At 43.6% G+C, this 142,560-nt stretch overlaps 11 protein-coding genes across 11 annotated transcripts in view; 4 read left to right on the top strand and 7 right to left on the bottom strand.

Moving 5' to 3' along the window:
* Positions 1 to 7,728, bottom strand: part of LOC308169971 (FYVE, RhoGEF and PH domain-containing protein 6-like) — a gene marked incomplete at its 5' end in the record, with an annotated part of 11,094 nt that extends 3,366 nt beyond the window's left edge. The window contains 11 exons of the mRNA XM_080544702.1: positions 1 to 21; positions 150 to 221; positions 350 to 408; positions 594 to 644; positions 1,210 to 1,297; positions 1,550 to 1,706; positions 2,009 to 2,160; positions 3,990 to 4,020; positions 4,116 to 4,183; positions 4,449 to 4,584; positions 6,167 to 7,728. The exon at positions 1 to 21 is cut by the window's left edge and continues 48 nt beyond it. Of these exons, the coding sequence (XP_080400828.1) occupies positions 1 to 21; positions 150 to 221; positions 350 to 408; positions 594 to 644; positions 1,210 to 1,297; positions 1,550 to 1,706; positions 2,009 to 2,160; positions 3,990 to 4,020; positions 4,116 to 4,183; positions 4,449 to 4,584; positions 6,167 to 7,728 (2,397 nt within the window). The remainder of the gene's footprint in view (positions 22 to 149; positions 222 to 349; positions 409 to 593; positions 645 to 1,209; positions 1,298 to 1,549; positions 1,707 to 2,008; positions 2,161 to 3,989; positions 4,021 to 4,115; positions 4,184 to 4,448; positions 4,585 to 6,166) is intronic.
* A 14,087-nt stretch (positions 7,729 to 21,815) lies between these two features.
* On the top strand, positions 21,816 to 28,224 carry LOC308170214 (methionine aminopeptidase 2-like; the record flags this gene model as incomplete). Its single annotated transcript, XM_080544981.1, has 11 exons — positions 21,816 to 21,951; positions 22,798 to 22,911; positions 23,158 to 23,220; positions 23,589 to 23,691; positions 24,007 to 24,168; positions 24,451 to 24,632; positions 24,994 to 25,088; positions 25,218 to 25,314; positions 25,412 to 25,515; positions 26,568 to 26,683; positions 27,596 to 28,224. The coding sequence occupies 11 exons, from the start codon at positions 21,816 to 21,818 to the stop codon at positions 27,846 to 27,848; spliced, it is 1,425 nt and encodes a 474-aa protein (XP_080401107.1). The 3' UTR covers positions 27,849 to 28,224.
* Positions 28,225 to 30,059: 1,835 nt separating this feature from the next.
* Positions 30,060 to 37,294, bottom strand: ntn4 (netrin 4; the record flags this gene model as incomplete). The annotated part of the gene is made up of 10 exons (XM_080544701.1): positions 30,060 to 30,202; positions 30,747 to 30,920; positions 31,090 to 31,158; positions 31,442 to 31,548; positions 31,669 to 31,885; positions 32,824 to 33,012; positions 33,347 to 33,473; positions 34,222 to 34,494; positions 36,345 to 36,901; positions 37,234 to 37,294. 10 exons carry the CDS (start codon positions 37,292 to 37,294, stop codon positions 30,060 to 30,062), a joined length of 1,917 nt encoding a protein of 638 aa, XP_080400827.1.
* A 6,243-nt stretch (positions 37,295 to 43,537) lies between these two features.
* On the top strand, positions 43,538 to 45,375 carry LOC308170625 (small nuclear ribonucleoprotein F-like). Its single transcript, XM_080545438.1, has 4 exons — positions 43,538 to 43,590; positions 44,330 to 44,455; positions 44,613 to 44,677; positions 44,951 to 45,375. The coding sequence occupies exons 1-4, from the start codon at positions 43,588 to 43,590 to the stop codon at positions 45,015 to 45,017; spliced, it is 261 nt and encodes an 86-aa protein (XP_080401564.1). The 5' UTR covers positions 43,538 to 43,587; the 3' UTR covers positions 45,018 to 45,375.
* On the bottom strand, positions 45,170 to 51,442 carry LOC308169969 (cilia- and flagella-associated protein 100-like). Its single transcript, XM_080544700.1, has 16 exons — positions 51,147 to 51,442; positions 50,736 to 50,804; positions 50,578 to 50,643; positions 50,188 to 50,285; positions 49,838 to 49,997; positions 49,651 to 49,718; positions 49,394 to 49,557; positions 48,738 to 48,818; positions 47,964 to 48,148; positions 47,276 to 47,360; positions 47,056 to 47,128; positions 46,785 to 46,939; positions 46,524 to 46,659; positions 46,166 to 46,368; positions 45,835 to 45,928; positions 45,170 to 45,549 (listed from the first exon to the last, which is right to left on the bottom strand). Exons 1-16 carry the CDS (start codon positions 51,193 to 51,195, stop codon positions 45,439 to 45,441), a joined length of 1,797 nt encoding a protein of 598 aa, XP_080400826.1. The 5' UTR covers positions 51,196 to 51,442; the 3' UTR covers positions 45,170 to 45,438.
* Positions 51,443 to 52,938: 1,496 nt separating this feature from the next.
* On the bottom strand, positions 52,939 to 59,511 carry hal (histidine ammonia-lyase). Its single transcript, XM_080545308.1, has 20 exons — positions 59,238 to 59,511; positions 58,942 to 59,002; positions 58,335 to 58,362; positions 58,165 to 58,239; positions 58,000 to 58,072; positions 57,600 to 57,666; positions 57,446 to 57,483; positions 56,800 to 56,925; positions 56,556 to 56,695; positions 56,304 to 56,351; positions 55,985 to 56,132; positions 55,757 to 55,852; positions 55,581 to 55,639; positions 55,397 to 55,477; positions 55,088 to 55,153; positions 54,759 to 54,924; positions 54,478 to 54,612; positions 53,949 to 54,057; positions 53,777 to 53,846; positions 52,939 to 53,554 (listed from the first exon to the last, which is right to left on the bottom strand). Exons 1-20 carry the CDS (start codon positions 59,482 to 59,484, stop codon positions 53,423 to 53,425), a joined length of 1,965 nt encoding a protein of 654 aa, XP_080401434.1. The 5' UTR covers positions 59,485 to 59,511; the 3' UTR covers positions 52,939 to 53,422.
* A 4,384-nt stretch (positions 59,512 to 63,895) lies between these two features.
* LOC308170603 (ETS domain-containing protein Elk-3-like) lies at positions 63,896 to 72,858 on the top strand. The gene is made up of 5 exons (XM_080545407.1): positions 63,896 to 64,086; positions 66,992 to 67,200; positions 67,934 to 68,758; positions 70,393 to 70,515; positions 72,166 to 72,858. The coding sequence occupies exons 2-5, from the start codon at positions 66,994 to 66,996 to the stop codon at positions 72,262 to 72,264; spliced, it is 1,254 nt and encodes a 417-aa protein (XP_080401533.1). The 5' UTR covers positions 63,896 to 64,086; positions 66,992 to 66,993; the 3' UTR covers positions 72,265 to 72,858.
* Positions 72,859 to 74,291: 1,433 nt separating this feature from the next.
* Positions 74,292 to 97,040, bottom strand: LOC308170236 (cyclin-dependent kinase 17-like). The gene is made up of 17 exons (XM_080545004.1): positions 96,960 to 97,040; positions 90,059 to 90,207; positions 86,614 to 86,778; positions 85,234 to 85,367; positions 80,043 to 80,168; positions 79,459 to 79,515; positions 78,618 to 78,732; positions 78,097 to 78,191; positions 77,787 to 77,849; positions 77,386 to 77,509; positions 77,147 to 77,267; positions 76,384 to 76,481; positions 76,134 to 76,239; positions 75,375 to 75,417; positions 74,807 to 74,897; positions 74,537 to 74,614; positions 74,292 to 74,411 (listed from the first exon to the last, which is right to left on the bottom strand). Exons 2-17 carry the CDS (start codon positions 90,183 to 90,185, stop codon positions 74,374 to 74,376), a joined length of 1,581 nt encoding a protein of 526 aa, XP_080401130.1. The 5' UTR covers positions 90,186 to 90,207; positions 96,960 to 97,040; the 3' UTR covers positions 74,292 to 74,373.
* Positions 97,041 to 99,005: 1,965 nt separating this feature from the next.
* ucmab (upper zone of growth plate and cartilage matrix associated b) lies at positions 99,006 to 103,602 on the top strand (the record flags this gene model as incomplete). Its single annotated transcript, XM_080544699.1, has 5 exons — positions 99,006 to 99,063; positions 99,258 to 99,332; positions 99,420 to 99,515; positions 103,103 to 103,201; positions 103,505 to 103,602. 5 exons carry the CDS (start codon positions 99,006 to 99,008, stop codon positions 103,600 to 103,602), a joined length of 426 nt encoding a protein of 141 aa, XP_080400825.1.
* Positions 103,603 to 104,210: 608 nt separating this feature from the next.
* Positions 104,211 to 115,956, bottom strand: camk1db (calcium/calmodulin-dependent protein kinase 1Db). The gene is made up of 10 exons (XM_080545050.1): positions 115,844 to 115,956; positions 112,596 to 112,670; positions 112,144 to 112,282; positions 111,882 to 112,008; positions 111,383 to 111,458; positions 107,936 to 108,048; positions 107,757 to 107,835; positions 107,106 to 107,193; positions 106,692 to 106,890; positions 104,211 to 106,304 (listed from the first exon to the last, which is right to left on the bottom strand). Exons 1-10 carry the CDS (start codon positions 115,951 to 115,953, stop codon positions 106,162 to 106,164), a joined length of 1,149 nt encoding a protein of 382 aa, XP_080401176.1. The 5' UTR covers positions 115,954 to 115,956; the 3' UTR covers positions 104,211 to 106,161.
* A 10,372-nt stretch (positions 115,957 to 126,328) lies between these two features.
* dhtkd1 (dehydrogenase E1 and transketolase domain containing 1) lies at positions 126,329 to 138,840 on the bottom strand. The gene is made up of 17 exons (XM_080545361.1): positions 138,604 to 138,840; positions 138,104 to 138,256; positions 136,691 to 136,902; positions 136,221 to 136,415; positions 135,636 to 135,905; positions 135,292 to 135,463; positions 132,380 to 132,578; positions 131,866 to 132,178; positions 131,679 to 131,763; positions 131,353 to 131,492; positions 131,079 to 131,229; positions 129,399 to 129,505; positions 129,045 to 129,209; positions 128,840 to 128,922; positions 128,123 to 128,289; positions 127,943 to 128,028; positions 126,329 to 127,853 (listed from the first exon to the last, which is right to left on the bottom strand). The coding sequence occupies exons 1-17, from the start codon at positions 138,746 to 138,748 to the stop codon at positions 127,752 to 127,754; spliced, it is 2,745 nt and encodes a 914-aa protein (XP_080401487.1). The 5' UTR covers positions 138,749 to 138,840; the 3' UTR covers positions 126,329 to 127,751.
* Between the last annotated feature and the right edge of the window lie 3,720 nt (positions 138,841 to 142,560).

Below are 142,560 nucleotides of genomic sequence, written 5' to 3'. Positions count from 1 at the left end.
AATGCCCTCTTTTAAGAACACCTGAAACAGGTGACAGGTGAGCTCTCAAACAGTTAATAAAAAAACAACAGGAGAGGAGGAGGAGGTGGACAATATGTTACAGTAAGCATGTGAACAGTCACAGATGTGACGAGACTGCTGGTGCCTACCCTCCCAGGCTGGACGATCTCACGTTGGCCGTTCAGACTGCACTGCACCTGGATCAGCTTCTGGAAGTTATCCTGAGACAAGAGGGGACAGGCTTGAGCAATCCAATAACATGTATACTGTACTGCATTATATTACAATATCACACAATAACATTCAAGGAGTCTCGAATGTCTTTGAACTTGACGATGTTGGCTCTCACCCCCTGTTTCATGATGTCATTGGCATGGCTGGCTACCTCCTTCACTATGCCAAGTGCAGCTGCGAGAATAAAGAGTTAGATAAACAATGTTTTAGCGAATGGATTCATAACACAGATTCTGGTCTATGTGATCTGTGCTTTCGTTTCTAAAACATACAGTTACAGTACTTATTGAATGATCTTGTAAAAGAGAGATCTTTTACCATTCAATCATGTTTGCGTGTCTTAATCATATTTGTTTTACCTTGTGTGTCTTTGTAATCTGCCGATTCTGGGGGAAGGTTCCTCAGGTAGTCTGAAATTACACACCATGTTAGACACTGGGTAATTCAACTAGGGGCAATACATTGGTAGTACAATGGGGCATAAGTGCCTTCTATTATGTAGTAAATTCCTGAAATGTAATCTGACAGTGAAAAACCTGGATACAACAGCCAAAGGTGTTTGTGTAATGGAATTATACAAGAGTGCATTCTTGTCTGAGCTGTTTCGTCCATTAGGCTCCTGGGATGCTAAGATCGTTCATGGTAAAGCTTGTTATGTCACTAAATCAGATTTGCACTGCACATTGAAATCTTATTATGAGCCTTGCAGAACAGGTTAGGAATTCAAGACATGCGTACACCTTTCTGTCCAGTAGGTGGCAGCGAAAGACCATTTTACTACAGATCCTCAACCATTTGAATTTGGCTCTGACCCATAGTAAAAGGTGGGTGGGTGTTTTGAGTGGACTGGATTCTGATGTGATTTTCACCGTGTTGACTGGTTACTGTGTCTCTATTCAAGCTTACAATCTTGTTACTTTAACTATCTTGAAGTAAAAAAATCACAATCTATGGAATGAGCACACTTGTAACTACCTGTGAGCAGTAGCTGATACTGGGGGATCCTCTGCACAGGCTTCAGGAGGTAGTGCCTCAGAGCCAGGCTGGCACAGCGTGGACTAGCCTGAGAATGGACACACACTTTAGGACACACACATACTATAAAAAGGCACACAGACAAACGCCTATAGTATACACATGAGCAGCAAACACACACATACACATGTTTGCGCACACACACACAGCACGCGCGCACACACACACAGCACGCGCACACACACACACACACACACACACACACATTTATAAGAAACCAAAACACACCCTCAACAATAGACAATGATACACAAAAAACAGGTTGGCCCAGTCCCAGTACCTCAAATTCTCGCACCACTCCGGCAAACACTGGGTTCTTCTTGCTCTGCTCATCCAGCAGAGCCACATTCTTGTCAAACTCCCGAATGTATGTGGAGTACATCTTCAAATAGGGCCCTTTCTTTACAAAGATGTCCGCTAGGCGACCATGCTCGTCCCTAACCAACAAAGCAGAGGGCCAAACATTCAGATTTAAAACCATTGCAGTATTATTGAGTGAAAAAGTAGGTGACCGTCGTGGGTGGAATGAAATGTGGAAAAGTAGGTTTCTCATGGAATGCTGTGGTTTCATCAGGAATGATAGGTGCATGCATTTGACAGAGTCATGACAGTGATTTCCGAGTCATGACAGTGATTTCCGAGTCATGACAGTGATTTATGTACATGTAAAAATTATGCCATAGAGTGGTCCGAAAATTTGTATGGAAAACGGTGAAAGGGACGGAGATGGTTTTGGTACCATTGGGCCACCCTCTCCTCCAGCTCTCTGAGCAGGTCCTGGTTCAGCTCGTAGAGTTGGGGCAGGTAGTACAGGATCTGGTTCAGGACACGCTCCTCAACCACAGGCTTCCCACTCTGACCCGACGCCTTGGCCACTGCATCCCTGAAGTCCTGAAGGCAGAGAGATCAGGGACAGACAGACTCAGATAGAGAACACACAGACAGACAAGGTGACAAACACCTCCTAGTTCCTGATTTCGCAAGAAGCCATAAGTTCACATGAGTTCACCCAAAACATTTCCATCCATGTTAGTACAACTTAAGAGACTGAGAGGGAATAAGCTGTTCTTGACTTCTGACCCCCCCTATATCAAGCTGTCTTACATTAGGCACTTGTACGTTTCCAATTCCAGGAACCCCTAAACCCCAGTCCTAGCAACAAGAGAGCAGGAGAGCCCAGAGGCTGCCTGGGAAAAGCTGTTTCTGCTTCCCTTTTCTGATGATCCTGAGTTATTTTGTGCTTTATATGGGGCACAGGACAGAGAAACTGCGTACAGCCAATCTCCAGTGAGGAGGCCCCCTTTAGGGAGCTCCTGTGGTTTACATGAGAGAGCTCTCAGCTGACAGAGGTGAGGGAGGAGCTCAGCAGTAGCAGGACTTTGGACAAATATGGCCGAAATATAACATGCAAGAACACTAGGCTGATGGCACTATTATTATTATTTATTTATTTTTATTGGATGTTTACTATTTGATTTTTATTTGTCTCTCTCTCTGTATTACTGATATGACGGGGAAAATGTGTAGCCTAATTCTTGTCTATGTTGAAAATGTTTGTTTAAAAAAAAGAAAAAGAAAACATTTAAATGTATGTAATTAAGAGAGGGAGGGAGGGGGGGGTTATTTGATTTGCATGTTTAGAAAAGAAAAACACGAAAGAAAGAGTCATCTGTGATATTTGTGTATACTTCGTGTATATGTACTCTTTGAATAAAAACGTTGTTTAAAAAAAAAAGAACACTAGGCTACAACAATCATTGAACGGTAAAGCATTGAAAAGTATTCTTTTGTATTATGGTCCTTAAACAAATCCTGCCGGTAATGGTGATGGGATACAGGCAGACTCAAAGTTGTCATGTTTTTGGTCAGGTACTGTATGTGACTAGTCCGGGTTTTGTTGAATGAAATGTGAGAAGGACTGGATTCACAGGACTGAACAGTGGAGTGATATGACACATGTTTCCCCCAAACAGTGAGAAAACAACAATCATTCCATAAACAACTGTTGCTGATTATAGAACAGGCACAGAGTTAAAATGCACTAATGTGTCTGTCCGTAGTGTTACATCACTTCCTGTCTCTCCCCCACTCTGAGAGGCATCAGAGCTAATGACTCAGTCCCCCTCCACTTCCTCTCAACCGACTCTGGCTTTTAGATAAAGGAACTGTACACGGAGGGAGCCAAAGATAGTTGTGTTCCACATCAAAACCTTTGACAGATTTCAGCATCGGAGCAAACTTTAGACATCGCCTAATATCATCATTATCTTTTGGTAAGACGCTGAGAAGCATATGGGAGCAAAGCATAGTGTCCAAGGGTAGTTCTGTCATAATAACACCATAAGCGACTACACTGTACTAGACTTGTTAGACCCAGACAAATGTGTTTGTATTGTCAGATCACACGACCACTTTGAAGAAAAACCATGAGGAATGCAAGTCATGTGGATAAGAGTGAGGGGGGTGTACAGGCCAGAAACACAGTGTCTGTCTCACACGGGGTGTGTCTCAGTGGCTAGCCTAATCAAACACACATGCAGAGGCCTGCTGACCCACATACTGTACTGTACTTGAGTTCTCACTAGATCTAGAACACTACAGCACCACACAAACACTAAGCACTCATACTTCGCTGTCAACACATTGCTTGTCTCTGTGGAATCATTAATCAAACACTGCTCAAAGAGGGAGGATATACTGTACTGTACCAAGATACTTACAATATGTAGAAGCTTCAGGACGTCGACAAACCTAGAAATATGAGCAGAGGCATAGGTTAGGAGAGCTGTATGTAGGCGTTGAGTGACAGGACGTTACGTGTGAAAAGAGACCGGACGGACACTCACGCATTCTCCGAGCTCATGATCTCCCTGGCGATGTGGACCACCTTGCTCTTCTTGGGCCCACTGCCAGACTGATACAGGTAGACACACTTAGTCAGCCACTATGCATGGACATCTGATAACAAGTATTTACTGAGAGCATTCTGTACAACCTGGAGCAATCACTTTATGACATCCCTGACACAACCATAAACACATACGAATGCGTTTCTTCGGCTCTTGTTTACGGTCATGTAAATGTGACTGACTAGTAAGCAGTAAGCAGAGACCCCCAAATCTAAGATAGACAGCCTTCATTGCAGGATACAGGCAGAGATATATATGACAGTGCCTCACCTCAATCTCTCCTTGCGGCTCGGAGTCTCCTTTGCTAGAGGTAGAGCTGTCATCATCCTCCTCCTCCGAGCTGTGGACCATGTCCTCATCCAAGTGTCCATCACCCAGCTGTGCCACTTCCTCATCAATAGAGCTCCTATCAGGACAGGAAGATATAGTCAGTGAGAGGAAAACTGCTGGAGTATGGCCAAGCAGACACACACACAAACAGACACAAAGAAAAAACATGTACATGCACGCGTGCACGCACATACAAACACACACACACACACACACACACACACACACACACACACACAGACACACACAGACACACACACCTAAGGAATGTGTAGGCTATGTCAAAGACGGGAAGAGGGGAGGGGGGGTTGGTATAAAATGGCTGAGTACGCATATCTGTGTGGGGTATCTTTTTGGCAAAAGAAAAATCGCCAGTCCAGCAGTTTTCAAACATTTCCTGTAATGAGCCACGAAAAAGAATAAAGCAACAGAGGTCTGACCGACAAAGCAAGAATAATTCCTTTTAATCATCATTCACTCACTCATGACACACAAGTCCAAGTGCAAAAGTATCGCCTGGGGTCAGCAGAGCAGTTTGGCTGGATGCCACCGCCACCACCGCCAACCCAAACATTACAAAGGCCCGGTTCCAAACCGATCCCGCCCCATTCCTAGGCCCTTTTTAACTAATCCATATGGATCTAAAAGAACTGGACAGGTGTAAGGCTGTACAGAAATATCACGTAACCAACAGCAAATATACCATGTAACCAACAGCAGAAATACCATGTAACCAACAGCAAAAATACCATGTATCCAGACAAGGAGCTACTGTAATACAACTGTAAGGGGCAAGATATTGGTTTACAATTGGGGCATCGCGAAGTCGCTATGCTATGTAGTTAGCATCTCTTTCAAGCCCTCTTTCAGAGGAATGCTAGGACATGTTTACAGTTCTACTGTATGTCGGCTCTGTATTTGTGAGAGGCTGTGAGAGGCTGTGATAGGCTCAACCTCATGTATGCATGTGATCGGTGGACTGTCTGCAGCAGGGAGGCTGACACACTAAGCCGTTCAAGGCACAGAACACTGTTACACAAACTTTAATCCTAAGATTTACATTTTTCAAATGCCAAAAGAAGTTACTTTTTTACAGTCATCTGAATTCCTGACCCTCCTACACTAACCAGTATAACTAGCTGGTGTTTATGTTTCTGAGGGAGGGTTAACACACACACACACACACACACACACACACACACAACAGTTGCAGTAGACTGTAGATCAATAAGTAGACTGTAGATCAAAATAACAATGACTGGCAAGGACACGACATACCTACATGTGCCAGTCTACCTCACCAGACAGGAGATTACATACCACACATGCCTCTGCTCTTAGTATGAGCCATTACTCACAAAGCACTTTCAACAATGTTGTTTTTCAGGGTATAAAGAGGCTCGGGCAGCGTATATGATTTACTCCAAAAACCATCTGTGAGAGTTGTTGCCACCCTCCTTTGTTGGCATGAGGGAAATAACCTTTCAAGAATAACAACAGTTGCCAGTAAGTCATACCAGACAGTCATCACATCTCCTGAGGATATGACATGGCCGAGTGTGTGTGTGTGTGTGTGTGTGTGTGTGTGTGTGTGTGTGTGTGTGTGTGTGTGTGTGCGTGTGTGTGTGCGTGTGTGTGTCGGGTTTGAGTCACTCTACCTCTCTGTGCCACTGTGCTGCAGGTGGTGTTCAGTGTGTTTCTCCAGGGGCATGAATGGCTCCTGCTCCTCATAGATGTTGTCATCATCGTACATTGAGTTGTGCGAGGCTGGCTGGGCCAGCTGTGGACTCACTGCGCTCCCCACAGCAGGCAGGTTCATGTACTCCGGGATCTCCTCATACACAGGCATGTTCTCATAGTCCACAGCAGGCACTACCCCAGGATAGAACTCATCCCCATCCACGCTCTGCTCCACATTGGGGAGCTGGGGACAGGAGAACTTGCGCTCCTCACACCTCCTCGCGCCCAGACGCTCCTGGAAACAGACATCGTCTAGGTCCCCGTCCACACACTGCTCAGTCTCTTCTACCCTGCAGTCCAGAGACTGGCCTCCCTTGGCTAACAGTTTAGGCAGCTTTTTAACAGAGAGCTTGACGGCCAGAAGCTTCCGGAAGGAGCCCCTCTTCTGTCCCTCGGAGCGAATGAGGTCGGCCGAGGAGAAGGACTTGGCCTTCTTCTTCAGGAGGCTGGAGCGCGAAGGCTTGCTCGCCGTGTGATCTGTACTCGTCTTGCGGGATTTGTTTGAATATAGTGTCTGAAAGATCCTCCTTCCAGTCTTCTCCTCAGGAGGTACAGGAAGCTCTCTCATAGTCCTCTCTTTTAGAGCGGCGCCATCTTGGACTGCCATAGAAAGGCCATGTCCGACCTCACCATCTTTGGCCATTCCCTCCCCTGCCGCCTCTGACAGTTCCCGCTTCAGCACCACCAATGCTGCTGGGTAGCTGTGTCGCTGGGGCTTCGGAGGGGCCACCTTGGGAGCCCCATCTTCCTCTGAGTTGACGGTGAGGGGCGAGTGACTGTTGAGTACCAGCTGGTTGGGTAGACTGGTAGGGAGAGGACAACAAGCAAGGTCACTGTAGGCCCCCTCCTCTTCTTCCCTCCCTTCCACCTCCTCCTCGTCCACTGAACACTCCATTTTATAGATAGATTCATCCCATCCCAGCTCCTCCTCCTCTACATCCTGTGGGAGATGCTGAGGGGGCGTGGCCAGTACCCTCTTAGGTCCAGACAAAAAGGCTTTGTACTTGGGGGGAGGGGCAGGTGTAGGTGGGGGTGCGGGGCAGGTTTTTCTGGAGGACGAGGAATGCTCATCGCTTTTGCTGACGGGAGCGTTCTGGGAGTGAACAGGTGTGCTGACAGACAGAGATGGGCTGTTCTTCCTCTCCAATGACACCTTCACCTCCTTGACAGTCATTTCCATCCCCTTCCTTCCCTCCCTCTCCTCCCTCTCCTCTTCCAACGCTTCCTGCCTAGTCAAACCAGCCTTCCTGGGTTTCCGTGGTACAGGGACAGGGAAGGGCTTCCTAGGGACAGCTGGGACTGAGGTTGGGTGGTGGCGGGACTCTGTGGAGCAGACGGGCTCTTCCTCTGCCCCGCGCCCATTGGCTTTAGAGGAGGTGAGGATGTGACCATTGGCCTCATCGCTCTGGGTTCTCTGAGGGAGGGCACACTTGAAGTCAGGGCGTGTCATTACAATGTCTGGGTCAAGGTTCTGGTTCATTGTCTCTGTCAGTTTGTTACGTACAGCTGTATCTTCTGGGGGCTTATGTTTAGAGAGGTGGTTATTGGGGGACACAGCCTGTACACAAACATCTGGCAGAGGTCTAGTGTTGTTGACCACTTGGCACTTGATGTTATCCGTTTTATCCCCCCGGTTATCTGGTTTGGGGTGAAATCTAGGCTTTCTGGATTCCTCTGTTCTACATTTATGCAATGTTTTCAAGTCTTTCTCAATTTTGTCAATCACTTTATCTGCGGCGTTACTGTTCCCCATGCACAGACAGTTCTCCTGGCTACAAAGGCAGATAGGAATAATGTAATCCCAGTCAGGTTTTTTGTTCTCTTGTTGTATTCCATTTTTGGAGTTCAGAAGACCAATACTTCTTGAATGTCCATTCTCTTGCACACTGGTCTGATGCAAGGTCTTTGAAGAGAGTGGTTTGGACTCCACAGCAGTGGGGAGGCATGGTTTGGGCGCCAAGGCTGGTTTGACCCTTTTTGGTGTAGCAGGTGACAGCTGAGAGAGGCCATCTCTTTTAGAGGCTGAGGAGGGCAGTCCTGGCCTCTGTGTTTGGACAATATTTGGTTTAGGGGCCAACGGTGGCTTCTGGGTGCCTTGAGAGAGAGAGAGAGAGAGAGAGAGAGAGAGAGAGAGAGAGAGAGAGAGAGAGAGAGAGAGAGAGACAAAAACAAGGATTTAGACAGAAAGAAAGTGTGTCACCATCATTTACCAGCATCTGAGATGCATAACTCAAAGCAAAAGGTAGTACAGCTCTGAACAAAGACGTGCCACTTTTGGGAATAGGAATAAGTTGCGAAAGATGGAAATGACTTGAGAAGCTCTAAAAAGACAGACAGATGTCACCTTACTGAAGAAGAGAGCAGGTTAGCCCTCATGTGGAACTTTACAGGGGGTTAGAACAGAGGTGTTCTCCACAGACTGTGACTTTTAGGACCACAGATGGACAACAAATGGATGAAGTGGACTCTATGGCAATTGACACAGACTTGAGACAATGACAGCAGTAGCTCTTTCTTTTCCTTTTAATGTTTTTCTTTTGTTGTTTTTGTTGATGTTGAATTGTTGTATTATTGTTCTTATTGTTGAATAAAAAGAAAATTGCACAAAAAAAAGAACAGAGGTGTTCTTTGTGTCTCTTCTCTTCTGAGCCATAAATAGTAACATCTTTCTGTAGACTTGTAGAGTAACATCCCCAAGCACCACAACCACAACACCATGGGGGGTTGACAAATCACACTTCTATTGTTTGCTACACTTCTCAACAACACAGTCATCTTGTTAACGGCCCAGTCAACAACACAGGAGTGAGACAGATGGAGAGATTGGGAGGTTGAGCAGGCAGTGTGAAACTGTGAGGTCAGGCAGAATGGACAACTCAAGATCCAGTTCGCTGAAGGCAAACCTGCTACAACGCATGAGGAATTGCTGACAGGAACAGTGATAAGGGCATGGAAAGAGTTCAGAAGGGGAGGCATTTGTCTGTCCTTGAACAGATCTCAATCAAGCAAATCTTTCAACTTGTTATTTCCTAGACATTCAGTTGTCCAGTTTGCTTCTGCTCTGACTGTAAAAGGGCTCCTTGCCACTAACCCTTTTTGTAAACAACTGAGAGAAATGTAACCACTCTCTAATTCATAGACAGAGCTATGGCCACAAGGACTCACAATCCATGAGTTCCTATAGTTTTAACCATGGTTTGAAGCTATAACGTTTACAACGTTTACAATTTTACAATTTTTGTTTACAATTACATTGGTTCTGATTGGCTACGTTGATAAACTCCTGAAGTATTTATGTTATATTCTTCAAGAATCAACGGTCATTTACCATTAAGTTAAAAGTCCCAAAATTGCTGTACCAATCCCAGATCGCCCCTTTAATGTTACAGTAATGTAATTCCATACTGCTGTACAACAAACGAGGGTGTCTGATTGGAGGACCTCTAGACTGATTTTGGCTTTACACGATAACAGGTATTTTATTACTTCCATGTACTTTAAAGCACAATCAAATAAACAGAATCAAAATAACAGGTGTCATGAAACCAATCAATTTACAGAAATAAAAAGTCGACTTACCTGAGCTCATGGTGATTCCAAACCCAGGGTAATTTCTGCTCAAACGTTTTATTTTAACTCAAGTGGACCCGCCGGTGTTCTGCCTCGAGACGCATTGTTTGTCAACATGAATCAAAATAAATAAATACTCAATCTAGACTCTTCAGAGATGTAAGCGTTACTGTTTCAGTCTTGCGCTGGTTAGAGAGGCATTCAATGTGATCCACTTCGACGTGAGGAACACCGTCTGGGAGCTTTCTGGTCATTTACACAATCTCCACTAGGAGTCTCCTAGGTCCACAAATCAACATCTCAAGTGATTATTGTAAAAAGTACAATGTCATGAGATGCAATATTATTATGTAGGCTAATGTATGTTACAGTTAAATGTCTATTTTAATAAACTGTCAATAAGCTATGAGCCATTTTAGACTGACAACTCGTGAGCTTAGAATGATAAGGTTCTATCTCCGTTTAGGGTAGTTCAGAGATATTGAGTGTCAAAGTTTTTACATTCCATTATGTTTTATGAGATGGAACCGTTGTATTTGATGAATTACTAACTCAAAAATTGCAACATTTTAAAAATAACACCACACAGGCATTAATAAACACCTAATGGATCAGATTGATCAAAAACTCAATTTTGACAAAAATTGAGATAGAACCTTATAATTCTAACGTCACGAACTAGGAGCAGAATCATTAGAGAATGATTTTGATCGTACATAAAGGCAGTCATTACAGAAAGGTTTTGGTCACAAAACTAACTTTCATAGTAGAGTCTAAAAAACTATTTTGAGTTAATTACATAAATACATTTGTAAAACATACTGTAAGCCTTACTTATCTGAATTGCTTATGCAACATCACATGGTCAACACAATTTCCCCCTCATCATAGCTAAAAACAGCACAAGTGTATGAGTAGGGGGGAAAATGGAATGAGTGGGAGTTTATATCCCAACATTGACACTTTTGTGAGGAAGTAATGCTGTGAATAAAACCCATTACCAAACACATGTAGCAACTTTGTCACTACATCGGTCAATGAGTCACCCACTCAGCAAGTCTCTTTCCCAGCTGATATGATGATGAAACAAGAAAACAACAAATGATCATCTTTGATCTTTATTTGCAGAGAGACAAAACAAATTGAACACTGTTGTAATTGCCATTGAGATTTATTCCGGATAAATTGCATACATTCAGTATTTATAGATCAATAAGATGTCACACAGCAGTCATCAATGGTGTGATTGCTCTCTTATTATTTGGACGTGAAAATGTTTGCCTTAATGTTCTGCTTTGCTTAATAAACTCAAAACTCCTGTGCTCTGTTTGAACTGTGATTGTGTTTTTTTTCTTCTACATTTCCTCTACATTACAGTGGAGTACAAACAGTGATATTAAGTTTGTAATATGAAACTCTCCCAGCAGGTTGTCTCCAGTCAGTGAGACTGCTCTGACGAGGCTCTCTTTCTCTCTCTGGGGATGTTGCCGTGGTTTCTTGTCAACACAGTGGGGGCCCTGTCCCAGCGGCCGTGCTTTGGGCTCTGTTCAGTGTGTGAGTATGGGGAGTGTGGCTGCAGGAGTCTTTTTGGCCTTAAACACAGAGTCTTTCCTCAGTGTCAAGGATGTCACAGGTTCCTCAGAAAGTTTCCTGTTACACAAATGCATTTTCAATATGGGTTATAACACAATACCGGGTTAGTGTAAGAGGTACATCAGAATTTGTATTAACGATACTATATTTCGCTTCATACCTCTCACTGATTTGAGGCTTTTCCTTCTCCAGTAAGACAGTTGTTCTATGAGCGTCTCCTCCAACTGAGCTTTTCTGAAGGCCGGGTGAGTCCCCAGTCACTTTAGCACTGCCAGGTGAAGAGAGAGAGGGCTCTGGTTAGAGAGGGACTAAAGTTTCTCATTAGTCATGTGAATTCAGGCTCTGAATGTAATTGTTTTAGGACAGCTACGTCACTGTAAAGCGACGCACATTGCCTTGAAACTATCAGTGTGGACAGAGTGGTGCTATCTGTCTTCAGACAACAACACATTTAGAGTCTGTTTGTGTGGCGTTACTACCTGAACCTGTAGTCTGAGGGCAGGCTCTGGCCCTGTCTGCAGGCTCCCCTGGCCTTGGTGATCTGCTGGTGGAGGTCTCTCACTGAGCGGCTGTAGCCATTAAAGACATAGTCAGCGAACAGCAGCCTCCCTCTGAGGTACATCTGTCAAATGAACAAGGAGCATGACGTATGCATAGAACAATACTTCATTTTTTATTACAAGGAAAAGTTTCCAAATATACATTTTCAAGGCTATTAGTTCTCGATATTCACTACAGTAAAAGAAAACCAACACTGAATATATAGACGTTGATCGACTGTAGTAATTTAACTATGTCTTGGACCGACAAGTATTCCTTTGTTTCTTTCCCAACCTGTAATTGATCTTCCTGTGTATTCTGTCTTATTCAGGTTGGGGGAAGTGGGTTCTTTCATGATGCTATCTAGCCACAGCTGATATCATCAGTTCTGTGGTAATCCTGACTGGTTTCAGATTTCAGGAACCTGACTGTCCTTTATGATGAAAGCTGTCCTGGTGAGTCAATTAAAAGGGATGACTTTGCCAAAAATATCATCATGTGTTGACGTTGTTCATGACGTTGTTGTGACATGCCGTTGTTGTGTTCCTTTGATTTTGGGCAGTAAATCTATCAACCAGATGTGTATGTTATTGCTATGTTGAAAGAAGAGGTTAACTCTGTGTTGAGTGAGTTGTCTTCCACGCCCAGTCAGGCATGCTTTTTCTCAGTAATCAACTGGAGATCTTGGAAATGGTACCTTACAGAGATCTAGCTCTAGCTTTGCTGCCATCTGGAGGACCATTAGGATATCAAGTGAATAAGACATCTGTTGTTGACCAACTGACCAGAAACATCCCAGGAGCAGCGTTGTGTCTCTGCTGTAGCAGGGTGTTCTGGAGGCCTTGGCAGGCCTTCCCTGTAGACATTTCATACCTCACCAAGCGGAACGAGTCCAGCTGACACTAAGGACAAAGTCAAACATGAACAGTGACCTATTATTCTTAGCCTTCTGTGCGCGGGTGTGTGTGTGTGTGTGTGTGTGTGTGTGTGTGTGTGTGTGTGTGTGTGCGTGCGTGCGTGCTTGCGTGTGTGTGTGCGTGTGCGTGTGAGCCAGTGCATATTTGTGAAGCACATCTACCTGTAAACACGGCATAGCCCTGTTCTTATTCATCCTCTCATACAGCTGCTCCAGCACGTCCTCGTCGGCCTGTGTGTGAGGGGTGAGGGGCTGCCGTGGCGGGGTCACACACACCACCAGGATCTGCTCGCTGTGGGGGGGCTGCCCTGTGATCAAGCCGTCATACTCCAGGTCTGTCAGGAGTGGCATCACCCTGGAGCTGCACCGACACAGCCTGCGGCCCTCCCCCAGCAGAGCAGCTCTCAGCAGGGCAGGACACGGGCTGGGAGGGGTGGAGAGGTTGGAGGAAGCCCAGTGGGTCCGGACAGGAGGCGGCTGCAACTCTAGACTCCTCGGGATCAACACTGACCTAGAGAGATAAGAGTAAGGTCGTCACAAGAGGACAAGAGGAGGAGAATAATTTCTAAGCTGTGATAATGGTTAGCGGTCGTGAGGTGCGTCTGGCAGGGCAGTAGATCTTACTCTAGTCTGATGTTACTGTGAACTCTGAGGGTCCCTGTCTGTGTGACATGATGGTGCTCCTCCCTCCCCAGCCTTTTGGTGAAAGTGAATGTCCTGTTAGCAGTAAAACAGATGAAGGATCTGTAATAGATTCATCTTTTATCACTTTGGCATTGACCCAAATCCCATGAATCATCACAGGTTTAATCACATCCTCATCAGTGATGCAAGGCATCTGACCATTTGTTCGCACACACACACATTGTTCGATCGAATGACACAAAATGAATTTTACTCAGGCAGTTTGGGGGAGGAGTCCAGGAGGGTGTCGGCAGGTGGGGCAGACAGGTGTCTGGGGAGGGTCTGTAGCTCCATGCTGCCCCCCTCTGGCTGGCCTGTGGCAGTGTCTGCTGGTCCTTGGGGGTTTAGGGACGGCAGGGCGGCTGACTGCACCTCCCGCTTCAGTCGGGGCCTCAGCGGGGCGTCTGACATACGCTCGATATTACTGCACTTGATGCCTAATGTAAGACAGAGACTATTCAGCACTTTATATACAGTAGGTACTTACTCACAGGAATGACCAAGGACATCAGGAATGAAGCCTTATTTTAGGACAGCATTGTGCAGCACTGTGCATGAGGTGAGGTCTTTAATGCAGCTTTACACTGCAGGTGTTTTACTGAAACCTTTACATGTTAATTTGTATGTCACCCATGATCAGATAGATTCATAGTAATGTGTTATTTCCAGTAAGTAAGCTATCTAACCAAAGCATCTCTACTGTTTCCCTTACAGTATCCATATCCCATTAGGAACCACCAGATCTTCCGACATGCACATTTTTTCAGTGGGCAGATAGAGGCTAACCCTAACCCTTCTATACCGGCTAACCCTAACCCTTCTATACTGGCTAACCCTAACCCTTCTATACTGGCTAACCCTAACCCTTCTATACTGGCTAACCCTAACCCTTCTATACCTGCTAACCCTAACCCTTCTATACTGGCTAACCCTAACCCTTCTATACTGGCTAACCCTAACCCTTCTATACTGGCTAACCCTAACCCTTCTATACTGGCTAACCCTAACCCTTCTATACTGGCTAACCCTAACCCTTCTATACTGGCTAACCCTAACCCTTCTATACCGGCTAACCCTAACCCTTCTATACCGGCTAACCCTAACCCTTCTATACTGGCTAACCCTAACCCTTCTATACCGGCTAACCCTAACCCTTCTATACCGGCTAACCCTAACCCTTCTATACTGGCTAACCCTAACCCTTCTATACCAGCTAACCCTAACCCTTCTATACTGGCTAACCCTAACCCTTCTATACTGGCTAACCCTAACCCTTCTATACTGGCTAACCCTAACCCTTCTATACCAGCTAACCCTAACCCTTCTATACTGGCTAACCCTAACCCTTCTATACTGGCTAACCCTAACCCTTCTATACCAGCTAACCCTAACCCTTCTATACCAGCTAACCCTAACCCTTCTATACCGGCTAACCCTAACCCTTCTATACCTGTAGCCATACGGTAGTAATCCAGCCAGTCGTCAATGATGTTCCTCACTCTCCTTTGGAGTCTCCTCAACTCCCTGCCGACACGGCCTCCTCTCCGAAACAGAGAAGGCTCCTCAAGGTGCTCCGCCTCCCTGCTGACCATCTGTAGGACCTCACAGGACCGCATGGACACCTAATGTACAGTATGAGTCACACTGAGAACACAGCCTGGATTGAGAAATCATGACAGACTTTACAAACTGTGATGTATGTAACAGCATCACTTGACAGAGAAGAAAAGAGTATCAGGACTCTCTGACCAGTCTTGCTTGTAGTTGACATAGATGGTTCCATTTGGACACTAGGGGGCGGCAAGGACAATAACACGAACTACATGTACGACAGGTGCAGCCTATTATTTCATTATGACCTTCTCAATTTAAGTTGTGTGTTTTGTATCTCCCATTGAGGTAGCTTGACACTTGTTATCGGTCTGTGTCTCGTGAGCTGCTTTGTCATGTCATACAATCTAGTCGCGTATACTCTAGTTTAGTTTACAGTTAGGTCTTTGGTTTGTTATTTTCTGAAGTCTGTTCCTGTGGATTCCTACTAGTAAAGTGGCTTTGCCTTCCAACTGCATTAATTCGTCTGGCCTCCCCTCTGCGTCTGGGTCCTACCCCATACACCTTACAATAGAGGCAATGTTGCTCTTAAAAGACTCATACAGATTTGAGTGTCAGGGCCCTCTTCTTGCTCTCTATAATGTGACTTTGGGGCTTCCTGGTCTTAGTCAGTGACAGCTCCTGGGCCGCCAGGGAGGTGAACCTCCCATCAGTCTGCAGGCAACCCTGTAGGGCAAAACATGCAGCACAATGCACAGCAGTCAGATCTGCCCGTTATAAACACATTAGCTTGAAAAGAGCTCTTTATCTGAAAGATGATAATAATAATAATCATAATAATAATCATAATAATCATAATAATACATTAGACTTATATAGCGCTTTTCTAGACACTCAAAGACGCTTTACAAACTGAAAAGATCGAGTAGTAATAATAAAAAGAAACAATAAATAAATAAAATAAAGTATAGGGGTCTTATAAATGTTTTGATTACTACCTAAATCAAAATCTAAGTGTCTTTGTAGGACAATCTACTCTGTAAAGATTAAAGACATTAAAGATAGATTAGATTGCCATCACAGTGATCTCACCGTTTCTTCTGGTGGGGTGATGTTGGACAGAGGAGCGACTGGCAGCTGGACGCTCTCATTGTGACTCTTAAAACAAAGGATGACGGAGGTGCCACTCAGAAGCCGCACACAGATCTGACTTGACACCTAGATAGAAACACAAACATTTATACAAAGTGCATTGAGTTTCCCTAGAACCGTTATTAGACCATTAGTAACACTTAGATGATTGTGCTTACTCTGTTCAAGGCTAAGGCCTAATCCCATTTCAATTATGTTGTCCTAACCCTCGTTTTGTGGTGCCAATAGATTTTCGGGTTGCCCCGAAAGTGCAACAACTTCACGGCTGGACTTATAGTCAGGTTCACTATGTTTCAATTTAAACTTTCGTGGGAATTTTTTGGGGATTTGCTAATCTATACATTTTTGGAAAGGGCATTGTATGAGGAATCAGAAAATATATGTTTCCATTTGCACAGATGTCTGAAAGGCGGCCATCTTGGCATTTACAAAATGGCCGCCATAATACACACGTTTTGTAATATCTTGGCTTCTAAATAAGCTAGAGTAACATTTCTGGCATCATATGCCATCAAAGGGGGGAAATGCGACATGGAAATAATATGTCAAAATGCGGGACGTTCATGCACAAATTGTTGTAACGTTAGATAGTTAGCTAGAGACATCGGCATACTAGCTATATTTTCGTTATGAAGAAAAGGTGTATAATAGAATGAAATGACATTAAACTAAGATTTTTAAAATCTTTATTAATGAAGAAAATAATTACATTTGTGGCTTTCTTTTGTTGCTTGTGCATTCGCCGATGATTCGCAAGGCATTTTGGGTTTTCGCATTTTCCCATGTGCCTCTGAAAAAAATCAGTTTGGAGGGCCATGTATCCCTACCACTTGGCCCTATCCCTCCATGCCAACAAGAATTGGGACAACCTACCTCTACACATGAAAGTGCAAAACAGAGGGGTAGGGATAAGTGATGAATTGGGATTGGGCCTATGTCTACAATGGAGACAATAGCCCACTCTGAAACTGACATGGGCCAAGCAGCCATCAGGTAATCTAAGTATCCTCGTGCAGTCAGAGACAGGGGATCAGATCGGGTCACACATCACGCCCCATATCCCACACTTTGTTGCAGTCTCCTCCCCTCATCATCTCTAGATCTCCCAGAGAGTATCACATAACAGGCTTGCCCAGCAGCTGTGACTCACTCTTCTTGACTGGCCTTGTCATTGAAGGGTCTTACTGGCCTGGGATTACAAACATTAGTTGTAAACTAAACTGGGCTGTTTAGTCTCAGTTACTTTCCCAATGAGTTGTTAAACTTAGGTTAGGTTAGGTGAGGTCATACACTATCTACTTTGTACATACTTTGTATAATACAAAGAGGAAGGGAAGGACAGGATGGAGGCAAAATTTTAGGACTATGGCTACAACTATCTGGGATAATGACTGATGGTGGTATATGAATTGTTGATATCAAAACTGAACTAAGAACATGTCTTATTGAATCTAGTATCACCCAGATGTCCCTGTTAAGCTCCAGTAAGTTCTTCTCCCCTCACCTGTATGACTATCCTCTCCTTGGACCCAGGACCAGTCTGCCAGGTCCACTCTTTTGTTACGATCCCATCTGGGTCACATGTGAGCCCACCACTCTGATCCCACACCGCAGTGACAGTCCCACTACAGAGAGAGAGAGAGAGAGAGAGAGAGAGAGAGAGAGAGAGAGGGGGGGAGAGAGAGAGAGAGAGAGAGAGAGAGAGAGAGAGAGAGAGGGAGAGAGAGAGAGAGAGAGAGAAGAAGAGAGATCCATACAGTCTGCTTTTCTCCTAATGGTATTAGAATTTATTAGAATGTTTGCATTGTTCTACATTTCATTAATGGGCTATTCTGTTGGTTCAGTTTGAGAAACCAGAATCTGTGGTATTGACATACCTGGGCGGGTGGGTGACGGTGCCATGTCCAAATGCAGTGATGCTGGCAAGAATGACTGGGCAGGGGTTGTCACTGAACACATTAGTATAGAAACCTCCACAGGGCAAACCTGAGTGGCTCTGGCACACTGCCACGTGGCCAGAGGGATAGCTAGCAGCTCAGGGTTAAGGGTATAGGTGGTAGCTAAGAACACATTTACTGCTGTTCCTACAGTAGTTGTGCTGGTACAAACAACCCCCAAAATATTCATCCAACAAATGTATCAGTGTTATAATAAATCCAAACAGAAAGTCATTATGACATGGATAATATCCTGAAGGCCAAAATTGTGAAACATAATAGTATATATATATATATATATATATATATATATATGTACAGCGCTAAACCTTTTTTGCAACAAAGCAATCCAAAACAAAGCCTTGCGGGCTCTTTAAACCATAAATAATAGTGATGTAATTAAGGATACTATATGAAGGAAGAGCCATCATTGATTCTGTAGTGCAGTTTCTGCAGCGTGGGCTCCTCTGGCTTCATCTCCGGTATCTGAGGCATGCCTCTATACAAATTCAACGGCCCAACAACCTTTCTTTCTCTACGTTTGTACTTAGCGTGCTGCTTGGTGTCTCCATAATGGCAGAGGATTGGTGGCGCGTTCAGTCCATGCTCTGCTTGCCTTGTCGTTTGCAGTTTTCTGTATTGATTGAATGGCAACAGAGCCAGCTTATTGATATAACAAGATGATTGGTTGTGCTGCAGGATGATGCAAGCAGATGATATACAATACGCACATACATCTGAATCCTCGCCAGCTGCAGCCTCTCCACGACCCACTGACACAGAGTGCTCCACTGAGGCTCATCACACGATGGTTCATTTGGCTGAACGATCCAACCTGGAAAACAAGCACCGTAACACTGAATCTGCTGATGCAGCGAAGGCTGCCAGCCAACTGGTATATATTGTGGACACTTATATGAAGGGTAAAGCAAGGGCGGCTCATGTTTAGGATGTATAAATAGGGAAGCTATAGTGTAAGGTGGTTGTGTCATTTCCTAACAGCCCTACCTTGTTCTTTGCAGGTTTTTGAGGAGATGGAGAAACTTATGGTGGTGCATACATGAACTGGAAAGAGATCATTGAAAAACATATTAGCTGTTAATTAATGTCGTCTTGGAAACCAAAAAACATCTGAATGTGAATGTGAATGGTCACATACTATATAGCTTAGGCACCATTGTCTATTGTCACAATCCTACACAATAGAGTGAGTGGTTTAATTATTGAACAGGGAACATTGCGTGGGAACCGATTAACACTGCAAAGACACACCTTTGCCCTGTACACGCCAATAATATTGCTTGTCTCCTCGTGTAATCCAACCTTATCCCTCCCAGGAGCTGGTAATCAAAGAGGCCCTCTGTATCGGTCTTAAAAGGTCATCAGCCGTTAAGAGGTCTTGAATCATGAATGCCCATTTTAATTTAGCCTTGGGTTAAAGTGGCAATATAGAAAGCTTGTTTAATTAAGTGCCAATGCACTCTGGAATTCTACTGACTCAAGGATGACCCTGACTACCCCCCACAGTAGTCTAATTGGCGTATAGGCCTATCGGGAATTCAATTCACTAACCTTTGAGCGCGTTGGAAATTGATGTTTTCTTCCGCAAATAAGAGTCTTGAGTGCTTCTGTTAGACCCAACGTTTTCCAACACGGATGGTTTCTTGTTCTTAACCTTTTTCTTGTCATTTACCTCCATCTGTTGAAGAGACTCGGTGAAATTCATAGACCCCCTCGATTTTCGCGGCTTCGCGCCCTCGCCAACAGCCCCGATAGTCAACGGCCGTGACGGTTTCACGTAAACCGCTCCAGCAGTCAAGTCCTTCCATGAGTAATTGAGGACGTTTACCAGCCCGTGTGGAATAGATCCCTCCTCGCTGCCTTCATACTGTGCGAGTATTTTCCCCAACTCGCTCAACAATTGAGGAGCCACATGCTTGTATACATCCAACGGGTTTATGTCATCCATCCCGTCCCCAGGGTTCCTCTCCCCGACGTCTGATCCATTGACAGAGGTGTCAGGTTCATCACTTGCATTATGCGTTGCATACGTTTTATGTTGCACTTTGTGTCCATTCTCATCGCTTTTTACCGCATTGTCGTCGTCGATATTCTCTACAAACTCGCTCTCTGGATTGCATTTACTGTTCAATACATGCAAAAGGAAACACACCAATTATTATCATTTATTTATTTTTAATTTCAATATATCCTAAATCAAGCAAAGATCGCTGAGATCTTGTCTATTTGTATAACCTTGAGTTGTGACCTACAGTAGGCTATAACTAAAATGGCAATATGATTTACCTTTTTGTTGTCACGTACGCGCTCCCACTCGTCAGTTCAGACTGTAAAATATCATTGGACGTTCTAGATTGTTTCCTTCGTTCTCTACCTGTTGGCTAAAAGTTAGAAATGATGGTTACGTATCTACATTTCCTCTACAGCAGACTATATAAAAAAATCAAATCAATTTACCTGGTCAAAGAAATACAGTGGCTTGGGTCCAAAATCTCTGAGTGAACTCGGTGAGGTCATCTTTTGCAAATAATTCCACAGAATTACTAATCATCAAACTCTAGAAAAGAGTTGAATAACATTGTCCAAATATCTCTTCGGAAACATTAATGATTAATCCCAGGTAAAATACAATAACTCGCTCTAAAGTCTATTTGCCCATAATAATGTAACCTTTATCCCTTTTAGTTTGTTGAAGCTCGTTGCTTGGATACACTGCGTCCGTCTCCAGATGAGTTTACGCACCAGAAATTATCTTAACTCACGGCAACCATCTAAAAACAGAGCACTGAGAACACGAACCACCGGATACATCTGAACTGAAATAGACTGTGCTTGAGCCTTGAGAACTTGAAAACCCAAGTCCAGTAATGTGACACAAAGTCACAAACTGTCCCAGGTGCGCAGCGCAGTAACTTGAGATCCAAGTCAGGGACATAATTGGATGACATTGTCCACAGAGAAAGTGAGTCTGCTTAGGCTTAGTGTCACATCGTTTATTGTCCATTTACTGTACACATAAGCACTTGTCACAGCCTACTGTATAGGCTACGAACGAATATAATGATGTCATTTACCCTTGAATGAATGTAAGTTAAATAATTAAAGGATCTCTTATGCTCGTGAGTTTAGAATGATAAGGTTCTATCTCCATTTAGGGCAGTTCAGAGATATTGAGCGTCAAAGTTTTCACATTCCATTATGTTATGTGAGATGGAACCTTTGTATTTTATGAATTACTAACTCAAAAAATGTCAACATTTTAAAAAATAACACCACACAGGCATTAATAAACACCTAATGGATCAGATTATGTAAAAAACTCAATTTTGACAAAAATGGAGATAGAACCTTATAATTCTAACGTCACGTGCTGACTCTCCAACTCAGTGCCGATTTCACTGAACTGATGCTACACTCACATCTTGTCATTATGGGTCGCCTATTAGGTCGGATAGGCTATCTCTAATTCAGGTCAAGTTTTTGGTACGGAGTAACGGAGTGGCTAATAGCTCATTATTGGTTCAGCTGCCTCCAGCACAGTTTCGGCTCTGACCACTGGAGGCTCCCAGCACATTATGCGTCACTTGCAGCCAGTCTCTGATCATGGCGGAGGTAGAGGTCCAGCATGGACTGCCAGAGCCCGAAGTTCTCAATGGGGACGTGGATATCGACGCAGAACCTTCCGAATCAGCCAAGAAAAAGAGAAGAAAAAAGAAGAAGAACAAGGCTCCTAGCGCAGGTGAGATCCATGACTGTAGGGGCTGCAAATCATTTATGAAATAGGCAGCGCAATATTGTACCCTGCTGTGCCTGTGCTGTGCTCAGCGACATGATCATTACATATGCGGGACATTACTTTTGGACCTGTCAGAAAGAAAGTGCCTCCTCTACCAGCTATCCCAAACCTGGAAGTGAATGACTTTCTGTTCTGAGGGATAGAAGAATGGACAAGCACATCTGGAATTGGGACATTGCCCCCAGGCTTGGAATGTCTCTGCATGTGGTTTGATGGACTGATGTCATATAGTACAATACTGAAGGATGCTGGTGCGTGTGTGTGTGTGTGTGTGTGTGTGTGTGTGTGTGTGTGTGTGTGTGCTCATGACATTCCTATTGCAGTTGAACTTACTCCTCAGTAGCAGTTTTGTGTCATAGAAGTGGACACTTTCCCTGTGGAGAAATAAGCTTCAGAAATGATTCAATTTGCATACAAAACTATGTGTCAACTTTACCTCCTCTTGTGGAAATATGAAAGCGTGGATTTGATCTTATTGTACACACAGCCCTGTTTCGGAAGGGCTAAAATGTCATAATGCTGCAAGGTACATTTGCCCTTGGGAATATTGATTTCCATGGTATAGATACAATTTATGCATGGCCCTTGCCAAGTTCTGATCACAGTGGATGCACTTTCTCAAAATGGCATAGAATGGCCATGAAGAATTTGCTCACTATGTGTGTGTGTGTGTGTGTGTGTGTGTGTGTGTGTGTGTGTGTGTGTGTGTGTGGGCACACACACGTGTGTGTGTGTGTGTGTGTGTGTGTGTGTGTGTGTGTACGTGTACGTGGATGTATGACTTTGCAGCAGGGACAAATGAGGCTGAGGGGGATGGAGACACCGGAGGTGTTGGTGATGTGACAAAACAGTTGGAGCAGCAAGCTCTGGAGGACAAAGAGAAGGAGGAAGATGGAGAGGAAGGTACGTCTCCAGTTCTCAGGCCCTGTTTGGCTTTGTCATCATCATCATCATCAAAATCATCATCATCATCAATATAATTAGAATGACCATATTGATCACGAAGGTCCTTAAAACACAACCGTCAAGTGTGATTTCGCTACAGCTTATCATTTGCTTGTATGCGTCAGGAATTGTGATCATTGTGAAATCAATATTTCTCAGTTTTCCAAAAAAGTAATAATCAATTATTATAATTTGTTTGTACAGATGGAGAAGAGGGTGAAAACTCAACTGGGAAAAAGAAAAAGAAGAAGAAGAAAAAGAAAGGATGTGAGTGTGTGTGGCCACTGTGCACATCTTCACTCTGTCCTCCGCCGGATGGTTTATGTTCCCTCAGTGACCTCATTATCATTGGCCAGGGGGATAGCCGGACGGCTCACGGATAGCGTAAACCATAAAGCATCACATCCCTTCATAACCGCTGCTGCTCTGGAGGCTGCCACCATAGTACAGTACACTGCTAATTACGCCTGTGTTATACCCTGTGTTATAGCCTGTGTTACTACACACTGTAGTTATGAAGACTGTAATAGACATCTGTAATAGACAATGTAAATAGTAGACTAACCTCCACCTATTTCTCTCTCTTTCTGTGCTTTCTCGTCATTCTCTTCTTCTTCTGGCTATGTGGGGCACAGTAAAGGGACAGACTGACCCTCCCTCAGTCCCTATTTGTGAGCTCTATCCCAGTGGAGTCTTTCCAAAGGGGGAGGAGTGTGAATACCCCCCATCAAAAGACGGGTACGTGACCTCCACAGCCGTCCCTCCGACTCAGCAACGGGCTGATGGCGCTGCAATCGCCGGCTCTTATCTAGGTCTCTGGTTACTGTCCTTGGGGTTATGAAACTTAACGGAATGCAAGCGTACGCAACACGGTTTGATTTTTTTCAGTCACCTCTGATCAGTGCATCTGCACTGTTAAGTCTCTAAGCCTTCCTAAACTGTTCCTTTTATGAATGATGAAGTCTTATCCAGTGCGCTGGTTGTTTGAGGTGCTAATTCCTTTACAAACATTAGCATAATGAGAAGATAATGGCCTCCCCGCCCCCCCTCCAGGCGCAGTGCAGCGTGGCGTACCACCCACGAGGAGAAGCGAGCGCTGGACAAGGCCAACGAGGAGATGTGGAGTGATTTCCGGCAGGCGGCCGAGGCCCACCGACAAGTCCGCAGCTACGTGAACAGCTGGATCAAGCCGGGGATGCTCATGATCGACATCTGGTGAGGTTCTTCTCACCGGCTCTGGCACCACTACTATGGCCGAAGAGCCGTCGTACACTCCGGTCAAATTCCAATGTTTTCTAGCCTTATTATCAAAATGCTGATTGGAAAAAAAAGTTAGGTTATAATCAGTTAGGGCTTAAAACCGTCCATTTGAAAATGTTCAAATGTCTTCATTTGAATGATTGTTAACCTGTATAGTTTGCCTGTATTGCTGACAATAGCGAAAGTAAAGTGAGTGTCAGCCGTGACCTTGTCCCTCTCTGGTGCGGTCCCTGGCAGTGAGAGGTTGGAGGACTGCTCCAGGAGGCTGATTAAAGATGACGGTCTGAAGGCAGGCCCGGCCTTCCCCACCGGCTGCTCCATCAACCACTGTGCCGCCCACTACACCCCCAACGCCGGAGACCCCACTGTACTGCAGTACAACGACGTGTGCAAGATCGACTTCGGCACACACATCAACGGTGAGGACTGGACGCTTCTATGTATTAGGATTACAATGTTACTTATGGCTACAGTATGTGTGGTTATGGTTCTGTTATTTACCTGCTACTTTTTTAGAACTCTCATGTAATGGTAATAATTCATATTTACTGGGATTTTTACCTTTGGGATTCAGTTAAACAAACATCAATGCAAACCTGGTACCTCTAGGTTGCAAGTAGTTGTGCTGAGTTTGTTTTGCATGAGAAACATTATACGTTATATAGTACAAATGTTCTATTTGGCATATCTGGCAAATAGCAGCTAAACAGGAGTGTACAATAAATATGGCACAACCCACATACCCTTACAATGACAAATGTTTCTTTTTGTTTTTTTCAGGTCGCATTATAGACTGTGCTTTTACCGTCACGTTCAATCCAAAGTATGACAGGTTACTGGAGGCTGTGAGGGACGCTACAAACACGGGCATCAAGGTTGTTACCTGCTGTTCTGGACTCTCACTGTTAATAAGGCGCATTATTCACGTGCCTCACTTGTTTGATGATGAGTAGTGAGGGGTGAAGCTAATTGCTCATGTAAATGTCAACTCTTGTCTGTCCCAGTGTGCAGGAATTGATGTACGTCTGTGTGAAATCGGTGAATCTATCCAGGAGGTCATGGAGTCCTACGAAGTGGAGATAGATGGGAAAACGTACCAAGGTATCAAGTGGTCGTTTGTCCTCCAGCTCCTTGCTTTTGCTGAGCGAAGCGATGGTACAACTTGATACATGTTTTCGGTGTTTTCTTTCTTATTTAGTTAAGCCGATCAGGAATCTCAACGGACACTCTATTGGACAGTACAGAATACACTCTGGCAAGACTGTCCCCATCGTCAAGGGTGGAGAGGCGACCAGGATGGAGGTCAGTACAGGGATAAGCCAAAGTCTGAACCCCATGTCCTGCTACATCAGAGTCAAATGCTTTTCCAACGTAGAACAATTTCGTCACATTCATGACAGGAAAAGGGAACTCAGGGCACTCTCTTTTGATCTCTTTATTCTAGATTATCTCCTGTTTGACCTTGAGTCTGACTAAAAACCTCTTGAAATGTTAAGTGTAATTGGAAGAACTCTTGGCTGTGTAAGGTTACGGCGGGGGCGTCTACATGAGCCAAACCTCACAGCTGTAACACCTCCTTAGTCACCCAGTTCAGTGCTTTAATTACACCTTTAATGAAATTACCCAGCGCATCGAGCAGCGAGTAACTCCAGCTCCTAATTGCGCTCTAAGTGCATTGAATCCTCGGCACTCAGGAGTCAATGAAAGGGCTGTTACCTCACCTAAGGAGACGTTCCACGGCTTTCTTTACTCTGGCTCCGTATAGATAGCCAGGCAGGGACAATGCAGAATTTAACAATTTAATTGGCAAGTTGCTGAGTGGAGCGTTTTCCTGACAGTTCCAGGGAAAGCTGGGGGAGTTGCTGATGTGGCAGGTTTGAGTGTTGTATTTTTAGCTGCGGAGTGTTGGTGTAACAGGGCCCATTACCCTCTGTGTGATCAGAGTGCTGTGTAGGAGTGGCAGCCGGGGCGGGCTGTTGGGGCCGCTAGCACTCTGAGTGATTATCAATGCAGAGAGGGTGTTGCAGTGTTATCAGCTAATACCACAGGGATGACAAATGTACAGCAACGCGCTGATAGAGCCTGAAAAACACTGATGGGGAGGAGGTGGCTCTACTCAGAGCAGAGTGCACGTTGTAAAAGGACACTTCAATCGACTGAACCTGAACTTGGTTTTGATATACATTGAGGCAGTCAATTAATCTTTGGGAGTCTTGGAGGAAAACCGTCGGCCTGGATCATGTTGTCAATGTTCTTTCCCTTTGTGTCCTTGATCGAACTCTATGGTTCCTGACAATGAGACAATATTATTGTCAGAGATACTTTAGAGTTTCACTTGTCCTTCACTCACACAGGAAGGGGAAGTGTACGCCATCGAGACGTTCGGCAGCACAGGGAGAGGTGCCGTCCATGACGACATGGAGTGTTCACACTACATGAAGAACTTCAACGTTGGACATGTGCCAATAAGGTCTGCTCCATACTGTTCACTCACCCACTTTAAACATTGAATTTTGATGTTGATGCTGTTCGTTGATGGCAAACAACATACAAACACGTGACAGCAGCTGGTGAAACCGGGAACAAGTCACACACTGACGGTCCATTCAGACTTTTATTCTGAAAAATGTAAATAAATGTCAGCGTTGTTGAAAATCAATGACACACTCGCTAGTCAAGCCAAAACATTGCAATGCAATGGATTCGGTAAGTAATACCCACTACTACGTAGTTAGTGTAGAGTAGTGGGGATTACTCACGGAATCCATTGCATTGCATTCAGAATAACAGTCTGAACGTTTTGATTGGTTGGCGACTTGTTCCCAGTTTCACCAGCTGCTGTCACATATGATATACTGCACTCTGGGTCTCATGTTGTTCACCATGGCAGACTCAGACACGCAAACTGAATGCTAACCAGACATTTCCAGGATAAGTTTCTTTCATGAGTGTAGTAGACAATTTCCGTGTGTAAGCCAATCGTACACCATAACGTTGCACTGTTCCCACTAACCCTAACCATAAGACCCAGCAGTTCTCCATAAACCGTACTTATCCCAGTGTTTGTGACTTTGTGCTGCAGACTCCCAAGGGCTAAGCATTTGCTGAACGTAATCAATGAGAATTTTGGCCCAGCTGCTGTCACATATGATATACTGCACTCTGGGTCTCATGTTGTTCACCATGGCAGACTCAGACACGCAAACTGAATGCTAACCAGACATTTCCAGGATAAGTTTCTTTCATGAGTGTAGTAGACAATTTCCGTGTGTAAGCCAATCGTACACCATAACGTTGCACTGTTCCCACTAACCCTAACCATAAGACCCAGCAGTTCTCCATAAACCGTACTTATCCCAGTGTTTGTGACTTTGTGCTGCAGACTCCCAAGGGCTAAGCATTTGCTGAACGTAATCAATGAGAATTTTGGCACATTGGCGTTCTGTCGGCGCTGGCTGGACCGCCTGGGAGAGAGTAAGTACCTGATGGCTCTGAAGAACCTGTGTGACCTTGGCATCATAGACCCGTACCCGCCGCTGTGTGACACCAAGGGCAGCTACACCGCCCAGTACGAGCACACCATCCTACTCAGGCCCACCTGCAAAGAAGTGGTGAGCAGGGGAGATGACTACTGAGCACGCTCCAAAGTCCACACGCAAAAAAAAACAGGAACAACAGGACACATCAGAGAAATGGACAGAAATGCTCATTAAACTGATGACCATTATGCAATATTGGTGTAATTTAAGTTGCTCCTACTATTAGACTTAATAGATTAAGTTTTAGCAAGTGCAAGAGATTGGTGTCATGGCAGTAGCTTACTTGAATATTTATTTTCCAAAGGATCAAGCTAATATATAAGGGCAAAAACGACTAAATATGAAATTGTAATTCTCTTTATTATACTTAAGCTTTTAGAATAAGCAGAGTCGCTCCCTAGGTTCTGGGTGGACATCTCAAAGTATTAATGATGTAAGCTTCAATGCCTTGGAAAAGATTCTGTAGATAATCTGCTATGAAAGTATTTATATTTCTATATTTCTTTGCTCTATTTTATTTTGAGGCAATTTTGTATTTAATAAATTGTTACAAATCAAAAATGTATGGTATTTATATATGTGTTTTATGATTCTTATACTGGGCTGTAAAGTGGTCACACTTCATCAGATTGCCACTGATTCAAAGCCAAATTGGGGAATCAAAATGTTGTATTTCTCAATTTTAACCAAAGGAGGGCGATGTTCTTACATGTGTCCTCCAGTAGTAGGGGAGAGGTAACTAACAGCACGCAATTAGCACCTCAAAGATGGACTGAAAATTAACATAAAGATACATAAAATTACAATTCGTGCAATACATAAGCCATGGATATGTTTATGAAACTGAATGAGTACAGTACATCACATGGAGGACATATACATGTACAGATATACTGATTATGACATGTCCCTTTGAAACTAGAGCTCATTCATGGATCCCAATGTTCTGCTCTGTTCTCCACTGACAAATTCCAACCCATTTATGTCTGTTAGCAAAGTCTTCAGGACAAGGACATGACTGATGATGTCATGGTACAGGAATGCATCATGGCTCCAGTAGCGACTAATGTACTCCTCAGAGACAGCAGACTGGACTATTCTAATCTGGGTTCTGGGTCAAATATGTAATGTGCCTCCTGATACATAGTGATGTCAATTAATATCCTTTCTTTTTTTAAATGCATATTTATTTTGGGGGCATGCAGCTTGCTAACAAATGAGAGTAACACACATGGGGGGTCAGATCGGGTTCTGGTAAATAAATCTTGTCCAATAAATCTTGTCCAATAAATCTTGTCCAATACACCACCTGATATGGAATGGAATGAACATGGGTCTTATGAGGACAACATGGAGGACGGATCGAGGCCTCATTAAGTCATGTTTGACTTAATTAGCCTGACAAAAAATCTGTTCACATAACTACAATGGCTGAAGATGGACATGTGAAGTCAACTCGACTTAACTGAGAGCGTCTTTGTCGGCCTGTAGTCCAGAGGGTAGGCTGGAGTGGAGCGCTGGATGTGTGTTTTGTTCTTGTCAGGAGGCAGGCAGGTGAGTGTTGGAGCACAGGGACTTGGGTGAATATTAGCCGCCTGACTCGTTGAATGTTTTTCATCCTTGCTGCCCCTCTAGGAGTTGCCTGTTAAGGCCTGCTCAGTCCCAGACTCCAAGCCAAGGACAGTGAGTACACACACACAGACAGACACACACACACACACACACACACACACACATTCACACACACACACACACACACACACACACACACACACACACACACACACACACACACACTTATACTGTGCAATGTGTTTGATGAGCTTTCACAGGTGTACTGCCAATAACTGATAGAACAGAGGATAAAACAGTCTAGAGTCCAGACCTAAGTATACAGTAACTTTATATGCGATATAAGATTGCATTAGTGAAGCCCCTTTGGTTCCATCTTTGGCTCTGTCAGATATAGTCTTAAACATGTCAAAACTATGACATGTGATAAGAGACCAGAGTTTTTCCTCTTCATCCTATGAGAGATGATAGTCTGTCATTCTGTGCAGCTGGTCTATTCAGCCTAGGACAACACCATCACCCTCTCCCTCTGGAGCGTCTCAGAGTCTGTTCCTGGGTCTGTAGACTCACTGAAGGAAGAGGACAGCCAGTGATGTCTGTGCAAAAGCACAAAGTTCTGCTTTTGTTGAAGTGCCCAAGCTCTGTTACCCCAAGTCCAATCCAAAAGCGTCCAAGAACATCTTTTCATCTGCCAAAACATCTCCATCCATCCACGCCATTCCGTGGCTGTGCTCTCTAGCGCCTGCTACAGTCTGTGTTGAGGAGGTGCAGGACCTTGCGTGCCAGGCTGGCCCTCCAGGGTACGACCAGGCTCTTGGTGTTGACCAGCAGACGGCCCGTCCTCCAGTCCTTGTGCCCTGCGACCACATACTCTGACCCTGTGGGGGGGGGGAGGAGAATTGAGATTAGAGAGTGGACAGCCATTGGGTAAAGCTTACACAGAACAACATCCAATGGACCTATCGCTAAGCCACGCCCCCTTTGAAAACTCAGACAAACAAACAACGCTTCACTGACAGTGACTGACTGACCGACCGTGACTGAATGACATTCAATGACTTACAATAGCGGGAGTTGGCAAATTTCTGATTTCTGATTTTTCACAGCAAGTAATAGACATGTTTTTTTTTAAAGATGACAAGAATATTTAGTCTAGAAGCTTTTCACCATCAGATATTAGCGAGTTTTCTGCCTGTCGTGACTTTTGCTGTGATATGATTGGACAATTTCTATTTTGGGGCGTGGCTTAGCGATAGGTCCCATTGGCTAACACACTCAATCCATCAAACCCGATGAAATCATGGCATGTGTCCAGAGATGTCTGAACAATGAACAATAGTCTGTCAAGCGCTAATTAGTTATAGGTGGAGCAGATGGGCTAACTACAGGTGGGCGGGCGATTTTGGTTTCTTTGGAGCTTACCTGGGTTAAGGATGGGGCAGGTGCACCCGCGGGTGGTCCAGGATTCGGGGTAGAGGGTAACCATTCCCCTGTGGATCTTCATCTGGGCGCTCTGATACATGACCTTCTTCACCTTGACCTCCACCTCTGCATGGGAGCCTTTATCATGGGCTGACACGATGCTCACCATCAGCACTGCCAGGGGAAAAGGGAACAAATCTATTCAGCTGGCACAGTTTCCTATCTCAAACATGCATGTGTTTAGTGCTTACGTTTCAGTTCCAGAACCTAAGACTGCTTGTTCTTTCAATGTGCATTCAATGGCTTTTGTGTGTCCTCCTGCACCATACAGTACGGTACTTACCATAGTCATACTCCATGGAACAGAAGAGTTTGGGACTGCCAATGGTCATCTCTTTACACTCACATTTCTCTGTCACAGTAAGGGGAAAGAGAGACATTATAAGCACCTATGTTTTAATATGTTACTTTTTATTTTATTTTATCTCGACCGAGTACTCGTTTTTATTTGATTTAAGTTTTTTTATTGTTGTAAGTCGCTTTGGACAAAGGCATCTGCTAAATGCCCTAAATGTAAAATGTAAATGTAAGCACTGGTGTTTAACCACGATGTGTTTCTATGTGTCCATTTTTGCTCAGGCCTGTGTGCGTATGAATAGATTGTTCCTGTGTGTGTGTTGAGATTTGTGACTCACCCGAGTGGTGCAGTGCAGAGAACAGCTCCACCGTCCTGAAGAGTGCAAGCTCACTGCTGCTGGGTCCCATGTGGCCGTCCGCTGTGTAGAACATCTCCAGAGCTGAGCTGTGCCATGACACGAGACAAACAGAAGCCGACCAGAGTCAATGACTACACATCATCCGTATATTCTGAAGTCATGACTTCACTAAAAGTCATTTAGATTATGGATCGATAAACACTCACCCAGACATGCAGTCTCCCGTGAAGGGATCACAATCCCCTGCACAGTCACATGGCCTGCAGCCGTACTCATGGAACCCCCAGTATCCCACCATGCACCTGTCACAGTATGGGCCGCCCACGCCCGGTTTGCAGGTGCTGCACTGGCCATTGCCAGGGTTACAGAGGGCTTCACCACCGGCCAGCGAGGGCACAGAGCCCATAGGGTGGCAAGCACAGGCTTTAGGCGAGAAGAAGGACAGAAAGAACAGGGAGTCAGCATGTGAACAGTTTTTCAATGCAAGTATTGACTTCTCTGAAGGTACAGTATGTTCTCTGCACCCCCTGACAAACACACACACATAGGCACACTAATACACCTACACACACACACACACACACACACACACACACACACACACACAGACAGACAGACAGACACACACACACGCGCACACACACACACACACACACACACACACACACACACACACACACAAAGTACATTACCAATGTGGTACAAAAACAATGTTCATCCTCCTGTAACCAGTGACAGGAGAGGAGTGTGTATTTAACTAGGAGAACACTACTATAACACAGCCACAGAAAAAACTAACAGTAAATCACTCTCCCTGCACACTGTCATTTTCACTGCTTGATGGACCCATGTGATGACTGATGGGCCTTTAAACACAGTTAGTTTCCAAAAACAAGAAACACTTTAAGAACAGCATGTTTGTTCTTTAAGAGGCTGCAGCTTGCCTGGGGAAAAGGACAGGAATGGGAAAAATGTCCTCACATAGACCATGGGAAATTCCTCCATTGTTTGCAATTACCGTCACATTCGGAAACAGTCACTTCTCAGTCGTGTCTTCCACTGGAGTGGAGTCAAGGAACCAAACACTGTATCGTTGGCATTGCAGCTGTACTGATTTGAATAGGTTCTAGACATCCTTGTCAACACAGTGTACGATAATAGGCAAAAGCACTAACCTTCCACTGTCTATCATACTCTATCTCCATCTCTCTCGTCATACTCAAGACTGGAAGTTACAGACATTGACTGAATCTGAAAGCCAAATATTACAAAATATACTGAAGGATAGAGGACAGATAGGGTGGAGGGAGAGGATAGAGGACAGATAGGATGGAGGGAGAGAGTTGTGAGTTGTGTCTTACGTCTGCAGGAGTCCGGGGCAGTCCTGGGTCTGCTGTGGTCTCTGTAGAAGCCCCTCTTGCAGCTCTGGCAGTGCTGTCCCTCGGTGTTGTGGCGGCAGTTGTCACACACACCTCCACTACGCCACCCTGAAGCCAGCCACACTCCATGGTCAAAGTGACAGCTTTCTGCGTGGTCGTTACACTTGCACTCTGTGTCCACATGGAAAGAAAGAGTGAATACATACGTATGTGATTCCTCAATGCTCTACCTATTTGTTTTTCTCAAAGGTACAGTCAGATGGTATAGGATCCGACAGGCGTTTGCAACTACAGGACACAAAAAAAAGATCTATCATGAGGAGGAGGATGATTACTCCTATTTAAAGAGAGGGGTCATCCCAAGAGCACTGGCGCCGAAGAGAGAGAAGAAGGTTTACATACAGTACAGTACTGAACCATACATGGGAACGAAGTACTAGTGTATTACATATGTCCGGCTAGTGTATAGCGTACGACGGTTGACCCTCTTGCCCTAACCACTCACTTTTGCATTCATGCGGTGCCCCTACGATACCGTTGGCAGCCTGCCAAGGCTGGTCGTTGTAGAGCGGCGCACAGCGCTCACAGTGATCACCGGCGGTGTTATGTCTGCACACACACTTCCCATGGACCTGCCACAGACACGGAGGGTAGAGGCGCTTCATTTCATAAATATACAGTATATATATTCCTACACTTGTTGAGCACATGTGCACACGCTGCAAAACAGGGAGGCAAAAATGTTGCGGTTTTGTTTCAACATATTCAGGGTGCTTGTACATGTATGCTCTATACAGTAGATCACCTGCGTATACCTTTCATAATTATCTTGTCACTGCTTTGGAAACCTCCTTTACACATCAGTGTTTACTGTTTGGGAAATACCATGGTGCCTCAACCCACAGGTTGGCTGGGTTTTCTATTCTCCATTTACAATTGAAAAAATGTAGAGTATGGGCTGTTAAAGCAATGGGTTTCACACTATAATTAAGGTTTCCTCATACTTAAACCCTATAATGGTAGGTAAAAGCTGTAGGCAGATATTAAGTCTCCATGAAAGCACCCAGCTTCTGCATCCAAATACGACAACACAGCTGTATAATCAGGGAGCGGTGGGACCATAGAGACAATAACACACACTCATATAAACACATACAGATACACACGAACACACAAGGCATAAACAAACTGACTCCCATACCGAAGTGTATTGTACACAAACACTTGGCAACACAAACACACATACACATCATCGCTAGCTGTTTTCATAACAGTATAAATTGTGCATACGAGAGCTCTGCAGCTTGTTTTTTGCTCAGTGTCAATTGAGAACCAGAAATCCAGAAGTTGCTATTGTAGTGTTCTTTTTCGCTTACTCACCACGTGATTGGTCCTCTGCCTGACAGGCTGGTACGTGTTGGTTTGCACACAGTGCTCTGCGTGCCCATTGCAGAGGCAGCTGCCCTTGACCATGAAGTCGTAGATGGCATAATGGGCCGTAGGTAGGGCCTTGGCATCCGGGTCTTTCGCCTTACACGGGCATTGTTGGCGCTTTAACAGACGCACTCGCAAATTGGTGACCATCAGCTGGTCTTGGGCAGCTGGGCCATAGGGGTCCATGGAGTGCCATGGGGAGAGGGCACGGTAGATGACCTACAGAACAGAGTATAGTGAGGATACAGGTTCAACACGGGGTGGTTAGGCTTAGGGTAAAGCTATTGCTTGATATTAATTGGATTCATGTCTATGTTGTTGATTTGCAAACAATGCAAATGTCGTTGAGACAGTAGCTGCCCACTCTGACGTGACAACACAAAGTGGTGATATGCTAAACCTTGTCCTCGTTGAACCATCACGGACATTCAGAAAAGCTTTAAACATAGCTTAATGGCCTAATGTGCCACTTGAGGAATTTCTGGAAAACAGTGTGGTTACTAAGAGGCCGTGACAAAAGCATGTTCTGTTCCTTGGTCTGAAAAATAGAAAACAGGCATCAATCTGGTTTCCCTTTGCATGCCTCCTATAAAAAAAAAAGAGCTATTCTAGTTACATCTGACTAGTTCCAATATAAACACTGGTTCTTTTACAGCCTCTCGCTCTAGTCCTGTCAGAGTTTAGGGTGATCTATTTGTACTTATTTTACACACACACACACACACACAAATGTACCTTTAACAGCAGTTGATATCATGGTTGAATATGGACTCAAGCATGAAGCCTGTTGGATACATCATTGGTTTGCTGACTCAGCAGTGCCAATAGCATTGTGGGAGGGCTTTAGTTTACTCCTGGCAGCACCAGTTTTTTCTGTCACAGCACAGATAATTCTCTCTAGATCAAATAAAAAGGAGCCTAGTATTCACTATAACACTGAGCCCCATCTCTCCTCACATGGAGGAGGGTTCAACATTGAGGGGGTTCACCTCAGTGTCTGCACAGACACACAGACACATATCCAATTATATAGGGTGGAGGCTTTACACCAGATCGCTGATGACACACAGCTCAACACACTTACAAATACACTACAATTATGAGATCATTTAAGCCCATATTATTCATGACATTCAGAAGTCTCCCGTCTTGGTCCGGAGCCCCTTGGAACAGACACAAAAGGCAGGTTGGCCAGCAACACTGCTGTTTCTCTTATCTGTTTAAGTTCATCTCGATTCTCATGAATAAACCGTTGACGTCTGTTTGCTATCTGGCCCCGAATTTTTCTCCAATGATACAACCTGTCCAAAAATGCCTTTGGACGCACATCAGAGGAATAAGTAAAGAATTAAATATTATATCCATGCTATGGGGTTTGTGCAGCTGAGAATGTGCCCTAACAAAGACCATCCATCCTCTCCAGCCTCTGGGATGAGATCAGTTTACACAGCAGCTTAGTCATTTGTTTGCTCAATACTCGTGTGACATAGTCGGGAGGTGAGTACATAATGCCATGTCTCTGAGCAACGGCAAACATTCACATGCCACAGATGTTGTGAAGTACTGGTAATGTTTGACAGATCGGTTCAATCTGGCCACTTCTAAGATGCCTAGAGCCACAGCATCCAGCTAATGGATGTAGATGAGCCTTCATCTGTGCTTAACAACTAGATGTTTTCACTCTCACCAACCAAATTGACACCACGTTTACCACCACGTTGGTAACCCCCATGTGTTTAGGCTTTGCGTTCTCTGCTTGCTCCCATTGCAATGGACTGCACTTATATAGCGCCTTTATCCAAAGCGCTTTATACAACGGCCTCTCATTCACCCATTCACACACACATTCACACACCGATGGCGGCAAGCTACCATGCAAGGCACCGGCCCACTCACCGGGAGCAATTTGGGGTTCAGTGTCTTGCTCAAGGACACTTCGACATGTGGCCAACCGGGGCTCGAACCGCCGTTCTGCCAACCTTGCAATCATTAGACGGCGGCTCTCCCTCCTGCCCCACAGCCGCCCCATTGTCCTTCATTGCAACAACCAGACAGCCCACGATACTCACCTCTCCTCGAGTACAAGGGAACGATCCTGAGTACTTGGTGGTGCAGGCAGCTCCATCCTCCCCCACAGGAGCCTCCTCTGCCATGGCAAAGGTGCCCGCACAGTCCGTGGCAAAGTACCTGAGGGTCTTCCAAGTGGCCCCATAGTCCTGGGAGCGCTCCAGCACCATGGCGGCAGGGCGGGATGAGCGGAACACTAGGATGAGGTGGGTGAAGTAGAACTCTGTCTCCAGGTCCAGCTGGACTGTCTCTGCCTCCACCCCCTCAGCTGACTGCCACCACGTGTCTGGGTAGCGGAAGGAGGAGTCTGCCATGGCACTGGGCAGGTGGGCTTGATGGGGGAGCCCTGCGTTGCATTTGCTGCATTTGGGTGCTGGGCTTGACTCCCTGCTGCAGGGAGCGGCAGCCTGCTGGTAGGAGCAGTAGAGCTCTGTGGAGTTGGAGCCACACACCGTCTGGGTAGACAGCCTTCGACCCAGCGCTAAGTTCCCCATGCGAGGGTTGCAGGCTCTGCCAGCACAGCGGCTCTCCGCAGCTGGGCCCTCAGATCTGGAGTGGCCTGGGGGGGAATCAATCCCAAGGGATAGATAAGGAAAATATAAAGTTGGATTGATTTTTTTCATCACATAGCCTACTGCACACTTTCCAATCTTCTAAAGTATTATAGATTGATGTGTTGTAGCTGCCCAATATGAAACGTTTTGTGTCATCTACTATGATTAACCATTTGACTTGGAACCAAACCAAACCATTATTTGAGTTGGGAAGCATAAGAATGTAATACTGGTGCGCATTTAGTTTACAGTGTTCCTTCCATTGATGCGCATTACGCATTACAGTGCTCGTTCCATTCAAGCCCAGAAACTGTGATCTGCACTGATCTGCACTTACCTGCCAACAAGAGAGGGAATGCGCACAGAGGAATCACTGCCAGTAACGTCCACCGTCTCATCGTGAACAGCGCTGAAGTGAAGGTGCGTACTGAGCCAGGCACTCTGTGAACGCACAGAGATGTAGGTCTGTTTTTATTGTGACAAGTGAAGGCACGCTGCGCTCTCTCAGACGATTGACTTCTCCAAGTGTGCTGTCTCCGGCGCGCCGATTTCCCTTCTAATATTAACACCCTGAAGCGATCATCATAAAATAATAAAACACTGTCAAGAGGACGTCTGTGGTTTACGATGTATCTATCTAGTTAAAAAAAATAGAGCGTTGGTGCGTAAGTGAATGTGCGCCTTTATAGCAAAAGGTCCGTCTTATTATAGAGTTCCAGTGTTTACAGAGGGCGGGCATTCTTGAACCCTTCAATCCATCTTCTCTCCTTGAAAGTTCATCTTTTTTTTCTGGAGCGATTATAAATATGAAAAGGTTGAAAGCCCCGCCCTCACATTTCGTGGTCTTTCCAATCCAACACCCCCTCCCTCTCTCATCCCTTTTAACCAGAGTTTCTGAGGCAAATTGGAAATCTTAATCTTACTCTTAAGAAGGATCATTAAGGATAAGGATCATTAACTAATGATATCACATGACATTGCCCAATGCCTCAGGCTTTAAAAAAAAAAAAAAAAAACATTCTCAGTGTGAGTCTTGGGTAATAAGGTTACTTACCTGTGGATTATCTCTCAGTGGTATACAGACTCACTTTTATGTCCTTGTCTTGTGTTAATAGAATGGAAATACTTTCAGTATAGAGAGCACTTAAGCACTCAAATGTTCCTCTAAGTCTCTAATCTCACATATTTCTTGTTAAGGCAAAAGTCAAGGGCTTTCCTTTTTCTAAGCTCCCCAAATCACCCAGTCAGTCGCACATTGGCCGATAAGGGTGTCATTCCAGTGCATTCCTGCTGCATATCATCACTTATTACTAACTGCCACTCATTTACCACCCCTCACCTGCCATGTCAGACAGACAACCGGAGACCCGGGGTCGTGTGACCCCTGACCCCAATAATCAGCCATTTGTGAGCCTGTTGTTTACCTCGGCAGTGGCACAATGACATCACCCCCAGAGAGTCAACATAGAGAGGGAGAGAGAGATTGCAACAAAACGTTATGATGATACTAATATGTGTGTCAGTATGTGTATACAGTATTTGAATGAATGAATGAATGAATGGACTTTATTGTCATTGCTACAGTACAGGTACCAAACAACGAAATTTAGGAGGGGTGGCTCCCCTGGTGTTAGGAAAGGGAAAAAAAAAACTTTTAGAAAAAGAATAAAATCACAAGAAGGTAAGGAGCTGGTTTACATAAATAAAGGCTATGTACACAATCCACTGTACTATACTGCACAGATAGTCAACTAGGGTTGTCATATTGCATAAAAGTATTTTTTCACGTTATTTAAAGTGTCACAGTTTGTATTTCTATTATCATTCATATGTATACCTTGTACATGCTTTGAGATGACGAAAGATAACATGAGAAAGAGACCCTCTTTCGTCATCTCAAAGCATGCACAAGGTATAAATATGTGAGTGATGGGCTGAAGATTAATAGGTGAAGGTGTCTCAGAGAGTTTAGGTCATACCTGTAAATACATGAGGTCAGGAGTAATCACTTCTCACTCTGAATATGGCCTGTCAGTGAATCATTCTGTTTTTTCTCAGGTTGACCTGACTCGCGTGTGTACATATAGTATATGTTGGAGTGTTCGTGTGTGTGTGTGTGTGTGTGTGTGTGTGTGTGTGTGTCTGCACTAGGGTGTGGGGGCAGCATTCCCTTTCCCTGTCTCTCCCCTTAGGCATCCCAACCTTGACAGATCAGGACATTCCTGGAATGTTGCAGCTCTCGTCACACTGACGACTTTCTTTCTCTGACTTGGGGGAATTGGGTTCATGTCTGTGTGTATTTATATGTTCATGATTCCACATAGCAGGGGTGGAGCACCTTGCGCTGTTCAGTCTGTACATCCCTAACATGTTTTTAATCCACAAATCCCAAGAGCAGCCATGAAAAAATGTTTAGGAAAGGATGTCTAACACACACACATACAGGACAGAGATAAATGCCTCTATTCCCGTTCATTCCAGATGTTTTAGTGTCTGTTCTACTAGCCAGAACTTGCTAGGCCATGTGCATACAGTATGTGGTCATGCGCATTCTTTGTGGTCAGATGGACTCTCAAGATGGACTCTCGATGACCACCTTCATCTGTGCTATTCTGATGTCAGCCTCTTGTATTAACCCACCAGGAAACAGTGCCACACGAAGTGCCTCCTCGTTGGTAGCCGTGGTCTGGGACAGCGGTACTGTCTGGTGCTCTAGCCCAGTGCTCTACTACGGTGGCAGACAGGGAGCTGTTCCTTGAACCACTGGCCTGCTTTATTTCCAGACTGTAAAAGGATCTCACTCCCCCCCCTCCCTCCCTCCCTTGAGCAGTCCATGTCACCTAGTACCTCATGCCTACTGAACTGGAGAGACCCCTCGGAGGGAATCTGTCTACTTCCCTGTAAAAGCCAGACATATAGTCAGACATGTTAAAGGCTGGGATGTAAAGGCCCTCTCTACCTCTCCTCTCCTCTCTTTCTTGTCCTCCCTGACCCCCCCCCCTTCTCTTTCTTGAGCCTACTGTATGTCTCTCTTAATTACTTTCCCATCTTCCATACATCTTAGAGAAATTCTATTTCAACAGACGGTTTTTAGTCTCTATCACACTCTATGGAAATGGTTGTTGCTCAGCGTACCGTTATACACATTATGACAAACTGAACCACCGCTAATCCGTCTGCTAAACTCCCCCCAACCACCGTCCAGACAGCTCGGGAAGTTTACACTCATTTCTCTTCACCTTATGACATCTTCTCTTATTACACAGGAAAGATTCACCAGATGACTGAGTCCTGGCCTGAATTAGCCAGTGAGCAAGAGCGGGCACAGAGACAAGGGAATTCTTCACCTTCATGAAAGCCAGGCCAACGGATCTGTCCCATTTATTTTATTGTGGAGTCAAAGAGGATCGTAACGGAAGCTCCACAGAGAGTTGTAGACCCACATTTGTACAACATGTGACGTGTCATCTGTCCTTTGACATGAATGAAGATATACTGTATTATTGAGACAAGGGGAGGATACTGGGGAAATAGAGAATGGTCTGGTTCTTTTCAACAACTCCATTCTTTGTATAAACCAAAGATATAGTTTCATATGTTTGTATCAGACAGTGTAATATGACACATTTTAAAAAGTCAACCAGCTTTTTGGTCCCATGATAGTATTTTGTTGTTGTTGTTATGAAGGGGAGATTGAAGCAGGTTTCTCGTGTGTTGCTGCTCCTTTGCCCAGTGTCTACTATGGTTGTTAATAAAGAGAAAACCATTACTAATGTCATAGAGGAAGCACTGTCATATAAAGGTGAGTATTGATTATTAATCAAGGGGCTTGATGACACAGTGTTGCTGTATAATGAACAGGTTAGACGATGAACTGTGTGAAAGGGTCACAGATGAGAAGTGGACTTTTGCAAGTAGATGTACATTTTTTCCCAGCACAACATTGCCCAGGCCAAGGTCACACGAGTGGAGGAGGAGATTGTGACTGTAAAGTAACCTTGAAAAGAAAATGAAAAGGCTTTGCTTTTAAGAATGGTGTTAAAACATTAAAATGCATCTTACAACATCATTACTGAGGTAAAGATGGTCAATGATTTACTGCTGTCAGGAGTAATAGAGGAGAGAAGAACGTCAGAACCCAAAAAACTGTGGAAAGTTGGAGTTGGCGTAACAGATAACTATAGCTTGGGGAGGACGTCTGTTTGTTTGATTGATGACAACATATCCTCAACCACCACCCACCCAGACTGACACCTTTCTTGGCTCTTCTACCCCAGGCAGGGGGGTAATTAGGCCCCTCCTGGACCCTGCGCAGGGGCAAACAGGAGGATAATCTTGGTTAAGGATGGGGAGAGCCTCGAATAGGAACGTACGTTATGATCGGAATGTCTGTGGCCCCGCCACAGTGACCCTGCTTTAGGCTCCATGTCTGTCTGTGTGTTGTTCGGTACCGTAACACCCATGTGTAGAACACAGCCTCAGACAAACAACATGTTTTACATGCTGGTCTTCTGTCAAGTAGGTCAAGACAAGGTCAATACATCTTCATCGTTGACCACAATGATATCTGTAAAGTCTTCCATAATCAGTACAGAGTAGAATAAAATATATCATCATTATTTATCATTTTCCAAAGAGCTTATGTGTAATCTTTTTAGTAGGTGCAATAAATCACAAATGGGGGAATTCCACTGGTAGTTGATTCCTATCATGGTGTACAAGACAGACCGGTCAGGGCAGCAGGTGCAGTATCGCCAAAAACACAAATTAACACATACTATCTGGACACAGATTAAGCCAATTCCTGGACTGGAAACAAGTGTTCAAATTGGCTCTTTTTCTTCATTTGAATAGCCAATTGTATGCTTCCTTGAGATCCTTCCCCATATGGGCCAAATTTATGACGTTGGTCTCTGTGACAATATTGAAGCTGTTGAATGATATGATTAGGATGGACGTCCGATTGGTTCCCTTGAAAAAAGCTCAAAAAGCTAAATACTGTGGATGGAAGTGAGGGTATATAACAGAATGATTAGAGATAGATTCTCTCTTTCTCCTGGTGTCTTGTCTCATCTGAGCCTGTGAGTACTGTAGGAGTGACCTGTGGTCACCTCTCTCTCTCTCTCTCTCTCTCTCTCTCTACCTCTCTCTCTATCTACCATGTATCATTGAGGGTAGAATGTAAAAGAATTGATATGAAGTATTGTAATAATAGTATACGTTTACAGTATTAGTACAGCCTCATCTGACTATTTTACCATTCTTGCACTTATCAGCACAAACACAACAATTATTTCCACATAATGTCAATTAAATTACTTGGTGAGATTAATAATAGTTATGTTAAGTTATGTTATGCTTTGCTGTTAACAATATAAAGCCACATTTTCTTGACAGACCTTTGCATTGTAACTGCCAATTTGTATTAGGCCTGCTGACAGGCAGTGTTATATTCTGGTGCTGTCAGTGGAGGCTGGTCGTGTTCCAGCAGTAACAGGTGCTGGTCATGGATCAATTTCATCATGTTTTGTACCCTTATCACATATCTCTTTAAAGATACAGATCATTTCTCAGGTTGTACTTTCCCTGCTTTATGAATGTACAATAGGATTACTGGCCATCGCAGAAACATGCCCTTACTCCCTACAATGGAGATCAATGCTGGTTTAGGCATATCCTGTGGGAATTGGCAAGACTTGCAAGACTGCAGTTGAGTTTGTCTCAGTTTATGGAATTTAATCTGTTGCCAAGGGAATTTTGAAGTGTTAGAATCATGAGTAAACTAAGATATATAGCATTACTCGGATAAAGTATCCCAGGAGTTTGGAGGTTTACATGTAAATATCATGACGTATTAGAGATAAGTAGTCACTGGTACAGGCAACAGCACCTGAAATACACTACTTAAGCCTCAGATGATGTTCTCAGACATTAATCTTTTAAATAGGTGTGTGGTTTGTTTGGATTTGAAGATATAGTTCATTTGCCAGATGATTCCGCTATATTCTATGAGCCTCATTGTAATCAAACCACCCAGTAGAGCTCTGTATACCATCCAATAAACTAAAGTACTGAAAATGGCTGAGATTTCTCCTGTCAGCACCCATATATCATAACCGACCTCTGGGATGATTTAGGGTCTTACATAAGTCAGATCATGGATGTGGGTGTTCTAGCAGGTGTGCAGAAGTGGACACTTGCCCCAAGTATACTAGGCCAAGAAGAGAGAGATGGAATGTATTTGACAGACAAATGGCTGCAGAGTCAAGTCATTAATTTTAGTTTAGAGCATGGAGTTAGAATTGTCTCTAGTCTAAAACTCCAATGATTTTAAAGCAACACAAGCTGATCGAGTTAGAATCATGTGAGAACATTACCACCTGGTGGTTACAAGTACAACTGCAGCTTCTAGTGAAACATTGTACAATGTAACTATCATAAATTACTAAAGTTAAGTCAATTTAAAAAAATAAGTGTAACAAATTCATTGTCTTTGTTGCAACTCATATAAATTTAAACATATTATTAACAATCTTTCCCGCAAATATTTTTCCGGCGCGATCTCACCAATCGGGGCGAATAGTGATCTTATGCGAGCCAATCACAGGCCAGGTTCTATGCACATGAGAGTTCAGAGTTCACAAGACGGCGTGCTAAACGTAGCTCTCCCTTCACTAGCTTTGTCTTCACAATGGTAAATATGTTATAATGTTATTTGTTGTAGAAGTTGCTCGCTGGTAACGATTTCTGTGTGTTAGCCATGCGAATACTAGCTGTCATGAATGTAATTTAAAAATCCTAAATTGCGCACATTACGTCTCCTGATTGTTGTATGTTGTTTGCAGCCAACTAGCTGCTAGCTTAGTAGCTAGCTCACTTCCTTGCAGCCAATGTGCAGACTAGTGTTCAATGGCCATTTACCTATTTTGATGCTTCAAGAATTAAATGAAAGATGTAACGTATTAAAAGCTTAATGAGCTTCCCCATAATCAACCGCAAATAACGTTGTTTTTTTACTCTTATTGTTTGTATGTGTTGATATGGATATATCATGGCGTGTCAGTCCTGCGTTAGCCATGTGTACCGGCATAGCTCCATCTCGTGACGTTAGAATTATAAGGTTCTATCTCAATTTTTGTCAAAATGTAGTTTTTTTTACATAATCTGATCCATTAGGTGTTTATTAATGCCTGTGTGTTTTTTTAATTTTTTTAAATGTTGACATTTTTGAGTTAGTAATTCATAAAATACAAAGGTTCCATCTCACAAAACATAATGGAATGTAAAAGCTTTGACGCTCAATATCTCTGAACTGCCCTAAACGGAGATAGAACCTTATCATTCTAAACGGAGATAGAACCTTATCATTCTAACTGAAAACATATTGGATCGTACCTTTAACATGATGTGCTAATGTAATGTTGTGCTTGCAGAGTTTGCCCTTAAATCCAAAACCCTTCCTCAATGGGCTGACTGGCAAACCGGTGATGATCAAGCTGAAGTGGGGCATGGAATATAAAGGCTACCTAGTGTCAGTGGATAGCTACATGAACATGCAGGTTTGTGGACCTGACCTGTATAAAGTATTTGAGAACAGTGCAAATCAAAGTATTATTGAGTACGTAGAGTTATATACGCCTCATCACAGTTACCACAAAGTGTGCCTTCCGCTTATAAAACCGTTTGCATTACAATGAGTGATGTCTATTTTTGTAGCTGGCCAACACTGAAGAGTATGTGGATGGAGCATTGGCTGGCCATTTAGGAGAAGTGCTAGTTAGGTAAGTAAAAGTTTTATCTTTTGGATTAATGGTAATGTTTACAGTACCTTGGAGAAACAGTCCTTGTAACCTCAAGTGTCATTTTTGCCTTCCATTCCAATTTAAACTCATGCTGTCAGTTCATTTGAAATGCGGGTCCTTGTCTGTGAAGTGTTAAGTTTACTTTAATTCTTTGTTACCCAAAGTAATTCAGAGAAATATCCACTTTTGGCTGGGACTTCTGAATTGAACAACATGCAGAGCTAATCGTATCCTGTCTGCTTCTACACACAGATGCAACAATGTATTGTACATCAGAGGAGTGGAGGAAGAAGATGAGGATGGAGAAATGAAAGAGTGACTGGATGCACTGTTATACTATTGAAAACAATACTTTTTTTTTTGTTTGTAATGAGAATAATTGCATCTGATTGTGTTCTTGGTAATAGTAATCATTGTCTTTGTGAGCAACATCTTGTTCTGAAAAAAAAAACTGTTATGTCTTTTGTACAATTACACTATTATTAAGTGTAATAAATTTGTGCATATTGCACTTTTCATTTATACCTCCTATGTTCCTTTCTTTGACAAATGTGCATACTTTCTCTTAAATTATTCTGTTAATCATTTTTGAGAAAGATTTTAAAATAACATGCTGAGACAAGAATATTTCAAAATAACGTATTCAAAATCAAAGTACACGTCATTTCCCAATTAACTGTAAGGTAACAATTAGAATAAGCAATAACTTATTTATAATCCCTGAATGTGTGTGTGAAGGTTCAGGTGAAGAAGTACAAGGCGTCCTCCTGCTCTCTTGTGGTCAGTACATGTATCTTGTTCTTCTGTTTTCTTTCGGAGGGCTCAGATCGTGGCATTAGCTTTCGGCCAGTCTAGAGACATGAAAGGAATGGTATTTATGGTGCTGTGTTAACAGATTTTAAGTATTATCAATTAATTTAGTTCTAGAGAAGTACTCTCAATCAATGCAGAATGTAAACATTCTGAAAAGCTCTTATGCTCACCAGGCTATATAAGCTGTGAGTTATTTCTTGGTTGTGTTACTATGAGAGAAATGTATATACACTATTGCGTAATTTGACGACACATACTAAATAGATAAAGCCTAATAGAGTAAACCTCTACACTATAGGACTATCTATCAAAGGAACACCAACCATTTTCTTGCTATCAGATGTGGCCCTTTCATGAGCCAGTTTGAGCCTCTCCTCCTGGTGATGTTTTTTCAACAGCATGTTCTCCTCGCGCATCCTGGAATAAAGGAAAGCGGGGAACCCACCCAAATCAGAAGGGACAAGAAGACCCAGAACCAACAAACATCCAAAAGAAGAAACCATTTAGTCCAGAGGAATCTCAATGGATTTAAGATCCCTGTGGTAAAGAAAATAAAACAATTAGCAGAATAGGGCTCTTAAACGTTTTTGTTGTGTTGTAGTGATGCCAAAGTCTAGTGAGTACAGTGTGTAATATCGAGAGCTAAGGACACACCTCAGCCTCTTTTCCCTATCCTTCCTGGTTCTCACAGCATCTATCTTCTCTGATGGCAGTGTCTCCATGCGGTCCATGAGCTCTTCCATCTTGTTTTCTATATTGGTCAGCATGTCAAGAGTTCTGATGTTGGAGTCTACCTCCCCAACACACTCCCTGTACACCTCTTTCACCTTCTTGTGCAGGATGTTGAGCATAGCATCCTGCAAGGAGGAGGTGATATTGGATCCGTCATCGAGTCAAAGCCAAAGCATAGAAAACATACGAAGCGTTATGTAACCTTGTTCTAAATCTCATTGACTCATCATTAAAGGAATTTTCATCCATTAGTACTCATTACAACTACTTAAGTACAGACCTGTTTGTCAGCTTTGTATTTGCCATAGGAGAAGATCCTGGACTTGAGCTCCAGCTCAGCGGTATTCTCCTCCTCCCTCTGGATGGCTGACTTCAGGATGTCAATCTGCTGTCGCAGGATTTGGGTCTCATTGTTCCTTTTAAAAGTACACACACCGTTCACAGTCACATTAGCTGGTGTGATGCCCTAATGACAGGCATTTGTTGTTTGAATTGGGGGAATAATATAGGCCTACTGTAGAACATGGATGTATGCCTTTACATTTTGTCTTGTGTGTGCTGGACAGTTTTGCGGATCTCATCCATAGCCTCCTCAGTTTCCTGGAAGTTCTGGATGTAGGAGAGGTTCTGCTCCTCCAGAGCTGTCATGACGTCAAGCATCTCCCTGGCGTCTGTGAAACACAGCTCAGCCTCCTCCTGGGAGGAGAGGCAGCAAACAGAACCAATGAAAAAGGTTAACATACAGTGTCAACGCCAATGCTGTAAAAGAAAGAAAAGGGTTCACTAATAAAAAAAAGGAAACTAAACCAAACCTCATCACTGTCTGAGAGCTCTTCCTCTGGGATTGATGCCTGTCTCTCCTGTGGGATGTTCAGTGCTTTCCCACTGAAGAGTTATCATCATGACATTTACAAAACTGAGCACTACATTCATTCTATGTTTTCCAGAATAATTACAACCAAGCTCCCTTTTTATGGCAAAATGTAGGCTACAAGTAAAAATAAATAAATAATATGATGATCTAGCTCTGACCTTTTACTCTGTCTTCTTGCCTGTGTAACTTTAGTAGGCCTAACTCTTGAATCACGTCTGCCAGAGGGAAACGTTTTATTATCCTCTGATGGTGAGGACGACGGTGAAAAAACAAGAAAGTGTAATAATGTTATTGAAATAATATGCTGGAACTGTATTCACATTGATTACGTTCTCACGAACGTAGTAATTCGGTTGGGTTCATGTGGTTATTCGCTTCATTTATGTTATGATGATTAAAACAAAACAAAAACATTTTTTTATGAATGAACGGTTTCACAAAAAAATGTACAGGTGCAACTCCAAAAATTTGAATATCGTGCAAAAGTTCTTTTATTTCAGTAATTCAACTTAAAGGGTTAAACTTAGATATTATATAGACTCATTACATGCTAAGCGAGATATTTAAAGCCTTTATTTGTTATAAATTTGATGATTATGGCTTACAGCTTGTGAAAACCCCAAATTAAATATCTCAGAAATGTTTAATATTACATGAAATCAATAAGAAAAGGATTTTAAATATAGAAATGTCAGCCCTCTGAAAAGTATAATCGTGCACATGTACAATGCAATGAGTCTATATAATATTTAAGTTTAACCCTTTAAGTTGAATTACTGAAATGAATGGACTTTTGCACGATATTCTATTTTTTTGAGTTGCACATGTATTCATATAATAGCCTACCTTTCTCTGATGAAGGAAGACAGAACAGGTTTTTATCTTTAATGGGTCTCTGGCTCTGCTTGGCTGCCTTTCTCTCCTCCTTCTGGCGCGTTCTCTCCTGGCGCCATTCTGCAGGTGCGACGGCAGTCAGGAACGTTCGGTCAGTCTGATATTCCTTCAGGACGTCCTGATACTTTGAGATGTCACTTGAGAGAGTGCAAACACATATGAATGTCGTGACGTTAGAATTATAAGGTTCTATCTCAATTTTTGTAAAAATTTAGTTTTCTACATAATCTGATCCATTACATGTTTATTAATGCCTGTGTGGTGTTATTTTTTTAAATGTTGACATTTTTGAGTCAGTAATTCATAAAATACAAAGGTTCCATCTCACAAAACATAATGTTAATGGAATGTAAAAACTTTGACGCTCAATATCTCTGAACTGCCCTAAACGGAGATAGAACCTTATCATTCTAAGCTCACGAGGAGTTTCATGACTGTGAAGTTCAAGATGTGCCCACAAAGAGAGCTACAATTACTGTAAGGTTAACAACGATGAGGTTGATATAAAATACGTTCCTTCTACTAGTTCCTATTTAATGGTATTCGTCATATTGTAGTTGTAATTGTAGTTGTAATGCCGCATTTTTCCTATGGGATGCATCGTCCCTTCGATAGCTCAGTTGGTAGAGCGGAGGACTGTAGTGGCTAACAGCTGAAATCCTTAGGTCGCTGGTTCAAATCCGGCTCGAAGGACATGTTTTTTTTTTGGGTGTGGAGGTTCAGTACCTTTTCATGGTCGTCATTGCAGCTGTTATTTTCTTTAATTCTATTGTCTTCTCCATTTTCATCATTGTTTCTTTCTCTGCCCTGGAAAGATAACATCAATATTCAATAGGATTAGACTGCACATTAAATCATTTCTTTATGACACTGCTTTTTCACCATGATCTAGGGAGACACTATACATGTAATGGATTATTTGATGAGCCAACAGACTGTATGTCTTGTTTTATTCCCAACAACTACTTGGGGCTCAATTAGGTTAACAAGGAAACGCCTCATCTATTAGACTTGAGTGTAGGCTATTGGATACTCCGAGAAGGAAACAACTTGAGCACACTGGCTTTCTGGCTATTTCACATTTATGTGGAAAGACACCATCATTTTGATCAACAAACCTTCATCAGGGTGTTTATAGGGTGTTTAAACACCCTGATGAAGACCGAAATGTTGGTATCTTTCCACATAAATGTGATGTAACCAGAAAGCCATGGTGTGCCCAATGTGTTTTTTCCTCGCCTAGGTTTTATGTTTCACTCTGAGAATCTGGAACAAGCTATGGTTTACAAACTTTTCTCAAACAATTACGGACAGACTGCAAAAGTCGATGCAATATGTATTATAATCAGATTCTCGTGAGAACAACTTGCAGTGATACTAACAACTTAACAGCTTCCACAGAATTCTGGTCGTTTTCCTTGATAAATTTCTCAAAGGCAACAGCATCGTCCTCCAAACGCTTTTCAGCAAGGCTTAGCCTCTGATGTTCAACGACTGCTTCCTTCTCCAGCTGTTTGATAGTGTCCTGTTTAACTGACAGAGAATACTACAAAGAGAGACAACATGCTGGTCATACATTCCCCCTCATCTATTGACACATATAATATAGGTCATTTTAATTTTAATTTCACATTTTCACCTGCAACATAAACGTTTCTCTCTGTTTAGCTAGATAGTCCCTCATGTTCTCCCTCTCTTGACTGCAACCTGCAGAATAAAAAGGGAGAATTAGGTCAGATCAGATTGCCCTGTCCCATGACAGTCTGTTAAAGCATTGCTATGCTATGCTATCTATACATGGCAGATTGTAAACATGACAGTCATGCCTTTAGTGACTGTGGCCCATGTGATTTTGTCCCTCCTGCATTTCTCTGTTTCAGGGACGGTGTCTTCTGCAGTGGTCCTCTTGGGGGCAGAACGACACCTGTGACGGGACAGGAAGGTGCTCTTCATCTGGGCTGGGAGACTTCTGAAGAACTTCTTCTCCTGAGAGACAATACAACGAATACGTAAAGTATTTATCTTTTTAAATTACTTATTAAAATGACCAGTCTATGTCATAAGCCAACATGGCTTTCATTCATTCATTATGGTTCAGGTATCCATTTATAACTAGACATGGATTTTCTGTTATTAAACAAGATCACTTCATAAATTAGCCTCAGAAAGTACATACTTGTAGATTAATGATGGAATCAACTTCTCTCTTTTTGAAAATGTCCATATCCGTGGGAAGCACATATGGGTTAGGGTTAGCAGCTTCTCTGTCTGCATCTGAAGAAGATGTGTTTCTGAATGTTACTGTATTATTTAACTTTTCAACACATTTTTCCTATGAAAAAAGCTCTGTGTATAGTCACATAATCCTTTGAAGAAATAAGATGTAGGGGGATGTACATAATCAACAACACAAATATGATCTATATAGAGATATAGAAAAAGCGAATTATTCTGTCGTAAACTTTAAAAACTAAATTAAAAAACATGCCCAATATGAATGTAAAGATAAGAATATCCTAACCCTATTCCCGATAGTCTAGTAGTCTAATTTGCAAATACATTGTACCTGTTGTATTTCTTGATCTCAGCCAGGCCCCATGAAGGGATGGCTTTGATTTTTCGTCAAGATTTTCTGAAATAAAATGGCATATTTATTAGAATAAACCTCTTGTAGTTGTAGAGGACGCAAAATTATACAGAATTGTCTCAAAGCTTAATAAGTACCTCTTATGCCACCCCTCCTCCTTGAGAGGTATTCAGAGGGAGCAGTTGTTTCTGGTGCTCTTATCATACCTGAAAGAAAGAATGGAAATAATTTAGTCAAACATATGCTACCACTGTAATTATTATTCTGGTATGGTTGACAAACCAATGCTTGCCAGATAGTTGAGTTGGACTCTACTGATTCTTACAACACTCATAGGCCTAGTTGTCTTGCATGCTCTGTAGCCTATACAATAAAGGTATCGGGTAAATACAGTATTTGATTAAGTGAATAATACTGACCTGGTTTATGCATTCCCCATACCTTTTATATTACCTTATGCGTAACCAACTAATAACTATTGTGGTTACATTTGTATCAAATTCTATTGAAATAAAGACATGTTGTTTCAATGTTGTTCCTGTATGTACCTTTCTTTATGACAGGCATCTTCAGAAGGGGATGCATGGCAATTTCCATTTTCTGTTCAAATCAGGTGGTGATTTTACATAAGAGAAGGTTGTTAGACTAGTAGTTTAGAGAACAATGCAAAAATCATGTCAAACTTCATTAGACTTAGCTAATATATAGGTCACATTATAAATACAGTGTAATGTAAAGGACATTTCTAGGAAGACTATTGCTACGTCAATTCACCAAACACGAATAGCCAACAATTAGGTTATCGAAGTCAAGGCCATACTTGCCTGAAATGATTTTCTGCAGGTGTCCGTGGTGAACTATCTGTATGGACTAGGTACTTTTGGACTAGTCTTCGAGAAATGTGTGACGATTCTAATCCGAGGCTAACATTCAAATGCGTGATGCACTTTCAAATATCAACAATTCACGCAAAACTGCGGACTGTAACGATGTCGCTACAGGTGTCGCAATTCTTTTCTATTAGACCTACTACCAAGAGCGCGTAATTATAGACATAGGTTCAACACAATGGTCTAGCATACAGTACAGGCCAAAAGTTTGGACACACCTTCTCATTCAATGCGTTTCCTTTATTTTCATGACTATTTACATTGTAGATTCTCACTGAAGGCATCAAAACTATGAATGAACACATAGGAATTATGTACTTAACAAAAAAGTGTGAAATAACTGAAAACATATTATTATTAACACATATTATATTTAATATTATTATTATATATTTTATTAACAACAAAAAATGAATGAATGAACACATAGGAATTATGTACTTTACAAAAAAGTGTGAAATAACTGAAAACATTATTATTAACACATTATATTTAATATTATTATTATATATTTTATTAACAACAACAAAAGCAAAGGGTGGCTACTTTGAGGAATCTTATAATATAAGACATATTTTGAGTTATTTCACACTTTATTGTTAAATACATAATTCCTATGTGTTCATTCATAGTTTTGATGCCTTCAGTGAGAATCTTCAATGTACCAAATAGTCATGAAAATAAAGGAAACGCATTGAATGAGAAGGTGTGTCCAAACTTTTGGCCTGTACTGTATAGCCTAATTGTTCTCTGGGATGGATAGGGACAGACTGATTGCAGGATGCTAGATTGTTAGGAGTTTTTGTTCTTTTCTTTTTTTTCTCCAGGAGAGCCAAAACAAACCTGAGATTGGTGGGCCTCATATTTATTAAGTAGGTTAAGTAGTATATCACTCATCCTTTGTCATTAGAAAGACCTCATCCAGAGGTTTATATTTACATATAAAACGTATGTTGTTGGCCCGAAATGTCCTTTACACTACATTGCACACCAAGCCCCCTGAGAAGGAGCAGAAGGTTGTGCAATAAAGAACCTATTTCTCCATTTGAAGTTTCAAATCAGGTTTTGTGCAGTTCTCAGAAGAGACATATTTACACAGCACAGGTCTGTGTTCGTCACAGCTGTCACATGTGTTTGTTTTCTGTGTGTCTTTGGAAGTAGCTGTTTGCTATAGCTCCAATCCCCAAATTCATGCTCATGTATCAGGATAATTATTAACTAGATATGATTTCATACTGTACCCACATGCTATGAGGTGACATTTCTTCTATATATATATAAGAGAGAGAGAGAGAGAGAGAGAGAGAGAGAGAGAGAGAGAGAGAGAGGGGGGGGGGATAGATAGATAGATAGAGAGAGAGAGAGAGATTGATAGAGAGAGAATAGAATAGAATAATATAAATGATTTAGATATAGGAGATAGTGGTATAAAACAGAATGGGACACCAAATCCAATTTGTTTTGCCTTTATTGAAGTCATATTTTTATGACATTCATTTATTGCATAGATTATTCATTTACTCTAATTGCAAGATCAAGTGCATGATCAATTTCCCAAATGTATATGAAATATGAAATAACTGAGGTAGCAATAAGGCATTACATCCATTTTGTATGAGACTTACAGGAGTTTAAATAAATATTAGTTTGCATATGGATTACCATTTATTATTGATCAAGAATTTCACATAGATTTTCTGAGTGACTGAATACCGCAGGTTTGATAAAGTAAATCAAGTCCTAGTCTACTGAATGTGGAAGGGAGTGCTTGAGATGACATATCTGCATCTCTAGCCTCAATCAGTGGAGGAGTTACAACGTCTTGTTGAAAAGTATGACATATTATGAGTGTTGATAAATTACACTTTTGCAGTCATTTGGATTGTAGTGGAAGTAAGAATATATTTATTTGTAGAAGTAAAGAGATGATGCCTTCACTCATGGCGGACACGTTTCCGTGGTGATGCCGGGGGGTCCAGTGAGAAGGCAGTGGGAGAGATGGGACGGGATTCTGGAATGTACTCCAAATTATACTTCTCAATGTAAGGCGCAGCCACATTCCACACCTGGATAAGTAGACAGTAACCCCAAAAACATGCACAGGTTAGCAAATATGGAAGCTTCTTTGCATTGTAGCACATATTAACTTACTGCAGGTGCTATGACTGTCTTCACACTGTAGTGAAAGTTTACAGTTTGTTAATGTTTGAAGACATACGTTATGTGTTTGGGCCTCTATTTAATAGATGTAGGCTCAGAGTAACCTCTATCTTTGTTCCCACACTTGCCTTCTGGTCCAGAAGAAGACGATGGATCGCCTCAATATCTGCGGTCATGAACCTATCCTTAATCCAGGGTCTGAGAGGCACAGGGCAGGGACATTGGATAAATATTAACCAACCTGTTCAATATTTCAGGGGACCTAAATGTGTGTACCTTGGTGACATCTGTTTGACTTACTTGACCAAGCTGCGCACAAGGTCATAGACCTTCTCCAATGGTGTGGTGGTGCGCAGGGGGCGTAGAAACTCGATACCCTGGCAAGCAGCTAACAGCTCAATTGCAAGAACTGAGAGGAGAGAAAGTGTTTGCATGTGATTCACGGTCAGCATCCCCATGGGGTTAAGTATTACTCACTGTCACTTTGTTTGTTTGTTTGCGGTTTAAAGAGGGACATTATCAGAGTCTAGTTCACGGAAGAGACTCACCCTCATGCCCGTATATAATAGCCTAATCTTGAAAAGCATGAAAAAGCTCTGAAAGTGGTTGACACTGGTCTCAAAATAAATCATTTCTTGCAACATAAAAAAAAAGCTCTTTCAGTGATTAACTGGTTTAAAACATGGTTTTAAATGAATATACATATTTCAGACATCTCACAAAACTATTTCTGAGCAGTTTCAACAGAAACAAGTAATCAAAAGCAACTTAATGGGTTACTGTATGATCCTCTTATCAAGTCAAAATCAACAGCTAAAGCTTCTCCCACCTTGCTCCACATGTTCCACCACCCTCAGGGCCTTCCTGGCTGCCCAGCCTCCCATGGACACGTGGTCCTCTGTGGCCGCGCTGGTGGACAAGGAGTCCACGGAAGACGGGTGGCACAGCACCTTATTCTCTGAAACTACAGATGTGGACAGGATGTGGACAGGATGTGGACAGGATGTTTCACTGTGACACAAACTAACATGCTACAGTACCTTCAATGGTAGACACTCAGGTCAGATACACGAAAGATGTGTTTACGATAATGTGTATTCACAGACTAACCCAGGGAAGCAGCGGTGCAGTGGGCGATCATGAAGCCTGAGTTGAGACCCCCCTCGTTGACCAGGAAGGCAGGCAGCTCACTGAGAGAGGGGTTGCACAGTCGCTCAATCCTCCTCTCACTGATAGAGGCCAGCTCATGTACTCCTATAGCCAGGAAGTCCAGAGCCTAGAGAGAGAGGGGGGTGATAGAGGAGGTGGGTTAAAAAGAAGAACACTACATCTGCAGCACACACACTATGCAATAACATACGTCCTTAAAATATCCTCTGATTTAGGTCTCATATGAATAGTTACACAGGTAGTTTAAAAGTTGTGGATATCTACTGCACCTTTGCTGGGTATTCTCCATGGAAATTCCCTCCGGAAATTGTCTCCCCCCTATCTGCAAAGACCATCTGATGCAGCCATTAAGAATCAAATTGCCACACGGGGTAGGAGGGAGGGGCACTTTGGCACAGGTGGGGTTTGGCTAGGGATACATTTCTCAGCTGAAACACTTACGTAGATGGGGTATAGCTACACCACAAAACTATAATGTTAAGACACATAATTTTGTATAGGTTTGACTTTTTAACTGTGCTAACCTACAGTATCACATTTGCTGTGGTATTTTTTGACTCATGGACAGAGAAGGATACAGGGTTGTCGGTGGCACTGTTGATCTCTGTGTTGATTATGGTCTTGGCGAAGGCTATCGTGTCGTTGACAACACCGTGGACCTAGTATTCAGAGAAAAGACAAGACTCAGAATAGCTGACTGCTCTGATAATATAATTATCTTAATTAATATAAAGATAATATACTGTAAGGCATATCTGTTACCTGAGGACAGCAGCGCATGGTGTAGGCATCCTGGACTCTGTCACAGAAACGATGGCTCTCTGGCAATACAGATAAGCAACAGCAGATAGGTTGAGGGACCAGGCTTTAAAGTGACTTCAAGTCATTTTTGTATTATATGCCGTTATATTCCCCCCCCAATAGATCTGCTTAGTCACCTGCTATCTCCGAAGGGTGGTGGTCCGAGTCCAGCAGAGAACGGAAGCGCATGGCCACCTCTACCTGTCCTGGGTGGGGACGCAGCGCATGGATATCTAGAGGGGGGAGGAGGATGAGAGGGAGTGATCACCAAGCATGGGAGAAGGAGTGGTGGTGTGGGTTCAAATCAGTTTTTTAGTCATGGTGTGTCAGATCTTCAGTTGCAGAGAGCGGCCACCTATCCTCACCGCTGTCGAAGGCCTTGGTGGTCCCCTTCAGCACCTCCAGGGTGAGAGAAGCGATGATGTCAGCCTGTCTGGCGATGGCCTCGGCTCTCTCCACAGCCTCCGCCCCCAGCGATGTGATCATCTGGGTCCCATTGATCAGGGCTAGACCCTATCGGAAATAGGAGGGAAAGAGAAAGGGGGGGAGCAAGAGGAACATTATACAGTGGGGGGAAATATGTATTCAACACAATTTTTTACAATCCTCCAATGAGTATATACTTAGATTACAGTGTAAAGAAGATAGCATGGGAGTGAATTAGAGAGTGAGTTTAAGCCTTACCTCCTTAGGCTTCAGTGTGATAGGCTTCAGCCCATGGGCCTCCAGGACCTGGACAGAGATGAAAGGAGAGAAAAACAAACGTAAAAGGTCAAGGGGGGTCATAGAAAAACAAACATGTGTTCCCCTTTTTTCCCGTTGGACTGCTCGCTCTGGCATGTTTTGACCACAAGGTAAACACTGGCATATTGCATTATCTCCACTGTCTCCACCATTTTGCCCATCGTCAAATTATGGCGGGAGCATAACTCTTACATATTTGGCGTCCGCCCATCCACTCTTAGGGGACCACATCTTTCCCTCTCCCATCAATCCCAGGGCCAGGTGAGAAAGGGGGGCGAGGTCTCCACTGGCACCAACTGTCCCCTTCTCAGGGACATAGGACAGGCAGGACGCTACAGGGACAACCAAAGATGTCAGTGACTCCCCTCATTGACACTCCCCTCCCCCTCCAATAGATTTCGCAGGACACAAAGTTCCAGCTAAGGTCAGGTTTTACCATTGAAAGCCTGGATCATGGCATGGAGGGTTTCCAGGGAGACCCCACTGTAACCCTTGGCCAGGACGTTGATCCTCAGAGCCAGTAGCATCCGGGTTCTCTCTGGACTCAGAGGACTGCCCAAACCTTAACCCCAGGGCATGGGACAAAGTGGCATAAACAGGAAGCAGAGGATATCATTAACCAAGTACAGTGGCAAAAGACTATGTTGTTGGTAAATGTTGATCTATATTTATTTAGAAGTTATTTGGGTATTTATCCATCTGTGAGAGTATGTGTTGAGCACTCATCATGTCTAGTTTTATGCCAGGTTGATGTGTCCTGTATTGATGTGTCCTCTTTGTATCTCCCCACTATCAAAGCATAGTGGATAAGGTCCGCACTTGTATGCAGCATTGATGCTTGGTGTCTGTAACTGGCCTTTGCTGTGCACATTTTAAAATATATTTTTCCACTTCCAAGAACACCTAGTTCGTTTTCACTTGTCTGTGTCGATTGTCTAATGATGTATGCCAAATGAGATAAAGATACCTTTCCTATACTCTCCCGTCTGGCTACATGTGTGAGACCAATGGCATACATGTAGCATTAAAGCGGTCTGGAGAGTTAGATCTGTAGTGTGTGGCGAAAAAATGTAGACACTCACCAGCTGAGTGTGATCGGACCAGATTCTCTTGCAGCTCTCTATGGGAAAGACAACACATGACAACAGAATAAACGATAGCCCGATCTCATGTTTCAAGAAAATGGGAGAGAGAGATAAAACTGTAAGAGTAGATACAGGAGAGTACAGTCCATACTTGAGCTTGTGGACAGGAATGACTGTGCGGGCAAATTTCCCAAACCCTGTAGTGATTCCATAGACAACTGAAGAGAAGGAGAGAGGGAGATAGAGAGAGAGAGAGAGAGAGAGAGAGAGAGAGAGAGAGAGAGAGAGAGAGAGAGAGAGAGAGAGAGTGAGAGAGAGTTGCAGTAAATTCTGTATAGGTAAATTCTGCTTTAATTCAAGATCTGGTTTGCCACCTGCAGCTTCAATCTGGTTTACCACCTGAGTCTATTGATGAATAGATTCCAAAAATCCTAAAATAAAATATCTTACAGATTATGCTCTCATGAAACTAACCCTAACCCTAACTACTCAAGCATAACCATGTATAACATTACAGGTAAATATTGTCCCTACTAACTTTATTGTCTCACCTTTGTTTTCTTTGCAAATGGTGTCAATAAGCTCTCTGGCTTTCACAACTTTGGTTTCTGCCTCTGGGGTCAGCTGAAAATGTAGTGAAGCGGGAGGATTTAATAACTCAAAGACTAACGTGCAAACCACAATGATCACAACCAGATCTTGTTGATGATGATTACCTTTATCTTGTACATCCCCCTTCCTAAATTGACCAGGCCCCTCGAAGTCAGGCTGTTGCCATCTAAGAAAAGGTTCTACAGAAAGCATGTTTTTTACACAGTGTCACTTCAGGTATGGTCAGGTATGAAAAATAACATTTATGGAAGTGTCATAAAGCAATAATACTCACATCTCCTGGTTCTCTGTATGCAGCAGTTCTGTTGCTACTGGTTAAGGACATATGGACCAGAGAATAGGACGGGTAGGCAGTAGGGACATACTGTCATGCATGCACGATGACTAAAACACCTTTTACTAATAATAAACAAAGCTTTCTACTTTGGTGCGTGAGAGGAAGCCACTGGCAATTCACACTAAACAATTTATTCACACACATATGTCACCCTTGCAGTATGACATGACTATCTATGAGTAGGATAGAATTAGGGAAGGGTATAGGCCTACTTAGTAGTAGTAAATCATTGCTTACTGTTTCCATAACCCAAATGCTTATCTGGATGACAAATCACACACAAGATATTGTTATACATTGTTATACATATATATATGACTGTTTACGCAGGCGTATCCCTGTTGATTTACTGTTCCCGTGCTGCTCTGCTACTAGCTATGTTTTATACTGTATATTTCTATGTATTTTGTATTTTGAATTTTGTAACCGTTTTTAAATGTGTTGTTGTACGGCGACCTTGAGTGCCATGAAAGGCGCCTTATAAAATAAATGTATTATTATTATTATTATTATTATTATTATTATTATTATATATAGAGGATACAGGTGTGAAACTCCAGGTTGGAATGGGATGTAATCAGTAGACATGGTATCCCCTTCGATGGCTAGAAATAAATCACAATTAATACAAAATAGACAATAACCTGGAGGAAACACCTCTTGATAGACAATATGACTTATTGTAAACCCTAGACTCATATCTCATGTCATTTTGGTTTAGATGTTGGTGCATAAAAAACGTTATTTAGGCCTATTGTTAAAGACATAACTGTATGGCACAAATGACATTAATGAACTTGATAGAATATCTTTAAATCCAGGTTTAGGTTAAATAATTACCAAGTTCGACAAAGTCATTGTCCTCCAGAACATCCTCGATCGTGTCCTCCGCGTCCAACAGTCCCTGACCCTGGCACCTTCTTGCCACAAATTTGATGTCTTTCACCGCTTTGATGCCCCCGTTGTCGGGCTTGTTCTTGGTGTAGCGTTTGAGAGCCTCGTGTCCGAGCCATTGGATGGTGTAGGTGGGATCTCGACAGGGCACAGTGAGCCACTCGTCCCGAATGTGGACCGTGTAACGAGGCATGGCAGCGCGTCAGTAGGAGAAGTCTGTCCTGCACTGACCATCGAGCGTCGCTATCCAAGGTACCAAGTTCAGCACCCCAAAGTAAGCAACCAATCACACGCATGTACGGAGACCACGCCTCATTGACGGGCTACCTTTCTCACCTACGTATGTGATGTGGCCAAAACAAGCTGTTTTCGGTTTATACCCGATGGTTACGCGTTCAGAATGCCTTGGGTTAACATGACCATTACGCACGCATTACGCATAAACAGGCACCCAATAAGGCACCCAAACACCCAATAAGGCACGCAAACAATGAATGAATGAATGAATGAATGGTCTTTGTTGTCATTTATATAGTACAGGTACCATACAACAACATTTGGGAGGGGGGGCTCCCCTGGTGCTAGAAGAAGAAAAAAAAGAAGGGAAAAAGAGCTGGTTTACATAAATAAAGGCTATATACACTATCCACTATACTATACTATAAAAATAAAACACTGTGCTGTACTCTATGCTATGCTATAAATATCCTAACATTTCCTATCTCTGAACCTTATGTACCCTAGGGTTGTCATATTGCACATTCATTTTATTGCACATTCATTTAAAGTGTCGCAGTTTGCAGGTTTGAAATGTTCATCGACGGGCTACCTTTCTCACCTACGTATGTGATGTGGCCAAAACAAGCTGTTTTCTTGGCTCTCAATGGTACAATAGGTCGGTTTATACCCGATGGTTACGCGTTCAGAATGCCTTGGGTTAACATCACCATTACGCACGCATTACGCATAAACAGGCATGGCCGTTTCAGCGTCTAAATCGCCCAATAAGGCACGCAAACAAATGGAAGTGTGTCTAATTTCTCACAAACACTTCCCAATAGTTTGGCAATGTCTTAATACGAGAAGCAAGACGTGCTCCACGATGGGAAACACCGTTTTCGAGCTGTTGGAGGCCTCACACATGGTTTGGGAGCTGATGCATTGTTTCTTGGCCCTTTGCTTTGTGCGTTTCAGCGAATAAGGCACTCAAACAATGGAAGTGTGTCTAATTTCTCAAAAACACTTCCAATAGCTTGGCAATGTCTTAAAACAAGAAGCAACACGTGCTCCATGATGGGAAACACAGTCTTCGCCCCCCACACACACCATAGAGAGAGGGAGATGGGGGGGGGGGGGGGGGTGGGAGAGAGAGAGAGAGACACACACAGAGAGAGAGAGAGAGACAGAGAGAGAGACACACAGAGAGAGAGAGAGAGAGAGAGAGAGACACACAGAGAGAGAGAGAGACAGAGAGAGAGACACACACAGAGAGAGAGAGAGAGAGAGAGAGAGAGACAGAGAGAGAGACACACACAGAGAGAGAGAGACACACACACAGTCTTGGCGCTTTTCCACTATCAGCCCGGCTCGGGTCGGCTCGCTTCGGCACGCTTCGGCACGCTTTTGAACAGTTCTGGTTTTCCACTATACACAAGAGACCAGGAACGAGTAGGAGGAGTAGGAGATAGTAGGCGGAGTTACGCGTCATAAAAGCGCGCAATGGTGGTGATGTATATTTTCACGAGACACAACACAGCCACAACAATAGCAACATGGAGGAACTTGAAGCTATCGTATACTTTTTCCTCGGCATGTGGTATATTATTAACCGTGGTTTTTTGGAGAGAAAGAGAAAGAGAGAGAGGGAGAGAGAGAGGAAGCTATGTACACATAATAAAGTCATGTTTTTTGAACCCTTAAAACCACTGCCTTCACTTGTCTGCTTTATGAACTGTAGTATCATTGTGTGCCGTGTTATTCACGGGCAAAGACGGTAAACGGAGGCACCCTTTGCGGGTTAATAACTGTGATTTACCGTGGGTTAGGATAACAATTAAAACGTGTCCGGATAGGGGAGAGGACAGGGAATCCAAAACCATTTGAATGGTGTCGATACGACACTGTTATCACGGTTGACACAGCGCGGAGCGAATTCCCTGGTAAAACGATTCTCTCCCCCCGCTGTCAACGGGAGTTTCAACCAGCAGGCGCGGTGCTGCAGGCAGCAGCGGGTGAACTCCCGGTTCATTGAGTTTACGGTTAAAAGCAGTGAGGTGATACGCAGGACTACGCCGTATACCCACTAGGAAAGGCCAAGGATTTCCATATACCCACTTAAAAATGTGTGAGGATACGTAACAGCGTTTTGTGACAGAACTTTCACTTTCATTCATAAAATTCACCCCGTCTGTGTTACGAAGCACTTGAATTTTGGACCATTGGGACTGACTATAGCGTCATAGGCTACACCATCAAAGGGGGGAGATGCGACATGAAATATGTCAAAATGCTGCACTATCATGAACAGATCAGCCTTATAACATGTAATGTTATACATATATACGTATATATAACGTTAGACAGGGAGCGCATTTTTATGGCGTTCCGAAATGAACAATATGAGGCTGGGAGGGAAAAATCACAGTATACCCACTAGAAAAAACTAGACTACACCACTGGTTAAAAGCATATCTTCTCGGGGTGTCAGCGCGGTGGTTAAATGAGCCCCGCGTCAGTCAGCCTTTCCGTAGAAATACATCGCTTATATATCTAACGTTACATGTTTTAAGGCTGATCTGTGCATGATAGTGCTGCATTATGTTGATCTATTTATATCGATCTATTCTTGCCAATTCCTTATTACCAGTGGAAAGGGGGATGGCTAAAACACTTTGAATGGGATAGATAGGACTTTCCGTTCAATGAAGCATGACTCGCTCAGAGTTCATCTCGCTTTTCCCCCCGTTGATGTATTAAACAATCTAAGCAATCTAATCAGAGCAGTTGTTATTATGTAATATTATTGATGGATGTGCCATTTTTGATGGACAGCAGTGAGCGGATGACTTGATGTGAGCATGTATTTGACTAATGCCGATAATCACCGCATATTACAGAAACTGTAGTGACATTTTCCAAGAGCGAATGTGGTTTAAAGATGGCGGTTAGCGAAGAAATCTATGAACATGGGATGACGATTTCCATTGACCAATCAACGGTGTGCAGCGTCATACGTCACACGCAGCCTGGCAAAAAGGTTCCGGGTCTCAAAAAAGGTTCCTGCCCTCGATGGGTAGCTAATGGGGCTTTTCCATCAGCAGCCCAGGTCGGCCCAGTTCGGTTCGCGTCAGGTCGGTTCAGCCCGCTTTAGATCAGTTCTGGTTTTCCATTATACACAAACCGACCCGGACTAGTAGGAGGAGTAGACGATAGTAGGCGGAGTTACGCGTCACACGCAGCCTGGCAAAAAGCTTCCGGGTGTACACAGCAACAGCAGTGATTTTTTGGGAGAGAAAGAGAAAGAGAGAGAGGAAGCTATGTACACATAATAAAGTCATGTTTTTTGAACCCTTAAAACCACTGCCTTCACTTGTCTGCTTTATGAACTGTAGTATCATCATCGGGAAACGCCGACAAGACGCGAATCTACCGGCATTTGACTCATGAGTGAAGGGCGAAAATGGCTGGACAGCACAGCAGCAGCGGCCGGGTGAACTCCCGGTTCATCGAGTTTACGGTTAAAAGCATAACTTCTCGGGATGTCAGCGCAGTGGTTAAGGGCTCAAAATGACCGTATACCGATGGTGAAGTTAGCAAAGGAGTATTGTGTTTGTACCACCTCCACAGCCGGTGTTATTCACGGACAAAGACGGTGCATAATAGCGATTTTTGTGTTGTGCTTGTTGTAAATAAAAGTTCTATGATTCATTGAAATGACATTAAACTAAGATAATACGATGGTCAGCATAATTTTTCGAATCTTTATTAATAAGCTATTACAGAAACTCTAGTGACATTTTCCTAGAGCGAATGTGGTATTTCAAGATGGCGGTTAGTGAAGAAATCTATGGACATGGGATGACGATTTCCATTGACCAATCAACGGTGTGCAGCGTCACACGTCACACGCAGCCTGGCAAAAAGATCCGGATGTTAAAATTTAGTACCTGCTCTCGATGTGGAGCTAAAGAAGCGACCCGAACCGACCTGGGACGACAATGGAAAAGGGGAAAAGAAGCAGGCCGAAGCGGGCTGGCCTGCTTTGGCCTGCTTTGGCGCTGTAATGGAAAAGCGCCATAAAGAAGCGACCCGACCCGACCCGACCCGACCCAGGCCGACAAATGGAAAAGCGCCAAAGAAGCAGGCCAGCCCTCTAGTGGAAAAGCCCCAGAGAGAGAGAGAGAGAGAGTAGCCTGTAAAACGCACCTCCTAGCGGTGCTTTAGAAAAAGACAATGACGTCAGCTGGTTGGAGAGAAGTTGGAGTATAATATTGCCATGTGTGTTATAACCGAGCGATGTTGGCCAGTGGCGGGTACTAGTGAGAGAAGAGGGGAGGAAAAGCGTGTTTACACAGACGGCAGAGCGCCTGGGGGATCGTCGGGGAGAGGAAGTCAGCCGGCTCTCTGTCTGCAGCTCCAACTTCCTGCTGCTCAGAGAAAGAAAAAGCTCAGGATCCTATTTCAGTCCAGCAGAGCTGCGGACGACAGTCAGCATGGAAAAACAAGAAGGGATCTTACGAATTTCGTAAATCGTAAAAGTTTTCAAGGAGGGAAAAGGCAAACAAGAGATATACAGGTAGGCTAATGTGAAAACAAAGTAATTTAATTACCTTTACTTTGCCTAGGTGTAATGCCTATTTCAGATCTGTTTTGTTTTTAGAATAGTGTATAAGTGCTATAGTGAAAAGGAATATCTTAATGGGACTCTTTTATTATGAATTATTAGGCAGATTGATCTCTGTGATTATTGCAGATGGGGGTTTTTGTTTGAGAATGACGTGTAAAAAAACCAATTGTAAATGTACATAATTGTAAACAATAGCAAAGGAATAGACAGACAGAAGAGAGACTTCTGGTGTGTCTGGCTACACATAATGTCTACGAGCTTCCGGTGTGTGACTGACTGGCAGCGAACAACATCTTGAAAATGAGTCAATGGGACAAAAAAGAAGAAGAAAAAACTAAGTCTCGCAGTTTCTTGGAGAGTCTGTGTAATTCTACTTACTATCTTATTTTCTCTCCCCAGTCATTCCTAATTTATTTTCTGGAAAAGCAGGCAGACAGACACATATGTAAATTGGGGCACTGACTGTGACCAAGACAAAAGTTAAAAGATCATTTCACTTTTAAAGATGAAATCCAAATGGCCCGTTGGATTTTCCTACCGACTCTGAACAGGAAGAGAGCAGATGTAGTCATGGCTAAGTCATGTCTGCACACAACCACCTAATCTCATTAGGAGTTTCCGTTCCCCAAACACTGGATGGCTTTGTGCGTCGGGGCGCAGCGCACCGGGATTTTTCAATCCAAGCATCTGCAAAGGACACAGATCATACTCCCAACACATCTTTATGTACGGGCTGTATCAGGGACAGAGGGAAAGGATAGGGGTGTGTGGAGAGATTATTGACCTCCCATCAGAACCTGGCTGTCAATCAACAGAAATGACCTGTACAAAATGAACTAATCAGGAAGACCCTCCCTAAATATGAACAGCAAAACGGGTGTGCCTTAGAATTGGTCCAAGCCAAGGGATGGGGTGGGAACGGGACAATTTGACTTGATCTATTGAGTCGGAACTCGAGCAGGATTCGGAAACGTACTCCACAGTGTGGGATCCCCTCTCCCCACCATTCGTCCTTGAAAGTAAGAATAGGAGGAAGTCCTGAGGTTGACAGCTTTGTGGTTTCACATGGCAGATAGAAAACTCAAGGGATAGCTTGTGCCGGAAATTAGTTCAATCAGTTCTGTGTGTGTGTGTGTGTGTGTGTGTGTGTGTGTGTGTGTGTGTGTGTGTGTGTGTGTGTGTGTGTGAGTGTGAGTGTGTGATTGCTTGCGTGTGTGTGTGAGTGTGAGTGTGTGATTGCTTACGTGTGTGTGTGTGTGTGTGTGTGTGTGTGTGTGATTGCTTGCGTGTGTGTGTGTGTGTGTGTGTGTGTGTGTGTGTGAGTGTGAGTGTGTGATTGCTTGCGTGTGTGTGTGTGTGTTTGGTGTTTAGTTTGTTGGGTGGGTGGGGTGTTATCAGGGTTAATGAAATGAAGTCTCAGTCACCCCCCATCACCTCAGCAGCGCTCAACAACTGAGCCAATCAATAAGGCTGTGTGAGACAGACCAGAGCAGTTTCACAGTAGATCTGTGTGCTCCGTCGTGCTATATGAAGCAGACAGGAGCTCATAGGCTGCACATTCCTCCATTAAACGACAAACCCACCCTCGGCCCGTCATACTTCCTGTGGAGAGAGGGCCAGGTTGGACCGCAGCATATTTCTGGCTTGAGCTGTTGTTCCTTCTTTTTTTCTCTGTGCTACATTACACTACACTAGTCTGCACTGTTCTATTCCACACCAGACAACTAACCCTAACCCTTTCTAACATTACACACATTGCGGCTCAAAACAACACTGCACACTACAACGTAACACATGTGTCCTTAGGACACTGCAACACAATTCACACAAAAAAAATCGGCAATCAAAATGCCTTGTCTACTGTATCAAATGTGGTGAAATGCAGTTCACATACATAGCTTACAATATAGGACTGTTGAATTTGTCAACAGTCCTATATTGTAAGCTATGTACGTGTACTACATTTCACCACATTTGATACAGTAGACAAGGCAATTACAAAGACAATTTAACAGATGGTGTGAGAGTCAATATTCACAGCTAACCAACATGATCTGCACTGCTGCATGCAGAAAACCTCAACAATGTATTTCCTCTTCAGAGAAGGCTGGCATACAGCAGTTGATATTGCTGTTGTCTATGCCAGTCCCTTCTCCCCTTACTGTCCCTTTGTGGTATGGAGAGTGCCACCACATACCACATTTTCTCTGTCGTTAGGAACATGACTCCTCACGTCCTCTCCTCTGTCCTCCACCTGTCTAGTCCTCAAAAAGCATTGGAGTTGAATATGTGAGGGCAGGAACCTCGATCTTCTTCAGCCTTCTCCTTCATTTAGAGTAGGAAGTGATTGGAGGATGCGAGGAGAGGATGCAAAGAATTTAGTTTCTAACAATTGAGAAAGGGGCCATGGGGACACTTGTTGAGGATGGCGATTTGTCTGTGGCAGTTCCATGTTGATGATGTACGTGGTGTTGTTGTCCCATGTTGATGATGTACGTGGTGTTGTCCCATGTTGATGATGTACGTGGTGTTGTCCCATGTTGATGATGTACGTGGTGTTGTCCCATGTTGATGATGTACGTGGTGTTGTCCCATGTTGATGATGTACGTGGTGTTGTCCCATGTTGATGATGTACGTGGTGTTGTCCCATGTTGATGATGTACGTGGTGTTGTCCCATGTTGATGATGTACGTGGTGTTGTCCCATGTTGATGATGTACGTGGTGTTGTCCCATGTTGATGATGTACGTGGTGTTGTCCCATGTTGATGATGTACGTGGTGTTGTCCCATGTTGATGATGTACGTGGTGTTGTCCCATGTTGATGATGTACGTGGTGTTGTCCCATGTCCTAGGTATGGACAGTGCCATCACGTTGTGGCAGTTCCTGCTACAGCTGCTGCTGGACCAGAGCCACAAGCACCTGATCTGCTGGACCTCCACGGATGGGGAGTTCAAGCTGCTCAAGTCCGAGGAGGTGGCCAAGCTGTGGGGCTTACGCAAGAACAAGACCAACATGAACTACGACAAGCTGAGCAGAGCCCTGCGCTACTACTACGACAAGGTCGGTCCACTGACTGATAGAGCTAACATATTTAACTAACAACTATGATGTGAAGTGGCCGCTCTTACTTACTCTCTTTCTTACTTTTTCAGTCGTTTTCCATATGCTAGGTACTTATACTTATATCTAGAAAGGTTATGAGGTGGGGTAGTATAATGTAGACTACTACTGTACTATTACTACTGGGCCCCAAGGCGCTACACTAGTAATACACACACACACGCACACGCACACGCACATGCACACATACATTCTAACATAACCTCACTCGGTTGTTCTTCTTTTCTCAACCAGAGATCCTCACTGGCAGACACTTCCACTTCCTCTTTTCTCACCTAACCAGCAGCACGGCCACGAGAGTGATGCATCTCTCAAACACATGTGTGGGCTTTCAGAAGGCCATTTTGTGATTGTTTTTTGGTGACTTCGGTCACAACTCATTTTACATTTCTGAGATCAAATCAAAATGGTTCCATTATCTGTTCCATTATCTATTATAAATGTGAAAAGGTTTATCATCCATTCAACATAGATATGAAACATTTTAATTAAGATAAAATATTAATAAAACAATTAAGTTGCCTTATTATCAGCTTAGAATGGATAATAACGATTTTGAATTATACTTTTAGGTGGCTAGTTTTTGGGTGTGTTTATTAATGTTTATTAGCAGAGGGTCATTTTGAGGTTAGGCCTGCACTCTAATCCCCTACCCTCCTGTATTCCAATCCAGAACATCATCAAGAAGGTGATTGGCCAGAAGTTTGTGTACAAGTTTGTGTCCTTCCCCGAGATCCTGAAGATGGACCCCCAGGCGGTGGAGATGGGGCTGGCCTCAGGCAGGGTGACCCTCCAGGAGGGGGAGGCCCAGGACCTGGATGTGGAGGAGGAAGAGGAGGAGGAGGAGGAAGTAGAGGCCCAGAGGAGGGCCCTGTCGACCCTGGGCACCCAGCAGACCTGTCGGAACGACTACCTGCGCTCCGGCCTCTACTCCTCCTTCAGCGTCAGCTCCCTACATAACCAGCCGGAGCTGCTGCGGGCCCTGAGGGACTACCAGGACGACGCCCGCACCGTCATCCGCTTCGGCGCCAACACCCCCGAGAGGACTCCTCCTCCTCCTCTGCCCCCCCACGCCAAGCCTGAGGCCTTCGCCACCTCCAGACCGTCCAAACCCACTCCCCACCACCAGCACCACCACCACCACCACCGCTCTCTGTCCTCCTCCCCAGACAGCCCTGCCCCTCCGCCCGGGCGAGGGTGGAGTCACGAAGAGGAAGAGGACTCTGACCAGGGAGCCCAGCCCCTCAACCTGTCCTCTGGTCACAGGGAGAGGGCCCTGACCCTGCAGCCCAAAGAGAAGAGGGGCAGCAGCAGCAGCAGTAGCAGCGGCAGTGGTAGTGGCCATGGAGATCGGCTACCACCCAAAACGAAGAAGCCCAAAGCCCTGGAGATCTCCGGCCCTTCTCTGCTCCTGTCAGGGACTGACATCGGCTCCATAGCCCTCAACAGCCCCGCGCTACCGTCCGGGTCCCTCACCCCGGCCTTCTTCACTGCACAGGTGAACTAGACGGGCTATACCTAAATATACCTATGCCTATATATATATACATACATGTTACGGTACATGTGGGAAAACGGTTTATGTCGGAATTTCCGGGGACATGGCAGCATAAAACGTTGACTTGGTACATGCTGGCATGTCTAACCCTAACCTTACCCCTAACCCTAACCCTAGTTTTCCCACATGTACCGTATTCCCACATGTACTGTAACATATATACATATTTTTTTTCACAATAACACATTTCCACTTTTTGCTGTGGTTCCCCTTTAACACGTACAGAATGATCTGCCAGTCACAGCGCACATGTTACGGATATGCTACGACATAATGACGATAATCTTATCTCCTACGGAGTATCATTTTGCACTGATTTCTGTTTCCGTCTCATCTGTGCTGTGGCCTGGCTGGCCACGGGGAGATGGATGGAGTCTATCCAGACGATGATGTCAGTCTCCCCAGAGCCCGGCCACACCAGCGAGGCAGTGCCACAGGCCTGGCTGCGTCTGACAGTCTACAGTTGACAGTTGGGAACCGCTTCAGATGAATTGGGCTGTGGAAGATCGTTGTATCAGTTTTATAGAGCACAGTCACAGCACACAATGTTGCAGAGTTGCTTCCAAATTCAAGCGACAGTGAAACAATTTTAAATGGTGGATTCTTTCATAGATATTGTGCTTTTGCCAGGGCAACATCATAAGTATTTTGCCCAGATAGTCGAGTGAGATGTACAGCAACCGACAGAGCTGAACACAAACTGTTTAGAAGGGTGCAAAATGAGATCACAGGAAAAACAAGAGATTTACACAAATCCCTCTCATAGTCCCGGGGTTTGAGGGGGGGGGAAGAGGCCCTTAAGTGATGCCATATGCTTCAATAATTCCATTAATAATGAACACAGGGCTAGGTCCCTCTGCAACACTGGCTTACTTCTCTGTCCTGTGAGGTGACACAGGAGAGAGCGGGGGAGACGCGGAGGAAAGGGGGGGTAGAAATTGATTTAATATGTTGCTCTCTAGTCTCCTCCGGCGTCCCAGAGCTAAGGAGTCAACAACTCCCCCCTCCGGCCCACCTAACCCCTATATCCCAAGGAGAAACCACAGACTTCCTTCTTGCTCATTGAGGTTGTTGTTCGTAACGTCAGTTATATGGCCATTTAAAGTTTTTGGAATGTTTTTGGTTGATGTAGAGTAGACCCTTTAAAAAAAAAAAAAAAAAAAAAAAACGTACTTTCAAAATGCATTATATAGCCTACCTCTAGTGAGGGAGTTATATATGAATGATTATTTATGGATCCAAAATAAACACATTCATTATGTCTGTTGTTATCCCCCCCACCCTAACCCCCACTCTCTCTCTCTCTCTCTCTCTCTCTCTCTCTCTCTCTCTCTCTCTCTCTCTCTCTCTCTCTCTCTCTCTCTCTCTCTCTCTCTCTCTCTCTCTCTCTCTCTCTCTCTCTCTCTCTCTCTCTCTCTCTCTCTCTCTCTCTCTCTCTCTCTCTCTCTCTCTCTCTCTCTCTCTCTCTCTCTCTCTCTCTCTCTCTCTCTCTCTCTCTCTCTCTCTCTCTCTCTCTCTCTCTCTCTCTCTCTCTCTCTCTCTCTCTCTCTCTCTCTCTCTCTCCCCCCCCCCAGACTCCCTCAGGCCTGCTGCTGGCCCACAGCCCTCTGTTGTCGGGCATCCACTTCTGGAGCAGCCTGAGCCCCGTCGCCCCTCTGAGCCCCGCCCGGCTGCAGGGCCATGGATCCCTCTTCCAGGTAAGAGTGAGGGATGAGGGCACTCCTCCACTGGGGTGGGAGTGAGGGATGAGGGCACTCCTCCACTGGGGTGGGAGTGAGGGATGAGGCTAACGACTAGAGAGAAGTGCTGAATGGACTGTGTTTGTTATTTACCGCTGAGGATGAATTGGCGAGGAGTGAGTTCATAGAAAGACTGTTTAATTCTACTCAGATGTCCTTAGTGCAGGAGGAAACCTGTTCCTGACACTGTTCCTCTTTCGCTTTGTATTCATCTGGTGAACAATGAATGCTAATGCCCGTCAGGTTGAATGAAGGTTAGGAATGTTCTTCCGTCTCCCAGTACTGACAAACATATCGTATGCCTTTTACCTTTTCAATAGGGGTGTAACGGTACACAAAAATGTTGGTTCAGTACATACAGTTCGGTTTTCGGTTTGGTTTTTGGTACAGCAGATAAAAAATTCACAAAACATATATATGCATATATATATATATATATATATATATATATATATATATATATATATATATATATATAGCGAGAGGTTGCTTAAATGCAATAGCTGGGTTTGCACTTCACTCTGTTTTTTCTTGTACCTGTGATCAAGACCGACTCAAGTGAGTGAGCAAGTTCGACGCACAACCAGCTGCATACCCGATCGCATTTGAACAAATCCGGCATATAGCTTTGGTCCGATCCACCTGTCTTTGTCCATCGTCATTGTAGGCAACTGAGAAACCGTAATTTTCCCACACAGGAGATTTAAGGGAAGCTGGAGGAACTTCAAGTTTATCTGCAAAATACTGCTAAATGATTAACAATCTCTCTGTGGCGTGTGTGTGCAGGCGTAATGGCTGAGATTAATTCAACACACAAAAAAGTGCAGTGAAAGATAAAAGAACGCTGCATTCTTTCAGTACACACGCATATCGAACCGAAGGACCCGTGCCAGCATTTTTGGGGACCAATACATACAATACCGTTACACCCCTACTTTTCAAGTATCCCTTTGGTCTTTTAGTTTACCCTCCTATACTCCTCCTTATAGGATCCTCCTATTTACTTGAACATTTATTTTTCAAATTAAAAAAACAAGAAAGTTAGATTCACAAAACAAATAGACATTTAGTTTGAGTGCATAACAGTATAAGCAGATGCCAAGATTTGGGAGTTTTAATCTAAAGGAGGTCTTGTGAGTTTGACTACATTAGCAGAGAACTGGGTTGTTGCCCCTAGGAGAGGCTCTCTCTCTCTCTCTCTCTCTCAGTACCTCAGTCCAACTGAGGTGTCCAGTTTCAGCGCTCATAAGAGGCAGAGGGAAAGGAAATCCTGTGAATACTTCCTGTTTGAGCCCAGGGGAGGCAGTCTGAACAGGGTGGACTGGTTTGAGAGCTGCTCCTCATTTGTGCTGCTGCCCCTCTCACCCCCCCCCCCTCCCTCCTCCCCCCAATACGTACAAACCTAAGCGGTTTCTTTGTGCACAATGCATAGTTCAATTGTCTTTGTTGTGGCGGTAGGGACGATGGGAGGGAAGGAGGGAAGAGGCACCGTGCATAGAACAACAGGAAACTGGAACAGTGACAGGACTATACAGTTCCTGTTCCTCACATGATTGGAGCATTGGCATAACCCCTCTCTCTCTCTCTCCCCCCCCCCCCTCCCTCTAGTTCCCCAGCCTAATGAATGGACACATCCCTGTCCCCCTGCCGAACCTGGAGGGATCACCCTCCCCACTGCTCCTGTCTCCAGCCAATCACAAGTCCTGATTCACAGTCTCAAACAACCCACTTCCAATCTTTCATCCATCTTTTTCTGAATTTCATCATCAGACAATGTTTGTTTGTTGTATTTTTTTTAAAAAGAAAATGTCTTACAGTGTAAATGGAGAGAGACAGTTGACTCTACATGGCTTGTGACCTCACTTTTTTTGCACTTATGTTGCTTTAATTGTCAGTTGTTGAAAGCACTTGGTTAAAGCCATATGCCCTGATGTCTGTGAGATGTCTGGCTCATTGTGATAAAGTACAGCACATTTCCACAAGACCCTGTCCAAGTGGGCAGTTAAGTGTGACTAGCTAGCGATATAGGGTGACGTGGATGACAGCATTCACGCATCAGCTAGTTATGCTAGTTATACTCTTTGTTTAATCTTGTAAAAAATATTTCTTTTTTTTGTCTTTTTTATGATTTTCATAACGAAATGTGAAACTGTTTGTTTCCATTGTATGGTATTGTATATGCACTGTGCTTTTCAGATATTACCGGCTGTGCCTTCTCAAATCTAAAATACTTTGGTCATATTTTCTTCCCCCCAAAAACTCTGAAGACAAGTTTCCAAACCAATGAAAAAGCTTTGTAACACTTTTTTTTATACTGGAACTGATATATACAGTATATATTCTGTATAATTTTATATTGGTGAAATGTTGTTTTGAATAAACTTAAAGCATTGAATGCTTTAACATACTGCCTCTGGTGTACATGTGGTGTACAGGGTTATCATGGTTGTGTGTCCAGCAGCCTCCATCCATGCACACAGATGTTTGTATATATTATTAGGGTGTGTGTGTTGAGGGGAAAGCCAAAGGAAGGAAGGGAGAGAGCAATGACAGCGGCAAACGTTTTATTTTTTGTCATCTTCAGTTTAATTTTCTTTTCTCTGAAAAAATCAAGCTCAAATATAGGAGGGCATCCCCAACGACATGCCACACCAATAACAATTATCCACAAATAAAGTTAAAGTATATCATACAAAACCTCTTTAACACTGTTAAATAGACTGTAGACTCAGTACTGTATTCACTAGGAGCGGGACTAGTACTAGAGCACCCTGAATAGGAGTACAGTGACTGTGCTTCCCTCATAAGAAGCAGGCATGCAACACAATGATGAAAAAGCAATCCAAACAAAGAACTATTCTTACAGTTGATGAGGATGGGAATGGCCGAGAAAACACAAGTGTAATACACACTTCAGTCTTATGTGGTGGACACCGGGATTTTACCTCACACACCCCTAGTGACAGACTCGTTGTGATGCAATAGAGAGGAGGAAGAGGAAGCCGTCCACCGCGGTTGTCTCGAGGTATTCTAAAGAACGTGAAAGTAATGCCCCGTAAGAGATTCTATATAGTCTCCTAGTCTCTCCTAGTTTCCTGGTTTTCTTTGTTGGTCATGACAGAGACCACAGCACCCTGGAATGATATGCCATTGTGTAAAGTAATAATAATCACCCATTATTGACAATAATGTGAACCGTTTTCACCAAGCCCATCACTGCTCACATATTAGCCACCCGTTCAGAACGGAGGTATGTCATTGTGACAACCATCCGTTGGGGTTCAGCTTGCCTCAATATCCTCTGAAATGGTCCAGATATATGGATGGTTTTTTGAGTACAGCACCACGGCAACAGAAAGAGAAATCCAAACTTCTGACCTGCTACAGACATTCCCTCTACTCTGTCTTACACCCACACGCACATCGTTAGGAGCTTTCAGGTGGAGTTTGATATCTGCAAATCATGGAAATAATGAACCACCGAAAAAAAAACACCACTTCAAAATAATAAAAAAACAATCTATACACATTGCATGTTTTCTTTTAAAGTGACTGAGCCAGTTAGAATCTAGACAGTAGTTGGATTTAGCAGCAAATTCTCTTCCCAATAAATATAAATGTATATAAATGTCTCTTTTTGGGCCAGTTTCGGGCCATTCCTCTGAGGCCACACTGTAGGTAGGGGGCCCCTGGCAAGTACGGGGGGCACACAGAGGGGGTTGTCCTACCCCCCTGCCAACATCAATCTCAGGGACCGATCCATCTGTGTAACTGTACAAGAGATCCTCCTCTGTTCAACACACAAGTTCAAAGAACCTAAAAGAGCATGCTTTGCCTTCTGTTCTTGCCGTTGCCTGAGAGGGGGGGGGGGGGAAAAACAGCAAATGAAAAACTAAAATTAACTGAATTTTTCAGAGACAGACGTGTGTGTAAACAGGGAATATCTAGAGGTGCCAGGACTGATCCCTGAGACACTCACCTGACTCGGGGTAAGAGGAGTTCCTGTAGCCAGGATCTCTCTGCAGCTGGACCTCCTTCAGTGTAAATATGGATATGCCTGCCAAAGACACACACACAGCAGGTCAGAGACAAAAAGATAATGGAAAAACAGAACACCCAACAGCAAGGGTGTTCCACCAGGACATGTAAAAGCTTTGTTACAGTGTTGCAGCTGTCTCTGGATGTGCATGTCTGTTGCCGTAACAAGAGCCTGCCAAGTCTGTAGCCCTGTTGCCATCTCATCACTCACTCTCTGGCAGTGTGTGTATGCGCGGCCCCAGGCTCCTGAAGTAGGCCTGCCTCATCGCCTCGTCCGCAGAGATCCTCTTCTTGGACTCGTACTGTAAAGCAACGACAGAAGGCAAGGCAAGTTTATTTGTGTAGCACATTTCATACAACACGGGCAATTCAAAGTGCTTTACATGCATTATTTAAAAATACAGCAAGAGGAGCATAAGAAAATTACAATTACAATGAATGAAAGTAAATAGATAAAACATTTAAAAAGACAATAGTTAATGGAAAAAAGACGTTGATAGAAGGTTTTTAGCTTAGATATAAATATTTTAAGGGTTTGGGCCTGTTTGATTTCTTCAGGGAGGGAGTTTGTTCCAGGAGCATTTTGTTCCAGAAACGCACTATAAATCTATTCCTTCCTCGAGAGATGAACAGGCGGTACTGTAGGCACTCCTTGGTGCTACTCTTAATATGTTTCATCTGGACATTTCCAGTGAGTTCTCTTTTAAAAAATGTGTGTCCAAATTACACCGTGCCAAATGTGTCACACCGAGTCAGTAATACCCAGTAACGGGACTCACTCTGAGAAACGCCAACAGCAGGTCGATGCCGTCAGTGTCCAACCTGAGAGGAGAGAGAGAAGCACGGAGAGCAGAAGGTGTCAGAGGGAATGGGAGTGACTCAGGAGTGGAGAGAGAGAAGCACAGAGAGCAGAAGGTGTCAGAGGGAATGGGAGTGACTCAGGAGTGGTGGCCAACTCTTATTCCACAGGATTTCCTTACAGGAAGTGACACAGAGACAACACACACACACACACACACACTGACACAGACACACACACACACACACACACACACACACACACACACACACACACACACACACACACACACACACACACACTGAACTAAACTAAAGTCTCACTCACTAAAGCTCTTTTAGAACCAACTACAGTAATAGTCAGTGATAGAGAACGTGTTCTACCTGGGTATAATACATGAGACAATCTCATTTCCAACGAGAATATGGCTGATAGAAACAGAACAGTTTGAGTGGAAGATAAGTCACTTATTAAAGAACATTTGGGTTGGTTTTGAAACACGTTAGTTTAAAAGTAAAATCTTAGTACCACAGTTGAAATAGCAGCAGCATATAATTGTCTCTATCTGGATATGGAGCTATTTAATTGGAATGAAAAAATGAAAAGAAAATGGCTTGATCAACACAAAGATTATGACTTAAGTGGAGTGGAATTTGTAACATAGGAACTGCCGTGCCTAACCCCGCTTTAACCTCCCCCACCCCCCGCGATCCACTCCCAGGTCCCAGGTCAGTCTTACCGTGGTGCATGGTTGATGAGGGGCTGGGGTTTGTACTTGGGAAACTTGTAGGACTTGAACTCGTCAAGGTTGGAAATCCCCGGCCAGGTGTCCTCTGTGGGGGTGCCTGTGGGAGACATTACATTCACCCTGAGTCAGTGAGCGGCATTAATCATCGCAGCCGGGAGCTTTTACACTGCTAGCGCCCATAACTATGGTAGTTTATGTAGAGAGTCAGTAGTGATTCCGTCCACCAGATGGCAGCACTCACCCAACAGCCTGAAGATGAGGTGCAGCTCGTCTTCCACTGTGGAGCCAGGGAACAGGGGCCTGCCGGTGGCCATCTCATAGAATATACAGCCAACCCCCCTGAGGTAAGAGAGCACAACAGGTCAGACTGACTGTCAATTAACTTATTCAAGAAATAAGCTACGGCTACACCAACTAACATACACATTTCATTTAACACTCTGGACATCTCTGGCTGAAAACCAAATCAAGGACACTGTTTAGGATGGCATTAGCTAGCTTTAGCATATAGCTCAGAAGGATAAAGGACAATGACTGTTGAAGGACCAAATGGCTTTTCTAAATACATAAACCAGAGTCTCATAGAGTCTTAAGGCCAATGCACACAGCGTGCGATTTCTGTTGCGCGTCAACATTCCATTTTGAAGTTTGAATGGAAGTCTATGAGAACATCGCATCTCAACACACACGGCCCCGATTTTAATCGCACGGCGAAAATTCGATTCCATTCATTTTGAATGGGAAAAAGCACAAATTTGACAGTGCGACAAAACTCGCACGCCGTGTGCTTTGTCCCATTCAAAATGAATGGAATCGAATTTTCGCCGTGCGATTAAAATCGGGGCCGTGTGTGTTGAAATGCGATGTTCTCATAGACTTCCATTCAAACTTCAAAATGGAATGTTGACGCGCAACAGAAATCGCACGCTGTGTGCATTGGCCTTTAGTCTCAGCAGGTCATCTAACACAGGTCTAACAGTTCCCAGTCAGACCAGCCCACTCACCACATGTCTATCTGTGTGGAGTACTCTGAGGAGCCCAGCAGTACGTCTGGTGGCCGGTACCACAGCGTCACCACTTCATTTGAATAAGTCTTCGTGGGGACGGACTTTGCCCGGGCCAAACCTGGACAAACATTCGGTACAAAAGGAACACGTGGGGGTAAGCTTCTCTCTGAAATCGACTTAACCCAGCTATTTTTTTCCAGAACGTCCTGTCGTATCTTTCAGGGGAAATGTCTCACCGAAGTCGGCCAGTTTGAGCTCTCCTCGTTCGTTGATGAGCAAGTTCTGGGGCTTCAGGTCTCTGTGCAGCACCTTCCGCTTGTGGCAGTACGCCAGTCCTCGCAGGATCTGGAGTAAGAAAATCTGGAACCAGGAATAATAATTTTTAAAAAAAGTTAGATCTCTAAAAGGTACTATTACTATCCAAGTCAGGAATTAGTTCAGTGAAAAGGTATAAAAACAGAGATATCTAAATCTAGGTGATAGGAAAAGAAGTACGTACTAGTTCCTGCTCTACACCTTGACTTTCCACTAGTCACCAGCAGAGGGCAGAGTGAGGATGTTTGTGTAACACAGAAGCCTTGAAGTGTGTGTCCCTGGAGGCAGGGCCTGGCAGGGAACCTGTGCTGTGGAGACTCACCTTGACGTTCTGCATGCTCAGGATGTTCCCGCAGTCGTCCATGTACTGCTTCAGGTCCTTGTCCTGCAGGGGAGGAAGGGGAGCGGAGCCGTTCAGTCACACAGGAAGAGGCCAGGGCCACAGAACACACAGCAGCAACACATCACCACAGCCGCTCCTCACACTGTACCATCACACGCTGTGCTTTTGACTTGAATCATCACATGCTACTTTATGTAATATGCAGGTGCTCTACCCATGTTAACATTATGTATTCTGTCAGGTTGCACAAGGAATAAAAGGAGGGATTGTGCTTTGTTGTTGCTCTCACCAGATACTCAAAGACTAACGTCAGGGACTTCTCTGTGTGGATGATGTCGTGCAACGTCACTATGTTGGCGTGCTTCAGGTCCTTCAGTAAAGACACTGGAGAGGAAAGATGGGAGAGAGTGAGATAAGAAATGTCGGACGGATCGGTGTGAGCTGGCAATCCGAGGGACGCCGGTCTCAATAACTTCGTTGCACCCTCGAGCAAGGCACTTAACCCTTGTTAACCGCACTGTGACTGACGCTGTGCTGCTCCCAGCCAGTCATCAATACATGTGTAGTTGGGCTGGGAACTGTGACAGCAAAATGATCATTTCCAAAAATGGATCAATAAAGATGGTATTGTATAATGAATGTCTGTACAGTATCATATGAGAGTGATTGAATAGGTAAGACATATGGCAATCATCACAATATCTGCTTTTGCTTGAGATAATGATATGCTGCTAGTATTCTGGTATAGACTCAGGCTGGTGGAGGACAGGGAGTGTTTCAGTAGACATGGGTAAGAGGTTATCATCTCACCCTCCCGGATGGCGGTGCAGGGCGCTCCCTCCTCGTGCTCCAGACGGATCTCCTTCAAGGCCACCAGGTTGTCTGTCAGTTTACTCCTCCCCTTGAAGACCGTAGCGTACGTGCCCTGCAGGGGGGGAGATGAGAGAACTAGCAGTGTCAGCTCAGACTGGGAGAGCTAAGTCTGTATGAACTGTGTGACCCAGTGAAGTGTCCACACGAACAGTGATTTTGAAAATGTTGCTTTTTCTATGCGTTTCGGCCTTTCGTCCACACGCAAACAGCGTTTTCGTTTACTGAAAACAGACCTTTTGGGAAAACTCCTTCCAATGTGAAGTTATTTAGAAACTCCCGTTTTCGGTGTTTACATGTAGACGTTATCTCCTTTGTCTACATCATCCAGAGGTGACATTTCATGCAATGGTGGAATTGGCCAAAATAGTGCTGATTCTAACCTGTGTCATTCCACTATAACGAGGAACAGAGGTGTCAGAATGCTCTACGGAGGCCACTACGTTATAGCGCCACCTACTGGCCTGGCATGCTTATGTAAGCATAATCGTTTTTGCATTTTCGTGTAGGCAGAGATATTTTCTCTAACAGTGCTTGTGTGGACGGGATTTCTTTTTTTTTCTTTCTTTTTTTAAATGAAGGAGAAAAATAAAGATTTTCAAAAATACCCGGGTTCGTTTGGACATGACCCGAGTATACATCAGTGTCCAATCAGTTACCATGACAACATGAACAGCTGTAGACTCGGGGACATTGTGTGACCAGGAGAGATTAAGGAGGGGAAGCGTATGATAGATGATAGTGTGAACAAGACAAGCAAGCTAGAGCACCACACACATACCTCCCCAAGTTTGTCCAGTTTGATGTAGGTTTCCAGCTTCCCGAATCCAATTTCGGACTGAAAGAGAGGAGTCAACAGCATTGTAATGAGGTTCATGTCTTCATTAGCACACACACACACACACACACACACACACACACACACACACACACACACACACACACACACACACAACCACCCCCCCCACCCCCACTGACAGTGGCTAATTTCATCTAACACTGGACCTCTGGCTTTTATACTGAGGGGGGCCATGTGAGTGGAAGCATGTGATTCACTGAACAGTGCACATCGCTGTTCCCCCATTCTGATACTGACAGATGCAGCCACGTAAACAGTCACATTGCACACAATTATTCTAGCATGCTTGCTGACACAGCAAATTCTGAGGTGAAACGTAAACGGATGACAACAGGCTGAGTGGAAGAGACAGTCCAGAGGCGAGGTGTGAGCTTATTCTGTCTCTCTCTCTCTCCCTCTCTCTCGCTCACTCCTCTGTCTGTCTACCCTCTTTTTGTCTCTCTCTCCCTCTCTCACTGTCTCTCTCTCTCTCTCTCTCTCTCTCTCTCTCTCTCTCTCTCTCTCACCAGGGAGGCTCTGCGGGAGCGGCGGCTGAGGGGCTGGTCGAAGGACGGGCTGGTGAGCTGCAGCTTCTCCAGGTAACCGTCGGGTATCCGGATATCAGCTGGCAGGGACAGGCGCTTGTTCAGGTCCTGCACACGCACACACGCACACAGGCACACACGCAGACAAAACACCAACAGAGACCCCGTGAAAACAGTGTCAACCTTGGAAAAACAGTATAACCCCTGAGTAAACATAGTAAAGCTCTAAATAAATACTGGGAGACCATAAACAAGATGGTGGAGACCCTTGGATAAACAACAGACACTTGATGCTAGCCTCATGAGCAGGCTACTTTAGCCTCCGTTAGTCAACTGTGTGTGTGTGTGTGTGCGTGCGTGTGTGTGTGTGTGCGTGCGCGTGCGTGCGTGTGTGTGTGTGTGTGTGTGTGTGTGTGTGTGTGTGTGCGTGCGTGCGTGCGTGCGTGCGTGTGCGTGTGCGTGTGTGTGTGTGTGCGTGTGCATGCGTGTGTGTGTGTGTGTGTGTGTGTGCGTGTGTGTGTGTGTGTGTGTGTGTGCGTGTGTGTGTGTGTGCGTGTGTGTGTGTGTGTGTGTGTGTGTGTGTGTGTGTGTGTGTGTGTGTGTGTGTGTGTGTGTGTGTGTATGTGTGTGTATGTGTGTGTGTGTGTGCGTGTGTGTGTGTGTGTGTGTGTGTGTGTAATGAGGGGTGGCCCTAAGGGCTCTGGAGATAAGTCTTTCCCAGAGGAGCCTAGTCCCAAATCATGAGCCTGATGATTTGTTACATAAGACCCAAACACAGAACACCACACAACACAGCACAGCCTGGAGACTTCCCATCATGCATTTCCTGTATTTGTTAGATTACTTTTAATCCCTGTTTCTGGCTGCTTTAAATCCACTCCCACCCCCGCGCGAGGTAGCTCTCGAGTAACACTGAGAAAATTGTAACTTAAGTGTATTTATGCAACCCTGAACTTTCACTGTCAAAACAACTAAAGGCCTGAAGTCATCTGCAACTGAAGAAGAAGAAGAAGAAGAAGGTTCAACCTTTGTCATTGCACAGAGTACAAGAAAGGTGTTTTATGCTCTAGGCCAGGGGTCAGAGCCATAGAAGGCGACCCTGGAGCAATTAGGGGTTCAGTGCCTCGCTCAAGGACACTTCGACATGCGGCCCGCCGGGTTTCGAACCGCAGAGCTGCCGACCTTACGATCATTAGATGCCGGCTCTGTAGCCGCCCCTACATGCCAGAACGCCATCCAGTTGATTTGACCTCGTCTGGTTTTTGTCTGACCGTGACTATGACCTCTGCCTGTCAGTCGGCCGTGATAATGAGGTATCCTTTCATCTGGTTGCCAAACAAATAGTCCTTCGTAGTGATGTTTGGATACGGAATCCTATTGGGTGATTGTGTTTCTTCCAGTGCCGGGATTGGATATTATCTGCCCCCAGAACAAGGGATGCCTTCGGTCACCTGACCTTTTGAATCACCCCCCCCCCCAGCCCCGTGTCCAGTTGTCCAATCAGCCTCTCCTAATCTCTTGCAACATGGCCCATCTGGAGCGCATTACAGTAATCCCAGTGATGTAATCTCCAAACCGCCCTGCTGCTTCCTGCTTCGACAATATAATAAATGACAATATGTGACCACAGGAGGCTGAGTCAAGGGAATCCCCTCCTCCGCTGGGTACATGTCACCACTTGGTGACGACTGTGACAAAGTGCCACCAGCACACAGGGAGAGAGTGGAGGAGACACACACCAGAAGCCGCTCCTCTCCCACTGCGCTACATCAATAACAGCCCTCATACCAGCAAAACACATGGCTAGACTCTGGTATATGGTATGTGTGATTGTGCGTGTGCTTACGTGGTGTGTGTGTGTGTGTGTGTGTGTGTGTGTGTGTGCGCCGCTAGTTAATCCAATGTGAAATAGTCACAGAAACTGTGGCGAGCGAGCGAGAGAGAGAGAGGTGTTGTTTCATGTTCCCACCACGGAATAAGCTGCTTAACCGTTTTTTCATGAACACTTTTGAAAGCAGCGACAGCAAATCCCCAGTGACCGATGCTCAAAACAACCAATAAACACAGTTCGGGTTGGACCTCTGTTCTCCAATCACAACATCTCCCCTCGTTCTCCCCCCGGTGATCGCCCAGCGGGCAGTATAGAACATGCAGTTCCCTGGGCCTTTAACCAGCATGAGTATTCTTAATACTCTGTCAATAACCTATACCAGGGGTGCTCACACTTTTTGGAACCAAGATCTACTTTTCAAGTAGCCAGTCTGCCAAGATCTACCAGTCTAGTTTCAACATCGCAAACGTACATGCACATACTACAAACACACACACACACACACACACACACACACACACACACACACACACACACAGTTCCCAGCCTGCATAGTAAACTCACAATACACTTTCCCTCTCTCTGTCACACAGCCACAGGAGAAGACCATCACAAACCCTCCCTCTTTGCTATTCTCGCTCACACACATTCACACACACACACACACACACACACACACACGCACACACACACACACACACACACACACACACACACACACACATTTGCCAGTCTGCATAGGGAGCCATAGCACAAACCCTCCCTCTCTCTCCCCCTCTCTCTCCCTCTCTCTCTCTCACACACACACACACACACACACACACACACTCACTCACTTTCTCTCACTCACACACTGACAGCCAGTCTGCAGTACCATAGCCAACTACTGATCCAACAAACAGAAAAGTAAACCAGATACAAAACAGGTAGTTCCCTAGTTTGAAAGGAGGAAATAAATGCATTTCTCTACCTTAGTGGGAGACCTGGCACTGGGAGGAGGCAGCTAGTTTGTAGTAGTCAGGGCTGTAGGAGCTGGTTGCAAGGTGTCATCAGCCACTGTGGATCTGTCATCGAAAAGGCAATCTGCAGCCTCAAGAAACTTTTTTCACAATTTCGCCGTCTTTGAATGACTTCTTGTGTTTAACAAGAACGTGACTGACGCGATAAGAAGCGTCAGTCACGCTGCAGCCGTACGTTTTTCGCTCTTTTGCCACATTTCCCTTCTTCGAAATAGCCATCGTAGATTTGCAGATCAGACAGACGCATTTCCAATATCACATTGTGTAAAAAAGTCCTCCTCCCATTCTGGATGGAAGTTATACGTTATTGGTTTCTTACTTGGTCCAGCTTCCCCACTCATTTACATAGCCTTTATTTAGTATTATATAGTAAATAGTAGAAATTGGAAGGCTAACTAGGTAATTAGTCTCGCCGGTATTTTGTATTTTGTAGTTGGTGCTGTTGACTGCGCATGCGTGGTGAACCGCGTGTTAGGTGTAGGTGAAAATATCACATCTCAGACTGGCTTACCTGTACGTCAATCAAGTGGCAAAAGCCATAGTGAGGATGGCTGATAGGCGAACTTTTTTTTTTTTTTTCCCCGTTTTGTTCAATGCCATGCGATCTACCCATACTACCTTTGCGATCGACCGGTCGATCGCGATCGACGTATTGGGCACCCCTGACCTATACAAACAAATACATCATATGTTGGCATCATGGTATCGCTGGATGTGGCCAATGCCAATGGCCCCCCCAAAAAACACACCAAAAAAACAAACATTGATTTTCCTTGTCTGTTTTGTTTGTCTCCTGCAGGGTCTAGTTGCTATGTGCGTTGCTGGCCAATTCAATGGCTACTTCCTTTCCTGACGTACATCACTCAAGGGCACTTAATACACTGGAATCCCTTCATAGTGTAGGAAGATAGTAGCCTTGACAACCATCCTCCCTGGACCTTGACAGGCCAGATGAGGACATCTGAACAATTTGATAAACAACTTGCTCATCTTTTTCTAGCTGCTGCTGCTGACACACACACCCCCCCCCCCCCCACACACACACACACCCCCACACACACCCACACACCCACACCCACACCCCCTCACCCACACACACACCCATCCACCCACACCCCCACCCACACCCCCCCACCCACACCCACACCCACACCCACACACACACCCACATCGGGTGCCTGGTGTGACACAGGGCGAGGATATGCGTTGCATCTGCTTCACAGCCTGGGCCGAGACAGGGAGACGTGACATGACGTTTTTGGCATGTAGCAGACGCCTTTATCCAAAGCGACAAATCCATCTGTCTAAGGAAGTGAATCATCTATCCATCGGTGATCGCAAGAAAAGTAATCTCTGCTCGGGCCAGGGGCCATTGGCAGTCATAATGCTATAATGCCATAATGCTGGACGTTCTTTGTTTGTTAATATACAGTAGAGAAACTGAACAGGGGGATGGGGAGATTTCAGGAGGGACAGTTAAGGTAGCCTGAAGATATGGGTCTTCGGAAGATAGAGAGTGACTCTGCATTCATGACAGAGGTGGGGAGCTTGTTCCACCAGCGGGGCGCCAGGTGGGTGAGAAGCCGTGACCAGGTAGTGAGACTGCTTCTGCTGAGACTGTTGAGACCGTGCTGAGGTAAATAAACTACAGTATAACTGGCTTGAACAGTGGCTGGAAATTGTCCAAGACATTTTTGGTATGGAAAAGATGACATACCTTTTGAGACTCAAAATCAATATATTTGAAAAATACTGGGAAAAAATTAACATTTGTATGAAACGTGACACCTTCTAATTTAATACCCATTCAGAATATATTACCAGTAACATGTTTATTGAAACTCCTCCTGACTTCTTATTTCTTCTTATTTTCTTTTCCTTTTCACTTTTTTACCCCTCTGTTTAGGGGTTATGCTATGCTTCTTTACCCTTTGTTTTACAATTTAAGATGTAGATATGATGTTCTGTCCATGTCTATGCTGAAACCCAATAACAACTCAAGTGATAAAGAAAATAAAATAACCTACAGTATACTGTTGCTGCGTACCTGGCAGTGCAACCAAGACTCGTGAATCAATTAGCTGGATGCGTGAGAGAACTTCAGCCACTGGATGACAATGGTTGAATAAAAGAATAAAATAAAATCAATCAAAAAAAGACAGGTAACTAATGAAAACACATGTTTCCATTCAACTGTCATTGTCCTTTAAGAGAGGCTACATATCTCACCAACTAAATATCTATCAAACTCCTTTTCCCATATTTCCCTGGCCCTGAGTGAGGCATGGTAGGATGGGGGAGGGGGGGGGGGGGTCAGACTCACCTCCATGGAGATGCGGCGGTTGCCCCTGTTCCTCAGACACACCCCCGTGGGGGACTGCACCTCGTCGGAGGACGTCCCAGATGCTTGGTCACTCTCCCCATCAGATCCCATCTTCATATTCTCATGGACGATGTCTGAGGGAGAGGGTGAGAGTGAAAGGTAGAGAGAGAGAGAGAGATGGGGATGAGGGGAGAGAGAGAGAATGACAGCGATGAGCCCTTAGAATGATAAGACCAGTGGAATGTCAGCCATTCTAGGATTGTGTACGTTCTCCCTGCGGAGGAACCAGAGAGGAGTGGGTGAGAGTGTAATCTGAGCCAGGGGAGAGGGCAGGACTGTGGAAACAGACCAGGGAGTGGCAGCTCGTTCAGCAGCGCCTGATGACATCAAGCAGGGGAAAAGGATGGAAAGAATAACAGTCCCTCACACTTTTACAGGCCCCTCTGTTCTTATCAATCACTGACTCACACAGCTGGTGTTCATACCAGTGCTGACATAGCATGTTTTTTCTTTTTCCTTTATCCTGTTAGAAAAGGAATAAACTGGTTTTATGGGAAAGTTTGATCTTTCACCAAAAAGAAGGCATAATGTTTGAGTAATAATTAGGGCTGGGCGATATGGCCAGAGATGTTATTATGATAAAATAATTAATATAGCTCGATAACGATAGGTATCACAATATACACTAAATAATGCTCTAATGCTTAGGACTGAAGCTTGAAGAAACCAGAGGGTTTCATTGCGGTTTAAAAATATAAAATTATTTCTTTTTGGAACATTAAACAGAATCAAAATGTCTCAAGGCAATACTAGACAGCTAAAAATAGTACGATAGGCAGTTTTTCTGTATGCATGAAATTAAAAGGAGGCGGCCTTCTTAGAAAATCAAAATGTCTTTGTATAAAGCCAAAATGTCTTTGGATAAAGCCATAAAAGTGTTTATTATGATACTTCAGTAATATTAGTAAAAAAAAATATTGACTGACTGTAAACCGATCAGTGATGGAATCCAGAAAATGTAATCTGATTCTGATTTACTTTTTGGTAAAATGTTGGACAGTTGGGATAACAAACTGGAAGGCATGTTAGTTATCAACAAAACAAAGAAAAGTGAAAAGATCCCCAGTGTGTCTGTGTGAGTGAATGAGCTTGAGTGAGAGGACCCCTCTATTTTTCAGTAGTTATGATCCCAGCGGGAATCGAACCCACAACCAAAGTGTTGTTAGCCCAATGCTCTTCCAACAAAATTGATAATTCTTTATTTTTCTTTTCATTTTATCACCCTTCCCTAGTTGATATGGAACTAAATATAGCACTGGATGACTGAGGTAACATGTATGTGTACGTGTGTGTGTGTGTGTGTGTGTGTGTGTGTCTCACCGAGGCGGCTGCCGTTGCGGGGCATGGTCATGAGGGAGCCCAGGCCTCCACCTATGACGCTCTGTGGGCGGCGCAGTGGGGGCTTCTTAAAGGAGCCTGTGTACTGGTGCAGGAAGGAGTGGACACTGTGGGACGAGGGGGGGCGGCCGTTCCTCACCATGGGCTCTGGGTGGGGGGGAGACAGGGAAACTGGGTAAAACAACATGGTAAAGACCGTTAAAAGGGGTAGAACACTGTTAAATCCAACTGTCATTAACCATAACCTTCACTACCGGTTGACAATACACTTTTTCGAGTTTTAGAGTGTTTTATGAGGACGTTAAAATGTGTTTTGGTATATCGGTTGAAGTGAAGGTATTTGATTGTTTACAGAAATGTGCACATGGAAGGTCAGAGAGGAAATCGACAGATGACCACAAACAATCTCTTCTCTCGCCCACGCAGGCTCATATGCAGTATTTACGAGATAACACATACACACAAAGGGAATCCAACTCCTGATGCCACTCTTCTCTTGTCACACGGCTTGACTGTGTTACATAATCGGATCAGGGCCAGAATTCATCCCAATCACGCAGTTCTGATCTCATCTGGCCACTCCATTGTGTGTGCTCTCTCTCCTACTAACTATTGCACAGGCTGTAACCCTCAATCCCCTGTAGTCTACACACACACACACACACACACACACACACACACACACACACACACACACACACACTACACACACACACACTACACACACATCCTCATCTGTCCCTGAGTACAGAAAGAGTCAGGTCTGACCTGCAGTTAAGCACTAGACAAAAAGAAAGCTCAATTCTTTAGAAAGTTCTCAGAGAGGGAAAACCACAAATGGTCTCAAGGAGAAAGGGAGAGGGAAGTTGGGGAAAGCCTTGATAAAGCCTGGGCTAGGAACTGACTGAGGGGAGAGGAGAGGAGGAGGAAAGGAGAAGAGAAATGTGCATCAAGATGCCCAGCTGGTTACACAGAGTCATCCAAGTCGCTGTGGAAATGTCATGGAAACTCTAGAATGTTCCAGACACTGAGCACCATAGCAACCCCATGGCAGCAAAAGACAGTCTTTCCCTGCCAATGCAGTACATATCAGCTATGTGATAACCAGTAGCGTATTTCACTTTGTTTTGACGCCTCACAGGCTACAAGTTTCCATGGCCTCTAACATTAAGTAATAGTGACATTATTTGTGCTAGGGATGTCCCGATCCCATTTTTTCACTACCGATACCTGGGCTTCAGGTATCTGCGATACCGATACCGATCCGATATTAGTATTTATTGTTTTACTCCTGAATAATAACAAATACTTCCCCAGTATAGTCCACAACAACAGTTGGCTATTAAAGACTGCCAGCCTTTATTCAAGCAACAAAAACAGTACTCTGCAGTACTCAGTGACCAACTGGTTAAAACAATTTAAACTGCAGCATTCAGCATTGTAGAAAAAAAAAGAGTTACTGTCTGATTTCTAGTTTTAGTGCCTTCAGGTTTGTTTTCTATTTATCTTCTCTTACAAATGGCAAATCAATTATAGGACCCTTTTTAAAAGTGTAGCCCGCTGGTGAGACCAGAAACCAGTCGCAGAATCGAAGGAGTGTCAACAATATCTGGTTTTCGTTTTTTGTACCCAGTCCATATAATAAAAAACAGTTTAACCATCACTAAATACTTATAATCTGTGGATTGGATTAACTGTTCTCGTTTGTCGGAGGCTACCAGTAAGTGATAATGACTTGTAAACATACTCTCGTTTTAGGACGTGTTCAAAAGCAAGGACTGTGTTCATCTAGTTAAGATGGGAGTGGAGGTGAGGGAGCTGATGAACTGGGGCTGGGCTCCCAGAGAGGCAGCGCTAAACTGAAAACAGACGCGCAAACGGATGCATTCAGAATGTAGTTATGTGTTTTTAGCATGTCCATGTTCTCTCAGTATGTTGTGATGATATAAAAACGCAGTTAGACGTTCCTAGCGATGTACCACTGTTAGCTGTTAGCCGCTAGCAGCGTTTGTTGTTGTGGTTTGGTCAGTCACTTTTCTCCTGTCGCATTCTGAATGCACCAACATTCAAATGCTTGTGTCGTCTTGAATTTCTTTCCGATTTCAATGTATGACGCATCATTTGAAAGCTTACCATCTGTAGTTTCAGACTATGTAAATAACCGAAAAATTACTTAAGCAAATGGTTTATGATTTCACCAGCTAGCATCATGACATTGTGAGACTCATTACACACAGGTAGCTACTAGCCAACTCTCATGCATGTGACCACTGACTACTACTGTTGTCATCACGTGAGTGACACGCCAGATCGCAGCCTATTTTTTTTCTGGTGCGATCTGCGATCCAGCATTCAGGACCGATATCGCGGCGATATCCGATATCAATATCGGATCGGGACTAGGGCTGCACGATTAATCGATTTTAAATCGAAATCGCGATTTGAAATGATGCGATTAGCTAATCGCAAAGCCTGCGATTTGCCTGCGATTTTTTTTTTTTTTTTTTTTTTTTTTTACTATTTAGCAGACGCTTTTAATCCAAAGCGATTTACAATTACGAATTACAGGGACATTCCCCCTGGAGTAACTGAGGGCTAAGTGCCTTACTCAAGGGCACACTAGTAGTGGTGTGGTTTCAGGCGGGATTTGAACTCACACAACCTTCCGATCACAAGTCCAACTCACTAGACCACCACTACCCGTATCGGATACGTCATACAGCGCGTCGGATTCAACGTCAATGAACGTCAACGTCAATGAACGTCAAAAATGAACGTCAACAATGAACGTGAACGTCAATGAAAATAGGTGATAGATAGATTCATCCAATCACCTGCCAAGTATTTTTTGAAAGTACCTGCCCTTTTCCAAACAGCTTCCAATTAAGCTTTCCTAGATGGTTGTGTGAAACAAACTACCTGAGTCAGGTTAGTAATGCTCCATCACATGTTTTAATCTGAAGCTTGATTTTAAAGCAACCCAACTTTAAAGCAACCCAATGTAAGTTTAGTTCTTTCACTCGTAGCTCGGGCTGTGGGGGTGCTAGAGGAGGGAGCCTCTAAGTCCCCTGAAGACGTACAAACAAACTGCACGTTGATACGACCTTCCTAGCCGGAGATATGGCCACACTTTACAAAAACTTCCTTTTTTTTTTTTTTTGCTATTTAAAAAAAAAAAACGCAAATTAATCGCAATCGCGATATCTGTCCAAATAATCGCAATTCGATTTTTTCCCCAAATCGTGCAGCCCTAATCGGGACATCCCTAATTTGTGCACTGCATGAACAGGGTGTAAACTCACGCAATCAGTCAGACTATTTAATTCAACACAAACCCATTATCACACACAAACCCATTATCTCTCACACACAGGCACACACACACACACACACACACACACACACACACACACACACAAACACACACCGCTGTCCTTCATGCCGTTCTCCTCGATGGTCATCTGCTCGGCGAGTTCAGACAGAGATTCGTCGATGGTCTGGCTGCCTTTCAGCGTCTGGGAGAGGCGCCGCTTAAACCTCTTCATCTTCTCCATAGAGCTCTCAGGAAGGGGAGGCCTGTGGAGACAGTAGTCACACAGAGTGAGGGGAAGCAAATGAATACACACACACAGAAACAAGAGGACTTGCTCCCAAAAAAACCCTGAAGTCACATCTTGTGGCTACATGGGGTACTGATTGTACACCATGGGTCTTTCATAACAGCTGCAGTGTTTATCTTGTGGTCTGAGTGAGCGTGTCAAAAGGAGCGCACACTATCTGACAAGACAGTTGACTGTGAGGTCTGAGCAGGCCCTGACATGTCCATGGGCTCTTCCCCTAATGAATAGTGCTTTCAAAGTGAAAAGGAAAAAGAATACAGCTATCAAACACACCTCAACACACCTCCGGCAATATCATCTATGCCCACATCTATACCAAAATGTAGGGATGCACCGAAAGTTTGGCCACCAAAATTATTTGGCAGAAAATAGCAAAAAAAAAGAACATTCTGTGTTCGGCCGAATGTGTGAAAAGACTGAATGTTGAATACGAGACTTTTTTGGATGACAAACAGTGCAAGCAACCCATCCTGTTCTGTGAATGAGACGAGCATTGAGTGATGACTGCCCATGCCAAGTCATAATTAAATCAAACATGTCGGAAGTTTGGCATCTGTTCTCTGAACGACAACGAGGCACATTACGACATTAAGACTTCTGTTTTCGCGACTTCATAAACGCGAGCTAAGCGATCAGTGGAAACTGATGGGATCACAGTATTATGTGACAGCTGCTGGTGAAAGGGGTAACAAGCCGGCAGCCGATTTAAGGTTCTTACTTTTATTTAGAAAAATGTAAATACATTTCAGCGTTCTTGAAAATCAAATATTGGCAAAAATAAATGAATGATGAGATTAAGTTGTCTGACTGGAGTGAACAAGAACTCAAACACTCAAAGCATAATTATGACACTGCTAATATAGGGGAATTAATTTCCACTATTGGAAAACATAATGTATTGGCAGGGATGGAATTATGGAATGGAATTATGCCAGTAGAACTGTACAAGCAGATGGTAAACCAGGGGATTTATAACTGAAAGGAGCAGAACTAGCGTGGGCAGCATCCAGTTCACATCACATTCCATCTGCATTCAGTGTACGTGTGTGTGTGTGTGCGTGTGTGTGTGTGTGTGTGTGTGTGTGTGTGTGTGCGTGTGAGAAAGTGAGAGAACAAGTGAGGTAAAAAGAAAGAACACGTCGGAGGAGAGAGGGAGTGAATGACGTGGTGGTTAGGAAGAGCAGATTCAGACATTTCAGAGTTCAGACTTCAGACATTTCCCTATTGATGGTAAACACAGTGACGGGGTTGTTACAACACTACACTAGTACTATCCCAGATCCGGACATGTGTCTGTCTGTGTTGCGGTGGTGAGTAAGAGACATGAACCTACAAGAGAAGGGCCTGAGGGCACTACTGGGAGCCACCCTCCATTAACAAGCCTTTGTCTCGCAAACGTCACTCAAAGGAGAGCTGAACTTGAGCTGGGGAGAGATGTGAAATATTACACTGACTCAGAAGGGAAGAACTAGCCTACGTCTGGAGCTAGCGCCCACTCACTGACACATTTTTATTCATTCCGATTCACGATGCAGTCTAATTCCTGGCCTACTTTTCAGCTCTACCACTTAAGACAACTCTGATAAGACATTACAGGAGGTTACAGCCAGCTCCTGTCATAACGCTACACATCAGCTCTGTTTTTTTTTTTTTTCACACAGCTCGGAACGTTCTCACACTCCTGGAGGCTCCGGTTCAGGCTCTGAGCCCAGTGTGTTCCATGGCGGGGCCGTTTGTCTGTCCAATGGCTTGGCTAAAGGATCCACTGACTCTGGATATGATCCCACCAAATCCATTCTCCCAAAAGTAAGCTGGCCCTAGATGCACTGGGGATATAGCCGGCTCGAAGGGGGGTCCCAGGCAGTGATTCGGATGCGTTGTCATGGCAACCCCTGCTTTTCCATGCTGAAAACGCAATGCCTCGCTGGAGACACTGTCGCATGACGGCGCGGTCTCCCTTCATCACACACTCTACAGTACGCTCCCCTTCCCTCTTCCTCCACAACCCAGCCAGCCAGCCATCATGATGAACCATGACTTCCCCTACAGGGACTAACCGCGATCGCTCCAGCTGTATGCAAAATTGCATTTTCCACATCAGTATGCCTGCTGAGGACCGTGGGGGGAGAAATGAGGGGGTGTAAGAGAGAAAAAGTAGGCAACGCAGAGGAGAGTGGAGAGAAGGGGGGAGAGGGAGGATGTGAGTAGAAAGTAGGAGAAAAAGAGAAACAGCAAAAGGCAGAGTCGTGCGATAATGCAGGCGCTGTCCTTTCACTGCTGTTGCCCTGAGCAGGCTGTAATTGTGCTAATGAATGTGGGAGAGCAGGGGAGAACAGGCGCGCAGGGCGAAGGCCTCGCGGGCGGAAGCTCCGCCCCCCCCGCCCCTGCAGAGCCGGGACACCAGGCTAGCGCTCCACGAGCCACGGGGAGGGCCGGGCCCTCTGGGGCTGTCCTACTTCGGCTGCGGCGAGCGTGTCACACGACCGCCGCTGTATCTGCCGCAGGGCCACCCACAGGAACAGGAAGGGAGGGGTCACGACCCCCCCACAACTCCATACGTCACCGCCACGCCGAGAAACGAGGCCTGGAAAATGCCATCCCCCCCTCCCCCCCCCTCCCCCAACCACTTCTGTGATAGGCACAACGGAAGTTGGAGAGAGGATAGAGGACAACAAGCGGTGTCTGTTAGCATGATTCATGGGTGAGCTCAGCCTTGCTTTTCTAAAGAGCAGCCTTCTCTAGCCTGGGACAGACAATGAGGACATGAGGGAAGGAGAAGGCTCTATTGTGGGAACCTCATTGTGGGAGAGAGAGAGAGAGAGAGAGAGAAGTGGGCTTCCTGTAAAGCCACGGGAGGCTGTTCAGAGCATGGCAACAGAGCATCCTCACGCAGAAACAGGTGAGGATGAGGACCTTGACGCGAGCTGAACAGTGGCCTTTGCTACAGTCAGTGTCAAAATAATGTGCGTGGAACAAGACTCCCTCTGTCCAAGTGTCCATTGGTTTTTTTTCATCACTTGTTGTCGCTTGCTCTTTTCCGTCCTCTGGCCCCTATTCACCTCTCACCATCCATTCTCACTCGTCACCCGTGTCAGTGGCTGAGTGGAGCTGGCGGCGTTGTGCTGACGGGTCTGTGTGACAAATAAAAGTGGTGAAAAGTGGGCACCTTAACCAGAGCCTGTGGTTAGGGAGGCAGGGTTGATGGCAGAGCCCCCGGTCCTCAAAGACAATAAGACTCGGCGCTGATTAACACTGCTACCATGGTAACAGGCGCTCTGAGTGACAGGGGAGGCTGGGCACAGACTGCTCTCTCTTTCTAAGCTCTCGCTGTGACCCAATAACACTGTCGGTCAGAGGGTCATTCATCCTCCACTCTCTGGGAAGACGGACACAGATCCATTGTGTGGGATTGTATGTAGCCAGGTCTGTGAAAATACCACAGGTAGCATAGATATTTCCATGGGTACCTTTGAAAGACCATTAGCAAAGCCCAATGTCTAAATGTGGGGGGAAATACATTAGTTCCCATGCACGGTTCAGAGACAAAGCCTTTGAATGATATTGTGAATGTAAATGATCTTAGTTTGCTCATGCGGAGCCACACTTAAATCTATTATAAAAGCTGAGACAACAGGCAGTAAATCGCTGATGTTATCGGTGAACCAGCTGCATCATTGTTCTCGTGTGGATAAAAGGCACCATCCCCTTTGTAAGGGCCTTGTTTTTGTTCATTATGGAGATAATCACCCAGGAGTGGACTCGTAAGAGTTGACCCTGAGTAAAGTCACACCCCGCAGCCTTCGCTGCACGCCGAGCGCTAGGCATTAGCATCATAGAGAAGACTAATTAACGAGCCTACCTCGCTCTCTCATCCCTTCCGCTGTCCACACAACAGCCTCGTACTGCCCTGGAGCCAGACCCCGATAGCCTTTCCATATCTGTCAGACACAACAACAGTCCAGTCTCCTTCCATAAAGGCAGGGGGAGGGAATCAGAATATCAGTGGAAAACCCTGCTACGTACCCTCCCTCCCGCCGACAAACATAAGCGTCAATTCTTAGGGCTTTAGTGCATCTGAAGAAGCTGTTTACGCCAAAGCAAGTCCTACTGATTGTTGAGTGAAAATTGTTGTTCTGCCAGAGAGAGTTTTTAGTAATTTAGCAGTTTATTTCAAGAGGAACATGTTCTACTTTGGCATTTGTAAGAGAGGGAGAGGCTACAATTAAAGCAAGAATACTGTAACATTGTAATTGTGTTAATTGCTGTTACTAAGATAGAACACAGCGACATTAACCATTTATGGTTTGCCAGCTCTCCACTCTGGTCCATTCATCAGAAAACCTGATGAGTCACTCCGGAGAGAAAGGGTTTCCATGAATTAATTAACAAACCAGACTTGGAGTTTGTGTTGTGTACTTAGCTTAGCTTAATCATAACAAATTACGTCAAAACATCTTTAATATAACCAGCTATAACCTGCTCAAAAACAGCAGACTAAAACAGACTTCAAAGCGGGAAGAGATTAAATCATAGAGACAATTGATTGTATGATCACATTATTAGGATACATGTACCAAATACTGAAAGACATAAAGCTACCTTTATCCATCAATCCTCTCTGACCAAACAATGAGCATTTAAACCCGTTTCATCTAGTCTTATTTCCCCTGTGAAACATCAGGGTAATCATAAATGATGAAATAAGACTAGATGAAACAGGTTCGTCACCTTCTGACCCTATGACTGAGGGATGGCCACTGTGTGCTTGACAGAGACTTCGAGATGAGTTTCACTTTCAAGACGAGTGAGAGTTGGGGAGTGGAGGGAGGCTATATCTGCTTAGACTAGCATTTGTTGTCTTGTTTGAAACTGCATTTCAGGGGCAGCTTTTGGAGCCCGGTGCCAGAATCCTTATTTTAATACAGTAGAAAGCAGAAGAGTTTGTATTCATGGCTATCTATAGATGGGAGTGGTGCCTGTGACATAGCAGCTGCTCCCTAGGGTGAGGTGACACATTAACCTTCAGCCAGCTGTCCCGCCGGTTAAACATGAGCCCCCCCCCCCACACACACACACACAAAACTATGATCCAGTAGTATGCTCACGCACGCATGTGCACGCACACCCCCACCCCCACCCACTCGCATACTCATGTACAGTACACACACACACACCCACCCACACATTACACACCGCCACCATCTGACACACGCTACCCCTCTGGGGATCAGTACTGCAAGGCTACAGCTGTTTCACGGCGGGTCATGTTACCCTGCTACCACCATGCCCAAAGTCCTCACCAAGGTAACGCTCCTGCGTAAAATCAACACAAAGACAATCAGCTCTTAACTCTGTCGCCAGTGCCCTCAGTGGGGTACCACATATAGCTGGGGGTCTTTAAGCTCCAAATCTCCACATTTCCTGAACATAAGGGGCAAAACAAGAGCATGCAAGCAGGCCAACAAATACGTTTACATTTGAGAAACGGGCTATGACATAATTGTCAAACACGTATGAGAGAAACCACTATCACTGCCACTTAAATGTACTACTACTATACACTATAGGCTACAGTACACATTGACTAACACTGACTACAATCATCAAAACAGTACAACAAAAATAACCTCCAGGCTAGATGCACTCCAAACTAACCCCCCACCTCCGCCCTCCTCACCCTGTCCCCTTGCCGGCGGTCCTCAAGCTGAGCTCACTTTCAGAACAATGACGTCTTCCTCCAGGACATCCTGCCAAACTTACTCATTCACATGAATCCACAAGAGAGGGAGAGACGTTTCTAGGGGTTAACTTCAGTCAAATGGCTACCAGGGATGACCCTTGAACCTGCAGCACAGACATCCTCCTCTAAACTTGCTCCACAGGACAGAGACTTGACCGTCCTGTCTGCCAGGTGTCCATCATGTGAAGAAATGTGTACCACATAAAATATATATATTGAAAAGGTTTTCAAAATAAAATAGTAATTATACTGTCACCAAGAGAATGTTGGTGCACTTTTGCATTTTTTTTTCAACAACAACAAAAGGTAATGGAATGTAGTTTTTAAAAAATGCAGACATGCACATAAAAGATGAAAAGCCTGTCTGGTTGACAGTAACATTACTTTGCTCTATAAATAATTTGGAGAACAGAAGTGTGGAAAATATGGGACAGACTGTGCATGTTAGGTATCACTTACTATGCATACCAGACAGAATTGATGAGCCTCAACTTAGGCGAACAATTAGGAACAAATATGCAACTTATTACATAATGCATAAGCCTGGTTTGACATATTGCCCATCTCCCAATGTAATAGTAATAACGCCCTTAACAATGTTCTCTCATCATTTAAAATGAATGTATCTCAAAACAGTTTTACCTTCCTCCAATCGGTATAATTTGTATTATTATTATAAATTAAATTATATATTATTTATATATTATTTAGAGTATCCAGTGGACATTCCAAAAACAAACAAAAATCTATCACAACAACAAATGTGTCTGCCTCCATTCACACACACAAGCGCTGTGAAGTAAACATTGCTTGTTACCCCATTTTGTGACAATGCGGAGATTGTTACCAACAGAATGTTTCGTCTATCCTAATGTAACCAGTTAACTCGCTTACGGTCAAGCCACTTGTTTCATTGTTGCAATTTTGTTGCAACAACCACGAGAAATGGACCATGCACGGACGCTCACCAGAAACGATGTGCGTTGTTCCGACCAGAGTCCCCCACCTCGGAGCTTCTGCTGAGGCCGGATGCCGTCTTTTCTCTTTCCACCCGAAAACAGCAATGCTTTGTTGTCTCGATGTAGTAGTTTCTTATCTCGACAAACGTCGACCTAAATCCGCCAGGCTGTCGCTGCGAGCATGACTGTCTATCTATCGAGGGTTGGAAGTTAGAAGAGTCCTGGTGGAAAACAAGCTTGTGTTCGCTTCTCGGTTGGAGAACATACCAGCGTGAGAATGGATGATGTGTGTCTGTGTGGAGCTGTGTGGCTACTGCTTGTTGCCGTGTAATCGAAAAGACATTTCAGGGCAGAACTATTTCAACCTCGCATCAACGGGGAAATAGCGCCACCCACCGCTCCTTCGATGAAACCATCAACACAAGACAACCGATGTCGCCCCACAGCGGCCTCTGCTGTACGAATGAATGGTCTTTATTGTCATTATAGTACAGGTACCATACAACGAAATTTAGGAGGGGGGGCTCCCCTGGTGCTATTAAAAAAATACTAAAAACAAGAAGGGAAAAGAGCTGGTTTACATAAATAAAGGCTATATCCACTATCCACTATACTATACTATACTATACAAATAAAACACTGTGCTGTACTCTATGCTATGCTATAAATATCCTAACATTCCCTATCTCTGAACCTTATGTGCACGAGGGTTGTCATATTGCAAGACCAAAGATCAAGACCAAAGATACAGCCATTAGACCTCTTTGGCGCTAGGATGATTGTTTTTTCATTTATTTAAATTTGGTTAGCCCTAATTCAGTCTCCCCAAATTGTCTTCAACATTGTGGAAATGTCTGACCCATCTGGTTGTTCTGATGTAAACAATACATGGTACTGGTCTGGGGGGCTACAGTTACTCCTCAAACAAACAGAATAGAGTGGGATGCGTAACCTAACTGGGCTTTTTTTTGCTGATAAAAAAACAAACAACGTCTGCATACACACACACCTATACTCTACTGTACACACACTATCCTTCCTCTAAATGTCTTTGCCCCCCCCCCCCCCCCCCGAGCTACAATCCCGGCCTCCACCCTGGATAGCCTACTTCTCAACAATTTACACATTCACTCTGATCTGGGCTGCAGCCAGGATTTAGGTGGGAAAAACTCAAGCAAACAGAAGCCTGCATACTTTCCTGCTGGAGTTTCTGTAGAGCAGAGAGAGTGGCCTTGTTTAAGGGGCCCGTTTCAGTTCTGTCTGAAAGGAGAGATTTGGCAAGCAACACTGGCAACTTTGTGCTCTAGTATAGTTTTGTCATTGCTTTCCAGGACCATTTCTTCCCCGATAGGTGTACACCATAAACATGTCCGTCTACGGTGTGCAGCTGTATCCTGGAGGACTGCCCACTAGTGACATTCTCCATGGCATTTATGACAAAATAACACATTTGTGTCAAACACAAACCAATCAAACATGTATAGCTCAGCCTAAAATAAATCTATCTCCTTGAGTACAATGTGGAGACAATGGTTTGTAACTGAACGTCTGAGTCTTGCAGTTGGAGATCTCAATGATCTGATGCCACAGTCATCCAAAAGGAGCGTCCTCTAAATCAAGCATGTATTCACAAGCCTGTGCAACCTGAGGACAGGTGAAAGGTCATCCATCTATCACCATATATGGTATCTGGAACCTAAGGATCAGAAGGCAACTGCAGCCTTATGACCTCAAAGATAACCCATTTTTATCTAATATTTTATTTCAGAACTGTAGATTATTTTCCAGGGTTTTCAGATGAAACTGTTACGATGCAAATCAGTAACTGCTCGTTTTTATTGTTGTTTGCCTCACTGTTTCCTGGTCACCATGGACACCTCCTGAAATGTTCTCTTTTGCTCCCTCCCTCCCTCCCCTGTCAAAACCTCCAGCCAAATTCCAGCTGATCTTCACCCCAGCCCCTACCCCACCCCTCAGGGGCGCACTCTCACCTATGTCTCACTCACCTCTCTCGTACCTCTCGTATCTGTCAACAACTCAGACATAGCTCTCGAGATGACCTGGACGCACGCAGCCCTTTTTGCGCTTCTCTCCGTGCTCCTGGCACTGTCCTGTGAGTCTGGCGTAGTGTAGGACTGTGGGGTTTGGGGACTACATGGCTTTATGGGTGGGGTTTGATATCATTGAGGAAGATGGAGGTGCATGTAATCATTCTGTTTTTCTCTCTGTAAACCTTTGAGAGTGAACTGTACGGGAACAGTGTGATAGATTAATTCTGGAGCGCTGACGTTTTGTCCTCTGACCCAGTGTCTCAGGAGGCAGACGGTGCAGCTGTGCCCGGTGATAAGGACACTACATCAGACAAGGCATCAGACCCACAAGGTAAGCAGAACCCCATTCTTCCCTTCTTCCTGACCTGCCTTACTATCTACCTATGTGCTTCATCTGCCCCCTCTTCCTGCCTCTCAGCTCCACCGAGGGGGGTCTTCATGGCAGAGGCCGACGCCGCCAACTTCTTCAGACGCCGTGGCAGGAGGGCTGTGAAGTCTCAGGACGAGATCGACGGTAAGGCTGTCGTTGTTGTTGCTTGATGATGGTTTTGACCGAAGGTTGGTCAACCAGAATGGTGTGATATGATGCTGTGGTAATGACGAGATGTTTTAATCTATGCATAGCTTGATCGCTAAGTTGAGATAGATTCTTTATAGAGTCAGCTGAACATTTTTTGGGGTTGCAGTTAAGCACTATTGCACTGTCCCTGTCCCTTTATACTGCTTTGGGAGTATTGCTGTTATTGGGAATGAGGTTTGGTCTAAACTGGTAATGTTTCAGTTGAATAGGTAATATTGCTGTATGTCTGAATGGATTCTAGGTCATGTTGTTATAGCTGGCAGGGGACTGTTTTGAATTTGGGAGGCTGGCAACTGGCAACTGGCAGCTGCAAGCTGTAGCCTGGACACCTCAGATGGTCTGCCTTGCTAGACCAGACCACCCCAACCTTTCTGTGAAATGCAGCAAAGCCTGTTGAAGGTTGCAGCAGGAGCCACAGGGCAGCATGGAGCATTCAGCATCCTCCCCCTACAACTCAGGGGGTAGACAGACATTATCAACTATTTAGGACACGAGAGACGTTGTGAAAATGACCATCGGTAAGATGAAGTGATGCTCCTGATGACTGCAATGCAGCTGACAGCAAAATGACAGTACAAAGATAGAAAGCTGTTATGAGAGAGGTGTTATGTAATATATGTATAACAAAAGACGAATTGAGAGCAGTTAGAGATGCAAGTGAGAGGAAGACGAATGCAAACAGAGAGAAGCAGACATAAAGAGAGCAGTCGAAGCCTGAGCATGAGATGGAGTGGTGTTTGTGTTCAGGCTGGATGGAGAGAGCGGTTAGGAGCTGAATGTGGAATTTGCCAACACACAGGCACAGCAAAGTGGGGGTCAGTAAGAGAAAGAGAGGTTAGTGTAAGACACAAATAGATGTTTACTCTTTAATGACTTGCCAAGCAAATACTACAGCCTTACACAGTAAGTCAGATGAGATCCACTGAGGGGAAAATTAGGGGCAACGCATGATGTTTTATTTATTTATTATTTAACCATTATTTCTGCAGGGGAAAACACACTCAGAGCCAGGCCTCTTTTGCATGTGTACCTTGTCCACAATATCGACACGATTACAAAACAACACATACCAAAATAAAACACTTACAAAATACAACACAGTTAAATACAGAACTCAATATAATCATAATCATTATAAAACCACAAAACATCAGGAGAAACAACACATCCTTCACCAAAGAGGTCCTCAATTAACACCCTAAATTTCCCGAGAGGCACTGGAAAAGACAACTGAAATGTTTTTTGTAGATTGTTACATGAGGTTCACCATAACAATGAGGTTCAATCACTATAACTAAAAGCGGTGGATACCCAAGGAACCTCAAGAGTTAACCAACTCTTTATGCATTAGGGCTTTTATACACAAAAGGGGAGTAATTAAGAGATCTACGGGGCTTTAACGAGGCCCCATCAACCTTTTTTTTTATATATACTTTTAATTTTTTCCACATTTTATGGACAACAAACATCAACAGCAGAAAAAAAAACATATACATACACAAGGTCATGGGGTCAGCAAATACAGCATATAAACATACAATCAGTAGCCATCAACCTTTTGATAAAGTATGCAGTGATGAGTATTAAAACTATCATCTGTGATGAAGCGAAGGGCACCATGGTAGATGACATCCATTTCTGGATAGTGGCTGTGCTGACATCGAATTCTGTTTGACTTTGTGGTTTGGGGTGGTGACATTTTGCCAGGTAGGTGTGAGTGGGTCAGATAGAGTAAGGAGCATTTCACCATGTGTCTTGTGAAAACGAAAACAAACAAGCAAATGAGTCTCATCGGTGTGCCGCATTATATCCTCTTGACGTGAAAATAAGTGACTTGCATTCATTATACCAGCACTTGACATAAGCACTCTAAAATAGTAGCTGGTTGATGACGGTGGTCACCGTGTCAGTTAAATTCACACCGGGTTACTACGTTAGCAGTAACCACTTAGACTTCATAATTTCAGTTGTAAATCTTCTATTTTTGTCCACTTTGTTATTTAACGGCCTTCCAGAGAGAGAAGCTCATTATGCACACAGACCTGTTCCACGAGAAGTAGAAGGTCAGCTGTCATAGAGCATTTATGTCTCGTCACAAATCTTGTTTGGATTCTGCACTGCACAGTTGTGTGTCTGTTGTTTATCTTTTTGCATTAGAGCCTTTATACCCAGTCAATTCAGACAACCTTCTCCACACTTTCTAAATGAAAGTGTGTGAAAGTGTGTGTTGCAGTGTAAGTATGTGAACTGTATGTGAACCCTGAGTCAGGACTTGTTGAAAGCGCTTTTGTGAGTAATTACAGCTTTGAGACTTTCTATACTTTTTCCATGGCTCTACAACATTGCACACCAGACAGGGCAATATTCAATATTCATTGCTATTGATGAACTGCCAGGGATTTGTCAAGTTAGTTGGGGATCTTGGGATGGACAGTTATCATCTAGTCTCCCCTCAGATTCTATAGTAAACTCACTCTCACTCACTCTCTTTGTGTTAAGCTTTTGACTTGTTCTTGTGTATTTTCCCAAATGAAGGGTGATGGTATTTGTGTACATTTTGGTTTCATCATTCAGGCAACACATGTTATGCATAGTCCCCCATTTTCAGGGTAGATTTATCAAAAGTCAAAATAAGCACTTGTGTATTTGGTCTACAAGCCCTTGCTTGAAATAAGTGCCTGAAGTCTGTGATCCATTGACCCCAACAGATGCTGTGTGTCTTCTCTGGTAGTGGATAGTGAGTTGGACTGGTGATCAGAAGGTCATGAGTTCAAATTCCACCTGGGAACACCACCATTCGTGTGCCCTCGAGTAAGGCACTTAAATTACTCCAGGGAGATCTCTAATCTCTAATTGTAAATTACTCCAGGGAGACTATCCCTATAATCTCTAATTGTAAATTACTCCAGGGAGACTGTAAATATAATCTCTAATTCTAAATTACTCCAGGGAGACTCTCCCTGTAATCTCCAACTGTAAATTTCTCCAGGGAGATTGTCCCTGTAATCTCTGTAAATCACTTTGGATAAAAATGTCTGGTAAAAATGGCGATGCTCTGCCAGAGTTGTTTGTTTTGAGGTATTTTTGCCAAAAGTCTTATCATCCGGAAATGAAAAATGGAAAAATAGTGGCAAATAGTTTGCTATTTCCAAGCGTTCACATACTTACTCACACGGAATATTTTGGTTATACATTTTTAACTATTTCTACACATTTTCAGTAAATTTGTTTCACTTTGAATGTTAGGAGTAGATTAATAGATCAGTTGAAAAAAATCTAAATGAAATGCATTTTAATTTCAAGCTCCAGTGTAACAAAATGTGAAAACTGTGTAGGGGTTTTCTTGGCCCTGTACAAGTATAATTGATTCTGATGATGACTTTGTGCATATGTCTATTTGTACAATTCACCTGGGTTGACGAGTTTTGAGATTTTAATTAGATTCTATTACGTAACAATGTATTTTCTGTTTTGTGCCGCCCCCTCTCTCCCTTCTTTCTCCCACATTCCCTCCCTCATAGCCGAACAGAGGCAGGTGCTTGCAGCGGATAAGAGGAAGAGGGAGTATCATGAGGAGCAGAGGAATGAATTTGAGAACTACGCTGAGGAAGAAAATGACGGTATACAATCTATTAGCTAGTTTACTGTATTACTAAACCTCTGGATTTAACACTGTTCCTGGTCTTTTCCTGATGATGTATGTAGTATCAACAGCCATTGTTAATTACGAGTATACAATGTGTTGAGGTGTATAAGCTAGTCCCAAACACTAGTTTGTGTGTACACTCAGAGCTCAGTATTGGGGAAGTAGGGAGTATGAATATGAAGTATGTGTATGAATAGAAGACCCTGTAACACTTGGTAATATCTATGAGTAGTCGACCCTACTTCATGCCATCCATCCCTGAACTCTCACCTCTCAGAGCAAGACGAGAGGACCCGGGAGAGTACTGAGCAGTGGAGAGAGTTCCACTACGATGGGATGAATCCCCCTCAGGAATACAACCGACAATCTATCTGAGACCACCGGCGCCGCCCTCCTGGAGACAAACGGTAGAACAGACAGGACACAGAGGGACAAGCCTTTTATGTAACAGACCGCTCCCTAATAAAATGGTGCTTTTCATCCACGTACACAATTACGTTTGGGACCTTCAGAATATTCTCTTGTCTGTTACTTTTCAATTACCGATAAACAAATGAAAAGTCATGCTATTACGGTTTGTTGATTTGAAAGCTTTGCAGGTGTGTTGCATTATCGCATACTGTATAACTGTAAAATGATGTCGATTTGAGCATAACATTGTTGTTGTTTTTATACACAGGTGTAATATTTCTCTTACCGGTATATATATATTCACTCATTTGTAGTAGCATTCCACACTGCAAGCCTTGCAACCCCCTGCTTGGATATACAGTAACGGCACTACATAATAATAACTCAATTAACATGGTAGAATAAATTAACATGGTAGAATAAAATAAAAATATATACAGTACATATATTAACAAATATTGTTTATGCAAGTTTATCTGTACCAAATGTATATGATATGGTATGAAATGCAAATGTATGGAGGTGCTTCTCATACATGCTTTGTAATGCTTAGTATTATGCTTTGTATTTTTGCAATAATAATAATGCAAGTTTTTGGAGATAGCATGGAACATATTTGTAACGTAGAGACAACCTTTAATAAACACTACAATCCAAGCATATAGTCAATGATATTTATATTTACAGTACACATAAGAGGCTCTACTCCTTCATGAATATATTCATACTCATAGTTCATTTTTACTGCCCCTGAGAAGTAGGCAATCCTTCCTATAAATTGAATTTACAACTCAATGTGGCCCTCGACACACAGTAGAGCACATCCAAATGGAGCATCCATATTCCATCCGCAATAACACTTTAAGCAGAGGTGTCACAGGAAATACAGACAATCAGTGCTTGCCCTTCTCTCTCCTGTGTCACCCACCAGCCTTGAGGAAAAAATTGAGCGAGAGAAAGGGGGAGAGAGAGAGAGAGAGAGAGGGAGAGGAGACAGCATCTGGCTGCTAAATTCAAAGCACAGGTATGAAAGCACAGTAACCAAACACAGTGTGTGTGCGCTGATGAGACCAGCCACTGCCTGTGGGCGAGCAAAGCACAGCTATAAGTAACGTATACCTATTTTAGGCTTCTATGAAATTACTGTCATTAACCAGTGATTATCAAGTTAGTTACATTTTTTATTCTTCTTTGTTTGTCATTTTCAGTGTTCAAGTTAACATATAGTACAGTGATCAATGTTTTCATACGCTTCCTTTCATTCCTGCCCTGAAACAAATCTATAACCACTCCTTGCCGGTGACAGTTCAGCATTAAGCTGTCCATTCAATATGTGTCATCCACCTCACAAAAGTATGAATTAGAAAATTATGAGCCGAACTGTCCTGATGGCACACTAGAATATGTAACGTGGGCTTTAGACAGCAAACCTTCATCACCATTATTACCACAAACCTCAGCAGCATCATCATCGGGGTTGTCAAATTAGTTTCAAAGACGTTCCCTGAGAACTGGTCACAAAACTATTCCTAAACACCGCCATCCTACAGATATGGACAGACATTTACAGTTACATCAAAATGAATCATAAATATAAGTCAAATAAAATAGTAATAACAAAGCGGCAACTATATCTTTACTATATCGACTTAACATCTGTTTAATATTTCAACGTAAAAGTCTAGTACACCGTCACAATGTTTTGTAAGTAATATTCTTACAAGAGTCATAATATAAGAAAAATAAATAATTCAATACGTTTCAATTAGGAAAAGTGTGCAGTACCACCACTGACCAGCATAACCGGATATCAAAACTGATCTCTCTTGTGTCACACTACTAAAGCACTTGTGCTCACATGATTCTGTGGATATATACTGTATGTCCAGAGAACGAAGCAAAGAAATAACACCTCTGTCTTACTGTAGGGAATAATGACACTTTGAACTACTGCAACGACGACCGTAGCGAAAAATTAAAGCTTTTAAAACGACGAGAAATTCAGAGTGAGAATACGGAATCACTGTTTAGCTGGAAAGCTGTTTCACTTGCATAACATTACTCCACTCAATGGTTCCAAGGAAGATGTTCACAAAAGGCGTAGTAGGGCGTTCTATGCCAGTCAGGGCAGCAGCCTCAATGAAGACAAAGACAGTTCCCATTGTGTGGGCTCATATCACCACCTCTCAACAGGTTCATTCAGTGTTTACAGTGAGACCACCATCTTATGGACGACGTGACCCCCAGAATGAAAAACCTTCAGTTGGGAGAGACAGTGAGTGTCTTCACCTCTTCACCTCCAGACCTGTGGTTGGGAGTAGAGCGCAGCACTGGGGTGCAGCGCTAAGCCATGGTAAATGGAGCTGAGCTGACGCTCGTCAAGTTCTCCGCAGTGCCAGAGTGGCAGCTGGGAACGGGCGGGATGGGCAAACTGGGGGGGTTACGTGGAATTCTGAGAGGTGGGAGTTGTTTCCCACCTCAAAGCTCCGTCGTCTCCCAGCTGACCTCCCGCGGAACCTGGCGTCATTTAGTCCCTGTGTGGATGGTGGTGACAGTGGAGGGTCGTGGTCGGTGCTGCTCCCCCTCAACCGGTGATTCCCCTCCCCCAGATGAGGGGGCGCTGGCGTCCTGGCCGCAGGCCGCAGCGGTAGGCAGCACAGGTGGACCTGAAGGGAAACCAAATGGTAAATGGTAAATATTTCTAGTTTCTCCTTGTGATCATTAGACGCCGGCTCTACCTCATGAGCCACAGCCGCCACCACAAGCTTAATAACTTGAGCACAATCACTGCAGCCTAGGTCAATGAAAACCAATCAATGACAGTGTACCAAAGCACAGAGTGGGAAAGTACACCCTCAGAGACATGTTACGTGTAATACAGTAGTATTACACACATTAAAAAAACTCACTCCTGCAAACAATGGATTGAGATGGCACTTTACCAACTGAAGGCTTAACAAAATGACTCTGTAATATGGTAAATCAAGAAAGGTGAGCAAATTGAAAGACGAGTGAAGGGTGAGGAGGAGAGACTAAGGAGCTCATCGACTCACAGTCTTTCCGGGAGATGTTAGAACAGTCTACAGACTGGCTCTTGGCTGGCATTGAGTTGGGGCCTTGTCCTTGTCCTCGACTCTGGATGTTGGCTGTGGGGTTGTTGCCGTCAACGCTGGTGCCAAAACTGCTACCCAGACTGCTACCTAGCTGCAGACGCCTCATATGGCGGATCACAGCCGTGGCATTGAATGCTTGCTGTGTGTGTGAGAGAGAGAGAGAGAGAGAGAGAGAGAGAGAGAGAGAGAGAGAGAGAGAGAGAGAGAGAGAGAGAGAGAGAGAGAGAGAGAGAGAGAGAGAGAGAGAGAGAGGGAGAGAGAGAGATGGGTATGTGGCCCAGATGAGAAAGGCAGTAACATACATACACTCACAAAAAACATAAAACAAAGCAAGGCCTCAATTTCTGTACCCACCCTCCATTTGCTTTTGGCAAAGTTCTTCCGCATCTGACGACTAACTGATTCGTGGATGTTCTTGCAGAGAGCCGTGTCTCCGGCAATCCTGAAAAAGTCCAGCAATCCATGGTTGAAACATAGAGCACTTTTGGGAATATTAATAAAACAGGGCTAGAATTCTTATCGATTATATTCAAGTTGCCAACTAACGTGTATCAATTAGCTGCTGTTAATAATGTCACAAACCACCACACATTGTGTATGAGGCAAACTTTGCAAGATCCCATAGTGCCTAACAGCGCTAATATTCGGCTCCTCAGCCCAGAGATAACCACTCACACAGATTGTCTTGTCAACTCTGGCCCAGAGCAGGGGCAGACATGCTAAGTGTTTATTAGTGCTTCAGCATTCTTCAAGCATTCTTCAGGACCTCTGTTGCTAATTGCTATTATTCAGCAGATTTCTCTCTCTGGCCGGCAGAGCAGGGATTCGGCGGGGAGCCATGGCGACAGATGACAGTGGGAGGACATGCACTCAACAACACTTGCGTCATCCACTATCTGCGTCATGGTCATGACAGGTTTCAGCACAGTGTGTGCGTGCTGTGTGGTTCCCCCTGATTGCATGGTTGTGTTGTGTTCAGACTGGTGGTGGTATTCAGTCACTCACCAAGGATGGGCGAGAGCCTGGTCACATGTGAATCTCTTCTCAGGGTCCTTCTCCATCAGATTACTGATGAAGTCTTTGGCTACAGGACGAAAACAAGTATACAAACAAGTTCATTCATTTGGTTAGGTCCCACATAATACAATACAAAAAGACACGTATGCGCACACGTATACACTGACCTGAATCCGAAATATCGTCCCAGTATGGGGCATCAAACTCATAGTCCGCCTTGAGAATCTGCTCAAAGAGCTTAGAGTCATTCTCGTCATAAAAAGGAGGGTAACCACATAACCTAGGGAACAAATGATTACACAACAATGTGAGTGCCATCATCTTACTTATGTTGTACTTTATGTAACACAAAATGTATTTCATGTTGCCTAATCTCATTCATAAACCGTCTGCCTTGACAAAAACCTCAAATAACAACAGCTGATTGGATGATTATCCCAGTCAATAAAATATTACAACACAATACAACACACTCACATTTGTATTATTTGTTATGAAACTGCTAGTGGAAATTCTATGACCAAGAACGATGGGTATATTTAAGTAAGTATCCAGCACTGTCTCAAAATAACCATTTTGTATTAGTGTTTCCATGCTTTCACTTTAACCATAGTCTTGCATAGATATAAATCCAAATCACATTTGGAAGAAAAGAAAATCTAATTAATTTGAATGTAATATTATTTAATTTGAAAGGATTTAAATTGTATTATTGAATGCATGAACTAAATATGTACAGTTCCCTACATAAGTATTGGAAAGATAGAAATAATAATATTTTAAACACATTTTTTCAGGCCTCCAAAAACATTGGAAAAAAACATGTCCACATAAAGTACTGATGTTTACTATTTGGTCGATAATCCTTTGCATGCAAACACTGCTTGAAGTCTGCAGCCCATTGACCCCTCGAGACGCTGGGTATATTCTCTGGCGATGCTCTGCAGCAATCTTCAGTTGTCTTGTTTGTTTTAAGGTATTTTTGGCCCTTGGCTAGTCAAGAACTAAGTTTTTTGGCCATACAAAACTCCCTAGTTGCTACGGTAGCATGTTTGAGGTGATGAAGCACCATCCAATTAATTTGGAGCCATTTGTTTATACTCGAGCAGACAAGATGTCTCTGTACACTTCAGCTGCTGTCAGCAGTTACATCGTCAATTATGACAAGTTAGCCGGTTGTAGTGGCAGCTCTATACATGCCCATCCATAGCACCCCCTCCACCATGTTTCACTGATGAGGTGGTATTCTGTAAATCTTGGATGGATCCTTTTTTCACCACACTTTCCTTTTGCAATCACTCCAGCACATGGTGATATTGATCTCATCTGTCTACAAGACCGTTTTCCAGACCTCTGTAGGCTCTTTAGATAATTTTGAGCAAACTGTAATTTTGAGCAAACTGTAACTCTAACTATCTCTTTTGAGGATAACTAGTGGTTTTCACCTTGCAGTGAAGCCTTTATAGTTTGGCTGGTGACGTATACTGCAGATGTAGTCTCTGACACATTCTCGCCTACCTCCTGGAGAGTGTTCCTGATCTGTGGGACAGTTGTTTCGGCGTTTTTCTTAATTATGGTGAGCATTCTTCAGTCATCCACTCTAGAAATCTTCCTTGGTCTAGCCTGTTTGCAATAGCTGGTAAGTCCAAGGTTTTGGCTATGTTGTTTTTGATATATTTTTCTGATATTTCAACGTCCTAATGGCTTCCTTGACGTCTCTTTGACCCTCATCTTGACAGACACCAATAGCAGACTCCAAAGGCAAATGCAAAGCCTCGAATACTAGACATTGACAGCTATGCCTGCCCAAATAATCTAAAGGAACACACCTGACTAACCAGAAACACCAGTCAACCATTCTTTACCCTGAAATGGGGGGACAATGTTAATGTATAAAAAGGGTTGTCATTTCTAAATGGTGAAACCAATCAGAAAAAAGAAAACAGCTTTAATTCAATATTATCTGAATAATATTGTTGTGTGTGTAATTGGAGCAAAATGAAGAATTCCAATGTATACACTGATACCTACAAATCGCTAATAAACTTGACGATGGAGAATGGGCTACCACTTGACCTCTGAAGTTTGTGTGGGGAGTTGTGCACATGAACAACCAGTGGAAATGGTAATCTGCGGGAATGTGTAACCAGTGTTGTCACTAACCAGGTGTGACGGCTAACCGGCCCACTGGACAGTCAAACTCAGTAAGCTAATTGCCCGCGGCACTATAATCAGTTTGTGTGTCCTAATCAGCTGCGTCCGTCAAAAGGCTCTGCGTGCATCTAGGCTGTGATAGTCAGTGACAGTGACTTGTCTGACACTTCAACCCAAATGTGCAAAATGTCTGGTGGACCAACGCATCAAAACTGGCCTTCATTAATCCAATACAAAAAGCGTAAAAAGCCATTGGCTTTACTTCACATCAATAATCTCCCATGGCACCCCCCCCCCCACCTCCCCAAGAGCTTGCACATCGCAAGTTTCTGATTTGGAGCTCCGCCTCGCAGCCGTGTCATTCGGTGAAATCAAATAATAATAAATGATTGTGGTCACCAAACCTGGTTACATATTCCCGCAGATCCCCGTTTCCACCATGTAGTTGTGTGCCCGGGTACAGCTGGTAGCCGACATCACAACTGGCTGGAGGGGTTTTATTTTGTATGTGTGTTTTATTACAACATGTGCTTTTCTACTTTTTCTAACTGCCCCGATGTCTGTCTCACAAAAATGCAGATTTGGAATCTGAATCAGATTTTTTAGGAAGTTAAATGTAACTTAAAAAAATTATTATTTGTCAATGTAAAATGTAAACTTGTAAAAAAGGTTTCTAAATATGACTCACATTGACCAAATGTAATCACAAACCCTTAAATTTAATTTGAAGTTGTGAAATACATATCAGTCAATGCATTCAGGCAATACAATTTCAATATGAACACATTCAAATTCAATACTATAAAATGCAAATCCATTAAAATGACTGAATTCAATTCAGTTCTTCATCATTTAATTAAAATTATATTTCTAGCGGCACAAATACCGCTCCATAAATGTGCTCGCAATTTCATTCAGAACGGTTTCTTGTTACGTGCATCATCTACCAAACTAGAGGCACGACGCTCTCATTTGCGAGAGTATCAGAAACTATTCCACCTGATTACCTTCGCAGTATTCACACCTGACAAATATAATAATAGGATAATGAGGCACGGGATTCTCTTCCCACTAACGAGCTGCGCCGCTTCAGTTCATTAATTTGGAAGCTTAATACAGATCATTATTGTCAGAGCAATTCTGACTTTTTGGAAGAATTTCATAGAGCAGGAGTACACAGTACAGGTTGTGTGTCATATAAAGCTCCCTAAGCTCAAAGTTAGGTTGAAATCAATCAATACAATCTACGGTATCACTGTATCACGCTCTACTATTCACTCTGAGCCATTAAGCTGTCAAACAGTGAACTCTATGGGACGGTTTTCACAGACAAGGCTTAAGCCTAGTCCTGGACTAAATCACATTTTCAATGTAAAATCTTCATAGAGGATGCTTTTTAGCCTAGGATTCGGCTTAAGCGTTGTCTGTGAAACCCGTCCTAAATGTTATGATTTACTTACAAAATGTAAGCAATGACTCCAATGGACCAGCAGTCCACTGCTTTGCTGTAGGGCTTCTGGGCTAGAACTTCTGGAGCTGTGGTAAACAAAGTTGCAATGTGAGAGTGAGACAGAACATTGTGATTCTGGATAAGGTCCGTCCCTGTGTTGAGTTTGAGTTCCAAAAATATTGGTGTAGCTAGAAAGTTTCAGTTTCATCATCAACCCTAAAGGCTATGTGAATAAGAGCAAATAAGGGCACACGTCCATCTAAATAAGGCCTCAGTAAGGTAGAAAGGGTAGCCAAAGCTTTTGATCTGTTAGAAGCCTTTAGCCCATGACTTTAATGCTACATCTTCCACACTGCAATGTTTGGGTAAAGTTGGATGAGGCAAAGTAAATGTAGGTTTAAGGAAAGATTAAGTTATGTCAAGGTTGGGTTACTTACTACTGACTCCTCCCTGATGTCAAAGTAAACCTTTCCACCGGTCAGGGGTGTGACACAGCGAACAGAACTTACCCACATATCCTGGAGTCCCACAGGCAGTGGCCATCACATCACCTTGGCCCTCCATCTTGGACAGGCCAAAGTCACTGATCATGATCTTCGACTCATTGTGGGGGTTGAAGTAAAGCAGGTTCTCTGGCTGACAAACAAACAAAAAGCTTAAATGTGAAAGAGAGGTATGCTTTCTGTAGGGGGATTTGCGTTACAATGTACAGTAAAGTGTGTGTGTGTGTGCATGCCAAGCGTGCGTGTGTGTGTGTGTGCATTGCAGTACTTTGAGGTCTCTGTGTACGATGCCCATAGCGTGGAGGTAGTTGACTGCATCCAAGACTTGTTTGATCAGCCTGCTTGCGTCCATCTCTGTGTAGAAGCCCTTCTCTACGATCCTGTCAAACAGCTCACCTCCAGACACTCTGAGGAATCACAGCATTGACTCTAGACAACCTTCACATTTACAGGTGGGCCTAGTCACCTGCTGATAGGACTTCCCTCATACAATACACAGACAACATTTGCTACACTGTTATTATAATAACAACAGCAACAACAACATATACAGTAAAGGAAGCATCTTTTGGTGAATGGTTGCAGTCAGACTAGGAACATAGGTTACTTAACTGTATCCCCATGGCCAAAAAGCACCTCAAGGAGGTATGAACACTTACATGAACCAAAAGCAGAATGAAGGACAGAGGCATGGATGACAGAGGTGTTTGAGGTACTCACAACTGCATGATGAGGTACAGGTGATTGGAGCTCTCGTAGATGTCCTCCAGAGCTACAATATTTTCATGTTTTATCCTGAGAGAAACGGGAGATTCATTTCACATACTATCAAACTCACAAGATCCCAATATTACAATGAAGCCCCATCATGTAAAATTGCTTCCCTCATTACATTAATGAAGTGTTTTTCATTTTCTGTTCTCAATGGGTAACATATTATATTTCTTGTGTGGAATCAAGGTGTACAGGTGTGTGCATGTCTATGCGTGTGTGTATGCGTGGGTGCGTGTGGTGACAATGTTGAAAAATTAACCTGCTGAAACCCTCTACTTTACAGACACACACCAGCCAGGTGAGTGGAAAGCCTTTCTTCTGCACTGTGGGGGGAATTCTTCTCCTATACTAATCAGTGACTCATACAATGGCAACCCTGTCGTGATTAGCCAGCACATGCGCCTAAAGAAAAGCCCACAACAAGGAAGTGTGAGCCTGTGTCCAAGCAACAGGGTGTTCGTGAACACTGATGCCATGAAATGTGGTGACAGGGACAGGAAGGGGGGGGGGTGAAGAGGAGGAAGTCTCGGAGGACTATACAACCCCCACAACTCTCAATTTTAGTCCTACTCTATGACCTGCGCTGTGGTGACAGGGTCATTCGATAAAGCAGCGAGGAAACAAGAGCCGGAAAGAGAGAGAGAGAAGAGAGAGGGCAGGAGTCAAAGGATGGCCACTGTAACCAGGCAACTACTCCACCCAATGGCAAGCGTACGCTCGTCAAGAGTGACAGATAGCCGAGGCTCTCAAGGGAATTAACCATCAGCCTATTCCCTTGAGAGGTAAATGGAGTGCCATGGGTGTCACCTGTCTTCATAATCCTGAATGATACGTCCTCCTCTGAGAGCATGTGCACTCCTCTATGTTCATATTCTACTCCTCTGAGAGTTCTTATGTCTACTCCTCTGAGAGTTCATATGTGACACGGTCTCTAGTGATTTAGTCCGGGAATTGTGAAACCCTGCAAAATGTGTCAATTTGTTTGCATATTACGAATAAGTACCCACTCAATATAATAACAAACAAATATCAAACATGACACATTTCATCACATTTTTTCACGTTTTTTTAAAAGCTACATTTTCAGATACATTTTATTTTTTTACTTTTTACAATTTCAAAATAATAAAACAAGGAAAAAGGCCTTTTGCTAAAGTTTGGGAACCCTGTCAGCTAGTACTTTGTAACTCCTCCTCTGGCAACTACCGGTATAACAGTTTGCAAATGCTTCCTGTAACCAGCCTTGCAACCCCCTATTTTCCACTATTTTCAGGGGCTCAAATGTAATTGGACAAATTAACAAAATTTGAATACTTTGTTGAGAATCCTTTGCAGGCAATGACTGCCTGGAGTCTGGAACCGATAGACGTCATCAAATGCTGGGTTTTCTCCTTTGTGATGCTTTGCCAGGCCTTTACTGCAGCTGTCTTCAGTTGTTTGTTCGTGGGTCTTTCTGCCTTTAGTATTGTCTTCAGCAAGTGAAATGCATGCTCGATCGGGTTGAGATCAGGTGATTGACTCGGCCATTGCAGAATTTTCCACTTCTTTGCCTTAAAAACCTCCAGGGTTGCTTTCGCAGTATGTTTTGTCATTGTCCATCTGTACTGTGAAGTGCCGTCCAATAAACTTTGCTGAATTTGGCTGAATCTGAGCAGACAGTACATCCCTAAACACTTCAGAATTCATCCCTCTGCTTCTGTCTTCTGTCACATCATCAATAAACACTAGTGACCCAGTGCCATTGGAGGCCATACATGCATGCCTATGCCATCATACTGCCTTCACCGTGTTTTACAGATGATGTGGTATGCTTCAGATCATGAGCCGTTCCAAGGATATTAGACAGGGACCGGGTTTAGATTTGAGTTTCTGTCTAGCACTAGGGCTGCAACTAACGATTATTTTGGTAGTCGACTAATCTGTCGATTATGTTTTCAATTAGTCGCGATTAGTCGTGTGGCCGTGGCAGTGGCCGCGGGCTCCAGTGCATGTTGTACCTCACCTTCTCAAGTCTGCACACCTGTGAATGTCACCCTGTTGTCCAGTCTCTCTGGCTTAACATACGTTCCCATTGCAAATTCAAATAATGACTCATGAAATATTTGAATTTGGACCTTCCAAAACATTGAATACATACAATAATCAATCTCTGTTTCAATGAAACAAAATAAATAATAAATAAATTAAATAATACAAATGAAAGTGCAAATATAAACATAAAAAAAAAAAAAAAAAATTTAAAATATATATATACGATGCGTCGACACTAAAATTCCACGTCGACGTCGTCGATTATGTCGACTAATTGTTGCAGCCCTATCTAGCACCAAAGATCATAGTATACGATTTTGATTTGTTGAGCAGTAATTTGTTATGTGAGAGCCAATCTTGTAAGGTATTGAAATCAGACTGAAGAGAAGCTTGAATTTGTGGTATGTCAGGTTTAAATGTGTATATAACAGTGTCATCAGCATAAAGTTGAGCACAGCAGTTATTGAACATTTATGGTAAATTGTTTACATATATAGATAAAAGAAGTAGTCCCAATGTTGAGCCCTGGGGCACACCTCTTGAATTGCGAAATCAGAGATATTTCCATTCAATACAACACATTGTTTTCTGTTATGAAAGTATGAATTAAACCACAAGATTGCATTTTCAGAAAGGCCGATAGCATGGAGTTTGTCTAAGAGCAGATAGCGGTCAACAAGATCAAAAGCTTTTGTTGGATCAAAGATAGCCCCTGTGAGTTCACCGTTATTTGCAGCAGAGAAGACAGACATCATTGGTAAATTTAAGTAGGGCTGTAGTTGTATTATTGTTACTAAGATAATATGCAAGCTGAGTAAAAGTTCCATATTAAAGAGCTGTAATTCCTAAACCCTTCCTCCAATTTGGATGTGAATACCCCTACCCTAAAGTTGAGAGTCTGCACTTGAATATCTTTTGGTAAACAGCTAAAATAACAAACATTCTGTCAATGTCCAAATATATATGGACCTAACTGTATATATAACTGTGTACTCCTCTGAGAGTTCATATGTCTACTCCTCTGAGAGTTCATATGTCTACTCCTCTGAGAGTACAAATAGCTCAGAGTCTGCCCTGGGGTTGTTGCGGAATGATCCCTTTCAAAGCTATGAGGTCATTTTTGCCTGTTCTTGGTAAAGCCCAGACATATAGTGCAAACTTACTTTCTAAGTACGGCAATTTCGTTTTCGATGCTGGTCTCCTTCCCCTTCAATGCTTTTTTCGGGATGCACTTCACTGCAACCATCTTCCCGGAGGCTTTCTCCCGAGCCATCACCACTTCAGAGAACGCACCACTGTGAGGGAGAACAGAGAGAGAGAGAGAGAGAGAGAGAGAGAGAGAGAGAGAGAGAGAGAGAGAGAGAGAGAGAGAGAGAGAGAGAGAGAGAGAGAGAGAGAGAGAGAGACAGAGATACAGAGAGACAGAGAACTTAGGTCAACTTTACATAAGCACAAACAAAGAATATTGACACAGGAATCCTACGCTCTGTGAATAGATCAATACAGGAGCACCCAAAGGACGGTAGGCAGCGTAGAGTAGACAAACCGAGAACCTACGAAGTCCATGGATGTGGGCAACAGTGCCGTGTACTTGGTGTAACCAAGTACATGCGTGTGGTTTTGTGTATGCAATAGCACAGCAAACACTTTTAAACCTTTAGCCATTTAGGGTAGCAGGTACAGAGACCTCCTTCACCATCTGTCTCTATAAAAGCTTTACAAAAAAAAAAAGCAAATACAGAATTAAGGCAATATTTGCCCAAGCAATCTGTGTCCGTTGCTATGCTACCATGCATGTTCACTCCACCTTAATGAATCTCCATGAACCTGCTACACAACCGGTTCTCTTCCCTCTCTATTGTTTCTACACCTTCTGCTTTTTTTTTCTCTCTCCTACTTTTCTGCCATCTCCTTTCTTTCATTGTGATCTTCTCTCTTCCTCTGCTCTTTAAATCATCACAAAGTGGAAATGTGCTTGTGGAACATCAGCAGTATTGTCACACACAGACACATACACCACAGAGAGTCACCTCTGCACTGCCTTTTTAAAAACCTGGCGCATGTAGAGGGTCCATTATATACTCTGTATAATCAGTGCCTCCCAGCAGGCTCTAAACCCAGCTGCGGTCTACCCGCTAAATCCCCTGTGGCCATCAAATCCACGCTAATCCCTCGCTCCACACTCTACAGGGTAAGCACAGAGGGAGCAACAGCCCAGCTAACGGCTAGCGGCTAACGCTAGCAGTCCCCAAACAAGTCCAGACGACAAACTATCACACTACCGAACTCGAGGTGAGCTGAGGGGTGAGGAGGACACATACACAAAAAGAAGGGGTGCAGACTGGAACACACCCTACGACTCGATCTTTAAAATGGAAAATCTAGGACTCCTGTACAGAAACAGGGAGGCATACAGTGCCTACACGGAATCCCTCTTGCGCTACCATTTTCTTTCTCCACAGCATGGAGAGACCACTTATTTTTCAATAGCCGACATCAATTTACTCAGCTGCGTCTGAATAAAGAGGAGAGTGGTATTCCTCTGTCTGTAGCCATACTGTGTGTGTGTGTGTGTGTGTGTGTGTGTGTGTGTGTGTGTGTGTGTGTGTGTGAAATGCAGAGGAGAAACACAATTATTAAAACCACAGGAAGCCATCAAAACTCTCTGAGGGGATGTTAGAACATACAGCAGCAACATTCACCTCACCCCAGATGAACAGGGCAACATCATTTCCTGCTGACAACAGAGCACAATACCACATCAACTTCCTCATTGTCAGTAGATAAAATGTGACAAACAATAGGGTCTCCCACAATCTAGGCATCTATAGTACAACTCAACATGGCTAGGTATGGTGAGGGTAGAGTTGCATCCTTTTGAAGGGAAACACAGCTATATTCGCACCTTCACACCCTATGTGACTGTGTCAACCCAATGTGACCTCAAACTAATCCACGGTGTGAGTTGGAGCATGATGTGCGCAGTGATGTGTGTAAGTGATGAGAAAATGTCTATCTAAATTTGCCACCTGATTAAAACTCATTTCAATCCATTACTGCTGCTATAAAATGACATCATGGCACGACAAAATGTGTTTGACCTGGTGTCATAGTTTGCCCTGTCTCTGTACCCACAACTATGACTACACTGCTGTCTCTGAGATGGTGGGTGAGCTTGTGGTTTCGGTAAAGCACTTCCTGTACAGTGCCTGCAGCACAGCATTAGCTGTGTGTGACGTTCTGTAAACAAACACTTCCAGACCAGGCCAAGACACAAACAAGCTTGCTGACTCAAGTATATTCATCTTCTGTGAAACTGATGTGAGGGCTGGCGAGGATGCTTTGCTGATACAGTATATGCCGTAAAACAAGACACCAAACTCATCCAAAATATTGGATTAAATGTTCAGGGCCCGTGGCTGTAGTATAACACCTTTAGCAATTATGATGATGTAGAGTGCCTTTGTGTGAGTGTGTGGAGTGTTTTTAGGGTCCGTTTCACGGGGGAGTTTCAGTCACGGCCTGGGCCTAGTGCTGCTGAGTAATCACTGAATCATCTTGTGTAAGAAGTATTAGAGCATCAGTTATGTAACATATTGGATGGAATGTTGGAACAAGATAATCCAGGTGGGTCTTTGTCTTGTCAGTTATTCAACTACAGGTCATGGCAACCTTCATGGTGTATAAAATATACATTGTAAAGGTTGTGAGGCACAGGAACTGGAGGGAGGGGTCCGTCTGAGCAAATCAGCATACAGTGGGCTCAAGAATTATTGGCACCCCTGACCAGCAATGCACAAACAATACTTTTTTAAAAATGAACAAGATAATTATAGAGAAAGGGAATACACCAACATGTGCCAAATACTGTACTTTATTAATGTTTCAATGGAAACAACCAAAATCATAACAATCATTTAATAAAAAATTAATTTCAACAAAATCAAGGTTTCAGAATTATTGGCACCCTTCACCTAGTACTTAGTGCAACCACCTCTGGCAAGGATAACAGCATGGAGTCTCTTCCTGTAATTTTTTGACATGGGTTAAGGAACACATTTGGAGGGATTTTGGACCATTCCTCTTGGCATATCCTTTCAAGATCCTTCACATTCTTGGGTTTGTGCTTATCAACTGACCTCTTCAACTCAGCCCACAGGTTTTTGATTGGATTGAGGTCTGGTGACTGAGATGGCCATTGCAGAACGTTGATTTTGTTGTCACATAACCATTTCTGTGTGGATCTCTTGAGATATGCTTTGGGTCATTGTCTTGTTGGAAAGTCCACCTACGGCCAAGTCTCAGCCTTCTGGCAGAGGGAACCAAAATCGCCTGATTCCACATGGTGGAATTCAATATGCCCTCAATCCTAACCAGTGCCCATGGACCTCTGGAATTAAAACAGCCTCAAAACATGACTGACCCACCCCCATATTTCACCGTGGGTATTAGGTGCTTCTCCTCGTATGCATCTCTGTTCCTACGCCAAACATGCCGATGCTGTATCTGACAAAAACATTACATTTTGGTCTCATCTGACCAGAGCATCCTTGTTCCAGTCATAATGTAAATGACGTTTGGCAAACTCCAAGCGCTTTCTTCTGTGTCTTGTGGTCAGAAAAGGCTTTCTTCTGGCAACCCTTCCAATGAGGAGGTGGCGTCTGATGGTGCTTTTTGAAACCTGGTGACCCCAAGATACCACCAAGGCCTTTAATTCTTTCACTGTGATCCTTGGGGATTTTATTGCTTCTCTCACCATTCTCCTCAGTATCCTGGGGGAGCAAGATGCAGTTGTGTCCTCTACCCATGAGGTTTTCAACAGTTCCATATCTTTTGAACTTTTTAAATAATTGCTCTGACAGTGCTCAGTGGTATATTGTGAATTTTCTTGTAGCCATTACCACATTTATGACCATCTGCCTCTTCTGAACTGCCAATTCTTTTGTTTTCTTCATGGTGTTGGATGACAAAGGGATATTGCATGTGTGTTACCTCATTTTTATACCCTAGTGAAACAGGAAGTGATGTAATCACTCAATACAGTTCCTTAACACATACAGTAGATACACTTAACTAAGTGGAATTTGATACCTGGTTTAATTTTGGTAGGTGTTATTTACAATAATCTTTAAGGGTGCCAATAATTGTGAAACATTGATTTTGGAGGAAATTGATTTTTAATTAAATCAGTAAATGCTTTTTGTTGGTTCTATTGGAACATTAATATAGCACAGTATTTATCACATGTTGGTATTTCGAGTTTGTCTATAAAAATATTGTTTAGAATTTGAGTATTGTTTTCTGTCAGGGGTGCCAATAATGTTTGAGCCCACTGTAAGTAATCATTCTACACCTGAGACAATGGAGACCCGTTCAGTAATCATTCTACACCTGAGACAATGGAGACCAGTTCAGTAATCATTCTACACCTGAGACAATGGAGACCAGTTCAGTAATCATTCTACACCTGAGACAATGGAGACCCGTTCAGTAATCATTCTACACCTGAGACAATGGAGACCAGTTCCGCCGCTCAAGTGCTGGCATTTGCATTGTCATAAGGACCTGATCACCTCTTTTATGGGCCCTGGGTCTGTCAGGAACACCCAGAAACTGGAAACAAGGTAACCCATCCATCCATCTTTTGTGATCACTCTGCGCAGAGGACCCTGGGAAGGATTGGGAGGCCTTGTCGACCTGTAATGTGAGGCTCTGAGAAGTGCTCAGGAGGACCTCTCTTCATGAACTGACGTGGGCTCTGCGTTGTACTCCATTTATTTATATACTCTATCTATTGTTATCTACAATAAAGGGTCTTTCTCTGTGATGATCTAATGCTCCGGTTTCCTGAATTGTTTTATTGATTAAGTAATTGAAACTACTTATTTGAGACCACTGATGGGCATGGTCTAAATTGTCATTAACTGTCCTTACTGATTATCATCTAAATCATGATTGACAACTTTATGAAATGCTACCATTATTTTCATAGTGAATATGAACATAGGATATGTTAAAGATGTTTTACAATAAATTACATAAAACTGCTATTAGGTACTGATACAGATGACACCAATAGTCCCTTATTTTTTACACAACAATACCATGCTGCCCAATGGCATGCATGGTCACTAGGGCAATGTCACCTGTTTGTTGTATTAAGACCTCCAGGACCTGGGGCAGCTTTCCTAGAACCTCAGCTCTGTGGTCACCAGATAGTTGATTAAATGAAGAAAATAATCGTTCTGATCTTTCCTGGAGGGTCAGCTCATAGCCTGATAAGAGCTTGTGTCACTCGTGAGTTTACAAAAAAAAAAAACTCACCAGAGAGAGGCTTTGCAAAAATCTGTCTAAAGATGCAGCTAAGCCAGATATCCCGTGGGAGTGACTAACTGTTTTGATAAGGGCGATTACTGCCCACTCTCCACAGATACCATCCCCTGGTCTGGCACACTGTCAACTCCCTGCAGCTAAAGCAACGGACTCTGTGGTTCAGCGGTGATGAGACATGAATTGAAATGGACGGTCACAAAGTGGCTATAGAGATTTTAATGTGACATTAACAGCTCGCCATTACAATTAGCCTATCTACTAACCAGACGTATGGGACACATGGGAAGTGACACCTTATCTCAGGCTGAGCTGGGACTTTGGGCCAGTGTAATGCAGAATTTGGTCAATAACATACAATGGTCAATAGGACCAAATGTTTACAATATGTATATGTTTAAATAAAGTGTCATGTAGCATTGTTCAACACAGGGGTAACTTGATATGGGAATTGACTATTTACTTTCTTATCAGTGTGTACACCGTGTGTACAGTCCTTCATGCTGAGGAGGTGCTGAAGAGACAGAATGTGGGTGGACCTAGACAGACAGACAGACAGACAGACGAACGGACACTGGACCCATAGGAACAACTAGGGACCCCATTACACCAGTTGCCTAGCTACAGTTTAAGTCACACTCAAACTGCTTTCAAGGAAGTTAAGAACTTGTTTGAGGACCCTCTCACTGAGGGTGGTGGAGGAGTTGGTTACGGTCTGCAACAAGGCCATACTGGAACACAAGGAACCACTCCACTCCACAGTCCCTGAGAGAGGAAAGCGGTAACAGCACTTTCACTGAAAGTGGATACAAAAAAAACAAAGCACTCATGCAGATAAATATCATTTTAGCCACTGTTTCCCTTCCCCTAGATATACAGTAACTGTCTACAAGAAACCTTTTGCACTTTGAAGTGTTTTGTTGTTGTTGTTGTTGTTGTTGTGCTAAACATGTATTTTCACGGTGCTTAAAGTATCTCTGACAAGTGCATCATCATTACCTGCTGTGGGCAGCACTTCTAGAAACCATTTAGATAACTAACACACAGGGACATGGAAAGGTGCTCCCTAGTGAGAACACATACATACGTATATACCGGTAGTCCCCTCAGAATATCACCAGCTTATGTGTCTGAAATTAGCCATGAGGAGAGCCTTCAGTGGGGCAGATCTTGTTAGCCAACAAGAGCAAACCAATGACAACAGAGGAATATATAGTGCCCACAGGAGGACACATTGGGGATGATCCCTCCTGGACACTAAACGGAAGCCTGTGGAGTAGGAGGGGGAGGGTAGTGTGTGGCTCTTCCTGTCCCCCACCCCATCCCTAGATCTATCTATGCATAATCCCCAGGCAAAGCTGTGGGACGAGCTAACCCTGAGTGACCTGCTGGGATACCAGCTCAGCAGCACTGCATACATAACAAGGCACTCCCTGGTTCAGACTGCAGGAGCCTCAGCCAGAGCCGAGCTGTGGTGTTGACAAATGACTGCAGGCGAGGGGGGGGGGGGTGATTGACTAACAATGTGGGGGAGTTTCTTGGTAGTAAGAGGGCATGCTGTGACAGCGAGCTGTGGTGGATGACTGCTTCTCAGCTCGTTAGACAGCGAGTCATGATGATTCACACGTCTTGAATCAGAGGCCATTCACAGGTAATGACGAGAGCCCCGGGGACGTTGCAGCTTCCTGTAATTAGGATCACTACAACAGGAGCCTGTCCAGTGGGCTTTTGGGACACATATCTATTCTAAACCCCCTTTAAGAACTGTTCAAACAAGGGGCGGGGGGGGGGGGCGGTTGAGGGATGGAGCATATTACTATTAATCATCTCATGACATCATGACAACAACAAATCATCAGCAGAGGAGGGATAGCCTTGCTATCCCATGTTTGTGTATAGCGTATGCATCTCCAGTAACTCTGCGTAGCCTCCCCATATGTCCATGTTAACACTTGAGTGGAAAACAACATCCTTGTTTATTGAATGGTGGCCCGGTTTTTCAGCACAACACCAATTTCCCAAGGCAAAACCATTATTTCTCCTGGGACACTCCATCCTTGACACACGCCTCCTCCCAACAATAAAATCCACTCAGTCAAGGGGAGAGGGGGAGGTGGTGTATATGAGCCGTACAGTGTTTTCATCCTAAAATGTACTTCAATCAAGTTAGCCATTAGACACAGTAATTGTTATGTTCATCTATGTATGTGTTGTCCTTGACGAAAATTCTTAGGAACTCCGTTTTTTTAAGAGTTTTGATGGACTGTCTTCCATTTGGGGAATTTGCCCTTCAATGTGAGCACTTGCATGCTCCCTCTGCATCATAACTCATCCACTGCAGAGCAGGCATTAAGTCAAGCAGCACTAACTGTGGACAGAAATAAACTCTGGAATTTGTTTGCTCTGTAGTCCAGAGAATAACTTGTGAAACCAGAAAGGAGAACTGTTAGTCAACGCACAACAAACAGGGCTACAACCATTGACATAAAAAAATAAAAATATCCTACCCTTATAGTAAAGCCAAGAGACTCAATTGTTCATATATAAAAAATGATTTCTTTAGATTGTCATCACTAGGCTATTTGAATGTTTGTGATGTGTCTCAGGTGAACGTTCAACCTCTTGGGGGATAACCAGAGATCAGCCTCCCCAAGTGATCCTCAAATGACCAGGCACCATATACATGTGGTGGCAGTGGATTGTTTTGACTAACTACATCATACCATCACATTCAAATAAGGCTTTGATTGACAGAAGTCAGAAAACATAAGAACCTGTATTACTAATACTATTAGGTCTACTGGGTCTCTCAGAGCATACATGGAGGACTATTAGGCCCTATATCCATTCAAACGATCAAGTATGTACCTATGGTCATAGCCTACGTTCAGCAGCTGGAAATGTCATCTCGCATCAACGAAATGGTGTGCAGCCGTCATTGATTCACAGAACCTTGGAAGGAGCCCTTTTAAATCTATTTTCCCATCTAGTGCCAGAAACGATTCCAGTATCATCTCTTGACGTGACGCCCCACGGACTAGACGCTATACATCCTCCTGATATCCTTTGATGAATAACATATCCCGCTTTGATGAATAACATATCCCGCGTGTTGTGGATGTTATACTTTGATATTAGGCTTGGCCACTTCACTTCAATGACACCTGCGGATAGAACAATTCACTTGCGCACACGTGTGCTGTTCCAATTGATTAAGGAAGTTACATATATCAAGCACGTTTGTTTTTCCACATAGCATCTTTCATCATCATCTTTCTTGCAGTTTATTTCAGTGTACCGCAGTTTACTTCATTTCTGAGGCCCTGTGTCATTGTCGACGCCAGCCAGGGAACTCGGAAATCTCACTGACTTCATTCAACAAAACATGCAACAGTTGTCAGAAGCATGATTATGACAATTGCGTTTCCGTTATCAGTGTCATCTGTCAGGGCTGACTCTTTCCCTAGACGACTGGTCACAAAGTTTCAATCAAAGCGTCTGCAACAGCTCTTCAGAATACACATAGTATTCTCCTCCTATGACTGTCAGTAATGTAACCAAATAATGAATTGTATTTCTATGAATGCAACATCCTTGAGCTCTAATGTGACTGTGCTCAGTATTCAGCAAAAAGAAATCACTTGACTGGCAACCCAACCCAATTCCAGTTCTAAACGCCAGTAAAAACACATCTCAGTCATTACTCACGTTCCAAGGACTTCTTTGAAGTCAAATATCTTCTTGATATCATCGACATTCTTTTTCCAAGACCCTCCATCCCCGGACTCTCCGTTCTCTCTCGCCATGGTCGGGGGGGGGAGACGTGAGATAACCTAAACCTTCTCTAACAGAACCACCTCGTGTTTAACTAGGGTTGTCTCTTGCCGACAAACGGGTTAAAAAACGGGTTAATATCGCCAAGAGGTTTCCTGATTGTCGCCCAATTTCTTTCTACCTTGCTTTTCGCTCAGCCAAACACCCATCCATCCACAGCCACTGCGCCGCCCAGGTACATAAAGTAGGCTGTGTCCTGATCAGTCACACGTAGGTACAGGCTGTATAGGTTATCTGACTAATCTCTGTTTGACGTAGCGAGATTGGGAGCTCTCCTTTTAGTTTGCATGCAATTTTTATTCTCCCTAGAATTCTGTTTATGTTGTGCTACTGGACGGATGGGGGTCTCAAGGGGGTCGGTCTGTGTCTGAACCAGCGCTGTTTTTTAGTCGTGCTGACCAGCCCCATTGGTTGTTACAGCGATAAGGAGCCTGAGTGGGAGGCTGTGTTCTGTAGCTGGCAGCAGCGTTGAGTAGCCCCATGTATGAGTGAACGATTAGTGTTCGCATTGCACCAAATCCACGTACCACATACCCAGCCAGCCATCACCTTGTCTCCTCGAGACATCTTAAGACACATTTGTCAGACAAAATGTCTTATTTTGGTTAATTAAGACATCTTAATTTAAGACATCTCAAGACAAGGTGATGGCTGGGTGGGTATGCAGGCGTTGGATACTCGAACCGCCTGTCCATGACAGTCAATTATGTTACAGGGCTGCCAAGTCTCACGCAATCACCGTGAGACTCACGCATTTCAATTCAGTCAATTATGTTACTGTCAATGTTATAAACTAATATACAGGACAGGTGTGTGGTTATAAGTAACCAATGTGTACCTTGTGATACATATGAGTATTCTAAACGTTAAACAACACAACAGACAATGACATATTACTACCCACAGGTCTGGTGGTTAACACATCCACACACCTGCTGCCCTCAAGCCATCCACCTGCATCATCAAATCAGGTCAAGTCAGTTTGGTGCATGTTTTAAAAATGAGTCACCCCCCATTATGATTGTTTATTACAGAAGGCCTGAAGCATTACTTGGATTAGAGTATTTCCCAATACCTAGACAGACATAACATTTCATATCTAGAACATTTTTAGAATGTTTTGGTGATTTTAAGTGGCAGAACATCTAAGGAACTGGAATTGGGTTGGGTTGCCAAGTCAAGTGATTTCTTTTTGCTGAATACTGAGTGAGCACAGTCACATTAGAGCTCAAGGATGTTGCATTCATAGAAATACAATTCATTATTTGGTTACATTACTGACAGTCATAGGGTTAGGGTTAGGGAATGCTATGTGTATTCTGAAGAGCAACATCTACATTAAAACAGTCTATTGAGTGACTGTCTAACTCACTGTAGCTCATGAAATTGTGATTCGATGATGCTGTGGCCAGGCACTGATAACAACGTATAAAAATTACATTTTCTCATAGGTATGACTCAACCTAATTAAAGACAAGCAAATGGTGAAAATATAATGATTTATTTGAAAATATTGAATGTTGCAATTTGATTCTACATGTTTTGCAGTAGTCATTTTTCTTGAACCGTAAAATGAACATAATGAAGGCATCGAACTCACCACATTAGATTAGTAAGTTCAAAGTAAAACTAAGCAGTAGTCAGCTTCCACATATATAATGCTTTCAAATTGTACCTGCAACCATAGAAGACAAAACCCACAAAATGCAGTTTACACCTGTTCAGATTATTATTTATTTTTTTATCTAAAGCTTTCTACACAACAAAATATTATTCATAGTATTTAAAAATGTTTCTCTCAAATTAAACTGATGTAAACTGAATGAAGCTGACTTCAACGGTACAACAACTATAGCAGCTCATGCAAAGACGATACTGATGGATGACTACGGCCTTCTGATTCACAACCTGAGACGATCCTCTGTCAAACCAAATAGAGACATATTCATCATATTCAGGCCACTGAAATCACATTGTTCTGACGTGAACAATGATTAACTACAAATGACATCGCACAATCATGTTGTAAACATATCTAAGGCTTTAATTTATTCTGAACCATATGGTTGTACTCTTTTCATAGCCTAATGCTCTGCATATACTGAATGATGTCATCATACTGTATGTAAAATATACAGTACCAGTTAAAAGCTTGGACACACCTTCTCATTCAATGGTTTTCTTATTATTATTATTTTTTTTCTACATTGTAGATTAATACTGAAGACATCAAAACTATGAAAGAGCACCTATGGAATTATGTAGTAAACCAAAAAGTGTTAAACAAACCAGAATGTTTTATATTTTAGATTCTTCAAAGTAGCCACCTTTAGCTTTGATGGCAGCTTTGCACACTCTTGGCATTCTCTCAATCAGCTTGGTGTGTGTGAACACTGCCCAGCATTCTCTTCTCTAGAATACGTGGGAGAAAACCACAAAAAGGCAAAAGGTGACTACTTTGAAGATTTTTTTGTTTACTTTTTTGTTTACTACATAATTCACGTGTTCTTTCATAGTTTTGATGTCTTCAGTATTAATCTACAATGTAGAAAATAATATATAAATACAGAAAAATCATTGAATGAAAAGGTGTGTCCAAACCTTTGACTGGTACTGTACTTTTTGAGAATGAAAAAAATCTGTGGGTGAGCAGATCTGAATCCAGACTTTGCATTAAAAAATATATTTTAATAATTAAATCTGAAATATTACAATAAACAATCTAATATTTTTCTTAAAGAAATCTCTGACCACCTACGTCATATGTTTTGTACAGTTTCAACTCCGTTTCAGTAGTAGTGCTTTGTGTCATTGTGTTACCCGCATTTAAAACAGCCCTTTTAGTGTTTTAGGAACATTGAACAGAGAGGATAAGAGCATCAATTTGGGGTCCAGTGTTCAGGTGGCTCAGGAGAAGGTGGCAGTGAGGATGGCCTCCTGCTGCTGGTGGTGAAGGTTTCCAATGCCGACAGCCGGGGCGGGCAGAGCGGGCCGACTGACCAACCGGGGCTGAGGGGGGGCACATGGAAATAGTTGGATTACATCCAAAGGTTTCAAACCCAGTCAAATGTGTCACTGGTGACTGAGACACGACTCACCTTGCAGGCCAGCTGCTTCTCCAACCTGGGAGCCAAGAAGGACCAGGCACCCATGTTCTGGGGCTCCTCTTGACTCCAGACGACCTCTGTGAAACACAAAAACACATCGTCACACACTCAAAGATGGCTTTTTAAAAAAATTGGTGAGTTCAATGAGTAGTACGGGCCAGGTCAGGTCACCTTTGGCTTTGGTGTACTTGCTGAGCTCCTGCTGCAGAGCCTCCAGGGGGAAGGGGCACAGCTCCTCTACTCGGATCAGTGCGGTGTTCTGGGTGGCTCCAGACACGTCCCTCTGCTTCAGCAGAGCGTAGTAGTGTTTTCCAGAGCACAGCACCACCCGCTGGACACTACAGGGATCACAGGAAACATATTAGATGATTAGATTACCGTAGATCCAACTTTATTGTCATTGCAAAGTAAAAAATACTATACAACGAAGTGCAGTTTAGCTTCTAACCAGAAGTGCAGTCCATCAGTTTAGTTTAGACGTAAATACAGTTATGAGCTATGTACAGTTAAGGTAGGTTATACAGTGTGGTAGCTTATGAACAGTATGTAATGTGCAGATGTATAAAAAGCTATATCAAAGAGGCATGTGCAATGCGCAATATACAGTATGTGCAAAAATTGTAAACATCAGTAGTGCAAAGGTTAAAGAGTGATCACATTAACCAGGGATGTGAAACCGTCATAGTATTGTCATTGTATCCCGGGGTGGTTGGGGGGGAATCTGAGACCAATCAAACCTCAAAAGCCTTAAGAGGGTACATAACCATTTGGGCACACAGTGGTGAGGGGATCTTCACCAGACACAAAATGCTCCCACTGAAGTTGAATATTATCAAAACGACCACAAGGAAGCATCCCATAAGAGAGAGTGAATTATGGATATTTTACCTGTCTGGTGTAACTGAAGAGTCACCTATCACAGGCCTGAAAGACGTTCCTGGAGCCATGTCTGCCAGACTGGACACGGCCCCCTCGTGACAGACAGGAAATAAACACAGTTCGGTTCACTCATTCATCAAATACCCCTATCAAACAGACGCTCACAACAATGACTAGATCTCCACTGACGTCGTTGATCCTGCATAATGCTTACAGAAAATCGGAGGAGCGTCTTTGGCGCAGCCACAATGAGAGGCTTGCGGAAGTTGCGGATCATCTGTCGCCGTAGCAGGTGGAAGTACTGTGCTGGAGTGGTGGGGTTCACCACGGCCATGTTGACGTCGTCACCATCCACGCCCTCCTGTTTACTGTCACAGAGCTGAGACATGGGGAGACAACGGGACTCGCAGTTTAGACATAACAGACAAACAGCTAAACATGCAGTGGGTTTGTGTGTGTAATGTAGTAATAAACGGGACAATATGACTATATAGTAATACTGTGAGGAAAGAGACTGCGGTATAGCTAAAAGAATATTCCTGAAGTTGAGGGTTCCATTCCTCCTCACCTGCAGGAAGCGTTCCATGCGGCAGGAGGAGTGCTCAGGTCCGGCGCCGTCGTAGCCGTGGGGCAGCAAGATGACCATCCCACACTGCAGCAGCCATTTGGCCTCGCCTAGGGACAAAACCAGTTCTCACATCTCGTCTGGAAATATGGCTCAATCATATAGAACGTATTTAGGCCCTACAAACTTGATTCATTGTTTTAATTGCATTGTTTTCTGATCAGGCCAGTCCAAAGCATGGGTGAAGGAGGCGATCGCATATGCAGTGGTTCTCAAACCCGTGGGGTCCGCGGATATACAGTTAGGTCCATATATATTTGGACTGACAGAATTTAGTTATTTTAGCTGTTTACCAAAACATATTCAAGTTACATTTATATAATGAATATGGGATTAAAGTGCAGACTCAGCTTTAATTTGAGGGCATTCACATCCAAATTGTACGAAGGGTCTAGGAATTACAGCTCTTTAATATGTAGCCCCCTCTTGGACTATTCCTTTGTTATTTCTTTATCAATTAAGCAGGTAAAAGGTCTGAGCTAATTCCAAGTGTGGCATTTTCATTTGAAAGCTGTTGCTGTGGACGCACAACATGTGGTCAAAGGAGCTCTCAATGCAAGTGAAACAGGCCATCCTTAGGCTGAAATCCCAAATCAACAGTTTGATCAACCCAAATCAACAGTTTGGTACATTCTGAAGAAGAAAATAAGAACGCACTGGAGAGCTCGGCACCACAAAAAGGTCTGGACGTCTATGGAAGACAACGGTGGTGGATGATCGCAGGATCCTTGTAAAGAAAAACCTTTTCACAACATCCAGCCAAGTGAAGAACAGTCTCCAGGAGGTAAGCATATCATTATCTAAGTCTACCATAAAGAGAAGACTTCACAAGAGTAAATACAGAGGGTTCACCACAAGGTGCAAACCATTCATAAGCCCAAAGAATAGAAAGGCCAAAAAAACATCTAAAAAAAGCCAGCCCTGTTCTGGAACAGCATTCTTTGGACAGATGAAAATAAGATCAACCTGTACCAGAATGATGGAAAGAAAAAAGTATGGAGAAGGCTTGGAACGGCTCATGGTCCGACACATACCACATTATTTATAGTATTTTGAGATTTCCAAATTCAGCCTAGTTGATTGGACGGCGCTTCACAGTACAGATGGACAATAACTCAAAACATACTGCGAAAGCAACTCAGGAGGTTTTTAAGGCAAAGAAGTGGAATATTCTGCAATGGCCGAGTCAATCACCTGATCTCAACCCGATTGAGCATGCATTTCACTTGCTGAAGACAAAACTAAAGGCAGAAAGACCCACGAACAAACAACAAGTTAAGACAGCTGCAGTAAAGGTGCACAATGTGCGCAATATTTTGCGGACCTCTAAGCATACTTAGGGAAGCAATGGCTTTATATTATAATATATATAAAAGGGATTATAATTTCTGGCTTGTTTGTTTCCGTAGTGCCGGCTGTCTGTTTACTTTCGTTTTCAATGTACGCATGCAGGTTGTTTCAAGTGTTTTTCGAGTGTAAGCACAGGTATTGGATATGGGTCATTTTAAAAAGTAGATGTAAGCAGGCGTTCAAGATCAAATCGGATATCGGCACTAAACCAGAACTAGGCATTACGACCTGCGGTGTAAATGCAGCCATAGAAACAACCAAAATATTGTTTACCTCCAGAGATAAAGGTATCAAAGATGATCTGTGCTCCGTTAAAGAAGTCCCCAAACTGAGCCTCCCAGATTGGTAGAAGTTTTGGCTGGGCGATGCTCATACCATATTCAAAACCAAGCACTGCCTCCTCAGACAGGGGGCTGTTACACACCTGTTACAACACACACAGACACAAACCACTGTCAGAGTGCACATATCACTGACATCCATTTTTAGTTTAGTTTTCTAGACTTCAAATTTGTATCTCTGTTTGTGTCAGCTGATGTGTTGTTACCTCCAGGAAGCTGTTCTGCTTAGGGTCAATGTGATTTAAGGGGATGTACATGTCATTGGAGTCCTGACAAACAATCATTGCATGGCGCTGACTGAATGTGCCCCTCCCAACATCCTGTCCACTGATGCGGATATTGAACCCTGCAGAGCAAATGAAACAAACAAACACACACAACAATTCATTAAATAATTTTTTAAACAATTGACATGAGATTTCTATAACTTATATTGGATCTTAGAAAACAAAACAAAAAATCTATTTTTTTTACTAGCAAACCCCTTAAAACACTCATGACACCTCTTTCATCCAGTGAGAGGCTGACTGACCCTGGCAGAGTAGAGATCCAAACGCCATGGCCTCTGCAGTAGACCAATCCAGATTGGTTCCATCCTCCAGTTTCCGCAGACGACCCTGGGAGCAAAAAAAACCTGTTATGTACCTTTGGACTTTCCCACCCATGCAGAATCATCCAGCTCCAGCAGCCGATAGTTGAACGATGAGTCCTTCCTTTACCTGTACGTGGGTCTTCCCCAGGTGGCCGTGCAGCTGGACTCCCTCAGGGATGTCCACAGACTTGGCCCCTATAAACTGCAGTAGGGGTGCGGGCACACCGGTGTCCCAGGTTGTGATCCTGGCCTGGGGCTCTGCCAGGTCTCCCCAGCGACCTTGCAGGTTCATCGGGGGTGGGATGTACAGGGTCATGTTGGCCAGCTTGTCATTCAGCATGCCGTAGTGGGCAGACTTGATCCCGCCGCACTCCGCCTCAGTGATCAAGCCCTCGGAGACCAGCTGCTCGGCATAGGAGTCAGGGATGCTTTTCCTAGAGCTGAGAGGACATGTTCACATAGAACTGTGATGGCTGTTAGGTATTTAATTTACATGAAATACACGCCATTGAGAAACCTACTGTTGGCAGTTGAAACACAAGTGAACTTTCTTTTCCATTTCCCATATTGAATTATAGAAACTTAGGGTCTTAATAAACAGATTAAACCACGCCTTTGTCGGACATGTAAGATGCACTCACCGGATGATCTTGTACATGGCCGGGTTGGTGAAGGAAGGCTCGTCCAATTCATTGTGGCCCCACTGGCGGTAGCACAGCAGATCCACGATCACGTCCTTCCGGAAGAGCCGCTGGTACTCCACCGCCAGCCGCGTGGCCCGCAGGACCTCCTCAGCGTCATCACCGTTCACATGGATCACGGCACAGCCCACCATTTTACCTGGGTAGAACACACTACACCGTCACCTTATAATTCAGCATGCAGTTACACTAAAATGTGATCCGGTGAGTGCATCTTCAGTTTCTATAAGGGTCCTGTGTGATGAGAGGGTGGGAGGGGGTCATGTGATGTGAGGGGGTCATGGTGGGATGAGAGGGTGTGAGGGGGTCATGTGATGAGAGGGTCATGGGATGAGAGGGTGTGAGGAGGGGGTCATGGGAGGAGAGGGTGTGAGGAGGGGGTCATGGGAGGAGAGGGTGTGAGGAGGGGGTCATGGGAGGAGAGGGTGTGAGGAGGGGGTCATGGGAGGAGAGGGTGTGAGGAGGGGGTCATGGGAGGAGAGGGTGTGAGGAGGGGGTCATGGGAGGAGAGGGTGTGAGGAGGTCATGGGAGGAGAGGGTGTGAGGAGGTCATGTGATGAGAGGGTGTCATGGGATGAGAGGGTGTGAGAGGGTCATGTGATGAGTGTGGCCTTCCTTCTAGCTGACTGTGGAATTCTGACAGTTATGGCTGAGTGATACCGGCTATTTTGCTTGAGGGAGGGAATTGTACCAGGATGTGATGTTGAAAAGTGACCACGGACTCAATAAGAGATTTGGAGACAGCTGTTAAAATGTCATCCCTGACAGCGAAAGTCCTCAGCTTCCTCAACAGGAACAGATGCTGCTGGGCCGTCTTTAAAACTCAAAAAACTGTCAGCGTGTTGGAAGAACGACAGGAGGCCAACGATCTCCTGCCCAGGTACTTGTACCTGCTGCACCACCTGCCCATTCAGCCTATATGGCTCAGCGAGTGTGTGAGAGAGCAGAGCTCTTTAGTCAGAGACATTGAGCTCCAAGGAGCTCCCTGAGGCAAACTGAAGCGGGTCTCCCTCACCATCATGGTGAGCTCAGTGCAGACCACCCTATCAATGCACTTGCTGGGGACAGATGTTAGTGCCACAGGTCGGAAGTTGTTCACGACCATGGCATGTGCCTTCTTGGGCACAAGGATGATGGTAGATACTTTCGACGCTTGTGGGACAAAAGTAGAATCTAAAAACAGCTGAAATAGCCGTGTCAGATTCTGGACAGACAGGGTGGACTTAACCTTTCTCTCCTCCACTTTTGCTGGTGGTGGGGAGAGACTGGGGCAGGTGCAGGCTCAGTCATTCTGGAGGTCAGTCCTGTTGAAACCTGGCGTAAAAAGAGTTTGGCTGGACTGCAAAGGTGGCTGGGGCCATGCCTCCCTTGCATAACCCTAACAGTAGTGAAATTCTGCTCCACTTTGTTTTTGTAGTTGAGTTTAACCAGTTTGACCAGTCAACTAAGTCTTATGCTTAGTAACTTTTGACTCTCAATTGAGTCATAATTCCAGTCCTAAATCTTTTAGTCTTTTTAATTGTCAGTTTGACAGCACCACATTAGGATCAGTATGACTATGTGGTGGGTGGGGCTTGAACACATAGGCGTCAGGTATATTTCCAAAGCATAAGTCCAGCTTTCTGTCCAGTCTGATAGGGCATGAAATCCCAGAGCAGACTGGTCACTGGTCCTAGTGACAGCTCTGTTGTAGCTATCAGTGATGAGCTCAGTGTTTCACTCATCTGCAAGTGCGTTGTCGGGACACACAAAAATCACAGCAAATCTGTGTGAATTTGCCAGATATGTAGTGGGGTCTGAACAAGACAGTCATGAACAATGGTCTCTCTCATGATGAGGTTTTGTTGCCCAGTTATTATTAGCCATGCAGACCCCACCTCTGATTGTTTTCTGTCTCTCAGTCAGAATGTATGACTGTTAATCCATCAAGGTCCACCGCATCAGGCATCGTGGAATCTGATCAAAGATCGGTGATGCCAGTAGGTCTGGGAGAGTATGCCTCAGGTTCAACAGCATGCCCTGTGAGTAGGCAAGCCTCCTAGGGATAATAGTAGGAAGGTATGTCGGTGTTTCCCAAATTGCCCAAGCCGACTGCAGATAGAAGATCGGTATCCATAAGATTGCAGGATATTTCAACGTTGTTGTCATGATTTTCCAATGCTATTTTGTCACGATCCAACTGTTCCTCGTTGTCATGGTAAGCTCAGGGGGTGTTGATTGGCTACCCAGGGTACATGGGGGAGTGGCTTGCCTATTGGCGGGTCTCTCGAAAGGTATATGACAGGTGCTCATTTGCTACCTGAGAGTCGAGAGTCGAGAGAGTGGAGTTAACGGAGAAGAGAAATACTGATTGAGATGCCTTACCTAGAAGAGAACCCCCTTTGACAATTATTATCAAGACTATTACCGTGTGGAATAGTGGATTACCCCCGAGGTCGTGTTGTGTCGTGTCCGGTTTTGTTTGTTTTGTTATATGTCAATACTGAATGGGAAGGAACACCCCACTGAACGAACGTGCGGGCTGTTCAGTATCCCCGCGGACCACGCCACGATACATCGGAGCCAGGTAAGCCATTTCCCCATAACATCTACCTGGGTGCTGTCAGCTAACCCTGAGCTAATCTACCTGTGTCCGGCCTCGGCCCTGTGTGGGAACGAGCCCATTGACTATCAATGTACGCACATTGCTGTTGGGTCGTGACAATTTGCACACTGATCATTTTACAGAAACAACTCAAAGCAAACCAAAACATACATACAAACAGAGCCGTACATCGCAAGTCACTCTGACAGAGCAGCGCCCCGCCCCTATTGAATTCATGCATTTGGTAGAAAGACAGAAAGACACATACCAACATCACTGCAGTACAAAGACGATCTCCCCCTTTCAGACGGAGTGGTATAACCCACTTGGTTGTTTACAATAAGGTGGATGCTCCCACCAACTCTGAAGTGGGGGAGATATGCCATGGTGAAGGCCTCTGGGACAATTCCTTGGCCTGAGAACGAGGCATCTCCGTGAACCTGTGAAAACAAATTAAAAATCTCAACAATAACCACCATTCTATTTCAGGACTGGATCTCTATTATCTTAGCTGAACGTATGTGATAGAATGCCTTTTTGTTGCATCCCTCTAGTACTGTACATAGGAGGCTTGGTTGGATGAATGTGGTTGTAGGGGGTGTGAGTTGGTACCTGCACACAGACAACTTGGTCCCCTGGCTGGGCGCTGTCGACAGGGGAGTAGTCACCCTCCTGTCTGAGCTGCTGCCTGGCACGCGTCTTCCCCTGGGTCACGGGGTTGATGGCCTCCAGGTGGGAGGGGTTGGGCAGCATGGTCACATGAATAGGGTGTTCTGCTCCAAAGTCCAGATTCACTGAGGACGTCATGTGGGAGAGGACATCACCGATGGAAGGGGAGTTCTCAGGGAACTCACTGAGCCCCCGCATCTTACGGAACATGAGCTGGAGGAGGTAGAGATAAACAAATCTTGGTGGGAGCTGCATTTCTTTCCAAAATAAAAAGGTTGTACATGTTGTCGCTACTGTTATAGTACTGAATGTTGCAGTGAATCACCTTGTATGTTTACACAGCATGACTACTACTGACTACACTCTGAAACATTCAGATCCCCATGGCTCAGTATTTCAACACTTTGAACCTGGATCATCATAATAATATATATTTAAATGTATTAATAGTTTTTTGCTATCCAGGATCAGATCAAGCTAGCTGATTTTCCCAATACTACTAAAAATATAGATAGATAGGTGTCTGACCTCAGGCGGGAACTTCAGGAGACCCGTCAGAAGGTTGAGTCTCCCTCGATGGGGCATGCCCATGACGAGATCAGTCACCCCGCTGTGGGCTGACAGGCGGAACAGCTCGTAGAAAAATCCCATCATGCTCTCTGCTCCCTCTCCTCCGTAGCGTTTCACTGTGGCAAACTTGGTACCCAAGAAGTTGTCGAACTCCTGAGATTCACAAGAGGAAATCTTATTATTATCATTATTAGCCGTTTAAGAGTATCCTTTATCAAAATAACAAATTCGTCATCTCGTTCTTGCTGATCTAGGTGATGCTCTGATGTTATGATATACTACTACCTTCATGTTAGATTTGTAATTTCAATGAATTCATTGCTGTTGATCAACACAACTACAACTATAGTTTACATCTTACATCTGTATGGACGCTGGGTGATGATGTCATCTTCATTAATTAATCTATGACTTCATCTATGACCTACCTGTGACTCCAGCATGAGCTTGGCCACCTGCCTCCTCTCCTCGGGGGAGAAGGTCTCCTTCTTCAGCTCCTCAAAGCGGTCAGCGAACCACTCCCTCTCCTCAAGGCTGGTCAGCTGGCTGGTCTCCACGGAGATGCATCCACAATAGGCGTTCTCAAGGTAGGCCACCACCTCCTCCACTGGAGCCTCAGCTTTCCCAAAATGCCGCAATCCTGGAGAGAGTGGTCGAACATGAATGTACTGTGCATACAAATATTATTCCTCAAATCCATGGATTGATTGATTGATTGAAAACTTTATTAGAAGATTTGCAGAAGTAGGTACATGAAAGTACATATTACATACAAGGTCAACTAACAGGATAAAAACCCAAGAAAGCCACTGGCTTATTTCAATTGGGGTCCTGGATACAGTCTTGGGTGTGGATCATTGGAGGCAAAAAGCAGACAAGCTCATTGTAATGCATGGACAACATACATGACAATGAGGTGTGTTTGATACCATTCCATTAATTAAAATTAGCCTGTCCTCCAATGTCTACCCCCACCAGCATGCCCAAAATCGCAAAACGCTGCAAAGGGTAGTGCGGACAGCTGATAAGATCAGCGGATGTGAGCTTCCCTCCATCCAGGACACCTACAAGGACAGGGGTGTCAGAAAGGCCCTCAGGATTATTAGGGACCCCAGCCACCCCAATCAGAAACTGTTTGAGCTAATTGCTGTCAGGAAAACGGTACCGAAGCCTCGGGGCTAAAACCCAGAGGTTGTCAAACAGCTATTTCCCCCCAAGCAATCAGGCTCATGGAGAAACACACTAGAAGAAAGCAGAAGACTGCCACCACCAAACCAACCCCCACTATAAAAATGAACATATTATATTATTATAACTACTTGCACACTACTGGATTACTTGTACACCACCTGACCTGACTACTTAACTACTGTACTGTATTGCATTTCATATCATTGTACTTTCCACAGCATCTTTGCACCATTGAAGCCACTATAAAACCATCACTTCATTACTGTAGGATTACTTATTTTTCTTGTTTACTTTACTTATTATTATTGTGATTTTGTATCTGAATGCTGCAATGTCAATGTTGAGGAACCATAGCCAAATATTTTTACTTGTGTACTTATACAGTGAGACGTAAAAAAAAGTGATTCTGATTCCGATCCTGATCCACCAATTTAGGTGTGATTTAACTTCCGGTTAGAGTGATTGCATAGTAATAATGACTGAGGATTGAGATATTGATAGTCACTGAGGATGATTCATCCCATGGGATACCATTATCCACTCAGAGTGAGTGCCTCGATTTGTTTTCATTGGATGGTGGCGAGTTTGATAATGAGCCAGTGTTCTCTGTTCCCTAGATCCCTGAATAAAGGGACCGATAATCCACATACCAGATGTGTTGAGAGTTCCTTGCAGGGCTCCACTTAACATGTTGATTTCTGGCACATTGTCCATAAGTGGGCTCTGGGGCAGCAAAGGGTTAATTTTAGCAGCCTTGTGTCCATGTGCTCGGTATGCCTCCACCAGTCGCGCCAGACCATGATCTGAATGAAGAGGAAACAAGGGGTCCATGTTGAAGACTGAACCAAAACAAATTCTTCTCAATGTCACGTCAACACGTGGGAAAGTATGGAGATGGGAGGAAAAACATCGATGCTATGAAAAATGTGTTTTACTTCCCATTAACACATTGAGGCAAACCTTTAGTTATGAATCTGCGACAAGACAACAATGAATAACTTAATCTCCCCTGCATTAACAAACAATATCATAACTAATACTTCACTTTGAGATATGGTTGTGCAATTATACTTACCATGCATTGTTTTTGGGACTGGAAAAAGACAGATTTAATGAGTTCATCAATATTCCTTATCACAAACCTACTGACCTTGATTGAGTGCAGAGATATGTAACTTAGGGTCCCCCTCGGTGTGTTTGGGTCGGTAACCGTAGACACCTTTCTCGGTGTGATAGAAGCGGCCACTGAGTCTGGTGAAGCGGCGCAAGCTTTTCAACATCAGTAACCCTGACATGGTTGAAATATAGTAATGTTGATTCTATTAAACTATGTACAGTAATACTCTGTAATGCACAGCTACACACACTACAAAGCGGCGGCCATACTGCTGGGAGGAGGTGGCAACCGACTGCAATCCTATTGGCTGAACGGCGGACAGTTTTTTTTCCCCACAATATATTTATTATCATTTTTATATACCAACATCAAAGACGAGACAACAAAAGACAAAAAAAGAGAAACATACAATAACAAAATTCACAAACATTTACATTTATTAAACAATAACACAGTTATTGATTGTAGCCGGTTTGCAGTAATTATTTAATTGTTTATCAATCAAGTTGCGTTGGTGACATTGAATCAAACATAGTTGTTTGTATATCGCTATGTTTACATCAATTAGTGTAGATTGATTCAATACAATATTATGAACTAACTAACCCCCGGCCGGGCGCAACAAGTGGGTGGCTGTAGCGACACGTGTCTTTTAACCCCTTCCCTCCCCGTCACGGTCATTCTTGAGTTTAGAATGATAAGGTTCTATCTCCGTTTAGAATGATAAGGTTCTATCTCCGTTTAGGGTAGTTCAGAGATATTGAGCGTCAAAGTTTTTACATTCCATTATGTTTTGTGAGATGGAACCTTTGTATTATATGAATTACTAACATTTTTTTTTTTTTTAAAGAACACCACACAGGCATTAATAAACACCTAATGGATCAGATTATGTAAAAAAACTCAATTTTGACAAAAATGGAGATAGAACCTTATAATTCTAACGTCACGAATTCTTGGCATCCAACACAGGCACGCGCACTGTTTGTGTATGGTATGATGCAGCAATGATGACAGTTATCACAGTAGCCGACTGCGCAAATACGGTATTATGAATGATACAGAATGTTAATCTGTCATCAACGCAACCTCGAGGCTGCCAAAGTCAATATCAGTCCCTCAAACTTCACTACACCTCAACCATTAAGCGAATTCGTATCGCTTCTCCAAACTTCCTTACTCCGCCATTTGGCCCAAAGAATCTGCAGTGATGTCCCGTACTTGCATGCCTGCATTGATATGAATGTGTGGTCTGACCACTACCGTTAGTCATACCAAAATATGTTTACTTGTCTACATGTTTTATTCACATTATCATGTAGCAAGTGTTTTATTGAAAAATACATTAGATGTTACATATTGTATATAAATGAAATATTGAAATGGTGTCTTCTCATCACCTGCATCAATTTCATATAAATAATTTGCTTCAATTGAAAGGCCAGAGCCATGAGTATGTCACTCACTCTGTTCACTAGGCCCACATCATCTTATATCCATCTTTAACAGAGTACATATTTCTGGGTTCCACTGACATGAACATACAGCTCATGGGGTAGAATTAAATGTAAGTTAACAAGGTCATCGGGGGCTAACCAAAGATATCTTGAAATCAACACCATGTCAAATAGTGAGAGGAAGGGGTGCACTTGATGATGGCCACTATCTAGTTAGTACTTACGCTGATGTTCAGTTCACTTGACACCTACCTACCCAGGATAACCAGTGGCATCCTCATCAACTGGACACAGCTGCAGTGATCAAGTCAGGAAAAATGATAGGCCATGTTCCTTTTCAGACAGTGGAATACTTAACCTGTGTGTGGGGCCACTGATTCATTAAGACACAAGAACCACCCCAGCCCGCCCTAAACCTGTGTAAATATCATACTGTAAAATGTTAATACACCAGTAACTTCCCATCCCATAATTCATTAAAGCTATTGCTTAAAAAAATAATAAGCAAAGAGAAACACAATGGAGAAAAACAAGTTAGGGAGACATGACACACTGGGGGGTTTGTAAATGTCTTTACAACACTGGACAGGCACTGGGACTACACAACACACAGACAGATTCAATATTAGGGGAAATGGTTTAATTTTGGAGACAGAGGCAAAGAAACACCACACATGAACAAACATTTACCAAAAAACATTGACTCTTTAAACTACACACTCCTCTATGGGAAAACAGAAACTCTACATAGGTTAACGCAAAGCCCAAACTAAACAACAAAGAATTAACTATCAAACTAAGACATTTACCCACACAAGTTGTCTATATCCTGATGGCCATTTAACCATGTGGACAGCACAATACTAACATGAAACTTACCACGATTTAGAGGATCCCCACCCCCAAAATAGTAACTGACTAACGAAGTGAGGAACATGTAGAGAGCAAATTAGTGAAATCAAATTAAAGGTTCTTTTAGAAATAAAACTTAGGACCTAAATTTCTCCATGCCACCAAGAAGCCAGACTCAAGACCCAGTCAAGGCAAGGCCACATTGAGAGGCCAGACAATTTTTCTAATATAGATTTTTTTTTCTTTAATTTCCAATATAAAAAAGCTTCACTGGTACAAAATACATATGAACAACCAGTTGTAGAAATTGGAAAGCCTGTTTTTGTCGTTTTGTTTTTTTCAAATCCCACCCACTTCAAAAAGTTGTTAAACAGAAACCACTGTATGTTTACAGATCACATCAAGATGCACTGACTTTGGCTTTTCTCAAGACAACACAAACATCTATCAAAACTCATTTGTGAAACATGAACAAAGTCATATCAATTATCAGAAAAGAAAATTATACAGAGGACAGAATTTGACCAAGACAATATCTAGAGATGCAAAGCTACCACACACTTTGTCAATAGCACTTCAGAGTATGAGAACAGAAAAATAGTGAGCAATGACAGAGATAAAAGGATCTCTATGATGGAAGCCCCCGAAGTGAGTCTCAAGTTCCTACCCTGACCAATGTGTACATTGTGCTTTTTATTCAGACATTTACTGTAACACTTTACAATACAGTGGTATATCTGTTAGATCAATTAATACTGACTACCATTTGGAAGGTGTTGTGTATACCATTTTTTATTTTAACAAATGATCAATATAGACTCAAATCAATAACATCAATAATACAGTATGGCACACTGCCCAAATTTTGGTTGATGTAGCAAAAAGAAATTTCTATCACATATTCCAATAATAGCAGTCATTTTACCCTTTTATCTTTTACTAAGGCATCCATATTTTAACAATACATGGTCTGTAGCTGTACTGTAAAGTGTTACCCCAACTTTGTCCACTTCCTAACAAGGGGGGTTGTCTTCAAAAGGTTTGGGTAATTCGTTATGTATTTACAAAGAACTTTCCAATTTGTTAATATTCAGCACATCACGTTACATTGTACCAATAACTTGAAAGAGTGGAAAAAAACATCAGCAGGTAAAAGCTTTCATTACACAACGTAATTAAACAAGACAAAATAAAACAAATTAAAACAGTAACTGCAGCAATCTAGTCCCTAAACCAAGGCCTAATAGTATCTGTGTAGGCAGTTTCTAGACGTATATATGGCACTTTGAGTATTTGTATTGCATTTGGATATAAAAACACACTGCAAAAAAGCACATGCCTATCTTAAAAGTAATATTAGTGGTACCGTGGTAATTTTGGATGCGTCACCCATGCTTCAAACACATTGAAAAAGTGAACATTTCCCCATATTTGTGCTCAACTGTTACTTACTACTCCATCAAAAAACTATAAAGCTCAGAAACTCCAAGTGCTATCCCGTGCTAAAATTGGTGCCATTTTAGATGATTTAAACCAATGTGTGTAATGGCAACAATTGTGCTTTTTGTGTGAGAAAGACTCCATAGGCAGTGTTGTGTGCTCCAGAGCTGAATCTCAAACACAAAAGAACCTGAGTTGACAACCCTTTAGCGCAACCAGGTACGCAATTTTTGGGGGAACC

This window comes from Nansenia antarctica (assembly GCF_963989245.1).
Source record: "Nansenia antarctica genome assembly, chromosome: 14".
Classification (NCBI taxonomy): Eukaryota; Metazoa; Chordata; class Actinopteri; order Argentiniformes; family Microstomatidae; genus Nansenia; species Nansenia antarctica.
This window is presented reverse-complemented; position numbering and strand designations above follow the sequence as displayed.

Bases quoted from the DNA above. Each gene is read 5' to 3' on its own strand.
- dhtkd1 (XM_080545361.1), bottom strand. From the start codon at position 138,748: ATGTCAGGGTTACTGATGTTGAAAAGCTTGCGCCGCTTCACCAGACTC. The intron at 132,579-135,291 runs GTATGTGTCTTT...TGTTCTACCCAG, and splicing joins TTTGTACTGCAGTGATGTTG to GTAAAATGGTGGGCTGTGCC. The intron at 131,230-131,352 runs GTAACAACACAT...GTGTTGTAACAG, and splicing joins AGCAGAACAGCTTCCTGGAG to GTGTGTAACAGCCCCCTGTC.
- LOC308169969 (XM_080544700.1), bottom strand. From the start codon at position 51,195: ATGGAAATTGCCATGCATCCCCTTCTGAAGATGCCTGTCATAAAGAAA. The intron at 49,558-49,650 runs GTGAAAATGTGA...CTCTCTTTGTAG, and splicing joins GAGAAACGTTTATGTTGCAG to TATTCTCTGTCAGTTAAACA. The intron at 48,149-48,737 runs GTACTGAACCTC...CACTCTCTCAAG, and splicing joins GCAATGACGACCATGAAAAG to TGACATCTCAAAGTATCAGG.
- LOC308170603 (XM_080545407.1), top strand. From the start codon at position 66,994: ATGGACAGTGCCATCACGTTGTGGCAGTTCCTGCTACAGCTGCTGCTG. The intron at 67,201-67,933 runs GTCGGTCCACTG...ATTCCAATCCAG, and splicing joins TGCGCTACTACTACGACAAG to AACATCATCAAGAAGGTGAT. The intron at 68,759-70,392 runs GTGAACTAGACG...CCCCCCCCCCAG, and splicing joins CGGCCTTCTTCACTGCACAG to ACTCCCTCAGGCCTGCTGCT.
- LOC308170236 (XM_080545004.1), bottom strand. From the start codon at position 90,185: ATGGAGAAGATGAAGAGGTTTAAGCGGCGCCTCTCCCAGACGCTGAAA. The intron at 85,368-86,613 runs GTGAGACACACA...CCTCTCCCTCAG, and splicing joins CCGCAACGGCAGCCGCCTCG to ACATCGTCCATGAGAATATG. The intron at 75,418-76,133 runs GTAAGACTGACC...CTCTCCTCTCAG, and splicing joins CTCATCAACCATGCACCACG to GTTGGACACTGACGGCATCG.
- LOC308170625 (XM_080545438.1), top strand. The intron at 44,456-44,612 runs GTTTGTGGACCT...CTATTTTTGTAG, and splicing joins ATAGCTACATGAACATGCAG to CTGGCCAACACTGAAGAGTA. The intron at 44,678-44,950 runs GTAAGTAAAAGT...TTCTACACACAG, and splicing joins TTAGGAGAAGTGCTAGTTAG to ATGCAACAATGTATTGTACA.
- hal (XM_080545308.1), bottom strand. From the start codon at position 59,484: ATGCCTCGTTACACGGTCCACATTCGGGACGAGTGGCTCACTGTGCCC. The intron at 58,363-58,941 runs GTATCCTCTATA...CAGTAGCAACAG, and splicing joins CAACCTGGAGTTTCACACCT to AACTGCTGCATACAGAGAAC. The intron at 57,484-57,599 runs GTATGGACTGTA...TCTTTCCCATAG, and splicing joins ATTCCTGTCCACAAGCTCAA to AGAGCTGCAAGAGAATCTGG.
- camk1db (XM_080545050.1), bottom strand. From the start codon at position 115,953: ATGGCTCGGGAGAAAGCCTCCGGGAAGATGGTTGCAGTGAAGTGCATC. The intron at 108,049-111,382 runs GTAAGTAAATCA...TTTGTTCCCTAG, and splicing joins GGAGTCATTGCTTACATTTT to GTTATGTGGTTACCCTCCTT. The intron at 106,891-107,105 runs GTGGGTACAGAA...TCACACACACAG, and splicing joins TTGCCAAAAGCAAATGGAGG to CAAGCATTCAATGCCACGGC.